Here is a 110683-nt window from a genome sequence, read left to right on the forward strand (position 1 = left end):
TGTCTTCATAACAGAATACACATCACATAAATGTGATTAGATGATTATGTAATTGGATATTTTACTATATTTAAATTTCTCATTTCCTTCCTATGGGTATATGCAGGAAGACCTATAGCTGGTCGGGACGTTGCTAATAAAATTAAAGAGAACTGTGATTCATGTGTGCCGCTACTCCTTGTATTGCAATTTGTTATGTTATTTTTGTATCTAGCACCCATCCCCCTGGGGTTTTGTGGATGTTTTTTTTTATTTTTTGTCAGTTTAACAATGTGCACATATTGTAGTCCTTCAAATTTAATTCCACAAATGTGTGTATTTGTGCAAATTATGCTATCATTGCATTTCAATTATGTGTGCAATTTGCAAAAATCAAAATGCCTGTGCACAGAGTTGCACTTTAAAAAACTTTCAATAACCAGGAGCTATTTGTAAAGGTAATAAAATCACACCAGACATTCTCACATTTGCAGTCAATGGCTTTATATGCAGGTAGAATTACAAAAAAAAAACAAGTACACAAACAATACAAACAAAATGCATTAACATATCTACCATTAGATCATTTCAATAGGGAATAATATCCATAACTATCTTCACAGTACAGGTAGCAGCCAGCAACATATATTAGAGCAACAAAGGGTGACTTGTGCAGTAATACATTTCATCGGTCTGGTTAGCATGTTGTTAGTTGGTTAGCGGAAGGCAAAATATCAGAACCCAGATTCACCTGAGCTTCCCAGCCTCATATAGGGGAATTAATCTAAAAGTAGCAAATATCTACAAATCTTGGAAAAATAAAGTTTTGAAATGTTTCCAATATTTCTGTGCAGAAATGATCAAGCGGCGAGAGCCGAGTGATGGCGACAGCTCGTCAGGTAAAATGTGTGTGAGGTTTATTTATTGCAGGAAAACTCATTGAAAGTCAGTGCTGGTTTAATCTGTCTTTCAGATTGTGGCAACACTTTATAATAACTTTCAATAATAAATGGTACATTTATAGTTAATTACACTTAGGTTAATAGTTATTTGACTGTTAACAAACAATGAAATGCTTTATAAACCATTTATTAAAGGTTTCCATATTATGCTCATTTTCAGGTTCATTATCTTATTTTGGGTGTCTACTAGAAAATGTTTACATGCTTTAATGTTCAGAAAACACATTATTTTTCTCATACTGTCCATTGCTACAGCACCTCTATTCACAATCTATCTCTGTCTCTTGTCTCTCTGTCCCTGAAAAGATTGGTCAGCACTCACAGGCCTGAGCAGGCACCACCCACCGTGTTTCTCTACTGGTGTTTGTGCAACCATGGTTACGCTGAGTCCTGACGACTCGTTTGTAAGCACAGTTTCCTGCATACGGGCTACGTTATACATTTTTCTGTGGACTTAACATTATGTAAAGTATTATAGACATTAGTGGCAACATTACATAATCAACTGCTTGATAAATGGTTTAAAAGGCATTTTAGTGTTAATTAACAGTCAAACCACTATTAACCAAAGTTTAATTAACTATAAATGTACCATTTATTAATGCTGGTTATGATTAAATGTTCCTTATTTAGTGATTTCTTATTTTTCTGTGCTATTTCTTCTTCTTCATTCTGTTCAGGCTCATGAGGTTTAATACGGTTTGTATGGGTAACACTGTCTTAATCAGGTAACCCCTAAAACATGTGATCTACATCTGATATTAAGTTACACAACAATTTGTTCTTTCTGTTGGCAGAGTGCAGGGTGTAATGCGTTATATTAAAGGCTGTAAGGGCTGAGGGTGCCTTTTTGTGTATTTCACTATTTTTAAGATCTCTCAACCTTCATGCAGTAAACTAACTACCAGATTTTTAATGCGGACTGCACAGGAAGTTACCATCTGTGCTATACGATAACCATGCCAACTCCCAACAGTGTGACTGTAGCCAAGCGGAGGGAAATGAAGGCACAGAGGTGTATTGTATATCAAACACTCTCTGGTGGCTGTTAAAGGACTCAAGCAGGTTGTTATTAAGTTGACAGTACAGCATATGGTCAACTTTATGTTTAAAAAAATGTGTGGATGTGCAGTTGTTTAGAATATCCCACATGGCAACTGAAATTTCAAAAACATTGTATAACAAGATGATCTCCCTGTGGAGCTGGTAACACAGGCCAAGAGGCACAATTTACGTCATATAACAGGGCTGTGACGCAGTTCACTTTTATATAAGAGCCTACATTTTTGGATATTTCTGACCAAGAAAATTGTTTTTTGTTGTCAAAAACCTTTTATAAAACGACAAGGATTGTATGGAAAATGATTTTACATCACTTTGAAACTGTTTCTTGTGTCGTCTTCTTGCCCTGCGTGACACACACTTTTGTAATCAACCCTCCTGTTAACAATTGTCAATTGTCATTTACATAGGAATAACTGAACTTATAATGAACTGATCCCAGTCCTGCTATAGAGACATACACTTTTTATATAACTCTAATCTTATAAACTCAGTGTGGCATCAATCACCTGCTGTATGTCGTATCACAAATGGAATGATAATACAAGGTTCAGTTAAGGAGGCGAACACAGAGGAGTTCAACAGAAACAGACAAATATTACAGGCATTAAAGGATCACTGATGGGAAATTAAACTACAGGCTGACAAGTAACAAAAAAAATAAGTAAAACAAATCATAAAAGTGCAAAATTTAAATATGATTGACATTAAAAGACTCTCCAAGATTCAGCCATCTTATTTTCCATCAATCTGCATCCATTGAATTGAATATATTAAACACATCTATGCAAAAGTGCACACTAAGATTAGTTTCATTGTAGTCAGCCACACTGCAGAAACCATGTGCGAAACCTGATATGCGATGAACAAACAAGCTTAATTCCCTATTAAATAACTAAAGTGAAGAACTAAAATTGTTATTAAATTAAAACTGTAATACCAGAAGGGGAAACAAGTAAAGGACCCAACTTAAAAGTAAAGGAGCATTTTCTACAAAAGTACTAAATAAGCTGGATGCACTAATGTGCAAGAGGTATTTAAATGTTGTATGTGGTTTAATTACAGCTTTTGGATTAATGCTGTGGGGTAGAAAGTGTAATATTAAAAGGTGCACTGTGTAGTTTTGGGGTAGACATTTTAATCAGCAGAGAAAGAGCTTCATTGACTGATTGTTTTATGCCTACACAAACTAAATAAACAATAACAAATAAACTCTCTTGATTTCATGACTGAATAAACAAACTGACCTTAAAGGACAACACAGTTTCATACTGTTTTACTTTGTTTATATGTGGCGGACCCTGCCACCTTTCTAGCTTCAAACAGTGTTCTGGGAACCTTATTTTCCTCTGAGAACAGCATATTTATTCAGTTATAGAAAAAATAAATATTCGCAAATAAAAGTTTGTATTATTACCCCATTAATATTGTAAATATATTCAAATTCTGAGTTTAAATTTCTTCACCAGAACTACACAGGGCCCCTTTAATGTGGTGAAATATTTCTATGTTATGGTGTATAAAGTATCAATTAATTTTCAGTGCACCAAATCTAAATATTATTATATATTAATTATTTTCCCCCAAAACTTCATAGTGCCCCTTTAACTGGATATCTGACTTTACGTAGATGTATTTCTAAGAAGGCAACATTCATCAAAGTCAGCTAAATAGTTTTTCATAAACCAACTAGATTTAAAGCAGGAAATGATATTTAAATTATGAATTTTCAGGATTAACTGGTCAGAAATCAGTTATAGCTTACAAACACCATCAGCTTCAGCGCTTGTGTGTAACTTATTTACAGAAATAAAACAAAGAAAGACGATTAGATTGAGACTTCTCACTGACTGACTACAATGGAAGTGACCTTTGCGAACACTCGGCGACTCTGCTGCTCTCTCGGGTTAGACGCTCCTGCCCCCGTTGATGACGTTACCTCCTGGAGGGGCGATGTGGATCGAGTCCAGGATGGGCCGCAGAATCTGGCCGAACGGTCTGAAGGCAGAGGGAGGAGATTTGATATTGTAAACTGAATCGTGACACAATGATTTCACATTTCTTTAGGCCTGGACTGTACTTTGAAACCCTATTGTTATCCTACTGCATATGAACATACTGTATCTGTTGCATTGTGGGTAATGTAGGCACCCGGTTTTGAAAAGGAATAAGAATGCGTGGAACAAAAAAGGATATATCTCTGGTTCTTCTGATGAGTGCAGTAGAGTTATAGGAGCGCAATGCTATCTACCAGTGGACTGCTTTTCAAAACCCAGACCCTACATTACCCACAATGCATCTTCACCAATGCTCCCATGCATTGGTGTGTCCAGGGCCGGATTAATTGGACAGATTACTCTAAGCAGATTGTATTTTTTTGGCCACATGATTTTTATTATACTCATTAATTTAGTTGGGTATATAGTTTAGCTTATCTACTAATATTTTTCAGTTTTCATACACAGTTGGTTAGTTATGCACTTACAAAAAAGTATATCTAACATTATAGCGTGTGTTTAAAAATGATTTGTTAAATGTTTTAATAACGTATGTTAAACATTATTTAAAGTAGGCAGTTCTTTTCTCCTCTGTCCGGGCCCTCTGGTGGCAAAAAGGCCCTTAGCATGTGCCAAGTACGCCTACTCCTGGATCCTGCCCTGTCTGTTTGGGCACATATCTCGGCAGCTACAGTATAAATTGCAGGCCTTGTCATTATAACAGCAGCAACAATTGGTGACTGTTTTCTCTTAAAAGCAGCAAAGTCACGCTGACTTTGTGGCAGAACTTGTGTCTTCCATGTGATGGCTACAAATAGCTCAGCGTGAGTTTTTCATAACAGTTCACCGCTTGGCACACTCACGTTGAGAGGACCTCAGATGGAAGGTCGGTGATGTAGGAGGGGATGGACCTGCCCGTCAGGAATTGAGCCACCTCGTTGGTGAAGGTGTTGCAGTTGTGCTCAAACAGACGATACCTGTCACCTCTGAACCAGGGAAGAACGGAAGAAAGAGTTAGTGCATCAGATAACAGCCTTTATGCATTGTGACATGTCAGTAACAACAACAAAAAATCCTAACGATTAGATAGATTAGTGATTTTAACCCATGTGTGTCTGTTTTAGGACATCATATTTAGTATATAAACAACTGCTACTTTTCCTATATGAGGGAGAAGAAATTGATGAGAGCTACTCGACCTGTATGTGCTTTCTCCCAGGGAAGAGAGGTAATCCATGAAGATCTCCTCGGACACTTCAGTCTCTCCCAGCTCTACCACTGTGTCTGGAGGGCCGAGCATTGTCCCACCCTGACAAACACAGCAGACCAAGAAAAAAACAGCTATTATATGTGAGCTATTGAAGAGCATAAGCTAATCAGTGATGTTTAATTTCTACAATTACTGTCTCTGAAGAGCTGAGAAGGAGCTGTGTTGCACACAAAATTCATATGTCTGACGATGAGCTGATTTGGATCATTTTAATCTCAACGCACCCTGTGATCGGGCAAACTTGCAGCACAGTTGGAATGGCGTTTGGCAGCTCAAACATGTTCAGCTATCTCAAACATCAAACAGCAGGTTTTATCAGTCCATCTGAATGTCAGAGCGATGGCTTTGTAGAGCTGCTGTTTTGCAATATAATGTAGAAAGAAATGAATGTCAAAGGTTAATTTAGCAGTTTTCTTACATTTTATTGCTGCCTGTTCTAATTTACTTAGCACTGATTGTTAAAGGCCAATACATCTTTAGATTTTATCTATTTTTCTTCAAAAGACCAAAACCAACCATGCATTTATTCCATATATATGTTACACCACTGTGCCACAGAGCCCGATTGTTGTACAAGGAACACTTGAATACAACAATGGCCATTGTTGCACTGTGTAACAAGTTCATTCATTATCATGAACATGGGAGCTGAAGTTTACAGTATTTCAAGTCAACTCTGACTGCATCCGCACCATACTGCTGCTAGAACTACTCACCAAAGCACCATATGCTTATTAAAGGGGCATTATGTAAGAATTGGCCACCTGTCAAAGCAATGGGCAAAACAAATATGATGCAGTATATCAGCAGAGTAACTGCTTACTGTGGCTGCGGATAGCTAGTTAGCTCAGTTAGCCATGCAGCTAGCGGTACAAACTGATTTTTACACCACTAGCACAGGAGCTTTGGACCAGGATGGAAGGCTAGCTGGTTAGCATCCTAACTTCAGCAGACATTTCTAGACCACAATACATATCTCATAACGTCAAAACTATTATTTCTTCTACAGTTGCTGATTTTTCATTAATTTTTTAATGTTTTCATATAAAATTCATAGATATTGCACCTTTAAACCATGGCTGCAAATTGTATACAAAAAGCACTATTTACTCTTGTTTAGCATTTGATAAAAATGTCAATACCCAGCAAATTACTTAGCTTTGCTTTATGATATACAGTATGTTTGTAACATAGACAAGGAGGGGAGTCAAAAAGTGGTGACAGACACATGGTAAGTTTTGGTCTTTCAAAACTTATTTTTAACCTGAGAGCATGTCAGGGCATGTGAATCACTAACTCTGTCATATGCTGAGAGGCCTTGGTAACTGGCAACATCTCAAAGGAATGAACTAGAAACCTGACATCATGTCTCGCACATGACAACACTTCAATGAGGCTTTCATAAACACACAAACCCATTTGAATTTTTAGAGATTCAGCTGAGGCAGTACAGTGCACTGACAGCTGGAACACATAATCTCAAACCAAGAGAAGTGTTCAGGTATTTAAAGGCCCCTCTGCGCTAACTCTCGGTTTGCAGGCATTTCCTTCATGAGCTTGTTTGATGAGACTCGTGAAAGTCGGTCCGCTTGTTACAGACTTACCGGTGAACAGCTGGAGATCCCCTCCCCTCCGAAGAAGAACTCATCACCGTATGCCACTATAGCTGTGTGCCTGGAGGGGGAAGAAAAGCACAAAATGATCACGGGGGTAAATTCCGGTCAGAACAACTCACTGTTTCTCAGATTTATTTCAAAATGGAACTCAGTGCCTCTGCCAAATAACAAGTCACAAAGCAGTTAGCAAACCATACAACTCAATTATTACAGTCATTATATATTAAATGCTTTTAAACTGACAATTCTATGGCTCTGATACAATTCATTGTGTGGGATGTTTTATTTTAAGGCAGAGTGTTGCTATTTACTTTTCTTGGAGTATCCACTATCCTACAAGTCCTTTTGTCTAATTATACTAAATTTTACGATTTTCTGTTTCTGAAATCACTTTAAAACAAAACAAATTAAAGCATCACTGAACAGCAAAATCTAGACACAATTAGATACTGTTAGCAGCTGTTTTTGGTAGTTTCCTATGTTTCACAGGTGTTCTTTGTAGTTTTTAGGAAGTTTTTAGATCAGTGGAGAGTGGAAAGATCTTCATTGACTGATTTTTTTAAAGTGCCGAAACAAACTGGATAAACAAACTCTCTTTGTTAACCTGACTGAATAAACTGAATAAACAAAGGACAACACAGTTTCATACTGTTTCACTTTGTTTATATGTGGCGGACCCTGCCACCTTTCTAGCTTCAAACAGTGTTCTGGGGACCTTATTTTCCTCTGACAACAGCTTGTTTATTCAGTTATGGAAAAAAGATAAATATTTCAGAGTTTGTATTATTACCTGATTAGTATCTGAGTTTGAATTTCATCTCCAAAACTACATAGTGCTCCTTTAAAGGTGATATTTAATGCCTGTGTTATCTGCTCTGGGACCAGAAATGGGTCAGGGGCCTACACCTGCTGGATCCACACATACAGTAACAGAAGAAACAATGTTTTCATGACTCAGGAGGTCTGACTTTTAGGTCACAGGCAAGCCATCTGTCAAAATAGCAGAAAAAAAGATTCATACCAGATACCATCCAGCTGCTTTCCTGTAACAAGAAGGGAACAAGTAGTGAGAAGAAGGGAGGAGGTAGAAGATGATCTAATGTACAATTTGAGATCAACCCCCAATAACGATCTTTGAGCTGCTCAATTATGTAGGAACATAAATCACTTTCGCTTTATAGTTTATTTGCAAAATAAATAAATAAAAACAACTAGGCCTTGAATACCGTCATAGATCAGTGTACTACACTGTAACAACTGTATACAAGCGGCTTTACAATGTAAGCCAGAGAAGGCATCTCCACCCGGTATTTGTTATTATCACTTATTTGTCCCCAAGGCCAGACTGCATCGGATTTTTTCCACCTGTACTTACCTAACATGATAGGACTGAGGCTGCGGGCCATTCCTCGCGATAAATCATAAATATATAGCTGTACATTGTATCGCGTGGCGCTCTTATCCATAATGTAAAACCAAAAATAGCTTGTGTTTTATTTTTCTGTCGGCTGGCTAAGCTAGGGACACTTAACGGCACAGCTGACTGGGCGGTACTTTAAATGATGTCACCGCGTTTAGATAGACGTCAAACACTTCCGCTTCCACCGCCTTCAAAATAAAATATTTACTGCGAAACGTGCATGCAATACATTGTACGCTTACCTCAGAGAGGGCCTTATTTTGAAAGAAACGTGTATCTTTTCCGGTATCATCCGCTATCTCTAAATGACTTGACACAATTTCGTTGCAATAGTGGTTTCTGTGTCACGACAGAAGAGCTTTTCACGGAGAAATTAGCAACTCATGATATAATCAAGTAAGACAAAGTCTTTGTGTGCAAAAGACTTTAATGTTATCAATCTAATGTCCCGCAGTTCAGTGCAGCGGAGGAACATTTTTGGTTAAATGAAGGTCATATTGTATAAACCTGTTGATTTTAAAGAGAGACTGATGTATCAGCTTTAAATTTTGCTACAGTTTTAATTAATTTAGCGAGCCCTTATTCAAAAGTGGGACTCACACATTCATGGTTGCGTTGTCATCCCTGATGATGACCACTGGAGGGCGCTGGCCGATCATTATAATCGCTAGTTCACATTCCTAAGCAGAGGGGGGCGCTAATGCACTGAAAACGCCGGTAACCAACCTCCATTAAAAAAAGAAGAAGAAGAGCAGTCGCGTACCAGCCACAACCCTCCTGCTGCTAGACCAAAATAGACAGTTGAGGGCTGAGCAGCTGACATCAACCAGAAATGGCTGCCACTGGAGTCCTTCCCTTTATAAGGGGGGTAGACCTGAGTGGAAACGACTTCAAAGTAAGGATTTAAAGCTATATTCTTTGATATTATACCCGTCGCTGTTGAGCAACTAACACGTTAGCTCGATAGCTAGCTAAAGCTAATCCAAGTTAAGATCCTCAGAGCAACAAACGGCTAAAGGCTGAGCTCGCTAAAACACTAGCATAGCTCAACGTTGCTAGCATTGGGCGTTAGCCAGTTGTAAGATGTTTGACATGGACAAAGTAACAGTCTCGGGTCGGCCACAAGCGTCGTGGCAGGCAGTTAATATATATCTGTTTAGGGGACTGAAGGGTACTTATTTTGTTTGTTAGCGGTTACGTTATTCTGGGTTGTTTGGGACAACGCAGCCAGCTTTCAAACGTCACGTTAGCTAGCTAATTTAGCTTCTCTGTCGGCTAAGTTGACTCTGGCTGTCTGGGTCAGAGACACAAGCTCTGTGTCAGAACATGTCAGCGTTATCAGCGTTTAAGTTAGATACTGCTCCGACCAAAAGCAACAGCCTCAGGTAATGTTTTAGTCAGAGTTTGTTAAATGGTTTAAGCCACCCAGTGTCGTGTTACTTGTAGGGTTTGACACACTTTGCGAGCTTATTTTGAGAGGCTGGAGAAGCAGCCCGGCTGGCAGTCGTGACAGCTGGGAAAATCTGACAAGTATTTGAACTGACAGACTATTTGTGTGCTTATCGCTGATTGGAATGTGAGTACGAAAGTAGTTAAAATAAGATGCCTGGGAATAACTTGTTTATGTTGGTTGGTGAATGGCTGGTGATTCAAATCTAATTTCGGCTAATGTGGGATGACATCATTTCCTCTGGCCAGTTGTGCCCTAGAATCATAATGGCTGTGAGCTCAACTATTCAGGCTTCTTATCCTGACTGTGTAAGATAACATAGACTGAACTTCACAGCTGGCCAGCTTACTGCTGCATTCTCTCAAGTAGCTGATTTGTACATGACAGAAGTTGTCTGATTTATGCTGTTACACCCACACACAATAACATTGAATCCAACCACACCAGTGTTGACAACTTTTAATTTTGTATGTATTACTGTTCTTCCATATCTACAATGTTCAGAGACAAAACAGCTCACCTCACTGCCCGCAAGGACAGAACTGTTGTAGTTTATTTGCTGGTCTTGTATTTACTGACTTCTGCCAGTTGCAGTTAATCAGATCTCTATGTATTATAGACCTACATCTAAGATTGTATACCAACATTTCTGCTCAAATGATTTTTTTATAGAGGTGTCATGATTCTCCAAATCCATGTTCGATTGACTTTTGATTAAAGGCACAATTCAATTTGATTCATGTATTTTAATTTAAACCTTGTTTCACCACTAATGGCTATGCTGTTGTTAGACTATCACACATGGAGTAGATGAGATCAACAGATAATTATAGATAGGGGTGTTGTACAATAACAGCTTGACTTTATCTTGGTGGCTTTTGCAGGTTAGGGTTAAGCAAGTTCAAATAATATTTACCTAAAATAAAGATTCCAGAGTTCAACAGAAAAATACCACCCTTCATTGATTCAACTATAAAAAGAGAGAGAGAGGGAAATGAAGTAAGTTACAAAGTTTGGTTTCTCAAATCTGTCAAGAATAAACCATCTCCCCAAACAAATAAATAAAGGATCTTTGAAATCTTGACACCCCAATTTTTTATGTTTTACAGACGATGCGAGCTGAGTTTTATTTATACCCTCCACAGACTCCGTTGAAATTCAATGGTGCTATACTGAAAAGAAATAAATAAATCAGAGCATAGATGATAAAGTCAGTATCAGTATTACTGATGCCAGAAGTCATTCTCTCTTCTTCTTCTTCCTTTTCTCCCATCTCTAACCACCCATTGTCTTTCCAGGGTGGGTACTTCCCAGAGCATGTCAAGTGTATGAGCAGTCTGCGATGGCTGAAGCTGAACAGGACAGGACTGTGTTACCTCCCAGAGGAGCTGGCCTCTCTGCAGAAGCTGGTGAGACATTCAGGGCAATTATTAGCTTGTCCTCACACCTCTAAATATGAAGGAATTTAGTTGTTGCTGTTGCTCTTCTAGAATGTTATTATTATTATTTTGTCCTTAAGTCTACCATCATAGTAGTGGTATTATTATCTTTATTGTCAGTAGTAGTAATAGTGGTAGGTAAGTCATCACACTTGTGTCTACTACCTATTATTGCATTTGTGTTAATCTCCAATGAGTCAGCGCATACCATTTGTTTCAACTTGATGTGTGGGAAACAGAGATCATCACATCAACTGATTGGTGCACTTTACTAGTGAAACCTCCCCTGATTAACACACACAGCCCTACTATTATCCTCAATAGCTGTGATGGGATTATCTATACCTAACATCCAAAGCTGTAGTGAGCAGGTCACGGCGAAAAGATGATCTGTGCCAACATGTTGATCATACCAGGTGTAGGTAAATAAGATTAGTCTGCTATCATGGCAAGGAGCCACAGCGTCTGGGGAGTGTTAAACTGAAACCTGCTTTGATTTGATCCTGTTTGTAGTTAGATTATTCTATTTAGACACAACTGGGTATTAGTGCAAGCAGTACGCTGCACGGCAGTGACCTTGTAGGGCACATTTATGGCATTTAAGATTATTATGTTTTGTTTTTTGCTGTGTATCTGTTAACAAAACCCCTTGTTTTTCCTTCTTTAGGAGCATCTTTCAGTGAGTCACAACAGCCTGACCACCTTACATGGAGAGCTGTCCAGTTTACCAAACCTACGGGTAAGTGACACCCACACATGCATGAGAAAATGCACATAAAGCACATGCAGACCACATATGAGCAACAGCAATGCTAAATTGTTTGTTACTGTTGGTCTCAGTGGAATGAGTTTTCTGATCAATTTCTATTGAAGCCAGTGTGTGGTATTAATGGTTGAATTTGTTTCAATATGTGTGCAGGCGGTCGTAGCCAGAGCCAACAACCTGAAGAACTCTGGAGTCCCAGATGACATCTTTCAGCTAGATGACCTCTCTGTGCTGGTACCTAATAATCTCAAGCAGTCTTTCAGGAGTCTTTCCAATTGGAAACAATTGGATAGTGTTAAAAGTAAAATATATGTAGAATTGAATCAGAAGAGATCCCAGCTCCTATCACCTTAGGAAACTTAATTGTCCCAAAAACACAGTTGGTTGTAATATACAGTATTTACGACAAAAACGTAATCCTATTTTTCTGAACACTTCCCCCTTCATCTCCTTTTAGGACCTGAGCTACAATCAGCTGTCAGAGATCCCCAGGGACCTGGAGAACAGCAGGAACATGCTGGTGCTGAATCTGAGCCACAACAGCATCGACTCCATCCCCAACCAGCTGTTCATCAACCTGACTGACCTGCTGTACCTGGACCTGAGCGACAACAAGCTGGACAGCCTGCCGCCGCAGATGAGACGCCTGATTCACCTGCAGACGCTCATACTGAACAACAACCCGCTGATGCATGCCCAGCTGCGGTAAGAAGATGCAGTTTTGTCAGGCCTTAAACGAGGTGGTACATTTATATAGAACAGAAAACTGCATTTATTTACTGTGACGCTGCTCTAACTGTTGTTGTCTTTGTGTGTGAGCAGCCAGCTGCCAGCTATGGTTGCATTACAGACTCTCCACCTGAGGAACACCCAGAGGACCCAGAGCAACATGCCGACCAGCCTGGAGGGACTGACACATTTAGCAGGTAAGACACACACCCACCACTCATCCAGGGACCCGACACATTTTCCTCTTACGTTTACCTCTGGCACTCAGACCTGTGATACATTTTTCATAAATGTGTCACTTTGTTCAGATCCTCAAACTCTCCGTCTGGGGACTCGTACTTTTTACAAACTCATGTTACCTCTGTCCCTCCTGTCTCCGCCAGATGTTGACCTGTCATGTAACGACCTGACTCGGGTACCAGAGTGCCTCTATTCACTGGGCAGTTTGAAGAGACTCAACCTGAGCAGTAATCAGATCTCAGAGCTGTCCCTCTGCATCGATCAGTGGACTCAGCTGGAGACACTGAACCTGAGCCGCAACCAGCTCACCTCACTGCCTGTAAGGACACAAATGTCATGCTAGAATTATGTTTTGTTCTTCAAGTAGTCGTATTGATGCATTTTCCTGAATCTGTAAGATGTTTAAAGTTTGCTCATGTTTTCCCTTCCAGTCTGCGATCTGTAAGCTGTCCAAACTGAAGAAGCTGTACATAAACTCTAACAAACTGGACTTTGACGGGGTTCCACCAGGCGTCGGCAAACTGTCCAGCCTCACTGAGTTCATGGCGGCTAACAACAACCTGGAACTCATCCCCGAGGGACTCTGCAGGTAACGCACAAGTAACCACACAGATTGATGGTGCTGTGATGGATGAGCCACCAGCCAAAATCATGCAATTGACATTCTGGGCAGATTTGCTGGACTGAAATTATTTTGAGATGCAACTTTTTTTTATTAATTAATTTTTTTCTTACGTGCTGATTCTGATTTTCTTGATTTCTTAAAGGAACTATTATTGACAATATACACAAACATTTTTGTAACCTTTAGTGGAAAATTCAATTGTATGTTCATAACAAAAATATTGACTTTCTTAACAAGTCTTAATACTCGGTGCATCGCTAATATTTTTGAATTTTTACATTTCAGTTCCTGACTTGTCGGCTAATGTGTGTCTCTTCAAGGCTGGGCTGTATTTTGTAACCATACAATGTGGACATGTGGTTTTGTGTTGTTGTTGTCTAGGTGTGGCAAGTTGAAGAAGCTGGTGCTGAACAAAAACCGCCTGGTAACGCTGCCTGAGGCCATCCACTTCTTGACTGATTTAGAGGTACAACAATCACTGAAATAATAACTTTTGTATACCCATAATACTGGACTCAAACAGCATTTATATTTGGTAAATGGTGGATTTATGAGGGTGTGATTACTGAGAGAAAACTTTTGACTAAAACAAATTATGTTGCACTAAATATAATGTGTGATAAAGGAAAGAAATGGGGTGAGGTTAGATCAAATAAATATGACTTACAATAAAAATATGAGAAAGAAAGAGAAAAGAAAATACAAAATGGTTAGTAAACAGTAAAACAAGAAAAAAGATTTCAATTACATGTAAGTCTCTGTAGGAATATTGTATTACGATAATGCGAAACAATGTGGCAATTTAAAGGTAGTGTTCCGTAACACGATAATCTTTCATCTAATGCATATACTTAATTAAATATTGCTGTTATGAACCCAATAACCTTTTCCCATGAACATATATTTGTATAGGTTTTAGATGTGCGTGAGAACCCCAACCTGGTGATGCCTCCTAAACCAGTGGACAGAGGAGCAGAGTGGTACAACATCGACTTCTCCCTACAGAACCAGCTCCGGCTGGCCGGCGCTTCACCTGCCACTGTAGCTGCTGCTGGAGGAGGTGTGCACATGACTGTAGTGGAAGATACCCTTTTAGTGCCTTTTTGTTCTGCTGTCAATACAGCTTGAGTACTTTCTCGAGGCGTCAAACTATTTCTGTGTGTTGATGTGTCCAGGAGCCAGCCCCCGAGATCCCCTGGCAAGGAAGATGAGGCTAAGAAGGAGAAAGGACTGTTCTCAGGACGATCAGGCGAAGCAGGTGCTGAAGGGCATGAGTGACGTCGCACAGGAGAAGAAGAACATGGAGGTGAGGAAAAATATGAGAAGTAATACTGGCTACGCAGGCCACAGGAAGAATGCCACACAAGAGGGCTGTTTTGTTTTCTGTTGACCAAGAAATCTGCTAATTCTGCAGGAGAACGGAGATTTGAAATATGCTGATTTAAAGATCCGGCGCTGGGACAAGAGTCTAGAGAAACCTCACCTGGACTACTCTGAGTACTTTATGGAGGACATGGGGCAGGTAATCTATCTGTGTGTGTCTGTGTGTGTGTGCATACGTGTTGTAAAAGTTTTTGGAAGCTCAATTATACACATGTATCTTTTGTATTTCTCCTTCCTGCAGGTTCCAGGTATATCAGTGTATCAGATAGAAAACTTTATTCCCCTCCAAGTGGACGAAACTTTCCACGGCAAGTTCTATGAGGCTGATTGCTACATCGTCCTTAAGGTAACGCATCAAAGTAGGATGTCAGTAGACTGTCATTAGACAAATTAGATTTATGGCTACGACTGCAAAATCTGTATGTGAAAATCTGTGCTCTTCTCATCATTCTCGCATTCCTCTTTGTGCAACTGCAGACCTACCTGGACGACAACAGTGCCCTGACCTGGCAGATCTACTACTGGATCGGCCAGGAGGCCACACTGGACAAAAAGGCCGGTGCTGCCATCCACGCCGTCAACCTCAGAAATTTCTTAGGAGCGGAGTGCAGGACAATACGGGAAGAGATGGGAGACGAGAGCGAGGAATTCAGTGCCGTACGTAGAAACATGCTGAACATACAAGCAAATGTATCGGGGTGATATACTCACAATAACAAAACAGCCCAAGAATTTTCTGATACTTGTTGGCGTTAGGTAATTTCACAGTGATTCAAAATGCGTATAATTTTATTGGATGCAGCGCAAAAAATTATCTCCATATTTTACATACTATGTTTGAATATCAACCTCTACGTGCTGTTGTAAATGACAGTCTTTGTTTTGCGTGCAGGTGTTTAACAATGAGATCTCCTACATTGAGGGAGGAACAGCCAGCGGATTCTACACTGTGGAGGACACAAACTATTCTCTCAGGTCAGCTGGAAGGAACTCTTTTACAAAACACTTGCATCATTTCCATTATTTTTCTTTATCCCTTTGAAATCTATTTCTAATGTAATATTTTTTATCTTTTGCTTTTATCATTGTAATTTCTTCACGTTAGCAATTTTGTTTTGAAAAGCTGCTCAAAAGTGAAGTTTATGTGATTTCTAATACATTTTGTCAGCTTCTTGCACATTGATTAAACAGTCTGTGTAATAAACTATTGCATATGTGTTGGTCTGAAATCCTTTTGTGTGTTCATCAGGTTGTACAGAGTTTACGGCAAGAAAAACATCAGACTGGAGTCTGTACCTGTGAAGGCCTCCTCCCTCGACCCTCGGTAACTCACACCACCAGACTCTGCAGTTGATTTATTGCTCATTTGTTCCTACTGCTGTTGAATATGTACACTATGTCTCATTTAGCGTCAAACTTGGTCCATAACATCCTGTCTTTCTCTCTTTGGTAGCTACGTCTTCCTGTTGGACACAGGGCTGGAAATCTTTGTCTGGAGGGGAGGCAACGCCACCCTGAGCAGCACCACAAAGGCTCGGTGAGAGCTTACACAATCTTTCCTGCCACTAGTAGAAAACAAACTTGTTGCTGATTCGGGCTGATAAATATAGTGATATAAATCTGTGTTGCATGCACGTTGTTTTCCATCTTTCAGGTTGTTTGCAGAAAAGATCAATAAGAATGAGCGTAAAGGAAAGGCAGAGATCACAACCCTCATGCAGAACCAGGAGCCTCCAGGTTTCTGGGAGTCGCTGGGGGGACAGCCAGAGGAGATCAAGAAACACGTACCAGATGACTTCTCTCCTGTCAGACCGAAACTCTACAAGGTGATTCTATTTAATAGTCTTTATCTCGTCCTTCTCTCTGTAACTGACCTCAGCACGATCTGAATGTTTCTGAATACCGTAGTGTAGGTGTAATGCAGATTGGTGCATGTTGTAGGAGGTGTGTAGGATTTTATGTTGAGCTTTTTTTTTTTTTTTTTAAATGGCCTGTAATCATGTGCTGTATGTGGGATAGGCTACAAGCACTTGATGACTATTAAGTAACTGGATCAAACAGGTTAAATATTAGTTGACAGTCTCAGCAGCTCCAATGATTTCCACTGTAAAAAGTTGTCATCACAGGAAGCAGCGCCAAACAGGAAATCACAATTCACTCATGTCTTCTCATTGTCCTGTAGGTGGGTTTGGGTCTTGGCTACCTGGAGCTGCCACAGATCAACTACAAGCTGTCAGTCGAGCACAAAGACCACAAGGTCAAACTGGACACCCTGCCAGAGATGAGACTGGTAAGTTTATCAGCTGAACCTACGTCCCTGTTTGTCTCACGGCCCCGTTTCCTGCCTCACTTCTCCGTTTTTCCATCCCTCTCCTCAGGTGCAGTCCCTGCTGGACACAAAGTGCGTTTACATCCTGGACTGCTGGTCCGATGTGTTCATCTGGATCGGGAGGAAGTCTCCACGTCTCGTCCGAGCGGCCGCCTTAAAACTGGGTCAGGAGATCTGCTCCATGCTGCACCGGCCCAAACACGCCCTCGTCACCCGCAACCTGGAGGGAACCGAGTGCCAGGTGACATTTTAAATACCATTGCTTCAAATTAGGGATGTGATTAGTACTGTAAATGTTGCTATCCTCACTAGTTGGTCAAAGTTATTATTTTATTAAAGGTGCAGTCTGTATAACAAACTGACCCTAAAGGACAACACGATTTCATACCGTTGTACTTTGTTTATATGTGGCAGACCCTGCCACCTTTCTAGCTTCAAACAGTGTTCTGGGGACCTTATTTTCCTCTGAGAACAGCTTGTTTATTCACTTATGGAAAACGTAAATATTTCTGAGTTTGTATTATTACCTCATTAATATTAAAAATCAAAACAGCATACTGTAGTTCCCCTTTAATGCAGTGAAAGAAAAGAAACAAGGACAGCACTCCCATTTCACTTGTGTGGGCAGAAAAAAGTTAGGACAGCAAAATCAATTTTACAAGTCAATAACGTCGACTTGCTTTACTTGCATTCCTGTAACGATCTGTCTTGCAGGGATATATAAATGCACTTAACTGGCCATTTGCAGCCTCGCAAGTAGGCTGGATGTACAGACAGAAACACACTTGTGGACAATTCTGCAGGAAGGAGAAAAAAAACGTACAATGTTCTCAGTGTAATGTTGCCGTTTAAATTGTTTATTCTACACCCACTGAAATACATTTTATTGTGTATATCAAATCCAGTGCAGTGGTAAAGACATTGGTTTAACGCACAGTTCAGCACAGTATAAAATAATCTTGATCTCTCTTCCTCAGGTGTTTAAGTCCAAGTTTAAGAACTGGGATGATGTGTTGAAGGTGGACTACACCAGAGCAGCTGAGACTGTACAACAGAAGGACAACCTCCAGGGCAAGGTCAGTGATACGCCTGTGTGTGTATGTTTTTGTTTCAAAAAAATCTCAATGTTGACACTCTGATAGCAGGCTACCAGTCAAATGGTCCCAGACAGCTGAAACGAGTCCAAAAGTTCACAAAATGGGGCATTGTTCAAGTATTCATGTGTTTGAAGATAGGATTATCAGCTGCATTTTTTTTCTGGACCAGAAATGTCAGATAAAAAGTCCGTCTGGAGGCCACACAAACGCAAACATCTGTTTTCTCTCCCAGGTGAAGAAAGACGCAGAGCAGAAGGACCAGATGAAAGCCGACCTCACGGCTCTCTTCCTTCCCAGGCAGCCCGCCATGGCCCTCACTGAGGTAACAACACACACAGCTATTCTTGTCCCATACACTCACTGAAAACAAAATCTTCTTTCAGCCTCCACCTCTTACATATGTATCTGTTCTGTCTAGGCTGAACAACTGATGGAGGAGTGGAACGAGGATCTGGATGGTATGGAAGGATTCGTGTTGGAGGGGAAGAAGTTTGCTCGCCTGCCTGAGGAGGAGTTCGGTCACTTCCACACTCAGGACTGCTACGTCTTCCTCTGCAGGTAGGGACGTTTTCCAGACCTCTGTTTGATTGATGCCGTTCTGTCAAAGAGAGTCACCGTCTTCCTCTAATCTCACTCTGTTTTTGTAGATACTGGGTGCCTGTGGAGTATGAAGACGAGGAGAAGGGGAAGAAGGAGGGAGAAGGCGGCGAAGGCCGAGCAGGTAAAGGAGGAGGAGCAGCAGATGAGGAGGAGGACAAACAGCCCGAGGAGGACTTCCAGTGTGTGGTGTACTTCTGGCAGGGCAGGCAGGCCTCCAACATGGGCTGGCTCACCTTCACCTTTTCCCTGCAGAAGAAGTTCGAGAGTCTTTTCCCTGGAAAACTGAAGGTATGGGGAATATCTGTACACATTGTTTGACCCTCGACATACAGTCATCACAGTAAAGGCCTGACCACTTCTGCTTGTGTTTGGTTCAACATTTTCTTTCTGCCTTTCTTGCTGTAAGGTGGTGCGTATGACCCAGCAGCAGGAGAACCTCAAGTTCCTGTCCCATTTCAAGAGGAAGTTCATCATTCACAAAGGGAAGAGGAAACAGAAGACTGACGCTGCTCAGCCCTCGCTCTACCACATACGCACCAATGGCAGCGCACTTTGCACCAGGTAGTCATGGTTCTGTTATAACGCACACCAGTGCAGCTTTCTGTCCTCCAGAGAAGCCAGTGTTTTTCCCCCAGAGGTTTTTTTTAAACATTTGTTTTACCTTTCATCTCTCTTAGGACTATCCAGATCGGAACAGACTCCAGCAATCTCAACTCAGAGTTTTGCTTCATCCTCAAGGTTGTGATTATTATGTTTTACACTATAATAACAACATAACAGTAATGGGTTAGGGTTACCCTCCTTCTACTTTTTTTAGAGTCCTCTCTTTGGTGTCTGTGTAACTGTGTATGTGTTCTGCAGGTACCATTTGAGAGCACAGACAACCAGGGCATCGTGTACACCTGGGTGGGCAGAGCTGCTGACCCCGACGAAGCCAAACTGGCCGAGGACATCATGAACTGCATGTTCGATGACACGTACAGTAAACAGGTAAATGTCTATGTGCACCTATATTGTAGGAATATACTATTCTAACATTCATGTCTATTTTTTATTTTTTTCCATTGACACAAAAACTCTGCACACTATCTCTGTTGCTTCTACCTGAACAGAAATTTCAACTTTGTTAACTGGCCTGAAAATTTAGCTTTCATCTCTTCTTCATCTGACATTTTTACTGATTTCTTCTTGTTTTTCAGCTGAAAAAAAGACTATTTTTATCTTCTATTGTTCGTTTGCTTTAGGTGATCACACTTCAGCAGACAGTTTCACATCATGTGATCACACTATTTTTAGCTCTTTCACTTCTTAAAGTACAAGTGAATGTTCATCTTCACTCAGCACTTATTCTTAATTCAGTGTTCACTGTAACTTAAGTCTTTTCACTTTGACTTTTCTTCCTTTTTATTTCTCAATCTGAGTGCAACTTGAATTATTAAAAAAATTGTTTATTACTACTACTTCAACTATTCCATTAAAGTATTTAAGGGATCATTTAAAAGTATTTGCACTGAGAAGACAAGAGCTAAAAACAAGCATGAAATGTATTTTGTTAAACTGATCACTTTGTCTCCTAGGTGATTAACGAGGGGGAGGAGCCAGAGAACTTCTTCTGGGTGGGGATTGGTTCTCAGAAGCAGTACGACGAAGATGCAGATTATATGAAACACGCTCGGCTCTTTAGGTGAGTGAACGTTATCTGTTTTACAAATGGGTGGTTTTTTTAGTCATTGTAGTTAAAACAAGTGTGAAGTGCGACTCATCTTCTCGGACTCGTCTGTCACTCTCCTCTCTATCCACGTATTCACCTCATCCTCCTGCCACTCTTTCCCTCAGGTGTTCCAATGAGAAGGGTTATTTCTCCGTGTCAGAGAAGTGCTCAGACTTCTGTCAGGACGACTTGGCTGATGATGACATCATGTTGCTGGACAATGGCCACGAGGTACCAACCGATCACAGATTTATTTGAAAGACAGTGGAATCAGACAGATTTCATCATTTTATTCATTACTTTTTTGTGTCTCGTCCTTGTTTCCCCTCAGGTGTACATGTGGGTCGGTACTCAGACCAGCCAGGTGGAGATCAAACTTAGTCTCAAAGCCTGCCAGGTTAGTTAGAAACTGCAGTTTGTGTGTGCATTTCTGTTATTGTAACTGCATTTTGGTGTTATATACTTACCTCCACATCTTACTAATCCCTCTCCAGGTTTACATCCAGCACATGCGCTCTAAGGACGCCGAACACCCCAGGAAGCTGCGACTGGTGCGCAAGGGAAACGAGCCTCACTGCTTCATACGCTGCTTCCACGCCTGGGGGCCTTTCAAAACTCCCCCCGCATAGACAAACGCACAGAAACGCTCACAGATACGTCAAATGTAATCGCTGCCATGTAAGTTTCTACCAGTCTGATGATGATGATGATGTCTTTGCCTAGCTCGGCTTTGCCTGAGCTCCAATCCCTTCCCTCCATCCCGCTCGCCGCTGCTGCTCGACAGCCTCTTGACCAACATGTTACTGTCAGTCTGCCTGCAAAAACAGAAAAACGCCTGGACAGATTTAAGATTAGCACAATCAGTGAACGCTCTTCCGGTCAAGAAGCTGTTGGCCGTTTTCCTGTCATCAGTGAATTATCACCTTTTTCTACAAGCTGGATGAAAGAAGAGAATTATGTTTTGCGATGAAATATGTCTAAGGTGTACAGAGGCTTTATCAAAACCCAAAGGGAGGTGAATCTCCCAACATATCGATCTGTTCTGCTGCTTTCACGTGGCTTGCGCTGCATGGTCAATAATATTCAGCGGAGGAGGGTCAAGTGCTCATTACTAGCAGTCGCTCCTCCATGCTTGGTGCCATTTTGCGCAGCTCATTTGAAGCAGTTTGAGGCGGATAAAAGTTTAATTTTACAGTTTGTACCGTTTTTTTTCATCATTGAGAGACTGAACAGCACTATAATTGTTTTTCTGAGGAATGTCGGTTTATACATATATTTTTCTGTCGACTGTACGTGGTATGTTTGTGTGTTTGCCCCATGCGCCTACATTGAAACGGGGGCTGCCCCTTTACTGTCTGTTCAGTCGCTGTTCTCACCTCCTCTAACTCGGCTGCTGATCAGATGCAAAGAGAAAGCTTTTTATTTCAAATCGAACATAATATGATTGTCATATAAAGATGCTTTGGATAGTAATTTGCTTTGCCATGTGAAAGTTTTAACGGTTAGTTGTGTTTGGCCAAAGAGCTCTTGAGCGGAGGTCAGGGTGGGGAGCTTGTGAGACAGTCTTTTATGTTAAAGTTTAAGAACGGATGTTTAAATGTGCAATCAGCAGAGCCCAGGTGATACAGGAACTAAATATGACTGTTCTTCTACGTTACAGGCTGCATTCAGCTTGTCAAAATGTTTATTTTGCTTTTCTAGAAGTTTCTTCCCAAAATGTAGTGTCATCATCTTTGAAAGAGTGAACGCATGCTGTTTAAAATGAGACATTTTAGTTAGATGTTGATTTTTAAAGTGTCGCCTTCTTTTTCAAATATGTTTCATGTTTTGGAACAAAATTCTTTATCAGCAAATTTCAATGGGAGATCTTTTGCACCATATGAGAGACGTAATACATATAGTGACCTCTGGTTCCACTGATCTGATATCAGTAGTGTTTGCATGGTTAACAGATGAGTTCCGTTTAACCGGTTGTAGATCAGTGCCTCCAGGGTCGATGTGACTGCTGCAGTGCTTCTTGTGATCATATGACCTGTGTAGTGTGCAGGCATTAGTCCAAGATATCTGTGTGTTCTCAAACGGCTGCAACAATTACCATCATTTTGTTTCTTCATACTTTATTTTGTGGGGTGAATTGTATGCCTGGTAGTGTGTCTGAGTCCTACACACATGTATGTATGTATGTGTGTATATGAATATGTGCACATGCTCCTGATGCCACCTGCAGATGCTTTATTTATGTATTTTATATAAAAATAAAATTTCACATCACATGTTTTGTCACCTGGAATTTTTTCACTGTTTTGCTGTTTTAAGGACCTTGGAAAAGGTCCTCCACAAACACACTTAGGTGTTGAGCTGCTGTGGATGCGAGGATGTTTACGCTTTTCATTTTTTTGAAAATGTAATGAAAATAACGTCATGTCATAATTTTATAGGTGCTTGTAAGCAAATTGTTACCTAGAGTTATCTGGTCCTCTTTCTTTCCAGTCTATCAGGGTTCCCACGCGTCCTGGAAAATCTGGAAAACAGTTGACCAGTTTTCCAGTCATGGAAAATGAGAGAAAAAGCAGAATGTCCTGGAACATTATTTAAACTCCCCAAAACTACACAATACATCATGGTATTAGTACCATTAGTAAGTTAGTTTCATCTTGGATCCATAGTATTCTCTGAACTATAAACTATTAATTCTAAATTTGCTACTATATGATCACCTTTTATAGTCAAAGTAACACATAGCAACACGTGTAGTCGTAGAAGAGTGACTGGATCATATCGACACAGTGCAGCCTGTAGTGTTCCTATAATATTTCCATGATATTCAGTATGGTTAATAATTAATGTACCACAGACTGAGTGCGATGCTACGTCACTGGAGTTCCCTCCACTTTAAGTCCAAACCACACAGCAGACAATTCCCATAGAGAGAGTAAATAATTTTATTAACATTCACAATTCTTCATCAGCCAAAACGCTAAACGACCCGATTAAAATCCTACACACAAAACTGAACAACAAAGTAGAAACAAATTCATCTTAATTGTGGAATTAAAAAGGTAAATTGTGCCAGCTGTAGCATCAAAGGGTTAATTGTTTGTGTGTCAACCAGAGCACCGAAAGAAGCTAACACGAAAGTAAAAAAGCATTAACATGTTTCCTACCTGTTGAGCTACATTAGTTAATAGTGAGGTCCCTTTTTTCTTATATTTTGTTTTACGTGAGGTGATCGAAAAGCTTGAATACTGAGCGGTTTTTAGGCGACAGGTTCTACTTCTAACATTTCACTATCATCGGCTCGCTGTTGTAAACCTGTCTGCTGTAAACCTAGGTATAGATACTGTATATAGTTTTGTTTTTACACAGTAAAACTTAAAAAAAGGGTTAAAAATACTGGTGATGAGAAAGCTCTGCGTCTAACCAATATTACCCAGAATGCACCGATTCACAGAAACCCAAAAAAAAAAAAAGAAGACATCTCTCCTGGGTGCATCGTAGTACACAGTACATTACACTTCACCATTCAGACTCACTTTGCTTCCCTTGCCACACTTCCCTGAGTTCCGTCAAAAAGATTTCTGCGTGAGATGATGTGACATTAACAGAGGAGGGAGGATCGAACGACTCTTCATTTCACCACATCCTTCACCTTCATCCACGCCGATTTAACCAGACTAGAGCAGAAAACGATAAAATCTAACTTTAATGCCAAACGCTTATCTAAATTCACTACAGGCGTGTCGTACCATTAGACCTCCATTACACTCCCACCTCCTCCTCACGTGACACGAGGCCCAGTTTTGCATTTTTTTTGCCTGATGAAAACAGAATTAAGAGTTTATGGATGCATTTGCAACCTAGGCCATGCGTTTAGCAATAAAGGTTTCTCGAAAAAGTGTCAAAAATACTTCTGCTCTAGTCCTTAATACACAGTACCACCTTCGCCTCCCTCTTCACCAGCTGGGTCCCTTTAAAATCAAGTGAATTCTCCTCTTGTGTCCCCTGTTCTATATGTAAAATATCTTTTACTTTCTTCAAAAGCCATACAAAACATATTTAATAAAGCACCTTCATTATCCCAGCACTCAGTTTTTTTCTTCTTCACCAAGAGAGTAGACAGAGGGCTTCTTGATGTGCTTGTGTTGGCCCACTTATTTTGAAAACAGTTGATTTACACACCGCCACGCACAGGACGCAGGGTGAGGCAATTCAACTGCCCTTATTGGCACCTACGAGGGGAAGGATACAAATGCTACAGCCTTCAATACTCAAAATACTTCATTTACTCTCTAAAATGCTCCCTGTCAGTCTCTGCTGGATCTCCTCGGTTCATAAACACGGGTCTTTCACAGGGCTGTGGTGGAACAATCCAGCACATCCACGAGGAATCAACGAGCACACTTGGCGACTGCCGCTTCCAGTTCCAACTGTGCGGAAACCTCAGACCGATCCCAGCGCGCCACAAAACTGTGGATAGAAATGTATAAAACACAGAAACGTCACCGGGGAGTCTCCTTCGCAGAATGTTACAGTCCTTTCCTTGAAGGCTGAGCCGCAGTCACATCCTGTAACCATCAAGTCATGGGGGGGGGAGCCAAGGAGGAACAATCACACGGGAGCATCGAGCCAGACGACAGAAATTTCAGTTAAGGTCCATCCAGGCGCCACGCTGTGCTCAGTAGGCTGTCTCTGTCTCCGAGTGGGAGGCAACGTCATGTATCCAAAGTGGTTATAGGAGAAGATTTTGTTCTTCCAGTGGGAGGAATCACGACCAGAGTCTTTGCGGTTGTATTCTTTCCTCCAGGTTTGTGCCAGGCTGACAGGGGAGTACAGAGGGCTGGCTGGGGGGCTCCACAGTGGGCAGATGGGACAGAGATGTTTGTGGTCCAGCACTGAAATCCGGTCCATCCAGACCACCTGAGCCCCTCCCTGTGATACTGCAAGCAGAAGACAGGATGAGAAAAAGAGAACATCACTACCTTTACATGGCAGCAATGTTTGTTTCAAAGACTGACCACAGGGAGCAGAGCAGATAAATGATGTGAGCAATGACAACGGTATCTTCATCCTGCGTAGACTGATCAGACTGTAGCTTTATGCTAACACTTAGCACAACATGCTCACTGACAGTAGGTAGAAGTGGGTCCACCTTTGTGGCATTCTTCAAACTTTGACCTCAATTTCAGACTTTACCAGTCGTGTTTGTTTCGGTTAATGTCTATTGCTGCTCTTACTTTGTTGCCTTAAGAGTTAAAAAGCAAACAAACAGTTTGATCTAGGTGAAAATCTGGTGTTTGTGATGTGCAATTTTCTGATGTGTGACAGAATAATAAAAACATGACTGACAGATGAATCGATAATGAGCAAAAATATTTTCTGTCCCCCTGTAATTAACATATAACAAAATATTAATGACTAAAAATGAGTATTTCATAAATAAATAAACAGAATATCTTACAAATTTAAAATAAAGTCCAAGTACAGAATGTGCAGTTGAAGTGTATTATGTATAGTTTCAGATGTTTCCAGCAGAGGGCAGCAGAGAGCTTTGAAAATTAAGGTGTTGACAAACAGACTGAGCAGCGGAGACGTCAGTGACCACTGCCTCCTGATTTACGACTGCTGTGAGTTCAGACAGTCATGCAGCTAAATGGATGAGTGCAGTTAGAGCAGAGTACCGCAAACTTATAACTTTATACCGAGTAAATCTCCCACATTTCACTGCATTTAATGATTGATACTTCTTTGGTTTTTGTCTCAAAACCAAGTTACAGCTGTGATGATAATCTCCTTTTTCCAAATATCTCTTTTATAAAGAGAACACACAGGGTACATGTGCTGGTAACAGCCGTGTAAAAGCTGTGATCTGTATCGATCCTCGCAGTAAAGTTTAAGACTGCTCCAGTTTTGAAAATAAAGTAGCCTGTGCTACATCAGGATCAGTGACAGCTTGTCAAAAGAAAAAGAGACAGAAATTAGAAGTGAATGTGATGAATTAAAACTTGCACAGTGAATAAAGAGGCTACACAAATTAGCCCCGGGCCATCGCAGTACAGTACAAAGAAAGTGAAAAACAGCCTGTTGAAATGGCCTCGATGGAGAAGGTTTGTGCTCACAGAGCGGAGGGAAACAGAGTGGAGAGCTCGTTATTGGAATGCAGCGCTAACACAGAACAACTCTTTGATGTTTGCGCACGCTGGACTAGCTCCATTAGAAACAGGTGTGTGTTTGAGCAAGTGTGAGCTCCTGCATCTGCTCATACTGGTGTGTTTGTGCAGCTTCAGGAGGAATATACATAATTCGAACTGTTGTAAGTACCTCACCTGTGTTTGTGTTTGTGTGTGTTTCTAACCTGTTCAGTTAATGAGGATACCAGTCGAGCGTCCCTCCTCCTCTTTTATGTTCTTTAGGTTGTTCTCTGCCTCGTCCACAGTGCTGCACAGCACACACACAAAGCACAAGTTAATTCTTGTCTTACAAGGTGGGGAGTATATTCAAAACATTTTTTAAAAAGTGTGCGCCTACGTTAGAAAATCCCTGACGTCCTCCACAGTCAGTTCTCCGGTGGAGTCGAGGGTGAGATCAGCACAGCTGAGGGGGGAGTCCAGCGGGGTGTCCAGGATGGGAGAGGACAGGGCGCTCGGAGGCTCTTCTGTTTGCCCTGTGGGGGAGAAGCCACAGAGTGAGCAGCTGCAGCAGGCTTCTACTTCTGAGTGACTGATTGTGTGGTGCTGCACTCTAATTGGCTCTGAAAAGTTTCCAACTAATGTGGGATTGAGTGAATAAAATGTTGGCAAAGCAGTCTCAAAACACTTCATCACAATTTAATTAGACAGAAGATTCAATGAAACCATCTTTTATACCCTAACAATGTATCTGAATGTAATAAAGATGAACAAAAGCAAAGAGTTGAGCTGCACTTGGAGAACAAATAAAGAAGACTGACATCTCTCTGTAGTTTTTATCTTCTCATAGTTCAAGAGTCCACATATTTCTTGCATTAGCCCGTTTCTACAAATCCGGTTTCTATCACTGAAAGTTGCTTTAAATCAATATTCATATCAATAATAGGGCAAAAGACTTTCTGTAATGTGAAAGCAGTAAAAAGGGGAAGGTTGTAGTGACAAACCCACAGAAACGAATCACCTAATTCTGCACTTCCCTCAGCTCTACAAAGCTTTTTAGCATCTTTCAGGTCATTGTTTTGATTTTCTGGGCCACCATTTTACTGTTCTGTTTCACTCTCACAACTGTACACTACCTGCTCATCACCAAACTGCAGCCAAGCAAAGTCACTGGTGAAACTTTAGCAGCTAAACAGTCAGATTTTTCTCCTCAGGAGTTGGTAGAGACCTTGAAGCAATTCTTCAGATTCAACACAGCTCCTTCTGGAGCCAGACTTAATTCAACTCTATACACATACGTAGTAGCAATGTACTACGTTCTTTTTTGTTATCTGAGACAGAAGAGCTAAAGGAATATGAATCTTTTAAAAACACATTTTCAAAAGAAGTCAGCACCAATCTTGTCTATGAATTCCCTTTTCTGTTAAACCAAACAACGATCAAAAGAGATGTCTTTGAAGTCTTTGAAATCTGGGTTTTCTCCTACAAACAAACATTATGGATGGTGAATTAATGTTTACAATATTCTAAAATGAACATTCCGTGTTTTCTTCATGAAGAGTTATTAAAGCGAGTGTCAGGTGAAAGGCCCACTAGGACATAAACAAACCCTACTCTGGTCTCCACAACAACCATCATTTCCTGCCAGGGAAGGAGGTGCTGGGCAGGAGAGGCAACTGGGGCATACTGAATGGTTGTCATGGAGACCGGAGGGGGACCCCTGCAAGGCCTCCTCGCAGTTTAAGAGGTTCAGAGGGAGAAGAGAGAGTGATGAAGAGGAAGAATAGACAGGGGAGAAATAACAAGTGAGGGGGAGGAGTGTGTGTGTGTGTGTGTGTGTGTGTGTGTGTGTGTGCGCGCGTTGAGACCTACCCTCAGCCTGACCCATCTGGTTCTTGTGGGTTCCGTTGGCCTGTGGCTGCGTCGTCGTACCATCGCTGAGGAGACATATGAGCATGCACCATTTGCTTTGGCAGTAGCTGGAGTAATAATAAAGCAATAACAGTGAAAGTATCATTTCTCTGGTTTCACAGGCTGCCGATAGCCTCGAGCCAGTGGTGTCCCATGAGACAGCGTTATGAACAGTAGGTTTAGTGGTTTCCAATGTGGGGTCCAGAGACCACCAACAGTCCTTGACAGGCTTACAGTGGGTCTTTGGAAAATGTTGCATATCAATGAGCCTTGAGCCAAACCTGGTTTTATATGATTTGAATCAAGATGATCCAGTTAATTGATTTTTCAGGTATTTATTTTACTGGATTAGCCAACAACAGATTTATTATATTTATTATATATAGTTGTTACTTGCAGCTACTTATAATCTATATGGAAGAACGGAAGATGTGTCCTAATAAAAGGTCATATTCTTGTACAAATGATTATTTTCAACGCTAATTAATTTGTTGATTATTATCACAATTTATAGATTAGTTCAGTCAACAGAATGTTAATACATTTAGGACTGCTGGTTTGACAAAAGAAGCAATTTGAAGTTGTCATTTTGGGCACTGGCAAATGAGCATTTTTCACATTTTTAATCAATTAATCATTGGTTGCAGCCGTACAACAGTCCAAAATCCAAAGACTCTTCATTTACTTCTCTACTCTGATCGACTAATTGATGAATCGACTTCATATTATATTATGTAAGGTGTGTGTGTGTGTGTGTGTGTGTGTGTGTGTGTGTGTTTGTTACCTGGCAGGTGTGGGCTCCAGCGGCCGGTCCAGCTGAACAGAGCAGAGTGGTTCAGTGATGACCTTGGCAGACAGAGAGAACCTCTCGTACTCTGAGGGGGAGATCAGGTAAAAACCTGCTTGGGAAAACAAGAGAATTAGACAGTTACAATACAAACACTCTCCATCTTGCTGTGACTTTCAGTGCCTGAATGGGACATTTTCAGTTGGGTTTTCAGCACATTTCCAAGAGTGTTTTCCTCACCCTGTCCGTTCTTGGTGAAGACGCAGGATGCAATGCCGCTGATGTCTTCTTTACGAATGCAGTCGTAGCGTACCTAGACACAGAAAATAGATATTTCATAATACATCATGAAAATTCAGTTAAAAAAAAGCACAAATACTGTCCAGATTAAACTCTCCCAACACACACATGCATACAAACCTTACCTGTGGTCGGAGGGCAGGTATGTTAAAGAGGTGCATGTCGCCCAGGTTGGTCAGACAGACCAGTGTGTGTTCGCTGTAGTCTTCCTGAGCTGTGGAGCTGAAGGCCACCAGGGCCACCTTCCTCACCCGACAGCCTTCGTGTGCCGTTAGCTTGAACTTGGTTTTAGCGCTCACCTTCGGGAGAGAGAACACCTGGGGAGAAAGCAGAGTAGAAAGATTTAGATCTGTGACATCATCGGTCTTTGACAGTAGATGTAAAATATGAAACAAAATGAAAAAACATACATTATAATACAGGTTATCTTTACCTTAAGCTGCTCCTCTGAGGCGATTAGCACAGAGTGAGCGTTGGTCATATCTGGCGCGATGGCGAGGTCCTGCGAGGCTTCGTATGGGTCCGGCAGTGGCTTCCCCCGGCCGTCCAACACGCAGATGGACACCACGGGGGCCCTGTGCATCAGCTGGATTTCTTTACCTAACACCGCCTCCACACACACGCTGCTCTCGCCAGCTCCGCCACGCTCGCATGCGCGCCCCGAGCCCACGCCAGGCACTTCCAGAGCGTAGGCGTACACACTGCCCGAGTTGGTGCCTGCCCAAAGCGTGGGGCCGTGGTGTGTACCTGGTGGATACAGCAAATGGAGTTAGTGCTGTGGAAATTATATGAAAATGCTGAAACAAGGCTGCATTTTTCCACATTTACTTGATATTCTCATGAGTAAGTAAACACACCGTCGCGTAGAAAGGTATCAGCGAAGCAGAGACATCGGACAACTCCTGACAGCGAGTCGTCCGCTGACCGCGGTTCAATCCTTCGCTGTACCGGTGCCACTTCCTCCTGCTCCGCTAGAGCAGCGTTGGCCTCCTGGACCTGCACATAACACAGTCACAAACACACAACTTAATTCAGTCTGGATGTTCTGTATGGCGCTCTTACTGCCAAAGAGAGACTGTCACTGACCTTGCTGGTGGGTGTGGTGATGGTGCGTTTCTTCCCCGACACCCTGCTCTTACGGATGCGTCTGAAGCTCTGTCGTAAGGACTTTTTCAAGGACTTGACTCTGGACAGGGGACCCTCCATTGCCAGGGAATCATTAGGGTGCAGGGTACACCTAGCGGGACATAAAGAGCAGCAAGGTGATGCTTTCAGGATCACAATATGGCAGAAGTTTATCTGTGCCAGTAAAAAAGCTAGTAGCAGGGCTTTCATATACAAATGTGTATACTATGTTCCAAAAACCTTAATTTTTTGACTTGTAAACAACAAAAATTACAAAAATAATAACCTGGCCAGCACAGCATTTCGTCTGTGGTAGTCAAACAGGCCGAATCCATGACTCGTCCCAAAGGAGATCAGGTTCCACTCGGCATGCAGCGCCACTGCAGTGACGGACGCTGGAGGAAGGCACTGCACCAGCACCAGTGGCTGGAAGCCTGGAGGGAAAGGGGCGGGTTTAAGGCGCGGCTCCAGCCTGTCATGGCCCTTCCAGGTGAAGCCCTCCCTGTCCTGCAGCAGATCAACCACCGACACGTCCACCAAGTGGTCCGAACGCTCGTCACTCAAACCCAGAACGATCACCTGGTGAGACACAGGAGGGGAAGAAACATCATTGCTCATTTTTTATTTAATTACCCATTTCTATATATATGAGTATCAAAGAATACAAGAGAAATCTGACACTTGTCTTGTTTGACACAGTTTTTCCAATAATTAGGGCATTAAAAAGATCAAATCCCTCATCCTTATAAACAAGCAACAGTATGGGAAGTAATAACTTGTTAAGTTATTAAGAGCTGGGCATTTATCCATCAGTGAGCTGTACTTTTTGCTCTCTATACTGCTCAAAGAGTGTAAATATCCCTTTATCAGGAAGTAGTTTTGGGATATTCTTAATGCGCTGTAGTCCATAAAAAAAAAGCATAATATGAATATTTATGGGATTCATCCATATTCATGGTCACCTGAAGAAAAAATGCTAATGTTACAGATCCCCTAACCTTTCCTCTAGCACTACTGTCAGGCCTGATCCTCCACTTGTACACAGAAATGTCTAAACCTGAAGGGGAGAAGAGGGAGTGAAATGTATTGAGCACATACTCCACTGGGAATGAAAACTTTTCAATACTTTCAGCTTTCTTCTAGCATCACCCTTAGCCAAAATTTCAACTTTGCAAACAAAGATATCTCATAATTGAAGAAGGCTGAGTGCAGTGAGATTAGTTAAGCACACTGATGCTCCCATAAGGGTGAACCCGGTTAGTTCAATCAACATTCTCAACCCCAACTACCACAAAAGCTACACAAGAAAAACTGTCAGCTGCTATGGCAACGGCGACGCACGAAGATGCAGCGGCCGGTAACATTTTTGTTTTTTTAACCGTCATTTTTTTCAGCTTTGTTGCTGAAACATGCACTGCCCATGACAGGAATGCAATTTCATTTGAGAAGAAAGCACTTTTTTTGGATTAAGAGCAGCAGACTTTGAGACAATCACTGCCCATTATGTCTTTCGACCATCCAACCTGACTGGCCGGACTGCCCCAGGGAGTAAGAGAGTCGGAATAAGAGCCAAGGTAATTGGCTTAACGTTGCTCCTAGCTAATGTCCGGTCACAGGACAAGGAAATGGACGAATGGGACTAATTTGGCTGGCCATATAACGTGAAATCAGAGACCTGCCTCTACCACAACATCCCGAATCAAGATGTTGCACTGGATGGGCGGACTCTGTTCTGAGCAGCCACAGTTAACAGCAGTTAGCTGTTACTCTGGCCTACAAATATAAAACAGCCTCTATCATACAAACAAGTGTATTTCGTCTTCTAGAAATTACCTGAGGTGTATCATAAGACAATGCTCAATAGATTTGCTTGTGTGTAGCCGGATGTACATCTTTACCTGTCCAGCAGTTCCAGCCACCACCAGCTTGTTGCTGTATTTGCACAAACTGATCTTCTGGATGCCAAGCCTGGGGTCATCACTGTACGGGTCAAAACAGCCCACCTACACACACAAAAACACACAAACACATTAGACGATACTGCAAAGATACATATGAAGAAACACTCAAGGGTAAGGTTTCATTTTCTTGTGGTCACTTGTCCTAATCAGAGACAAGTTTTGTCTCATAAATCTACATATTAGATCTCAACTGACCAAACAAATGAATTAGAGGCAGACTGATGTCAACATGCCCTCATGAAGCGCCCCCTCCTTCCTCTACGCTCTGACAATCCCCCCCTTTCCCAACTCAGCAAAACACGTGCATTAATCTGTCTCTCACACACAGTAGGAATGCCAATAGAAATCCCTCTCATATGGGAGTTGTGTCTTGGCAGAACAAGGAGTAGGAGCAGTTGGTCACTAACACACACATATGCACAGAAAGAGTGGGCTGATGGGTCTGGTTTTCATTACAGAGAGAAAAAAAGAGAAAGGCTCTTCATCCCATATGAGGGCCACATTCCTGAACATGCAGCTCTGTTACCACAGGAGACATGAGGAAAGGTGGGGGGAGAGAAGGAGTGAAAAGAAGGAAAAGACAAGTTCAAGAGGAGAAAATGAGAGAGACTCCAGGCTAATTTGATCAATTTTCACTGTTAAATGTATCACTCAAGATTAGCTTCCATTTTTTTTTATCCATAATTGATCCCAGCTTATCTTTGTCATCCAGTGGAATTAAATATTCATCGAGTGTTTCGCTTCGTGACCCATCTCCACTTCCTGTCAGCAATCTACCAAAGCCGAGCCACTCAGTCAGATTCCCCTGACGTGAAATTCTGCCACTGATGCTGAATCAGTTCATTTAAATTTAAATCAGTGCAGAAAACGGGCCGTTACAACAGAATCAGACTGTGGTTCCTTCAGAGTCAAGTTTTAATAACAGGAACAATGGGGTGGGTCTGTCTGCAAACCAAACACATGAAAACAACCAGATGAGAAAATTAGGCCACAGATGTACCGTTACAGGACTGACTGTGCGTGTGTGTGTAAAACACAGATTGTTTTAATTCCCACAGCCTGTAAAATACGATCCTGTTCCTGATCTCTGGAGGACAGGCTCTTACTTCATTTCACCTCCTCAGTTCTCACCTTCCTAAACGGTGGCCATTCCTCCTCCTGCTGCATGTCGGGGTCGTTGCTAGGGTCCTGGGGATCGTCACAAGGGTCACAGTCAGTGTGGAAGACGTTGGCCGTGCTGAGTTTGTACAGCGGGGTAAGAGCCACGCCTGAGGCATCCCAGAAACGCACTGTGCCGTCTTCATGCCTGTAAAACACGCAAAATTTAAAGAAAAAATTCTACAAAAATATCATATTTTATGTCAAATCAATTAAGACTGTGCAAGTCTTCGTGTGCACATGAGAGACTGGCATGTTAATGCTCGGATCTTAATTGCTGCTAATATTTGATTTCTTCGGACTGGTCATGTATACAGAGAGTTGCCAGTTTATTAGATACACAAAGCCACATTATAAAAGGTGCAATACGCAAGAATTTTAGTGAAAAACATTTTAAAAATATACTAAAATTATCAACAGAATGATAAGAAACAACAGTTTTGATGTTATTAACTTTATGTTTGTATTGCAGATATCTACGACATAAGTTAGCATGCTAACCAGCTAGCACTGGCCCATCCCAGTTCAAAGCTCCTGTGCTATTGGTGTAAACCCCCACCAACCAACCCAGTCCAGACCGCTAGCTGCAGTTATAAGTGAGCTAACTAGCTAATGGAGGCTGTAGTTAGCAGCTGTTAGCGGTTACTCCTGCTCTCTGCAGATTCACAAGCAGACAGGAACGCCTCTTTATGTAATTCCCTGTCCGGATTGGATAAACTGGGCAAGGATAGCAAAAAATGTATTTTGTATTTTACTGCATGAGCAGGAGGAGGAGAGACATGGGTTACTGAACACTCTCTAACAGTGAACTGTTGGTATATAGATCTTATTAATACTTATTTTGATTAAAATGTATAACTTACAGCAGCTTAACCTATATCAAGTTTGGTTTAAACTTGTAGTCCCCAAACTCCAGTCAATCCAGCTGTTTCATCTCCTTCACACTGTTGTTTCTTAGTGCGTTCTATGCCAACACTAGCTCTGCTAAACATCTGCAGACGGCAACATTCTGCCAACCGTCCCAGGACTTCCTTACTTCCACAGCAATGCTGACAAATTCTGGCTTCAGTTTCAGAACGAGTCACAAGCAGATCCAGTTTCATACAGGATATCCATGCAGCTCACATCAGAAGTGAAAAAACGTCCTCATGCAGCTTTTAGTCATTCCACTTACTAGAAAGCAACAGATCGGTGCCAGGTTTGTGTCATGAAAGAAAAATAACTGGATCCACCTGCAGTGTGGACACAGCCTGTGTGTTTAGAAATGTGTGTGTGCAGATACCCTGTCAACAGCAGCTCTTGTTGCTTGGGTGGAGGTGCCAGGTTTTTCCCTCCGCATATGGGCCAACTCTGCACAAACCAGACCAAGATTGGAGAGAAGTTAGAACTCCATCACTGAGAGGAACATTTCCCTAACCCTTTCCATCTGATCATAACCTCAGCTCAAACTTTACTGGCCCTGACACAAAGGCATGCCCTCATGGATAAGACTGTACACATTCAACTCACACTGCTTTTGTTGACTTTGCTCTGTTGCAGTGCCAGTGTCTCTGGTCTGGCCTCGCACACACAGACAGACAGAGAAGATTTACGAGTGTACCAGCTGTGTGTGTGTGTGTGTGTGTGTGTGTGTGTGTGTGTGTGTGTGTGTGTGTGTGTTAGTCTAATCTGCCACTGATCAAACAGCTGATCTGGGCTACAAAGCCTTTGCAAAGCCTTTAACTGCCTACACCTGCTCTTAAAGTTAACACTAGCAGCAGGCTGATGGTCACACTCCTGTCGGTTTCCTCTGAGCTGCCAGCCTGTGAGTAATAACACCCATTTAACTGCAATATCCTTTACTTGGATCAATTTAAAAACATCACTCATTTTACAGTTTATACAAGGCAGCGGCTGAGCCATGATATGACACCTAACAGGCATTTGACAGAAATCCAAATAAAACACTCCAGCCACTGAGGATGCCGGTTTTTCTATGTACAGTATGTACGTATACGCTGATTAGAGTTGATAGTGTTACATTTAAAGCATAAGCAGCTTGGCAGTTGGCCATACTCTGGTTAAGTTGTTCTCAGGTTAAGCTGCTTAGACAAATTTCCTGTCATTTAATACACCCACTGGCTTGAATAAACCAATTTACAGAATAATCCTGTCGTTCATAGTGTCCTGCCAACAACTGACCACCATTAACAAGGTATCAAAAGATGCTGCGGTTGAGGAACAAAGGACCCAAAGAAACAGCCATTTTTTTGACTGTGCCATGGATTTAAAGAAATTAGAGGATGTGCTTTTACGTTCAAAGCACCGTTAGACTGGATTCATTTGCCTAACTCACTCAGAGTGATTATATCTTTGCTTTGCTTCTTTGCTTTTAGTTTCTAGGTAGATTAAGTACTGTGACATTGTATCAGAAGAATTAATTTTGTTTAGTTCTCCTACATTTTGTGCAGATGAAGCTTGTAACAGAGATGTAGTGTGTGTGGGATTGTGAGAGAGCCCGTATGTGTGGGTTCTTATGATTCCCTTCTGATTGTTTTGTGTTGTTTGTATTGTTAAATGTATTACTTTTATTAATGCATTGTTGTTTTTTGGTCAAATGCCTGTAATTTCCTTATTTACTTATTATATATATTCCTTATTTCTGTTCGAGAGCCCCCTTGAAAACACGATTCTGCATCTCAATACATGTAAATGATACCAAAGTCTTTCATTTTTTTCTGCAATACAAGACTTCATTGAACATAAATTAAAAAAAAATAAAGCCTCCTGTCGACAGCTGTTGTAAATGAGCATCTTGCTATAAAAACTGTTAAGTGCATGATTGTATGTTGCAGCACCAATGCTACTGTTATGTCCATGTCAACTAAATAAAGTTAACTAAACAAAAAATAGCAAGTCAACCACAAAGTCTCTGCGTCTATGTAGGATAAAGACATAACAGTCTGAATATGTAGTTATTTTTGCTTCTCCAAAAAGCATTGTATCTAATCAAAACTTTCATATGGTCAGATAACGGGGGTTTACAATTTTTTTACATAAACTTACTTAAGTTAATTGTTTAAGATCATAATACTAAATAAGAGTAATTACAACATATTTAAAGAGTACCAGCAGCTACAGAAAAAGGAATTTAATCAAACATTTAAACTGTGATGGCAGAGTGCTTCTTACCCCGTGTGCTTGTTGTCGACCCTGCTGTGCTTTGCCGGCGTTCACCAGCCTCTCCCAGAGTTTGGGAGGGACGCTGGAGATGTGGAAGGAGCAGGTGATGGCTGAGGAGTGGAGAGGAGCCAGGTAGGGAGTGGGAAGAGAGGGCCAGCCGGCAGTCTGGAGGTCTATCACAACCAGCTCCTCTTCCAGTAATACGACCAATGCAGATGGCTCGTCGAACTCTGTAAAAAGAGAGACGAGACAGAATATGAAACACGGATGCCCCTAAAACATTTAGAGTGTATTAAATTTTTGATACAAGAGCTAGAAAAAAAAGGGGAACTTAAACTCTTGAATCAAAGCAGAGAAAACCCTGTCAGAAATCCAAAATGAATGTTGGCCAGCTCCTGACCTTTCTCCTGCTCTATGCTGTGGACAGTGAAGAAGTCAATGACTCTTGATGTGAAGTCGAGAGTGACATGTTCCTTGTCCTGTTGGATGGTCAGACAGTGGCGGTCACCGTAGCTGGCTCTGGGCATCCCTCCGCTGTATAACAACACTGGAGATCTGAAGCGAGGCACGCAAAAAAGTGTTTTTATTCGCGTCAATTTTATATCTCATCCAGAACAACAAAGAGGGCATATTTCAGATATAATTATGCATCATAATTTAACATTTTTTTATTCATGGACTGTTTTAAAGAATACACTTCAGTCATTCAAAAATATGGGTAAAATTTTGACTCTAAAATTACCACTAGCAGTACAAAATCTCTTTATTTTCTTTTGTAAACTACTACATGAATGAGTTCTTGATAAGAAGCCAATTTCTTGTTGATTTTTTAAATAGTGTCTTGCTTACTGCGGCTTTTTTTTAAAGCACACAACAACTTTTGGATTTACTGGGACAAAATCCAGGTGAAAATTTACTTAGAGACAGAGTTTTTCATTTGTCTTCATAAAGACAAATGAAAAACGTCTTGTAAATAATAAAAAGAAAAGACGGGTGTTTATATTTATTAGCACTGTGATCCAAAATGACTGCAGGAATCAAATGCACTGAAAAAAGGACAAAATAAATCACTGACTCACCCCGTCTGTGTTGTCCTCCACAGGATCTTGTTGATGGCCTTACAGGGAAATGGACCTGTGACAAACAAACATGAACAAAAAACATCACAGAGTCTTTGGTCAGACTAAAATGAGAGGGTCGAAGAAAGAGAAAAAATAAGGGTTTAATATGGTAGCCCTGAGGGTCAAAACACAACATTTCACAAAACACAACAGGGCCACCGCAGATCAGAGAGAGAAAGTGTTTAAAGCTTCAACTTTTCTACCTTTTTTCTGGCTCATCGTCATCACACTAATTCCGGCCATAATAATGAGTCACCATGAGTCACAATATGTCAGCAGTCACGGCTCATTAAGCTATTGTCAGTCACTGGACGCAAGTCTTTATGGAGGAGACCTCGACCTCTACCCGACATCGATGACACCACTTAAACATGCCTCAAACAGACATTAGCTGGGAAATACAAAGGAGGTGTCTGTATGTGTGTGTGTGTGTGTGTGTGTGTCAGTGTGTGATGTATGCACTTCTCACCATATGGGATGGTGGAGGACACTGGCTGGTGATTGCAGGTGTTGCCATTAGTAACAGCCCACACAGAGTAGCCTCCATCGTTATGAGAACTGACAAACAAGTTTCCAGAGCGTTCCCACACCAGGCTCTCCAGCTGCTGCAGGGGGGAATTACACATACACACACACAGACTAGTACATACGGAGCCACCAGAACAGGTTGTAAAAGTACTTCATTGTACCAGCATGAAAAAAATCACCATGCAACATTGTCAGTAAGAAGAAACACTAAACTCTGCTCTGTAAACCAGGTACCTGTTTGCCCAGGAAGAGCTGCTCAACCTGACGTGTGTTCAGATCCCACAGGACCACCAGGCCCCGGCTGTAGCCAATCAGAATCTTCCCTGGCTGCTGGGGATGTTCCTGTAGCGATTCCACTGGCCCCAGGGATTTCCCACATCTGTAATCATCTGGCAGGCTGGGAAAACAAAACATTACCCATTATCCCACATCTGTAGCCCGTTTGTAACTCGGCGTGCTATAAATTACACATGTCTGTGGGTCAGAACGAGGTGAAATAATTGTCTGCGAAGGAGTCTGTCACCTTGACGGGGCATAAAATGATTAATACTGACAGACTGAAGGTGGAGCCACAGTCAGAGAAACACTTTGAACCAGAGATTATGATCTTTTTTTCCCCATTTACATCGATTATTACATACATACTGTAGGTCATGTGATGACTAAGGTAGTGTGTTTAATGTACATAATTAGCCATGTTAATTTAAATGCCTCGTTTAGACTTGGACTAGGAGTCACACATTCAGACTTTTTGAAAAGTTAGAGGGATGATACAAGAAGTGGAGGAAAAATCGGAGCATACTGATAATCTTGTTGATAAAAAGAACATGGGGACTGGAGGGCAAAACACAAAACAACCCAAAGCAAAACTCCAAAAGTGATTAACCTTATGTATAATATAATCAACACCTAGCTCAAACCATCTGTATAAACTATAACATCACCACAGGCTGCTCTTCCAACAACAACAACAACAACTTCAAGCTGGAGCTGAGCTGCTAGACATTCCTCTGAGGCAGCGGAGGAATGTAGAGCAGGACACACCCTCGAGATGTCAGAGGATTCCCTCAGCGAACGACGGGGAAAAGAGGGGGTGAAGACAGGAGAAGAAGAGAGGAGAGGAAACAGCAGAGAGAGAGATGGAGAAAACGAAAAACAAACAAACAAAGAGTGATGGAGGAGAGTGAGGTATGCAGCTTCCTGGTCTCTTTGCTGCTGATGAGGCAGCAAAAGATTGTCGCAAAAGTGATAGCCAGGCTGTGTGACACACACACACACGCACACACGCACACACGCACACACGCACACACGCACACACACACACACACACACACACATACACTCTTCTGACTGCTTTGACTGAGGAAGATCCTCTCCGGAAGCACAGAGGCAGAAACATTACCGACAAAGCATTCCATTGTGTCCGTCTCTCCGTTCACAAGTATTTTTAGGGAATCCAGCATCCTGCTACAGAGTCCTGGTGATGAGCCTCTGTGTGTGTCTGTGTGTGTCTGTCTTTGTGTGTGTGTTTGTGTGTGTGCACGTTGGAGATTCAGCTGAAACACTTCCCCAACCGGAACACCGTGTTTTGGCAGCCGGTACAAAGCCTCACTGTCTAAAACCTCCCCTCTTTTACACACACACACACACACTCACACACACACATACACACATACACACAAGCCTTATCAGGGCTCTCGTTAGGCCTCAGTTCTGCCCACTTCCCTAAACAAGCCTAGTTAATGAGGGGTTTGGCCGACCAGTCAGACAGTCACAGAGGAACGAAAAAGCAACACAACAGCAGCTCTGTGATGCTCTGCCAGTGCTTCGACACAGGAATGCAGAGGAAGAAGGCTGCAGCATGAAGAATAAAGAAACACTACAGAGAGCACGTTTGTTACACGCAGATTATTTTACCACCATGGTGATGTGTCGTCATCACATTAATATACACAAAACTGCAGTTTGTCCTAAAGATCTGTGTCTATGCTCACACCGAGTTTTGCTCTAGTTCACTGCTGAACTCTCATACATGGCTGCACACACTACACTGCATGATTGTTGAGGGACTGGACAAAATACCAGAAACGCCACACAATATATCAGCCCTGTAGTAATACAATTACATATCTTTCAATCAGTGTTGGTACTGATCTATTTGTGACCACGGCTCCTCTTTGTTTAAGCAGTTTTCCAGTGTTTTGGCATATTATGAATTATGAGCCATTCCCCTTTGCTTCATTATGTAAGCTTGTTTAGAACTGATGCATCAGCAATTCCCACAGCTATTTACAGGGGCAGCTGATTGATTCAGATTAAGCCTCCTGAGTCAGCTTCAAAGCTCCTGAGAACTTAAGTTTTTAAAACTTAAGTTTGTGTTAATTATTGTAAAACAAAACCAGAAACAAGCAAACAGATTGAGATTGTATATGTTGAGATTGAAAAGAAATATATTTTAGAAAACTGTCCTTAAATCAAATGTTGCTAAATCCTGGTGCACAGAGGTATGTGACATGAACTTGAACTATGCAACTCAGCCCCGCCCACTTCACACTAGCGAGAGCAGATGAAAACATAAATATCCTACAGAAATCTCTGATGTGAAAGAACCAAAACTGCCGTAAGTCCCCATCACGTTAAGTAAGAATCTGATAGAGAAAATAGGTTTTCAGATCCCTAAAATGAAGTCAACATTTTTGCAAGCGAGTTGGCGACGCAACGGCAGAAAAGAGGCAAGGACACTGCTGCTTTTTAAGGTCAACTTCACCGATATTTACTGCCCTGTACTGGATTGTATTTTATTGTATCCACCCGTTTTTCCTCCCAAAAACATCTGTTCAAATTCTTCCCAAGATTTATTGTACATATCTAATGCTTTTTGTGCCAATTTTCAGTTAATAGCACCATTATCTTCATCCGATTCAGCACTACTCACACTCGCCAAATCCAAAAACTTGTATTATTTATTGTGACTTAACAAACTGCACTGAGAATATCATTTTTCTGTTTCACAGTACGTGATGTCCCTTGCTGTCTTTCCTCTACTCTCCAAACACTGGTCAAGAGATTTGACCGTTCTCATGGTCCCTGAACCACATGACCCTGACATGCCTGCTGCTGCTGCTGCCGGGGTCAAGAGGGATATTTATTCCTTCATGAATGTGTGTGCCCGACCTGCTCAGCTGGAGCTGTGAGTGCAGGAAACTGGAGTGTTTAATGTTTAAAGGAAGACATACTGGGAAGGATAGAGAGGAGGGTAGAAGACTGAGTCAAGAAGAGAGTTTTAGGCAGAAAAGGGGAGAAACTACACGACTTTTCCATTCATAAGTTGAGCTTTGCTTTCTGTGAAGTCATTTACAAGACAGCCTCACCTTTGCGTGATCTGATCCTGGAGCAGCGTCTGGCTGTCTTTCAACGTGAGGCGGGGCAACTCTAGGAAGTACACGCCCCCTCCCTCTGTTCCAATGCAGAGCAGGTCACATGACCTCAGCAAGAGGAGGACAGTCACCCGAGTGGCACTGAGAAGAAGAAGAAGAGGAGGAAGAGAGGGAAGAGTCACTTTGAAGCAAAAACATGATGAAGATCTAAAAACAGTATTAACATTAATATACCTGCAGCTCTCAATGCCAGGTCGTCCTGGGAGGCTGTAGCTGCTCACTTCCTGTAGACAGACTACGCCCTCTTTCTTAACCCCGCCCACCTCTCTTGGGGGGCCAGCCACCAGCTCCCACAGGTAAATCGTGTTGTCGTCCAGCAGGGACAGGAGGCGGCCCTATCACAGAGCGAGGCAAGCATCAGCATCACAACATCACTCTCGTCACGGTCTTTCCAATCAGAAAATAAGTGGTATGGAGCTCACCTGTCCAGGCAGGAAGTGGATCTGTGTGACAGCAGTGGTGTCTCTGTGTAGTCCTGTGAATTCCACACCGGGGGCCCCGTAGCTGCGAGGGTCCCGTCAAGGAAATTCATAACAAAGCAAACTTTTACAGTGTACAATGACAAGACTCCACAGCCAGCCAATAATTTAGTCTAACCACTTCTACGCTGCAAGAGTAGTTGTTCCAGAATCAGAATAAGGTGTATTGCCTGTAAGGAATTTGCCTTGGTATATGAGTGCATAATAATAAACAGAGTACAAGAAAGTATAAAAAAATATCATAGCAAATACAGAAAATCAAGAAGCATAAACAAAAAACAGAACACCACATGAAAAATACATATATATAAATGCAAGAGATGTACAGTTTTATGCAGGAATGAGGAAAATATTGGCAAAGGAATGTGCAAAAGCTCACACTATTATTTAAAGAGTATCTGCATTATGCAAGATACAGTCCAAGAGATTTGAGGTAAGGGTAACACATTTGGCCCTGTGTGTAGAGCGTGGAGGGAGGTATGAAAGATGTACTCAGTAGTACAACTACAGTTTTTCCCACTGAGTGTCATTTCATGTACAGTCTAACAACACGTGGACGAACAAGACTGAATGTCAGAAAATGACATCACTTTACTGCAATGCAGCCTTTCAAACCAGAAAAAGCCAACACTTATGCCATATATAACAGTATCTAAATCTAAGATGATATATACTCATATCATGATAACCATAGAATAATCAAAATATTGCCTATTATAACCTATTATCACAATATCTTTGACCTAATACATCAGTATTGATAATGTGATGTTGGAAGCATTTATTGTTCATTTTACACATTAACAAAATGTAGCACATTACAGAACTAGGAACAATGTTTATATATCAACACATACTGTAAATCTGCCACTGTCATGCTGTGTTCACCACCTCCTCTTACTGGATAAAATCCAAAAGAGAAACACGATAGGAACAATAATGGTATTAAAATATGCATTACTTGTAAGTTAGGACAGTTTCAAAGTTTTCTTCAGAGCTTTTTCTTTTCAAATAGAGACTGAATTAAAATGTGTGACTGGGAGGACAGAGTGCAACACCATGAACAGTTAAACTAGCGATTCTGAGCTGTAAACCAGAAGAAACACTCTGGTTAAGTGTAATAGTAAGGGAGAAATTAGAACGCTATAACAAAGCTCATAGCAATTACCAACACCAGATGACGCAGATGCCCAAAACCACCACTCTGTATGTGTGCGTTTGTGTGTGTAATCAGCGACAATCTACACAGAGTCCTATCTTTATAGTCCAGTAAATGAAGCTAGAGCTGATAAAATAAAAGCTATACTCAAGACGCCATGGACAGGACTAGGCTAAATTGGTCTGAACTGCAAATTAGCGCACACACACACACACATAAACACACACACTAGCAGCTACACACATACACACTTGTGAGCAATACTGACACACTTAAGTACACTGCTTACATAAGCCTGTAGAAATGTGGATTAAAAATACAGAAAAATAAGAGGAAATCTGGGGAGTTCTCATGTTTGCAGTTGAGCTGGTTTTCTGTATTCCTACCACCATTGTTTTATATTATTCATCCTTTTTTTCTGAGATAAGATACATATTATATCAAGATACATTTAATATCCTCCTCTTTTTATTCCTATTATACATATCTTTACTCGACTGGCACAGGTATTTTCTTTCCTGTTCCCTGCATGCCCAGGAAGAACTGTACAACTTCAATATCTTCATCTCTACTCTCCTCCTTTCTCTCCCATCTGTTCTATTCAAGAAACGAATGATCTACCAGCAATTCTTCACTTTCTTTAACCCTCTCCTTCACCAGCTCTTTGATTACAGGAAAGGTCATTACAATTTGTTTCTCTGCTCTAAACATCTTTCCCATCTCTGCCTTAAACCACTCGTTTTCCCTGTGGGGGTCCGGTGGACTTTTAATACCAGCATTCCTCTGCCGTCTCCTTTCTCCCTCCTTCAATTCTTGGTAACCGTCTTCTTCTAACTCCTCTCAGCTCTCCTCCCATTCTCAGGCTCAGAAAAGAAGAAGAAGAAAAAAAAAAAAGGTACCTGCCCTCCTCTTTCTTCTCCCAGCATAAATCCCTCCTTTCTCGCTCCCTCCCTATCCTAATTCCCCAGAGGCCCGGCGGAGTGTTATACTAGCATTCCTTTAGTGTTGTCACTTCCTGTCCCTGGGTTTTATTCGCTGCAATAACACATGCCTCAGACAGCTGGAGGTGGAGGTGTGAGGGGAACATTCACTCATGGGTCATGAACCACCAGTCCAGAGACAAAGAGGCAGAGAGACCAGGACAGAGTTTATGTGAGAGAAGAACTGAGAAAAGCACAATTAGATACATATACAGTCTCCTACTCCCTTAAAGGAATAGTTTGACATTTTCGGAAATAAAATTATTCAATTCTTTGCAGAGTGTAAGATGAAACGATTGATGACACTCTGATATTTGAATGGTTAATCTGATGCTACAGCCAGCAGCTGGTTAGCTTAGCATAAATATTGGAAACAGGTGGAAACAGCTGGCCTGGCTCTGTCCAAAAGGTTTCCTAATCTGCCTATGAGCAACAAGATCACTATTTTAACACATTATATATAATTTGTTTAATACGAACAAAAACAGAAGAACAAAAATGCCAATTTGCATCATTTTGTGAGGTTATGTGTAGAGCCGGACCGATATATCCGTTGGCTGATATTATCAGCCGATATGAGCTCATAAAAGATATATGTTGTCCCATGCCTACAGATTTGAAAATCTATTTTTTTTTAGATGTTATCACGCAGTATATGATGCTAGGGGTAATTCATAAATCTGAAATCCTCGGGCTCAAGAGGCTTTCCCTCTCTTTTTTGTGCACTGGTCCACTTACCTGGACAGCCAATCAGAGTGATTTCTCTCACCAACGAGCTGCCACAGAAAAGCTCGAGAGCAGCTATGGGCGGGTTATGGGCTCCACATAAATACTTACAATTGAATTTCTCTTAAGGGGGATAGCTAAAGGTACATCTCATCTTACAGGCTCAATTGCTGCCAACAAGGGCTGTACAATGCCAACGCTTCAAGACACAACGCACCAACTGGTCACAGATTACACAGATGGTCACCAACAGCCCTGACGTCAGCCCGTTGGGCATTGTCAGTGTGTCAGGGCCTTCTTTCAGCAAGAAAGCACTGCGTCATGCAACCAAAGCAAGAATGTTGAAGTGAGAGTGAACATGCAACTGCAAAATGTGTCAAACAGCTGTGTTAAAAGCAGACTGGGTGAGCAAAGGAAAGCTGGCAAACTGAGTAGAAATACATCTATGCAGGAAAGGTGATGAAACAGAGATGAAAACAGTTGTGACTGCTGTGAGAAAACTGTCAGAAGACAAAATCAGAGTTCCACAGTTGTATAAGACCGATGGACGGCAGTGGTTTGCGTGTGTATCCCAGGTATGTGACAATGACCACAGCTCATTCGTCACACAAATCTGCACGTCATCTCACACAAATTTAAGCTGGCTGTGCAAAATAAGACTGCACAGAAAGCTGTCAGTGCACGGAGAAAAAAAAAACAACCACTAATGACTATTTGAGACTGTGTCAGAGCCTTGACACTTGGCTGGTCTGTAGTACCTCTGACAGGCTGCTACCATATCCAGTTTCAAACCTTGTCATTCCACACAACACCAAGTAGATGTGTCCGACAGGCAGCAGAAGTACTGTAAAGCACAACAGAGGTTATTACTGCTATGAGGAGGGACAAACAAAGAGAGTGTGATCAAGACTGGAAAAAAAGCTCAACTGTGGCACATGATTCACAGATCACACACACACTTCCTGGTCCTGGTGATGTCAGAGGACAGCTGGTAGAGGGATTCCCGGTGATGATGTCATCACCTCCTCACTAGGGACATCTGTAGATGAAGTCCCTCTAGCTGTAACCTCATTATAAATGTGTGTATATGTTTGTGAGTAATCCCTCCCCCCATGGGATCTGCTCATTGGCCAATATTACAAGCCCTCAATAGAAGTGGGCAGATAATAAATGTGTCACCCTCCCTCCCTCTGCAGCAGCCAGGCTGTTGTGCTAAATACAGATACACAAGTGTGTTGAGAAGTTAAATTCACATGAATACACACACATGCAGTCACAGTCTTACCAAACGTTAATTTAGCATGTTAGTATGCTCTCTGGGGCTGCCATCAACGATTATTCTCTTTATTTCTCTTGGTTAATATGCAATTATTTTCACAATTAAATTGAAAAATGCTCATCACCAGAGCCCAAAGTGATGTATCAAACTGCTTCTTTTGTCTGGTTAGGGTTAGACTCTTCATTTACTATCCTAAATGCCAAAGAAAAGACAGAAAATCCTTTAATTTAAGAAGCTGAACTCAGCAAATGTTTAACATTTTGCCTGAAAAATTACTTGAATAATTAATTGCTTAACAGAATAGTTGGCAGCTAATTTCTCTTTGGATGCCCTAATCGTTGCAACCCCAATGTTTTGCTAATTAGCACTAAAAACAAAGTACAGCTAAGGATGATGGGAAGGTCATTAGATTTGCATATATTTGGAGGACAAGTCAGCAGATCACCAAAGTATAATTCATCCTGAGTAGGACACGAATGTGTGTACTACATTTCACTGTAATCCATCCAATAGTTGTTAAGACATTTTAGTCTGGATCAAAGCAGTGGACCGACCGACATAACCATTCCTGGAGCCATGCCGCCAGAGTGACTAAAAACTCTTATTCAGATTACACTTGTGATAAACATCAAGGGCTGATGAATCTGCCATTTCAAAACATGCCACATAAAGATTATTCTTAAATCTAAGACATGTGGATAAAAAAAAAAGAGAGAGAGAGATGAAAGGCGCTGCTGCAAATTCTCAGGATGCCTCGACAGGAAGATCAGAGGCTTCTCCCACAATCCAAACACAGACACGTACACAAGGGTGTAAAACCAATCAGGTCAATACTGGGTAGAGCTGGAAACACTGACTCAAAGCAGTTATTCAAAGGCCTCTGCAATCCAATTTGGATATGAAATTGAATGCATTCATAAAATAAACCACAGAAACTCATAAAAAGCAGAGAGACAAGCTGAAGAGACACTAAAAGCTGTGTATAATTGGTCTTAGAGTTACATCAAAAGGTTCAGGAGAAAGAATTCAACATGGTAGACTTCAAACTTTGAGCAACCTGTTGAATGACGTAGTGGTTTAACTGTGCTGATCAGTGCAAAGAAACCAGTCATCAGCCTGCATGCTGGGAGTGGAGCGAGCAAAGATTTGCAGGATTGCTCAACAGAGAACCCTGAAAATGCACACAATGGAGGCCTACAGTAACTCATAATCACTGAATCACTGTCTCTTCCTCACACACACACACAGTGCGATTGCCCGGTGATGCAGAGAGAGAGCGTTAGCAGGGATAAAGCGATTTCACGGTCTGAATACAGACAAACAGAAGGCATTGTCCTCCATGCGGACACACAGACAACAGCCAGCACACCCTCTCTCACTCACACACACACACACACACACACACACACACACACACACACACGACAGAAGATAGGGATGGACAGGAAGCACGGATCGCTAGACCCAAGGATGAATGTGCAAGTTGACCACACGCAGAAAGGAGAGTTAGACCATCTATGCCAGTGAAAAATTCAGAAAAGTTAGAAAGATAACTTCAGTCAGCATCCAGCCAACTAATTGTTTTAGTTCCAAACTTCTGGAGGCATCATTTGCATGCAATTTCTTCAACTCCCTTTCTTCCCTACACACATAGCAACACACACACACACAATCACAAACTCCTCAGACGTCTGGCAAAAGGCAGTCTACAGCAAGACAAGCCAAACAACTCCACCCACCCACTAGAGAAACAATCCTGTCTCATTTGCATCCACTGCCTCAGCTAGTACCTCTCCACCTCCCACACCTCCCCTCTCTTGTCCCACTCACTTGGTGCACACGCTCCCCCTGACACGGCAGCAAACATGCTTTACTGTCAAATCAGCAACAAAACAGTTTAAACAAAGTTTATCTACAACACTACAAACATTCATGATCCCCAGAGGATGAATCCTACTGACTTCAATGTTTTTTTCCTCTAGCACCACCCTGAAATCAAGTGCCCCTCATGTGAATTGTAATCACTTGATGACTTGTTGATTTGTTAACGTTGCAGCAGCATCTTCAAGACAACCAACAAGAGAAGCGGCTGTTTGTTTCTTTTCTTGATGGAAAAGATATTTTCGGTCTTCTCCTGTCTGACTTTGGTAAGAGTTTCTCTTACTGCTGATCCAATAGTTGGAAGTTAGCTTGTGATAGACGATGACAGGTTAGTCCAGTTACCTGCAGAGTACTTTTTGAAAGTGCCTACCCTTTTCCAAACAGTTTCTTCCCAGATGATTCTGTGTAACATACCATCTGGCATGTCAGCTTATGATGAAGGTAGATCCTAGCAAAACTTCTTTTACTTGAGTCAAAGTCCCTGTCAAGTACATTAATTTGCTTTAAGATTAGCTTAATAGGCTTATTATTATCCATTGCCAATAGAGTTGGGAAGTATTCTGGCAATAGCATTATATTTTTGAAGCTATAGCTGGCAAATACAAAGCTAGCACACACCACGTTTACTTGCCACTCTTTCTTCTCTCTCTCTTCTTCACTTTAATTCATTCACCCGTCCCTACTAATTCAGCTTTTCAGGGATTGATTGTTTTTACACAACTTTGATCTGTCAGTTCGGGTAAATGTTTTCTTTTTCGCTCCTGCACTCTGTTCCACTCGGTGAGACCACACACCCTTTATCGCTACAGACAGGCCCCTCCAACTTGTTGCCAACTGGATGAGAGAGTGTGTGTGTGTGTGTGTGTGTGTCCATTCATCTGTATAGGTGTGGGGGGTGAGAAGGATCGGCACAGACCAAAGACAAGGATAGAGGAGGGTGGAGAGGTTGAGTGAGACAGAGGAAGCGGGGGGGGGGATTTTAAATGTCCTGCCATTCTTCAGGAATATCAATGAGGAACAAGTTATAGTCAATCGACTGAGTGACAAAAAGAGACAGAGTGATGGTGGTGGGAAGGAAACGATGCAAAAAGAAACAGAGAAATGGTGCTACAGTCTATATGGTAGAAAGTAATGACAGTTAGCAGAGAGTAGGCAGTGTGTGGGTGAGAGGGAGGAGGAGGTGATGGGTGGGAAGAATGTTAAAGGGAGTCTGCATCTTCAACTTATTGATTTGTTAAACGCAAACGCCTAAAAAGAACACAGGTTACATAACGTAGTATTTTCTGCACAAATTACACAAACCACAGTCTGTGCAGCAAAGCATGAAAACAAATTAATGGGACATGGTACAAATAAAAAGCAGGCAATAAAAAGGGGCAGGAAAATCTGGAGCTGTGTAACAATTAAAAGGAAGTTTTGTGGCACAAACAAGCACATGGGGAATTTACTGGATGGATTAACACGTCAGGATTCCTTCACATTGAGCTGTCAGCGTCCACGTCTCATGCCACAATGTGTAGGAAGCATAAAATATGGATGGAGCTTCTGGGTCTGAAAAGTGAAGGCAATGCGGAAGTGGCTTAAACCTTCATTCTTAAAAAGGTCAGCAGGCGGCAACTCCACTGGTTTCAAAAAGAAATCAAATTGTTTATAAGCTTATGAGAAAAACAACCCTACTTCTTACTTGATTTAATACCTCAGTAAACAGCTTACTAATGAGTTTATGGTGTCAATCGCTAGTTTCAAGTCTTCTTCAGCACAGCATGATGTTCATATTGTAAATTATGGCCCCATTTAGTAGAAAATAGACAATAAGGTTGGGTATGCTTTAGATCGTGGCTACATTGTGATTGTCAAGTCGCTACCACAGCATCTAAGCGCCACCTTCTCTACTAAACACAGACACTATTAGACTCCCAAAAAAACAAATTGGCAGCGGCCATAATGCCAAACTCAAGGCTTCAAAACAGCAGGGCAAAAACAAAAGGGTTGTCTTATAGTGGGTTTACACAACAGAAAGTAAGGAAATGAAAAGATTAATTTTGTTTATGTCCAATGTGATACATGTCTCCTCTATGTCTTGCAAAAGCGGATGACTCACAGTGTTAAAACAATGAATTCCCGTACACAAAGTCGAGCCGCAACCCTGTGACATCAGCAAACAATGCTGGTCACCTACTTCTAAATATGAAGAAATGCTAGGAAAAGAAACAAGATCCAATGACGCAGCGTGTGTGTGTGTGTGTGTGTGTGTGTGTGTGACCAACAGGATGTCAGACAGACAGAGGGAGAGATGACAGCTGGAGGAGCACACCCACACACACACACACACACACACACACACACACACACACACACATCAAAGCTCTGTTGTGTGCGTGTGTGTAAATATTAGCTTGTCCTCTGGCTGCAGGATTGTCAATACTGAACAGTCACAAAGTTTCAGTGTGGTTCAGCACGTACTGGATTGTCCAGATAAGGTCAGAGCCCACAGTTTCATACTGGTACAATGATACTGTGGCGCAGTATTTTCTGACTTTTTTACCCATAACTGATGTATTTCTACCAACAAACTGGTGTGTGACGTGCTGAGCTGCAGACTTTTAATACCCTCCAGTCTGCGAGCACTTCTCATCCCCAGCAACTGTGCTGGTTGTCTTGGAAACCGATTCAAAAGCTTCCTTTATTAAGACTAGACTCAGCAACAAAGCTCTTACTCACCCAATACACACACACACACACACACACACACACACACACACACACACACACACACACACACACACACACACACACACACACACACACACACACACACACACACACACACACACACACACACACACACACACACACACACACACACACACACACACACACGGGGAGGGTTAACCCAGGGCAGCCCAACATGCATTCTTCAACAGGAGACAGACTCCCCAAGAATCGGCTCACCACCCCCACACATGATCTCTCTTGACATACACACACACAAAAAAGTCCACACCACATTGTCCCCTTCCCTCTGCTGAGCCCCAGTCTGTGGTCGATTGCAGAAACTCTCAGGGCGTAATATGACTCTGCCTTTCTAAACACGCAGAGAATGAGGGAGAGAGGGAGGAAAAAGGAGAGAACAAGTGAGAAACTCGAGCAAGAGGCTGAACGAGCGCGCATGTGAACAAGAGGAGAGATCGTGCCAGGATGGAGAACAGAAGTTCAAACAAGAGAAAAAACTCCACAAATTTTGCAATTTTCCAGTCCATCCTTGAAATTGAGTCAATAAACTCTGATCGACCGAACTTTCTGTTCAGTCTTTACTCCTGAGGTGCTCAGGCGTCAGTGTGTGTGAGAGTCAAACCGCACATCTGGCATTACAACCTGGGAGTGTGTGTGTACTACAGTACTAGGCAGGTATGCTGGCAGGCACGTCCGGGTCAAACCCAAGTCAGTGAGTCTGTGAGATTATCAGGAAATGGGGACACAGAAAATGAAGACTATCTTTTTTTAACCGAACTTGATTTTCAGGACAAAACCGAGCCCTCCTCAGAGCCCTGACGTTACAGCTGAAAAGATTAATCCATCAGTCAATCAAAAGACAAATAACCTGCAGCTATTTTGATAACTGACCGATCATTTCAGTCCTTTTTCTGGAATTTGTCCAGCGCCATTTTCTCTGGTACCAGCATTTCAAATGTGAGGATTTGCTGCTTGGTTTTGGAAATTTCATCGACCAATCAATTAATAATAAAAAAAAAAATCTGCAGATAATCCAATAATGAAAAAAATCATGAACTAAGATAACTCCTTCTACCTGGTTTGTGTTGTTTTAGAGATGGTTTACACTCAATTTTGCTTTCAGTGATGTGCATTAAACCAGCTAAAAGGTGATCTAACGCAGTCATTCAGACCTTTTGGATCTTCAGCCTCCTGACAAATAAAGCAACATCTACTGACAACACTTTGTCAGGTGTTACGAGAAGCTCAACAAACACATTTTTACCTGTCAAACTGTTTTATCTGAGTGGTTTCTAACAGAAAACTGAGAAAATTAAACATTGACCGTCATTTGTGTGAATTCTTTTTTACGTTCTTTCTAAGCCCTTTAATTAAAACCCAACCTGCACTACCTTGAGAACCTCAAGGGGTTAGGAACGACTGATCTAATGCAATCAGTGTAAAACAAGATAAAGCGTTTCTTTTCTTTCCTGCAACATGACTCTTGCTACACTTCCCAGATATTCTCTGAGGGTATACATGCTGACTTTCCAGAAATTCCAACAGCAGCTGGGACCTTGTTAAAAAGCAGGATGACTCGTCTGAGCTTTGCGGTATCAGTCATTTTGCTCAAATAGGTACAGCCGTGTAGTGGAGTTATTTTGCCTCCCTCTTCCATCTCTTTTACACTCCCTTGTCTTCGCTGCCTCTGTTTATCTCCATCTCTCCCCTCCTCCATTTCTCCCTCCATCCATCTCCCTCTGGGGTGCAAGTGCCTGGCACCACCAGCCTCTCTCTCCCTCTCTCTCTTTCTCCCTCTATCTCTCAAAGCTGCATCTCAAAGAGTCAATTCTCTGGTCTAATGCATCTGCACACAACCTCAGCCAGCCTGTCTTCACACACACTGATAAATATGCACATACTGTTACAATAACCATAAACATTCACGGTGAATACACTCAACACAAACACTGGCATGTTTGTGTTGATAAATCCTGTTACATGCTCTCCACTGCAACTCGTCAAAGAAACATGCGAGACAAACGTGAAACATGTGAGGCAAACATGCAAAACAAACACCCTTAACGTACTTATTTTCCAAAGATGATGGTGCTTGACCAGTAAACAACCCAACGACGAAGCAAAAGACTGATATTAACCCACAGAACCGTCATAGTGAACATGACAGAGTTGGCAGCTGTAGAGAGATGAGCGAGATCAATAATATGTCACAGCTCTGCATGAGCCTCCAGGCTGGAACTTTTGACACGCTGACGCTCTAAGCCAAATTATGGTCTTGCTGCAATGCTTCTCGCAAGCCAAACCAGTACAGCTTTAGTCAGTGTGTCCCAACTAACTGTGTTGCTCAAACACTGACACTGCCACAGGTCAGGGGTTAGATTCCCAACTGGCCGCAAGCTCAAAAATGCATCTACGGTATTCTAACAATCATGCGCCTGATAGTGTATGTAATGATGTTGTTTTGTTTTTCTCGCTTAGTGTCATTTTCATAGCTACAATTACATTTTACTCACCAAGTTAATTGCAGTGATTTGGAGGTGGCGACAGCGCTTCAACTGCGTAAAATAGGGCAGGAGCACAAGTGGTCAGACTGACGCATGCAGGTGTTAAACAAACCGTCACTTTGTCCAGATCATCTAAACCACTTAAGCAGAAATTACACTGAAAGTGAGTGCACCTGAAACATCAATTGCGTAGTGAAACTGTGTGCTTATTACTCCAGTAAGTATCAAAAGTCAGGCGGCAAATAGTAAACAGCATTTGGGTGATAATTTTAATGTTTGCTTCCAATTCCTAAATATCTGACATTTAGTAGCTGGTGTGAGAAAAATGTTACTATAACCCAAAAGAATGACGGCCACAACTATGAAAATAAAACCCAGATTGTACAAAATGATTAAACTTTCCTCCAATATTGTCAGTTTAGATGGGAACAACAGATCACTCTTCTGCACTTCAGGGTTGCAGACAGTGCAACTACCCACAGAGACAGACAGCACACACAGCAATGCACTGCCCTGCTGAAGTGCTGTTATATAAACAGCTCTGCTGCAGAAACATCTGATCAGTTATTTCCTCAACATTCGTAAAAGCACACGGGGCATCGTGAGAGCAAGACAACCAACGGCAAAGTAGAAAAAAACAGCACAGACATGAACTAAACCGTTAAATTAGCTTTAAAAAGGCACAAAAATAGCATGGACCCTTTGTGTAGACATGCTTTTGTTTTTCTTTTTTTTTTTTTTTACAAATGACAGGCGTTTAAAGAAGCGGTACAACCTGCACAGGAAACAAAATCTCAATAACATGACATTAAAGAGCTCGACAGGTGCATGAAACGCTGGTTTCCGCATGTAGCTGCACTGCAGAGCTGATGTACAGATAAACAGAACTGCACTTCAAAAGATGTGAACTGACAGAAGCGGAAGAAAAACTGTTTGTGTATCCTACCAGTCGCTGCTCAGGGTTCTCTTTGATAGTTTTTGTCTTGCAAGTCGTAGTCGGCTAGATTCTGAGACGCATAGTCAGCTGTGACGATATGTTTTTAATCTTTACAATCAGTTTGCCATATTTCACGGCTCATTTTTGATTTTTAAACCACTTAGAGCTTTTAGACATGTGGACTGGACTGAAGCTGATGGAAGACATTCAAAAATGTGGTTATTTCAAAAAAAATTATTTATTGCCTAGCCTTACTGTGACAGACGTTGCAAATCAAAACTGGTAATAAAAAGGATACACTTTGATGGCTCCTGACTTTGTCCCGATGGCCATGAGTTGCAGCTTGGGGTCATAGGCCAAAGCACTGGGCTGATGAGGAAAGCCATGTTCCACAGTCTGACAGAGAAACAGACAGAGCGGAGATGTGGGAAAGACAAACAGAGGAGAGATTAACAGATGACACAAGAAAGAATACAATGAAAAACACTCAGATTTTTTTTTTTCCCTTTAACACCACGCTCTGTATGTGTGTGAGAGTGTCTGTACAGTCAGTGCGGCGTCTAAAAGGGAGGACCCCCTTAATAAAGTAAGAGGAAAGTTCTTAAAAACACTGATGGCAGCAGCATCGCTTCATTAAAACGCTCTGCAGACTTTGTTAAATGGGATTAACATCAATTCACAGCTATTCCTTCTGCACATGTCGGGAGAAGGCGAGACAGCTGGGAAAGCATTTAGATCAACAGAGGGAAAAACAGAACAGAAACTTTGTAGATACCTTAACCCACTTTAAAGAGGTCGAGGGGGTCTTTAAAGTTTTGTGGCCAAAAAACTCTGACCGGCCTCTGTGATCGAGAAATTTGGCAATGACTTATTTAGTTTGGAACTCAGATACAAGGTAAAACATTAACTCTTTGTTTCTTAGTACCAGTCTGATCACACACACACACACACACACACACACACACACACACACACACACACACACACACACACACACACACACACACACACAAAGTAACACTCCTGTTGAGAGACCACCTCTGTGATAGCTGCTGCAGCTGGTGCCAAACCTTGTAAGAACATGTCTTGTTGTCACACTGAGACAAACAGTTCATGGACAGTTCATTATCGATTAATCAGTTTATCATTTTCACAATTATTCAATTCATCGTTTTTGCTATAAAAATTGAGTGAAACTATTATCAATTATCAAAATAGTTGGCAATTAATTAATTAATTATATATATATAATAATTAAATAATTAACTCTTTCAGCTTATCAATAAATCTGTGTACGCTGTCGCTACTGTCAAAGGAATTTTCCCAATATCCTTAAATTTAAAATTCAAATCTTCATGTAGAGCTGCAGTGGTTAGTTAATTAAAAAAATATCCACATCTCTCTTGATTATTGATTAATTTAAAAATAATTTGACGCTGAAAAATGCCACAGATTTGCATTTTACAGCTTCTCAAATACACACACACACACACACACACACACCTCTAATTTCAATATGTCACACCGGCCTCTGGGATGGACATTTTAATGTGAGTTTGCAATCTATTCCCAGAGGAGACCACTTTATTTTGTCTACACCCTTCTAACCCCTTCTGCTCTGCCATCTCTCATAACATCTCTAAAAATGAAACACATACTAAAACACAAATAAGTGTATTTACAAGATTGACAACTTATCATGCCTTAATCTGTAGTCTGTAACTTTCCATGCATTTTTACCATTTGTGATGGCAAACACAACCGAAATCTTGCAGTGAAGACTTGAAAATGAAGAGCTTCAAACTTGAAAATGTGTTCCCTTTCATAGCACTCACTTTAACATGTAGGCCATAGTGTGACATCTCACCAATGCTACTCATACAACTTTTCCACCAAATTAGTTCTGGTTCTTGAACCGGTTCTGATCAGGATTCTCAGAATCTTAGTGCCATCGAGCAAACCAGCCCACCTTTCCACCAGTTTTGAGCAGTAACACTGTGATCAAGGACGTCGACATCAACAGAGGGTGTTGCACGATGCACAACGGAAGTAAACAGTAGCAGAAAGATGACAGATTGCATTGATTGCCTGTGAGCTTGTTTCTGTTACAACAGATACTTGTTTTTATCCAAAAAACAAGCATGGACCAACTATTAACTATAAGCATTAGATGAAGAAGACTATCACGTGCATGACTTATCCATCCTCTTTTACAACCTGTAGAATATGACATGCCCACTGAGGTCAAGGAAAACCTATATCAACTTTCAACTTTATTTGTCAAGGGGCCAAGGGCGACTGGTTTTGCAGGGAGACATTAAAAAAAGAGGTTGTAGATAAATATATATATATATATATATATATATATATATATATATATATATATATATATATATATATATATATATATTAGGGTTTAAAATCAGGTAAGTAAACCAGAATGTTTCCATGTTGGTGGAAAAGTGGCATCAGAGAACCGGGGATACGCAAGTAACCTCAGGTTTTGAATGGACCTTATTGGGACCATTAACCAGGACCAGAACAAGTGCGACCCTACAAGCCAGAACAAGCTGATCTGTCATCACATGCTAGTTTGTGTGTTTTTACAATACTCTCTCAGTGAACAATTTATTCAATAAAGAAATACTAGCTTTACTGGCGTCAGTGGTTTAGATACAGATGCTCTGAATTTCAGAGTACCTGTCCAGGACGAACAAATGTAAAATCAATGCGCAGAGCATCACAACTAGCTTAATGGCTTTTCCCAGACCTAATGGTTGTAGTTTATCTCCAGTGGACTTCCTTAGCAAGTTGTATCATTAAGCATTTGGTGTGCTGTTTATTTATTATCTGCATTAACTTTTCCAAGCTTTTGTACACATATATAATACTGGTCCAGAATAATGTGAAATTGCAACACTCAACACTCAATTCAAGTACTTATTTGATTGAAAAACACGTTTTGTAGATTTAGCAGTTCTATGCTTTCTTTTCAATTTACACTGCACTATCTGCTATGCCTTTTTTTAGTAATCCTATTGAGCGAGGTTCATTTTGTCATCCACAGTGTGCGTGATAAATCGTGGCTTTCAACATCATAAAGTTTGGTCAGCCCTGCTTCCTGGGACACTGTGCTCTACTTTTTGAGTGATGACACAGTGTGCATACAGACAGCAGCCTCACCTAACCAGGGTTCAGGGCCACAGCAGAGCTCAACTTGGTTCCTGCATCTCAGTGCAGCATGTAGACACTACTGCTACAGCAGCTCCCACCAGTCAAGGTGACAACATGCAGCTCAGATAATGTGAACTCAGGAAGTTGAGGTTTACTGTACATGTAGATGAGGTGCCAGCATGAAACCTGACACTGCCTCTGAGAGGGGTCCAACTGTCACCACACTGACAGCCATCTTGATCGATATCTGAATGAAATATGGGTCACTCGACTCACTCACACATGAAGCATCAAAGTGCTGCAACACAACACAACTAATCTCGTTACTGCGAAGCCTGATAATCCCTATCACTGACATAATCTGTTGTTGGTGGTTAATTAAAGCGATGTTGAGTCCGCGGGGAGAAGTTTTTCCTCGGTTCACTCTGAACGCGGGCCTCGTTTGCGTTAAAGCCAATTAACGAGCCGTGAAAACAACAGAAACACACACGCATCAACAAAGAGTCCGAGTCCATCGCCCCTCCGCTGCAGTTTACAGCTCTTTTCTGTGTCTAGCTGGAAACAGAAAGCAGCAACAGAGAGGAGCGGCCGGGGCAACGCTGCAGAGTGCTCGACTTAAAACATGGTCCCGTCTTGAGATAGAGGAGATAGTTTTGGGGAGCAGCAGAGGAGGAGAGAAGAAGAGGAGGTTGCCCCTCTCTCCGTCTCCCTCCCTCTCCTCCGTCCCGTTACTTTACCTTGTTGAAGGCGAACAGCTCCTGTTTTATCTTCTCCCTCTGCGGGTCGGTGCCCTGCCGACGAAACCTAAACTTCATCATCTTGGAGTCGGGCGGGAGGGGAGGCAGGACCGGCGGGGGGACGGAGAGGAAAACACGGAGATAACAACCCGGGGTTCTCGGCGGCAGGAGAGAGGCGGTGCGGCGTAGTCGGACGATGCTAAAGCTAGCTAACCGACCAGCTAGCCCATGCAGGCTGAGAGCGGGGCTGCGACGCTGCTGCTGCTGCTGCTGCTGCTGCGGGTTGCGGCTCTCCTCCCCTCTCTCCCTCCTGATGCTGTTTAGGTCGCGGAGGGGTTTGACCACAGCTCCCCCTCCTCTTCCCGGTTCACACGGACCCCGCTGCTGTGAACCAATGAGGGCGAGGAAATCTGCGAGCAATTACACAGGAACGCCCACACAGCCAAGCGCTCTGGAGGGGTGTGTTCGGTTTGTAACACAGGAAGCACCGAGTCAACGTCCCACATACAACCGCTCATACAAGGCGATAAACGGCGAGTCCCGTATAGCAAATCAAACCGTCAGAAAGTAAATAGCTTGTAAGAGTTAATAAAGGCAAAGCAAGTGAACTTGTTCACCTTCTTTTGTTGAAAAATCGTAAATAATTTACGACTGTAATTATAGTAAAACATCTTGGGATGATGCTAATTGCTGGTTGTTTTCTAGGTTTCTTGGAAAACACTTTAGCATCCATAGAAAGGACATGAACTGATCCTAAATGCTGTGATTACAGGCTATTTTGTGAATTATCTTTGAATGAGACAGACCTTAAAAAAAAAAGCTATGATTTCTTATCTTTCTATTTCCTTTGTCATGAATTTAGACTGTTAAAACTGTCCATTGACCTCAATCTGTCTCAAGAACCCATTGCTTTCACTGCTGTTAGTTATTTGTTTATGTATTTATCTATTTTTGTCTTCTATATTATCTTTGGTATTTATTGATTTACTCTATCGACATCTCTCTGCTGCATTTGGAATCATGCTTGTAAACGTGTTTGTTAGTGTTGTTAATATATTTCCTTTATTAAAAATAACAAATTCACACAATATATTTTATGCTACAAACTTTAATGTACAACATTAGTCACATGCATCATTATTCGTTATGTACAATAGCTATTTATAAAACATATATACATTGTATAAATAATCAGCATAATTAGTGCAAAGTGTTCAGGGATGTGATGTGGCTGATAACAAATTGTGCTTCCGCGCATATTTTTCCACTGTCATGACTTTCCCTTAAATTCAGGGCAGTGAGGAATATAAGAACATCAATTGAATTTGTGGCTGCTTTCTTCTTCTTTTCATTTTAAATGGTAATGATACTTTATTTAAAAAGAAATCTAACGGGTGCACAAATAATTTATGTAGGCTAGTCTTGCATGTAGGCCCAGGCCCAATGGAAAAACTATTTAACATGTCAAACCACAAGCATCTATTAATGTAACAGGGCCAATAAGTTTATACTTAAATCTGCTACTTATTCGTTTCAGTTTCGCACTTTGCACAGAGCCAACAACAGCAGGGGTTCCTACCCTCAGTGCAAGACCGCATTTTTTAATGTTGCCATAGGATCAAATCACAAAATTCTTCTGAAGTGGGAAAGTTAAAGTAAATTAAAGAGGCGTTATCCATTATAGTCCCGGCCCTATAAAGCAGCTGTGGCATGCATGATCTTAAACAGTTTTGGCTTAAAAGGTCAAAACATTAATGAGTTCCTTCTGAAAGGACATTTATCCCGTCTTACTCTCAGGTTCTACCTCATACATTGCATCATAGACACATATATGAATTAAGCTCAGTGGTATGTGTTACTGTATATGCAAGGTACAAAGCTGCATGGACATAGTGAATATTTGCTTATTTTAATCATTTATGGGGACTGTTGGTTGAACAAACACCATTTGAACATGACAACTTTGGCTGTGGGAAACTATGATTTTGACATTTTATAGACTAAATTAATGAAGAAGATAATCTTTGTTAAAAGCAGCCCGAATTCAGTACACCTGTTTTTGTGAATTGTGTCATCAACATCATCGCAATACATTCATCATACTACAGAAACATTACCTTTACGTGTGAAAATATTCTGTTTTTAAAATAGAGGTAGCTACAGTACATTAATGAGGCATAAAGTGGGATTTATCTGTGTGTGCGTGTGCATGTTTGTGCTATAGCAGGGTGATTTCACTTGGTGGCAAAGTGAGTCTCTTTTCTCTGACGGACAACATGTTCTCCATGTGCATGGCAATGACTCGGCATAGCTCCAGGCCCTGGAAAACACACACACACACACACACACACACACACACACACACACACATACACACATACAAATATGGGAAAACAGCATTTAAGTGAGTGAAATGCACAGAAAATTACATATAAATCAACTCTTTCTGTCTGTGTCTCCCTCACACACACACACACACACACACAAACACACACAAACCTGCTCTAGCTGTAGCTGTGTGATGCGCTGGTTGAGCAGGTCTCCTATCATAATCTCCACATATGGATAACTGGAGCCTGAAGTTGGTCTCTGAGTGCGAGTTGACTGGACCTCCTTCAAGGGGAAACGCACCATGGCCTCCTAATGACACACACACACATTTACACACAAAACTAGATAAATGAATGGATACACATGCAGCCATAAACACTTCTACACATATTCTGACCAACGGATATTAAAAGTCACATATAAGATATAACATAGAAGATTTAATAGCTATAAAATGTTATATTTCTATATTTTTTTTATTTAGATAATAAAATGGAAGGATGGACAGAAGACAGCAAACTTCTTAACCAGCAGAGGGAGCCAAATTCTTTGTTTTCAAATAGTTACTGTATGTTTTTTGCAGATAAAGGTCAATGTTAAATGAGTACATGTCCTGCATCATACTGTTACACATATTTAGCTGCCCACTGCCATATTCTCAAAGCTGGTCCTGGAATGTGAGGCAACATTACACAGACTGGATCTGTGTGTGAGTGGACTAAGTACTGCATATTTGACTGTGTGTCTGTGACGTACATGAGTATCCTTGTTAAGAAAGTGCAGCCCGTTCAGATTTACAGCAAGGATGCAGGGGGCTTGGATGGAGGCGGAGCTACAGCTCTGGATGTAGAAGAAGGAGGAGCCAAACATGGGGAAGGCACTGACCAGACCTGGGCAAAAAACACACATACTGTCACTTTAACAGATTAGAGAATATATGAATGTGGTTATTGAATTACTGATGTGACATTGACGAATATTATAGGTTTCTATAGAGGCTACTGTTACACATTCAGACTGTGAGTCACTTTCTGAAATACACTCACACACATTCACACAGAGGTGTGGTCTTACCGAGGAACTGTGCGCGGGCCTGGTGTGGGTTTAAGGGCTGCACCTGCTGCATGTGCTGAGTTGTCATATTCAGCCATGGCTGTGAACCCTGTTTGCCGTAGAATGGTGGGGGGACGCACTCCTGCACCTCACGGCTAAAATCACACAGACACAAACACACACACAACCAAACCTGAGAGGCAGCAGTTGCATATTATACATGTGCATGCCAGCTAGTGTTTTCTGTGTAAGTAGCCAATGTGGAAGAGTGTTCGCAATGTGAGGATGAACCTGTGATTGTCATGCATGTGCACGCTCATGTTTTGTGAGCATTTGTATTTGTGTCTGTCTATGGAGATGCTGACAAGTATTCATGGTACTGAGATGTGTCCAACCACTGGCCTGTTGAAACTGAATGTTGTGAGTGTATTTCTGTGTATATTTACAGGGTAGGCAGGTAGATGGTGTCCTTGGCACGGTGCTGTAGGGCAGCCAGTCTGGCGATCTGCTGCATATGCTGGTCACTGGCCTTACCCTGAGGAACCACGCTCAGCAAGGCCTTCAGGTAGTCTGGCAACACCTTGAGCAGAGGCACATAGTAAAGTTTTCTTAGAGTTTATGTTAGAGCCAATTTGTTGCGCTTTTAAAAAAAATAATGCCACCTGCGATTGAAAGGTTGGCAATGAAAATGTAGGCGCAAATGGCCCGCTCTGCCTGGCCAATTAATAGAATCAGATGCAGGCAGTAGCATGAAAACGCTGTCGAGCAATAGTTCTCAACTGCAAGCAATTGCAACAAAGTAACTGGGAGAAAATAAAAAGACATGAGCTCAGGAGGTAGAGCGGGTCATCCAGTAATTGGAAGGTTGCCCTCAGAATCCCTGAGCAAGAAAATGAACCCCGAATTGCATGGCAGCCTCTGCCATCAGTGTATGAATGTATGTGTGAATGTGTGAAGTTTTGTAAAAGCACTTTGATCGGTCAGTAGACTGGAATATCGCTATAGAAATGCAAGTCCATTTAAATGTTTTATTTGATTTGTTTTTCATTTGTAAAAGCTTGTTTTACCTACAAACTACACATTTGTCTTTTCGTTTGTTCGGAACAAGCCTCAAGAAGGACATCAAGATCAGCAAATGTGAGTTCCTGCGTGGTGGAACTTTAAAGCATGCAATGACTAATTATAGAGAAAGAAGTCACGACAGTTTATTTCAATCTGTGTTGCTGCTCGCTTGTGACATGAAAGACACATCTTTCTCAGACTAATTGGAGTGAGTCTGCTGTCACACAAATGCATGTTTCAACTGTTTCCCTGCAGAAACCCATGAAGTGGAAAAGAGAAGAAAGTGGATCTGGACTTCACATGGCTTATGGGGTCAATAGAGGTAACATCTACTGTAAAAGCAGCCACACAGTAAGAATATTAGTCAAAACGTCAGAAACTGAAAGAATTGTGTGGAGTAGAGTATGAACATGCAGCCGATCTCTACCTGATTATAGTGCATAGTGACATAGAGTTCGTTGTCAAGTTTGAGAGCCAGACTCCAAATGACTCTCCTGAACCACAGACTGTAGTTGGCATCCACCGGCTCTGCTTCTGTTGCTATGTCCAGGATGTACTCACGCTTGTTAAGGGGACGGACATTCTGACCTATGTAGACACACACACACAGTCAGAGTGTGAGTCAAGAGTCAAGAGTGTCTGCATTGTAGTTCTTCAATATAACAAGCTAGATCCTTGTTACCTCTGTGTGTGACCAAAAAGATGGCGTATTCATCCAAAGCTTCCGCCCTTTGCAGCCCCATCTCATAGCAAAGCTCCTCGATGGCATCCAAAGCAACCTGAAATAAAGAAGTCTTCATCATGTTTACTCATGAATGCAGCATCTGTTATTTGTTTTTATAAAAGCTCAGTCAGTCCAACTCACGGAGCATGTCTTGATTTTCAAGTGCCTTTCGATCCCACCTGGCAGCAGGAACAGCTGTCTCTTGGAGCTCCGCCCAGCCTGCACACAAAAAACAATCAGAGGGAAACGTCACAGGAATTAACGCCAGCATGGAACGTACAGCTGTCACTGAGAGCTGGACAGCACCTGCTGAGTAAACCCACACTTTAATGTGACATATGTCTTGAGTAGAAAACTATCGATACTACTGTAGTATTAGTATTAGTAATCCTTAACCTAATCCCATTCTAAACATTCGTGTGTCATGGAGTACACTGGGGCTCCAAACAGTTTTAAGAGAGTTTCAGTGAATGAAAGGAAAAAATATTACATTAGTTATTGAAAGGATATCATATGGAATAGCCTAAATGTGTGTGGTTTGGTTAAAGGGGTTGTTCAGAGATACAGTCGTTTTGAGGATTTTTACTGTTTTTCCCACTTTCCCAGAGTCAGACATTAATAAATGCCTGAGGACAGACCTTTTTTATGTATTGTTGGAGTCTGACGTTATGTAAAACAGTAATATTAGGTTATCTTGGCTCCATTGTCGTGTGTCTATGGGATCAAATAACACTCATGATCTCATAGGCAACCCACTACCTGAGCCCAACAAAGCAATTAAACTTTGTCTGAGAGGAGGCTCACAGTGTCAGACTTTGAACACCCATTGTTTAATGTATAATACAATATATATCGGCATAGTTTTCTAATGATTGTTTATGACAAAGAAAAAAAAGATTAAAACTCAAAAGATAAAGACATAGCTGTAATAATGTCTACTGAATTGTACAGAAGTCCTAAACGGTCATGGCTCGAACATATTATTTCCTCCATTTTTAGTTTAGTTAAGTTTTATTTGTTTTCTTCAGATCACAAATTATTTACGGCATTATCACAGAATAACAAATGTTGTTTTCCCGAGATAACCAGATAATTTTTTTGAGATCTTGAGAAAACTAACTTCGTTGAATTGGTCAAACATGTAAATAAAACCTGATAAATCTGTCGATAATAAATACTAAAATCGTATTACAGTATAATTTAGTGGATGTATTGATAACCTAACATTGGCATTTATTTCCGTTTTGGTTGTATTCAGAGAACATATCAATCACATTTAACAAAGTATGCCATCATACAGCAATTATTACATTACTAAGATAAGGTGAGATAGGATCAGATAAGCATTTATTGATCCCCAGAGGGAAAATTCAATTCACAAAAGCAGAAAAAAATACAGATTCAAAGAGAAAGTAAAAAATAAATAATAAGAGGTAAATAAATAAAACTAAAATAAGAATGTAAACTATACAAGAGCAATTAAGACAGTAGCAAAGTTCCCTTAGTCATTTGCCTCATGTTTTCCTTTTTGGTTTGGTGTGTATTTGAACTTTAAACAAGCTTTATACAGTTTAAGCCATATCAAAAGACTGCATGGCTGAATTAGACACTAACCAGCATTGCTTTGAGTTCCATGCTGTTTGGATACTGTATGCGTCCGCCATATTGAAAAGTCCTCCTCAGATTCTGCTCACATGCCTTGGCAATACCTGTCAATTAAGAGCAGCAGCCAATCAACACTTTGATCAGCAGCAACTAAGAACATAGTCTGACTGGTCGTGATGGATTGATGAGTGTGACATGTTGGGTTGTTTCTGGATCAGCTACCTTGGTACTGCATCCCGGGGCTTTCACAGGCGTCCTGCAGAAACTTCAAAAGAAATGGCTTCATGACGTCAGAGCAGCGGTGGAAAGCCGTCAGGATGTACAACAGCCTCCAGCCTCTCTGACAACTGTCCCTGCGCAAAAATATATACGCAGATTAAGGCCCAACTCCTGATCAACTCCTTAATCAGCACTTGATTTAAAATCCAGAGGAGTCTTACGGTTTGGAGCTGGTGTTGGCAGTAACTTGCTTCATCACCTGGCAGTAGGTTTCATCCTTTATCAGGCCGTGGTCACCACTTAACTACATTTAACACATTTCATTAAAGCTCGTCAAACACACAAATACAGTTTGTTTCAGGCTGTTGACATTTCCCTTCAATTTCACTTTACTACATCACGCGTAAGTCACTCTATCTTTTCATTATCGTAATGTTTTACACGCCTATGAAATATGTGAGTGTTTGTGTCTGTACCTTCAGTATATTTGTGACCAGATCCTGCTCTGTCTGACCCTTCAGTGGGAAGTCTCCCATGAACTTCATTATGGCTGAACAACAAAAAAAATCCGTCAACATGGAACTGAAGGATCTCATTAATCTGATATGAAGACATGTATTTTATTCTACAACAGAGTATACATGTAAAATAACCTTAAGCCATTGATTACTTCTCTACCATTCACTTCCACCTCCTATCTATCACCTCTCCTCTCACCTAAGAAGATGTCAACAGCCACTCTGTTCATCCCGCTGTCGGAGAAGTCGATCAGGGACTCCTGGATCGGAGACTGGAGAGACAAAAACAAGAAATGTATTTGTGCAGCAATATTATTAGTGATCAAAGATTCCCTCCACATTATGTTCAGGACTGCATAAAAATGGTGATGATGAACGCGTCTGACATGTTTAGCACAGAGAAAGTTTACATTTCCAGCAGATAAATGTGAAAGCAGCATTCTAGTGTCAAACTTTGCGCATACAGTGAAGCTCGAACATAAAAACAACAACAACAGCAACACCTTTCTAACTGGAGGTAAGATAACATACAATAAGAATGCAAAAGAGATGGACATTTTTGACCTTGATCCCACTTTTTACCTTAGAGAATTTGACCATGTCAACAGGGTCCCTGCCCTCCTTCCCCTTTTTGGCTTTCTGATCACTGTGGAAAAAATACAAGAGGCAGTCGGCAACTAATGTGAGCTGTGGACGTTTAAAGTGCAGACACTTTGAAACTTGTATGCGTGTGTGACCTTTTGCTCCTCTGTGCCTCTCTGAAGTACTTCTTGGCAAACTCAGTCATGTAGTACTGGCTGCTGTGCAGAGGTAGTTCATCCATTTCGACGCTCACACTGTCGCCATACATTTCATGTACTACCTGATGCACACACACACACACACACACACACACACACACACACACACAGCAGAAAAAAGCTAAGCATCAGTGCCACTTAAAGGTACGCCAGAGATGTAATTACCTACAGAATATTTCCATTTCTGCTTACCAAAACATTCCAACATATACTGTACAAACAGCAGCTGATACTATAATATAGGGGTATACACTACTTCATGCTGAAATCTCAATGTTATTCTCGCTCTGGGCCTGATGTTTTTCCTGAAGTACTGTTGAAGCTGAAATAAGCATCATGTTTCTTTGTCGGACAGTAGTTAAGAAAAACACTGCTGTAATGTAATCAAACAACTTCCTGATCTGCACCTCTGTGGAGAGGTCAAGCTCGTGGGCAACTATGGCTGAGCCCATCGCCACGGCGACAGCAGCAGATGCAGCGACTCGTCCCTGTCTGTCTCGAGGCTCCACGCGCTCAGCGGGGAGAACCAGGAAGTCTGGGGCAGCCACGGGACGGACATACTCGCTGGGAAACACTCCTGATTTTCCGTACACGGCCCCGAACCGCCAGCCTGCACGCACACACACACACACACACACAGATAGAAGATGCAGTCACTGAGAGGTTCATATGCATATACAGTAACATATCAACTGTTACAAACCAACGCCAAACTGTCAAACACAGACAAACAAATAGGATAAAACTGAGTTTGAGTTTTTCAGCCTTTAAGACAAAGAAAAGAAGCCAATTTTGAATCCTCCTTTAAAAAAAAGCATGAAAATTGCTAAAAAAAAAAAGAAACAACAACAAAAAAGCAAGTCCAAACCACCCATGAAAAAAAAAAGCAAACAGCAAAGCAATCACACATTTAGACACACCCTGTCAAACCCACCAAACTCAGGAGTGTCTCTCTTCAGCTCTTCCAGAAGCATGACCTTTTTCCTCACTATGCAGCCGTAATATTTGCCTGAACACACACATGGACATACGTACACACAGCGTGTCAGACATGGCATGAAGCACACAGAAGCAGAGACATACAGCACATGGTTCACAGAAGCAGATAGCAGGTCCTATGTGCGTTAGCGTTTTCTGTGTTTCTGAGCATGCGTCTCACCGGCCTCCAGTCCGTCCATGTGCTGCAGTCTGATGATGTCTCCTTTGTGGAAGTTGAGTAGACTCCTGTCCTCAGTAATGTAGTTCCTCACCGCCACCATGTACTCTGAGTCCTGACAGAGACGGGACATGATTGACAGAGACATGCTGCAAAATCCCCAGCGGTCCAAAGAGGAGTTGAGAGCTAAAAACACATCATCATAACCCTCTGTGCCTGCGTGACTTATAGTTTACACTCATGTGTTTGCTGGTGTTACTTTGTGTGCGTAACTTACAGATTTGCTTTTCAGTTTACTAAGACATATACTTGTGGCTCAATAAAAAAATATTCATACAGCCTCCATGTTAAACTTCCAATTGTTTTAATTGTGGACTTACATGGCTAATGCACTGTGACAAATGATAGAAGTTTTGAGTTTTCTAGTCCGACCAGCAGATTCTCATTTTAACCCAGATCAAACCAATAATACCAAAATCATTGTAACACACTCTTACACTCACACACTCATACAGACGCCCACCTTCTTAAGCTCCGTGAGGAAGTGGTCGATCATGTGTTTGACCTGCGGGGCCTTGGCCGAGAACAGGATCAGCTTCTCGTTGGTCAGGTTGAACTCCAGCATGTTCTTGGACGGAATCGACACAAACAGGATGTCCGAGTAGCTGCGCAGGAAGTGATATGCAAAGACCAGGAGGTCAACAAGAGAAAGAGAAAGGGGTCTCGAATCAATGTGACACCCGACACAGAGTGTTGAAAAAGGTCACTTGACTGTCTTTTCTTAATGTTTTATTTGAATTTCAAGTCACCACTTGTAATGTTTTTTTAAATTGATGTTCCAATTATAAGACAAACATACATAAGGCTTGCAAAGGTGGAAATATCGATGACTTTTGACATCACACAGGCTCACCTGTAAGGCCTCAGCACTCTGAAGTAGTCTGGAGCGGCAGAGCTGCTCCTCACCATCTTCAGCAGCTTGATGCCTTTATGAGACACAGACAACACCTGCACTCCGGTCCCCACACTGCCCTGGAACAAACACATGAAACGGAGTACAGGCACATATGAAAATGGTTAAGTCAATGCCTATTTAACTAAGTGAAGGAAGGAAGCTGCCTTGGGTTTCAGTTGAACTCCTCTGAAAGAGGAAAAGAGACAAGAACTCACAGAGGCTGGGAAGAGGCGAGAGAAGTAAATGTCCCACGAGTCTCTGGCCATGGCAGCCACTTTCTTCTTCACGTTCTCATCATGTGTTCCCGAAACCTGATCCACTTTGTTCTCATCTGTCAACAAATCAAGGAATTTAAGTGATAAAATCCTGAGTTTGACAGTTTTTCACATAATTATAAGAGGAGAATGGTCTATGAGCCATTAATAGCAGAGTTAAGTCATTCAGAGATATGTGTTTGTTTTTTTCATACCAAATAAAGCCTTCATCTTCTGTCTCTCCTCCTGCGTGATGCGGATGCAGGCCTCAGAGAAGGTATCATGTACTACCTGCGGGACACAAACACATTCAGGAATAATAATCTGCTAGTAGGAGTCACTTTATCTGTACCTACAAGTGTAATACTGGATGTATTCTTTCACAATAAAGACAATCTCCATCAAAAGCACTACTTTTACCCTTTCATTTCTAATGAATCATCTTGTAAATTAGCATTATTACCGTAATCTTTGCTCTGATGAAAAACTAAACCTGATTTATTTTGATATGAAATGATAAATGTAATTAATATAAAGTAAATGGAGAAACAAAAGAAATGTAAATAAATAATGAAATCATCATCAACCTGTCTGAAGATCAGATCCAGAATCAGTGGATTGTTGAAGGTCTCTTTAGGATAGAAAACCTGTAAACAGACAAAGATCAACAAAGGAAATAGTTATTTTGGTACAAAGTTATAAAATATGATGATATTAAAGCACTGTAATGTTGTTTAATGTTCACTACAAGAAGATCTATGAAGAATACACATATTCTTACAGTGTCTTTCACTTGTTGTGCCATTAACTTTGTGGGCAATATGAATTATTTCTGTCCACTTATGTTTAACCGTGCTCATGAAACACACCTCTTTCCTCATGTAGAGCTTCCAGGGGACGTTGGAGTAAGTGTAATATTCATCACTGGTCCTGCTGTGGAGTTGAGTCTGAATGATCTCCTCCTCTACGGGCAACTCTCTGGAGACTGGAAACACACACACACACACACACGCACACACAGAAGGGTTTGTTACTTCCCAAATATGTTTACATGTAAACATGCAAATGTGAAATGAGTTAAGAACTTTCTGTCATTCTGCTGTTTATTACTGGGGATTTTTGTCACATTAGTGTGTGAAAAGTTCACCTGGAGGAGGGGCGGGGCTTATGGTGGAGCTAGTTGGCCCTGCAGGGCGAGACTTGATCGTCTTGGAAGCCTTAAGTCCTCCTTCTTCTCTATGATGGAAGGATTGAGGCTTCTTTTGACTCTGAGACATGAAATTATTAAGGTCAGAAAGTATTTGAGTTTGTGTGTGTGTGTGTGTGTGTGTGTGTGTGTGTGTGTGTGTGTGTGTGTGTGTGTGTGTGTGTGTGTGTGTGTGTGTGTGTGCGCGCGTGTGCGTGTGTGGTCAGTGCAGAGTTGGGGTACCGGTTGTGGTGGGTTCGCCATCTGATCTTTAAGGATCTCCATAGCTTCATCATGTGGGTCTGGCTTCTTTGCAAACATCTTTCCATCACCTTTCCTACACACACACACACACACACACAGGATAAGAAGCACATAAACAGACAGAAAAATATCAGACACAGTATTTAGGTCAGGAAATGAGCGTGTTACCGTTGCGTGGCAGCTCCTGAAGAAGTCGTTGTGCCGGCAGGCTGGTGCTTTTTGATGGTGTCTTTGATGTCGTGGCTGGGATCCATGCGCTCTGTGTTTGTCGAACTGGATCGGACCACGTCCTCAGGAGGGGGGCCACGTGTTGGACCTGAAATGTCAGGGTTTTTGTTAAATCAAGTGCAGATGTTTGACCATTTAACTCAGCAGCTGTTGGATTCAATTTTGGTTATTTCTGCATGGATTTAACACTTCATCAAACCTAATGACCAATTATTTAACTAAGTTAGAATAGTGTTGATACTTGTAAAAATATTTCAAAACATTTAAATTGCATTGTGAGATTCACGCCACACAGATAATTTGACCCACAGAGTGTAAAACATACTTATTTTTCGCTGAACAGCAGCAGGCTTGTATGGCGACTGCTCACTCTCTCTGGTCTGCAGAAAAAGACAGGAAGTGATAACAATTGAGTTTGTTTTTATAGTGAGACAATATTTCTGATTTGTATACATGCTGGCAGGTACTCAGATATGCTCGTCTTTATATATGTGTGTTTACTCACAGGGCTGGGTTCGTGATGATGCTGTGAGGGGGGTGACAGGGGGGCCGGGGCAACGGGGGGGAAGGAAGACAACATCTGCTGCTGGATCGCAATGGCCTGCATGGTCATCTGCTGGGCCTGTAACACACACACAGACATTAATATATGTAACTGTATATTGTTCCTTTTATTTCTTAGATTACACATTCACATGATGGATATATAGTTTTAGTTTATGTGGTCCAGCATTTATTTATGTCTATGGCAACATAAACTAAGAGCTGGGGTATATAACTGAGTATTAACTTGTCTATTGTTGTTTCTAAGTGATAACTATCAGCTGAACTTAATTTGTTTAATGTTAAAGAAATAGTTAAACAATTTATTGTTGTTGCTGAGATTTAGATGAGAAGATTAATCTCAGTCTCATGTAGCAGCCAGATGCAGCCAGTCTAGCTGTTTGAAGTCTTTGTGCTAAGCTAACTGGCTGAAGCTTCATATTTACCATACAAAGATGACAGTGGTATTGATTTTCTCGTCTAACTCTCATCAGAAGAGCGAATAAGTGTTCTCAAAATGTTGAGCTATCCTCTTTATACACAGCTGAATACTGCATTTTTTAAGTTAGCATTGCTAAGGGGTGTGTGGCGACTGTGCATTAATATCAGTTGTTCAGAGGAAAGATATGTGACAAACCAGAATGATAGCTTGCTGGTTGATGATGGCCTGTTGCTGTTGAGTCAGTACAGCCTGCTCTGATCCTAGAGAAGTATAAAACATTGACACCACGTAGTAAAATGAGATAATTCTGTTGTAGAGAAACAGTGGAATCACACACAGTTCACTGCAAAACACTTAGTAGACACTTCACTTCAAACCAACCACACAAAGGAAAATGTGCTCCTCGTAACAAATGTAGAAAAGTTTGACATGGCTTTTATTTCACAAAAACTGAATTCATTGTAACTCCACCATGCCCACACGCCTCAGGCCAAACATGCCGGAAAACCTAACTCACACCGCATTTTTGTACCTGGCACACCTGTCATCACAGGCAAGCCTGGAACCACAGGTGTGACAGGGAGCGAGGGCACCCCCGGCACACTGGGGACACTTGTGACATGGGAGGCTATGTTAGCGTCTCTGTCAACTGTGGGGGCAGCAGCGGGAGCACGAGAGGGTGATGGGGTGGGAGCTACACGTGTGGCTGGAGGGCTGGTAGAAGAAGTCAGCTGGTGGTAGGGCTGTGTGGGGCGGTTGTATTGGTGGTATTGTTGCTGCTGCGGCTGCTGTTGATGTTGTTGAGGTTGCTGCTGCTGTTGTTGTTGTTGTTGTTGGTGTTGCTCGTGGTGGTGGTGGTGGGAGGGGATTGGCATGGCAGGGATGGGTGGCATCATTCCTCCTGCTACTGGGAGCACTGGCACAGCTTCAGGAGCGACAGGCAGGTAACAGGGTAAGAGTTAGGAACAATGCTGCTTCCAGGAAAGACTTAATTGGTATTTTTGTCCCAGGGAGGCAAGAGCAGACAATCAGGACTTCACTGTAAGAGTTAATGGGCCAGTTCTGATATTTTACAACAGATATACATATACATACATATACATTAGAAATCATTGCTGATGCAATCATTCAACAGAAATGTGGTCGAGAAAGCAAATTATTTAATTATTCATTTTTACCAGGCTGACACGCATGCCTCTACTGATGGAAATGTAAGTCTGTCTGTTGGTCAGTCCACGACCTCTGGATCAGACAAAAGTATCTCAAAAACTATTAAATGGATTGTCATTAAATTTTCTGCACACATTCACAGCCCCCACATGATGGATCCTAAGGACTTCTGTGATCCACTGACTTTTATTTTAAACATTAGCATCGCGGGGGGTCTGGGACCCCAAGGGTGTCCTCAGAGTTACTGCAGGGGTGCAGTGCAATACTTTTAAAAATTTAATTTTTTCAAAATATGAATGTGTCTGAAACTACACATTAACATGTATCCAATATTTTATCAGCAAAGAAAATTCGCCAAAATCAAAAAAGAATTTACACAACTTTATGGAGAGAGGGTAAAGGAGCCATCTGTGGTCACAGTGAATGGCTCTCTATGCATTATCTATGAGGTCAGACTGCTCATTACAGCCTCTAAGCGACAGATTAAGCTTGGTGAACTGTACACCTGAACCTTTACACTTCTGTCATGTTCAATGTCACTTTAGCCCTCACCCTCAAACAAAATCAAATAATTACAATAATAAATATATTACTATTTATCTTTTGTTGTGATATATTTTCATCTCCTCAGTCAGTAACTGTGTTCAACTGTATCCAATTACTTGCTTTTTATTTCTATTTGTCTGTTGGTTGTTTACTGATGTACTAATGTAGCGTAAATTGCTTTGGAATTGAAGGTTTAAATCCCAAACATTTGACACTTGGCAGTGACTTCAGCGTTCAGGGGAAGCTGAGAAGTGAGAAAGAGGGTGAACTATTTATCAACCTGAGACTAATGCAGAGGATTTGGAAACAACTTAGAATAAGATGAATTATTGATGTCAGTGATGAGAGAAAAAGAGTGAGGGAGAGGCTTGAGAGGCATGAGAAAAGAAAGACAACAACATTTAAAATAACCCCCCAAAAGGGACATGTAGGAAACACACTAAACTAAATAACACAAATACAAATCTAAAGAAAAACTACTATTCTCAACATAACATGATAAACACACACTAGTTTCAGTGTTTTACCTCCGGGGTGTATTCCAGGTGGATAAGGCCGGCTGGGGGACGGATGACTCTCCCCCTCTCCTCTTCCTTCTTCTGTGATGCCTATACCTCCTGCTCCCTTCATCCTCGCTGACAAACTTCCAGTCTTTTCCATGTCCTGGTAGCCAGAAGGAAGCAGGCAGTAGATAGTCAGCAAATGGAAAAGGGCGGTTGGAGATGTTGAGAAAGTGGACTTTGAGAGACATGAAGAGGAGAGTAAGAAGTGTGTGTGTGCGTGTGTGTGTGTGTGTGTGTGTGTGTGTGTGTGTAGACGGACTAAGTGAACAGGAGAGGGGGAGTGGATTGTATTGGTTGATTCAGACCCTCTGTGAGTGAGTCAGTAGAGCTGCAGGAACTGAATACTCCGCAGGAAGTACCGTACACCCTGGAGGAGAAGCTCCAGCATGAGCACGAACCTCCAACAAAATTTGGATTTCAAAAATTTCAATACAGCAAAACCATATATTTGCTTTCCCTGGTAAAACTGCTTTACAGCACAGACAAGTTTAAGTCCAACATGCATAAGTTCAAACTTATAGAAAAAACCAAGTGACAGTCCAATGCCATCGCACTCACTGTTTGATTGACAGCTGATATTGAAACCCCCCAAAATACTATCTCAAAACAAGGGTCTCAAGGACACAATCTTTTTGCAGTGGAAGCTCACAAAATACCAATTATAAATATTATGTTGTTTTATTTTGAAATAGTGTCTTTGAGAAGTATCTTTTTCCTGTTTTCTCCCCTTTTGCCTTTTATTGGGGTCTGTTGTACTTGAATGCAGTACAGTGCATTGTGAACTTGTTGACGGGACAGTATTCCCCACAGAGCCGTGCATGTGTGCTGCCTGCTGTTACAGTTAAATACGGTAGGTCGCTCAGTAACCTAATCATCCCTCCTGTCTGCTCCATTCAGACACAAACAGAAGCAGTGGATCACATGTTCCAGCCATCCATCAACACTCCCCTCCATTCAGATGGCAGGTCAGGTGGACGGAGCGTGACAAGACTGTTTCATGCATTTCAGAGCTTGACTGATAAGCCTACAAAATGTAAAAAAGATATACATCAAGTGTTGCCAAAGATAGAGGCGATAGAGTCAAACTGCTTGTGTTATCTGGACCAGCAGTCAACAATAAAATAAACTAAAGCAATAAAATGAAGCCTTTATACAGAGAAAAACAGAAAATTCTCACATCTTGGAAGCTGCAACCAGTAAATTGTACGATGTAAAAGACATCCAACGGGAATACAGTGGAATCTTATCTTCTATCACTGCCTTAATGTAAATATATATGTACATGTCATTAATTTAAATACAGTTTATTTGTAGAGAGTTCCTCTGACATTCTTTTGACTTAAAATGATTGCTGTCATAAACAGATTTTTAGCTATATAAATGAGATTAAGTAAAAAGGGGGTTAGGGTTTCTAAAGTAACAAAAAGTATTTGGGTCCTGAACTTAAGTAAAAAAGTACTAATACCACACTGTGGAAATACTAATACTACTAATAATACAAGTACTGCACTCAAAGCCTTATTTGAGTAAATGTATGTAAGCATTATCAGCAAAATGTACTTTAAGTATAAAAAGTAAAAGTACTCATTATGCAGTTAAATGTTCCTTGTCTGTTTACTATTGTATATGATGCTTTTGGATTATCATTACTGCATTAATGTGCATGTTGCATTAAACTGCTGTAGATGTTAATTGTTGTCCTAATTTATACTGTTGGGTAGTTCAATCCAAAGCATTGCATCATATTCGATAAGATCATCATATGTTTGAAGAGAACAAGGTATTTGTAAAAAGCCAACTTGTCATAAGCTCAGTAAAACCACCTGTTTTCAGCTTTGTGACAATGCATTTTGTAATTATTCCAAGAGGGCTTTTAAATTGTTAACTTATCTTAAAAAGTAGGAGAATTTTCTCAACCCGTAAAGGAACAATTGTTCCTCACGTTCATCAGAAAAATTCCAACTCAAAAAAATCACCAGACAGACATGCAGACATGGAAAACATCACCTGAAAAGGAACAAGCAACTAAAGCTGTGAGACACATGTGGCGCAATAAGAAAGCATGATATTTGCCTCTGAGAGGCAGTGGAGTACAAGTAAAAAGTTGTTCTGATGAATGAAAAACAAGGAAAGTAAGTAAATTCAGTCCCTATATCAGCTTGTGAAGCTTTGCGGTGTTCAGTCTTCAACTAATAGTCAGAGCTAATGTACTTCCAAAGCTGAAGGGACAGTTTTCTGATTTTTCTCATAAATCAGTGTCGGTACTCACCATGCTGCTGTCTGACAGCACAGGGTCAAACAGACTGTCCAGGTAGCGGTCCATTCCTCTCTGAGTCTGACCGTCACTGAACGCATCCGACTCTACTGGATACACACAGACAGCAGCATAGCTTTACACATGGGTGTTACACTTTATATCCATAAAATACTGTATATTATATTTCAACAGACTTATACACTTGTTACAGTATGTATGTGGGTGTACCGTGGCTGAAGTAGCCATCAGAGTCAGGCAGACTGTAGGCTGGTCTGCTGCTGCTGCTGAGAGGAAGGGCAGGAGGAAGCTCCTCGTCTGAGTCAAAACCACTGCCAAACAAAGCACTGAGAGGAGAGGAGAGGAGAGGAGAGGAGAGGAGAGGAGAGGAGAGGAGAGGAGAGGAGAGGAGAGGAGCAGTAAACTCATTAGTTATTTGGTTAAATTCAGGTCTTTGGTGCAAATATCTACATTTTATACATTTGCACATGCATGTATTTGTGTGTTTTGTGTACTGACAGACTGGCGTTAGCTCGGACTTTGGAAGGGTCGTCGGTGCTGATGACAAAGTAGCTCTTCTGCTTTGGGAAGTCATTTGGAAGCTCCAGGTCTGAAATCAGGTCCATCACGTAGTCATGACCTGCTAACTCGACCCACTGGCCGTGCTCCTTCATCAGAACTGAACTCCCCCTCCACCAGTCGGACACTCCCCTACAAGCAAGACCACGCACTTCAAATACCTGCCTGTACCTTGTAAATACTACGCTCAAAGCATTGTGTACTGTATAATATAACTGTGAGAAAAAAAATAATTATGCTAAATAAATTAATTGAACTTCTGTTTCTTATTAGAGATATTAGCACCTGTGGCGCAGTACGTCTCCTGCTAAATCCTCTCCACTGGTCCAGGAATGGACCGGACACAGAAAGGATCCTCCTACAGAGAGAGAGGGGAATCGATAAAATAAACTGCATCTTCAACTGTTTGTATCGTCTGTCTGATTGTTTAGTGTTAGTGTTAGCAAAATGCAATAAATTGGGCAATTAATTCGGCCGAGAGCCCTGTGGTTCCATTACTTGATCCTGACTGGCAATTAATAATCAATGATCAAGGGCCGTAATTGATCCTGCTCAATAAAAGAGACGCCAGCTGTCCCTGCCACGCACTTCCCCTTGCTTTTATTGAGGTATGTGCTCATTTAAAACTGTTGGTAATGACTTACATGACACTTTTTTAAAGGGCCAATCATACAGCTCCCTCTGTGTAAACTTCCATTGCCAAAATACTTCTGTTCAATCTTGAGGTGTAAGTTTTTTCAGCTGAACGTGAAGGGAAAAATTAAAACCAATACATTGGGTGAATATTTCTGATTTGCTCTGATGTTACACCCCAGGACGGTTCAGACTGCATAATGCAATGTTAACAGGCTAGCTGTATCTCACCATCAAAACAGTGCACATGCAACACCAAGTTAGCCTTCTTCCTATTGGCTGTCCACTCCAGCAGCGACAGCGGATAGGTCCGCGCAGTCTCAGAGACAGAGCCTGAGCCTAGCTGCATCTTCTGATTGGCTTGGATGAGTCTGTGTTGCAGTAACGCCTGGCAGCCAGGAGGGCTGTGGTCCGATACAAACCTGGAGAGGGAAAAACAACTGAGGTTATACTATTTTGAAACAGAAAAAACAACTTACTAACTATGTAATTAACACTGTAACATGGACCAGGTTATTACCCAAAGCCTGTGTATTGTAATCAACCTCATTCATTTTTCTTTTTTCTCATAATGGAAGCATAAGGTGTAAAAGAGACCTATTATGCCTTTTCGTTTTTTTCTTTGCTTCAGTGTTTTATATATGTTATTGTGCATCTAAAAGATCTTGAATGTTACAAAGGTCAAAGTCCGCACCAACAGAAGCTCCTCTCTCCCACAGAAAACACTGCTCCTCAAAGGCCTCGTCAGTCGTCCCGCCTTTAATTCTGTGACTTTGTGACATCACACTACGTCACCATGTTACACATTTGCTTACTTCAGTAGATATTTGTCCATCTTGGGCGACGGGGCGAAGCTGCAGACACAGGCCAGCAGCAGCAGCCAGCCTCTCTCTGCGTTGTCAGTGTTCACATTCCTCCACACCTGGTTGACAACCTGAGCCAGGATCTCATCCCGTAACCCTGGAGACAGCAGGCCCCTCTGGATGATGTAATTCCCAAACATGTTCTCCTGTGCTCCGTTCAGGTGAGGGTCCCCCATGAATCGTAACACCTGAAAGCAGAATAACGTCAATTGTACTGTTTTTTAAACTGTGTCTTGCAGTCAACATTTTCTTAGGAGAAGTATTGACAGAAGTGAAATACCATGAAAATATAAGTCAACATCCTGGCCTTATTTATTATATTCTATATTAGATCATTATTACTGTAAGTATTTTATTGAATCAAAGTATCATTTAACCGTGTATAGCCTTAAAAAAATACTTAAACTGTTATTTTTAGTTTTTTTATTGAAATTTAGTCTTTATAAAAAGTCAGCCCACCATGATGAAGAGCTCCAGAGCTTCTCCTCTCAGGTCGTCCTCTACGCGAGTCAGAGGTGACTCCAGAGGCGCCATCAACATCCCAAACTTTGGTTCCTACAGCAACAGAGATGCAAAATAGGAAGCAAAATGAATCCTCACAGCAAACCTTCCACTTCAAAGTGCTTTACTGCAACACAATGGTGTCCTCCCTGACTAAGAAAGGTAAAATAAAAGTTTTAAAAAAAATATATATATATATTTCAAAGGCTAGGTGAACTCTTCTAGTTGTTTTGACCAGAGTTTTACAGTCTAGTTTTTACAGTGTGCTTATTCCGTCAGTCTGGTAGCATAAAACATATTCCCTGTATAACCCCTCTACAGTGGATGTATCACTTTTTAAAGTGGAGTTTTAGGAGGGCAAATTTGAGGAACAATCGGTTGAAAGGGCAGTTGTAAAGAACAAATTATATTATTATCAAATTGGTCTGTAAAGTGATGCTGATTGTAATTTGTAATAATATTGATGCACATCTCACCCTGAAGTAGATCTGTACGTAGCGGTAGAACGGGTAGTTGTTGATGTCCAGAGGCAGAGTGAGCTGAGCATCTTCTTGGATGTGAGGCGCCTGAAGAAGAGCCAAACAGTCTGAGTGCAACTCCCTCCTGACTGGAATGAGAGAGAGAGACGCTAAATCAACCATTTAGTTCATGAATATGTATGATGAACACCAATGTTGTCTTCACAAAAGACATTTACAGACCTCCTGCTGTCTGCAGTAATGCGCCAAGCTCTGCAGGGATCACCAAGTGCGTGACGTTCACCACCTCCCTCTTGGTCAGCTCCTGAAAGAGTTACTGTATTTTTTATCTATCTGCAGAGTAATGACGAATTCAGACAAAGTTTCCATTCAAATCAGAGTAAAAAAGGAGAAGTGATAATGGCGAAGCGTTTTCAATTCCCATGTAAATCCTGTCCTTACATCCATCTTACCATCTCTCTCCTCCTCCTTTCCTCTTCAGCTTTCCTCTGGGCATCAAACTTCATCTGCACTCAGATCACAGATGTCACACATTTAACATTTTCACTTCAGTCCAGGGAAAAGAGATTCTAAAGTAATGAATATGCATGAGTGATTTAAGGCATTAGAGGTTACATCAAATATGCAAGAAAGGAGATATGTTGCCCATTGAAATATGATCCCATGTACCTTGATGTATCGCTTGCGGTTGACGTACATGTGGACGAGAGAGCGGAACCGAACCAGACTCTCCCTCATCTTCACATAGTGCTTCCTGAATAGCAGAATGAGACATCTCACTGTTAACACATGTCTAACACCTAACATCATGTGCCAAGTCCATTTTCTATGAAACTTTATGCAAAGAGACGAACGCTGTAGGGGTGCTTCATGACAAAAGTCACCATTACAATGTGCTTTAATCTCATATTACTGCAGCACCTCTATTCACCCTCATTCTGGACACTCAGTTTGATGACTCTCTTTCAGGCCCCGCCTCCTGAAAAGCCCAGTCCACTCTGATTGGTCAGCTCTCACATGCCTGAGCAGGCAACACCCACTGTGTTTCTGCATCAGCTCTGCCGTTGTTTTTTTGACTATGGCTCTGCTGGGGGCGGTGTCTGTACAGTTGTGACATCACAACTTTACAGAAGTCATGACGGCTCATTAAAGGCACAGAATCCAAATACAGGTTGTGTGCTTTTCTATGTGGATTGTATATTTTGACACTTTGACTTTCACATTCACATTTCACATCAGGCTGTGAATATACACAAATCAGTTGATGTTTATGGAGCCAGTAGTAGCAGAGGTGCTGACCTCATGAGGAAGCCTCTGCACTGTGCCTGCAGTCCGATGATCTTCTTGCGGAAGGCCATGAAGCGTTTCCTGACGAAGAACATGCGGGTGTAACGCTGCAGGGTGAGAGCAGCAAGATTACGGGTGCGCTCCCGTTTACACTCCAGCAGCTGGTAGATGTCCTCCTTCAGAAACAGCTGCCATTCACACATACACACAAAACATCAGTGGTTGGAGGCACAGCCTATTTACAGCCTATTTGTCACTCAACACCATCAAAGGTTGCATTGCTAAAGGGTTAGCAAGAACATATGAGAAAAGAACGTCACCTTTGTGACTCCAACATGGAAGGCTCCTGGTCTTAGATGACACAGTTTACTGAGCATGATCACACAGTTCTCTCCATTAGCCGCTGGAAGCTCTCGTATGCCCACCAGGGACTTATACCTGGTGATGACACATAAACACACACAAAAAGTCTCACTTTTTAAAAAGATAACATGTGATCCACCGGCTGCTTATCCTACTTGTACCACACAAACTGCTGATGCCTCTGCTGCAAATTAAAATGTGACTCCCCAGAAGTCTTCAGAAGATCTTCAGATTCTTCAGAAGATCTTCCAGATGTTCTGAAGAATCTGAAGATCTGGAAGATCTTCCAGATACTCCACGTTCAGATTCAGAACAACAGATGAAAAAGTTAGCATTAAATGCATGCTTACATGCTTACATAAAAGTGCTAGCATGCTGATGTTTTGCATGTATAATGTTTATCATGTTCATTTATCTTAATTTAGCGTGTGAGCCTGCTAACATTTGCCAATTAGCACTAAACACAGAGTTAAAGGGCCAATCATACAGCTCCCTCTGTGTAAACTTCCATTGCCAAAATACTTCTGTTGAATCTTGAGGTGTAACGTCACAAAGCCACCAAAGTGCCTTTCACCATCCATTGATTGACACTATGTGTGTGGTACCTGAACAGGAAGACGTAGAATGGCATTCTGACAGGATACCCCTCTCTGCGGATCCTAATGGTCTCGAGGACGCCTGAGTGTCTCAGCTGGCTGCTGACCAGGTCATTCTCAAACACACCTGGTTGCTAAACGCAGATGTATATGTAAGCACATTCAGTCACTCATTACCGACAGGGTACAGTGAGACTGAATGCATGCAAATGATCATCAGTAGAAACACAGATTGTCTAAAAATCTACCTTCATATTATTTGGCTTAATGCAGCGAACAAAAAAAGGGTTGCACCTGAAATGGAAGAATATCAGTCAGTAATCAGCTCATATTCCTTTCTAATTCAAGGAGATTGCTTCTTGTATTAAAAACAATATTCTAACTTGGGATTGTGCCAGTTTGTGGACAGCAACTGTGTGCTATGTATTATTATTATTATTATTATTATTAATAATAATAATTTTCAGTTGAACCTCTCCATCTTCTCCACAAGCTCTAGCAGCGACTGTTGGAACTTGTTGCTGACGGTGGGAGCTTGGTATTTCCTGGTAACTGTGCTGCTCTTCCTCATGTGACCTCTCTGCTGACCCGTCACCTCTGCGTGAACCAGGAACAGTTTTGACACCATCTGGACACATGAATGTTCACATGAATTAGAATACATGACCATATACACAAATGTAGACGTGACGACGTTCCTCTCCTCTCACCTTGTTCTTGCTCTGAATGAACAGGTCCAGGACATCCTGACGGACCTGGTCATAGTTCTTATCGAGGAACTTGTAAACCTGCATCGGTGACACAACAAATTATTAGGAGATTTGTCCCAGAAAGTATGGGATTGATTGTTGACATAAAATTAGGATACAACCGCTGATGCCTTAGCTTTTCTTTTTAATAACTCACAGCCATCACTTGATCACTGGTACTATAATGCCTAAAAGCATCAGTTTGCTCATGGTACAGATCAATAACAGTTAATCAAATAGATTCTCTTGACATCAGGTTTTGCTAATTGAAGTTAGCCACTGAGGAGCTCTGTACCTGGTAGGTGACCCGACCAGCAAAGTGCTTGATGGTGAACTCTGGGAGGGGCATCTTTGGCTTCAGATACAGTGGGTTGTTGCCGTGGTGATAGTGACACTTTTGGAGGAAGGTGTGGTCTGTCGCCTGGCAACAAAGCAATAGACAAATAAAAAAGATGAATATATTTAATGTATGACAGATGTGTCAGTATCTTCAGGTCCTCCTCAGGTTTCTCATGCCCCACCTGCGGGAAACAGCTCTGGTCGTCCAGAATCCTCAATATCCCATGAGGCTTAGCAGCAATGAGGTCAATGCAGGGCTGGTTGTCACTGAATGGGATGTCCTGCCAGGGGATCTGTTCTCGATTGTACTCCTCCTGCACAGGGATCACATGCGATGCAATTTAACACACAAGTCCTTTGTCTAGATATAAACTTTTATACATTTCTGTCAACCAACTTATCAATTAACTCACTGATTAACTCACTTTTTGTACCCTTGTCTAAAAAAGTCTGTTTTATTTTGTGTATGGATTTGTGATGTTAAGAATGTGTTTGCATGTGTGTAACTGAGGCGTTGTCCCCGTCATATACAGATATTTTGCTAAATTAAACATTTGCTCTGTGTTTTGGCCTTTTTTTCACACGCAAACAGGGTTTTAGGTCACCAAAATGCCCCCTTTAAAGTGTAGATTTGTCAAAACTTCCATGTACTTCTGTGCGTCCATGTGGACATGTAAAATGGAGCTTTTGGGAAACCATGATCCTCACCTCAATTTGCACACGCCTGTTAGTGTTCTGCAAAATGAACATGCACCAAAACAATAACAACAGCGGTGGACTACTGCTTTGTTTATGCTTCAGGAGCACCAATATTAGTTATTTGTTAGCACTCAAGGTCTTATTAAAAGTTTATAACTTAACTTAGCAGCTTTCTACAATTTTGAATCAAGTTGAATCAATCATGGAATCGTTTGTACAGAGATATTTTGTCAAGCTAAGGTTGTGTGTACAGAACAGTGCCTCCACAGGTGTGATGTCGACTCACCTGTTCTTCCCTGAATACGATCCTGTTGAAGAAGAACTGCAGGTACTCGTTTGCATAATTGATGCAAAGCTGCTCAAAGCTGTTGAAGGCCAGATCCTGTTGTTCCCACACAAACACACAGAGACACAAACACACACACACACGAACATCTGGTAATTCTTTCTGTCTCATCTGCATGTCTAAAGAGTGATTATCCTGCAGTGTCTCTGCTGTGCGACAGAAGGAAGTGACAGACGGGATGAGATGCATCATCCTGTGTGGAGGAGGATCAACGCAAGATAAGAGACACACACCTCAAATCCATAAATGTCCAGGATGGAGATGGAGATCGTGTGTTGGCGGGGGTACACCTGAGCATTGATCCTCTCAGTTAACCAATGGAAGAGCAGCGAGTAGAGGATCTTGGCAACAGCATCTCTGGAGAACGCAGATTGTTTGTGTGAAAGCATTCAAAAACATCAGATATAACAGTAAAACACTGACAGGGAAATATTTACATACTTTCACATAAATAAGGGGTGTGAATAACTTTTTCACTGATGCAAATTATTAATCTTAATCAGAACATATGGCTAATTACCTAAGAAAGGTACTGCATGTGAATTGCATCTGGAGGAAGAGTAATTTATTTTCATGCAGTGCATGTTGGGTAGTTATCTCTCACCTGGCATCAACAGCACTTTCTACAGTCAATGGCGTGAAGATCTTGTCCCTCATTGTCTCCTGTAGAGAGGACAAAAAGGTTGATTAAAGCAACACATTTTATGAGGAGCCAAGGGTGAACAATTTCAGTATCCTGGCACCTACTTCATAATTTAAGGCAAATCTAACATATACTGCATATGAACTATTTAAATATTTAAAGACTGTACACAGCTGTTTCCACTTATGTTGCCTGATTTGACGTCTTATTGAGACTGTATGGATGTGTGCAGACTTGATTGATAGCTCCTTCACTCTCCTGTTAGTGTTGTTGTGCCCAGTCAGTGATTTTATCATGTTAAATAGGAGGGATGGCCCTAACCCTTACCCCAATGTATAACCTACCTGTCTTCATATCTCCCCCAAAAAACATATAAAATATTTTTTATATTTACAATATTAATGAGGTAATAATACAAACTCAGAAACATTCATCTTTTCTATAACTGGATAAACAAGCTGTTCTCAGAGGAAAATAAAGTCCCAGAACACTGTTTGAGGCTAGAAAGGTGGCAGGGTCCACCACATATGCATGTAGATAGTCATAAAAACAAAGAGAGTTTATCTATTTAGTTTGTTTTTGGCATAAAAAATCAGTTTCCTCTCCAAAGCTACATAGTCCGCCTTTAAGTATTTATGATTAAAGAGGTTGTATTATGTATATATTAAGGGCGACGGTGTTGCATTTCTTCAAATCAAGGGGAGGATCCCGTGAAATGTATAATAACACTGGGTAGGGCCTTGCTTTTTTGAAAATGGTACAGTCCCTAAAGTGAAATACCTCAACATCATGCTGCTTAATGCTCTTTTGTCTGTCCCAACTTTTGCAAACTCTCCCAACCTTGCTCTCATCTCCTCCTATGTGCTTCACTTCTTATTCTACTTTTATCTCCCTTGCTGACATCTTCTTCTTTGCTGCCCTCATTTCCTTCCACGCTTCCACATTTTTACTTCTTCTATCTTCTATTCTCTTAGTCATTGACGTGAGTGTCTGGGACTTCAGGTCTGTCTGCATGGTTTGAAACTTGAGACCTCCTCCTTAAATGCACTAGATTGTCACACACAGACACAAACACACACAAACCTACATGCACACACACACCTCATCCAGCTAGAGGAAATTAGTGGATACGACTGACTCCTCTCCTGTTACATAGGAACCATAGGAACCACCTCTGTAATTAGAAAATCAATAATACAAAAGGCTCTCAGTGTGTTGTATAAGAGCGAAGAACGTGTGGAGGACATACGGTGCACCGTGATCAGATGTACTTGTGTAAATGTATTCCTCCCTGTCAGAAGCATCACAAGACCGTCAGGACAACTTCAGCTCCTTTAAACCGGATAGTTAAACAGTATGTTTTATGAGACTGGAATATGACAGAACGTGGATAAAAAACAAAAGAGCTACCAAGAAAACAAGGATTTTTTTTCAGGATATCCACTTTGTGAGCGTATGTACTATAAATGGAGCAACAGGGTAAATCCAGTAGAGGGAGAACTAGAATACTCTTTTGGTTTGTTAAGCCAGTTTCTTTCTTTTTCTGCTTATGATCCACTAACGCCGACGGGGTCATTCCTGTTAAGCTCATGGAGCTGGTACGGATTCAGTGCCTTTTTGCTCAAGGATAATATGGTAAATTAAAGCTCAGGACTGAATGTGTGCCATAAGAGGAGATTCAAGGGATGTTTCAGTCAGGTTGGAGGTTAAAGTTTTTCAGATGCTGCCCTTTTTTGTTTTGTTTTGTTTTTGCAAGTCCTGTGGATATCCTTCTTTCAACAACCAGCCTGTTAACAATGACAGCTCATCGGATACCACCAGCGAACTCTGCCTAAAGCAAAGGAGTGCAACACGGCAATGTTTTTTGTCCCATTTCTCTGAATTAATTTCGCATAGAGTTGTTTTTTTTCTTGAATTTGAAATGCTGAGGCAAACAAAAAGCTGCCGTTTTGGACAAAGAAAGCAGGACTCTCATCCAAAAGAGCTGTGATGTTTGGAAAAAGCTGGTGAATTGAAATCCCAACAAAAAATTTAACTGAAAGGTCTCTTCCCTCAAGCTACAGTACACTCACTTCTGCTGAGCGGGGCTATTTATAAAAATATGAGCTATCCAAATGACACACTGTAAACAAAAGAGATGCTTTCACTGCCTGAAGCTTCGCTCTACAAAGAGTAGCTCAAAAGCAAGTGTGTGAATACTGTTTGTGCCTATTTATGTCTGAGTACTGGATGTCCTATCATACAATGCAGGATGAGTGCATATGTGTTTACCTTGTTGTGTTTTGCAGACATGTGTAGAGTAAACAAAGTGCTCATTGGTGTAATCATAGACAAACCTGTAGTCACATTATGTTTTAATTGTTTAGCGATTCTGTTTCCACATGGAAACTTAATCAGGCTGCTGCACATGGCGACAGATTTGATTTGAGATTTGTATTTCAAAACATGATGAAAGAATGAATGAATGAATAAGGGCTCATGGAGGTCAGAGGTCAATGGTAAGGCACATAACGGGTAAAAAAGTCCAGGACACAAAGACACAGTGACATGTAATGTGGAATAAATTAAATAAAATAAATAATCATTACAGCTAAGACTCAATAATCTCAAAACTGTAAGTCTCTTTGCATTTACGAAAATAAATGAAGATTTCCATTAAAATCAGCAAAACTCTGGGTGACAATCATCTTATGGATTTTTTTTTAATTACTTTGAAGGGTACAGGCAATTATTTTGTGTTTCTCTGAGACTTTCTAAGACTTTGCTTACCACTAACAGTGGAGAAAGGTATTTGAATAAAGCAGGTAACACAACTTATGGATGTGAAAAGCAGTTTGAGCCAAAATGGTCCTTTAAAATAAATCCCTTTCAGTAAATCAAGTGAAGAACTAAACCAGCACACAAATATTTTGAGGCTCCGACTCAGAACCAGTGGTGCATTGACAGGAGGCCATTACTGAATAGAGCTAAAACAGGTGGTTTAACAGACTACATGCTTGAGCAGACTGAGAAGTCCTCCTGCAGTGCCACACTGCCAAGATCTGTAAAATATCCTCTACTAAACAATCAGTTATAATTGAACCAATAAGCATTGGCTAAAGTTTACAGCTCATGCAGTTGCTGCATATATATTATCTATCCAAAATAAAAGAACCAACCTTTTGTCACTTATTTGTACATTTTAAATATACAGCTTTCTCTCGTAATATCAGTTACTCAACAATATACATTTAATTACCCACTCCTTTTACTGTTTACCGATACAAGTAGTCCTTCTTCGGTTTGATTCTGAAATAAACTGCTACTTGATGCCTAAAACATCCCTTCACCCAGATAAGGCACAGTAGCAGCACTTTTTCACATTCTGACTGAATGCAAATACAGTGTACTCTAGCGGTCTCTCTGGCTCCACCAAGACAGATGAGCATGAGGCACTGTAGTGAATAATCTACTGGGGACATGTGGATTATTACTTATAAACGAAGTAAGATAGCCAAGAGACCAATATCCCACAAACCTTTAGTTTATGAAGATAGCTAGGGCAGAGAAAATTTTATAAAGCCAATCACAAAGAGTCAAGACAGCTGCACAAGTAGACTAGTGACAAAAGTACACCTCTTTCTTTCCCTCTGTGTGTGGGATCGACAGGTGTGCCTCCTTTGTGTCTGGGCAAACGACACTGAGAGGCAATACAATGTCTTTAATGTCAGTACATACCATACAGTATGTGTACAGAGGCGAGAGAGAGACACTGGCACACTGCCATGTTACCTGCCTGTCAACATTGGGTCAAACTCAACTGTAAACGTACTGCACAGAACCACCCAGTCTGAGAATGATGGGGTTTTATACCTGGACCAGCTCTTGCTTTTAAGCAAATATTTTTATGTAAAATGTAATTAAGAAGTAATTCCCTAGTGAGATACTGACTGTGACTTTGTAGGTGATGGCTTTCTGTAGTCCCTCTGGAGAAATCTGCAGCAGCTCTGCCACCACTCTGATCTCCTGAGCGCTCACCACTGACGCCACCTCCTGGCCATCAGCCTGTAGTGCAACACAGGAGAGAAAAAAAGCATCTGTTGTTCTAACAATCATCATATATCAATAGCCTGTATTTTTTTCTGTTAATTGACATAATGTTTTTACATATTGTCATGATAAAGAAAATTCTTTTGTTATTTTTACTTGACTATATTTCCTCCAAAATATTCCAGAAAGACAACAAAAATATACGTTGTATTTCACATACGTTGCTATTGGAATTGCCTGTATTGTCTCCAAGTAAATTATATTAATGACAAAAATAAAAACAAGGAAAGATAAACGATTACTTTGGTAACTCTACCTCATGTCTCTGAAAGTAGACGTTGCCCAGGTGCAGTATGGAAGAAAGAACTCTAAAGATGGCCGACTGGTCTTCAGGGGTGAAGTGGAGGATCTCCATGGCAGCAAGCAGACGCAGGAAGTCATCTGCATCGTTCTTTCCTGTTATCCCACAATCCCCTCCCTGTATGGAGAAAGAGACACTTCCAAATGTCATCTGTATCTCCAAGCAATATTTCTCAAAGTCCTGAAAAGACTCATGATCATGCTGCACTGTGTTATTCTACCTGGTTGAGGTAATAGTAGGTCTCAGCCCCTTGTAGATAGAAAGCCTGCTTCTGCTGCGAGGGAAGACCTGCCAGCATCTCATAGAAGATGTGATAGTTTCTCTCATCTTTGGCCTGAAGGGGAAACACAAGCTTAACATTTTCACATACAGGAAAGTATAAAACCACGTTTCCACTGCAGGAACCTTCCTGAGAGACTGGGAACCTCTGGAGGAACTCCAGAGTATGTTTCCAACATGGCAAACAGGGTCCAGATTACATTCTGGGAACATTACCACCCAAAAGTCCCTGCTCAGGCCTAAAGGGACTTTTGAAGGTGAGGTTTGCATTGTTGAACAATTCTGATTGGTTGAGGGATGCAGCAATTTATTTCAGCCACACACAACATTATAGCTGTTGCAGCATTAACATCATTGTTGTTGTATAGTCACGTAAAAATAACATGAAAGACAGCTGTTGCTCTTTCATATGTCAACAGATTGATTTGCCTAATCTTCATGGATCTTTAGTTCGCAGTAAATGCAGACATCAACAGGCTCAAGGAACCATTCAGTTAATTGAAAAGCTAATCCTGGGACTTCAGGTTCTGGGTCCTTGGGGTGGAAAAAATGGTTAAAGATCTTAAGTGTCATCTTCTATGTGTGTGTCTGCATGTCTCACCTGGAAGACGATACGAGACTTTTCGAGTAGATACTGAGAGGTTATGGCACCACTGATTACACCACTGGACAGAGAGACAGAGAGAAACGGCACAGAGCAAATGAGAGAGAAGAAACACAAAAACAAGAGTGGAAATAGATTTATTAAAAACAAAGCACTGTAGGGTCTAAGTGATTAAAGAAGGGATAGCTTGACACTAGAACTTTTCTGTTTGATTTCATACTTACTCTTCCAGAAAGACCTCTATGTATTTCCCAAAGCGACTGGAATTATCGTTCCGTACAGTTTTGGCATTTCCAAAAGATTCCAGAAGAGGAGCTGCCTCGAGTATCTACCAGGCATTCAAACACAGTAAATCAACATCTTTTGTCAGCCGGGAGACAAATATGCTCAAAATGTCTTGATCTGACAGTGATAGCTGGTCTAAAGCACACACGCTCATTGTTTTGTAGATCTTGTTTTCAACAGAATAACAAGAAACAATTCAAATGCATATCTAGATATGGTTATATGTAAAATTCTGTCAAATTAAAGACTTTTTTATGCACTTTTCTGAATAAGCATGAGTTAATTTAGATCCTGATCAATCAGACAGGTGAAAGGATGCTAAACAGATTTTATCTGACAAGAAAATTCACATGAAAACACAATTTCTTGAATGAATATTGTCACACACCACAGCAAAACACAGCAACTTGCTATTCTTATGGCCATATGTGAAGATGAGGTGTAAAGTGTAAAGCACAAGTCATGCAGGGAACCCCACTACCTCAATCTGCAGCCAAGAAGAGCCAGAGACAGAGAAACACGGAAAAGAAGACGCACAGACATTAGTCATTCTTCAAGACAGGAACGTGTGTGTCCTGGCAGCACTTTGTGTAGGTCAGGGTGTGTGTGTGTGTGTGTGTGTGTGTGTGTGTGTGCGCCCGCGTGTGCATGTGCGTGTGTGTGTACGTACCTGTTGTGAAAGATTGCATTTGTGATCTATTGCTGCTAGGTAGCGAAGGACTAGTTTGGTGGCCTCTGTTTTCCCAGATCCGCTCTCTCCACTGAAACACAGTCACACATTTACTGTACAGAGATAACACATTGGTATGACTCAGCAGTTGATACAGTGTTCTGTGTTTGAGGTCACAGCATTTCTCTTTGCATGTCAGACAAACAAGGATACTGTTAAAAAATGTGAAATAAAGCCAAGTTTAAATTTTACCCAAGTGCATGTGGTTGCTGTATTTTATATTGGTTAAATGAGAAATAGAAAGAGAAATATCAAATGTCAATTGGAAGGATAAACCGATATATTGTTTTCTAGCTCAGAATCCCGACATGACCATATACCTTAACTTTACATGCCCAGGTACATTTAGTCAGAATTTACACTGTTTTTGACATTGCCTGGCGGCTTTTCTCCTGCAATTTTCGAAATTTTCTCATCAGAGATGGGATATTTTAATATATTTACACACTAATGATAACATCAAGCATTAAATGAACTATTTTGGCTCACCAGTCACACTGGCAAAAACTAATATGATGGTAACTGAACAAGCAGAACAGCTACACACACAACAAACAAAATAGGAGAGAAAAACGACAACATCAGAAAACACTTTCACTCTTAAAATTAAAATTATCTGCACATATTCAATGGATTCCTTCATGGCAATAGTTTTCTTTAACGGTGGCAGGTTGAACTTTCCCATTTTGCATACTGGGCTGTGATAATCCAATTGCTAAAAGGTAAAATGGTGGAAAACCCAGTCATTTTGATGACAAGGCCAAAGAGTGAACATTATCCGCACTTTGAGCACCACTACACCCAGCTTTATTAATCACTTAGAGCGTCCATTATTCGATCCTTCTCACCTTCCCTCTGGTGTGTGTGGAGCGTTTGACTTAATTGACTAAGTGATGTGAGACCAGGCTAATCTTGCATTCGCCAAGGCCTCCTTTCCACTTTTGCGTTAAACCACCTGAAACGCTCTTAAGCAGACACACACACTGCACCTCACCACTGCCAACGGATTAGCTCTAAATACCACCATTATGTAAGCTTGGCCACAGGGGGACAGAGGTTTGTGTGTGTGTGTGTGTGTGTGTGTGTGTGTGTGTGTGGGTGGGTGTATTTAGGGACACCAGCACCATGACCACATTCCAGCATAAGGTTTCAATTAACAGGCTGGTTAGCTAAAAACCGGGCCATTACTGGTCACTGTACACCAGACCACAGTTACCCGTTAACACGCACTCAGTGACTCCCACACGAACACAGGGTTCGCACACGTTCACTTGGACACACAAACCTCTGAAAGATAATCTGCTCCTGGCCCAGACCTGGCTGGGCTTTCCTTACAGGTGTCTCCTTCCGAATACAGCTAGAGTGTTCCAGGTGTGTGCAAGTGTGTGCACGTGAAGGCATCTGTGTATTTCCTATGATTGTTTCTGGCCATCTCTAAAAGCACACACCCTTGTGCCTAGGGATGCACTGCATACGTGTGTATCCGAGTTAGATGTAAATGAGCTTAGCAAGTGTATGCGTGTTTGCTTGTGGAGATCAGTTTTGACATGGAGCGAGGTGCCTGTGACAGATAGGCGGAGCTGAAGAGGAGTGAAGGATATGGCTGTGTCTTAAGTTTGCTGGCCAGAAAACCACAGACAGACACTCATGAATTTACAAACACTAATCCAACTGGAGATGGAAACCTGACTGTCCAAGAAGCTTCATGTACACTGTGTACACCAAGGTTATACCTTTACGAAACTCTGAAAGGTTACTAATGAAATGCAACAAAAAGGGTTTTTTTCTGTCTAAAACAGGTGTAATGTATAATGTGTAATAAGAAAAATCTCACAAATTCAAGTATGTGAATGTGCAATAAAGTTTTGTTGCAAATGTTTAGTGCATTTGTACATTAGATTTGTCCAGGAATATTTTCAACAGTGAGGTCAGACACAAAACCCTATCTGTGTGTATGACACTGAAGTTAAGAGCTACGAGTTAGTTGCTAACTGACCATCCAATCAGAGGAAGCCAAACTGAAATTTGTGAACATCATTTCACAACTCAAAATATAAATTACTTCTGCTTTACTAACCCTCCATACATCAATCACATATGAAGTGATAAATAGTCTAATAATGAACCTTAAAGTCTGATTTACAGGTAAATTGAAAGTGATTAAAAATGGCAAATGAAAGAAGGTTTTAATATGGATTATAGAGACTCAGCCTCTTACCTGATTATTATGACCTGGTTGTGTTTGGCATCCATCATTTTGGAATAAGCAGCATTTGCTATGGCAAACAAATGCCTGAAGGAGAAAGAGAAGCTACTTTTAGATATCTACAGGGGTGAAAGCAGTGAACTGAAACTATAAGCACCAAAATATTTTCTATATATTTTCTGTTTTTTTGCCTTCTTTTCTTCTTTCCTGCTGTAATTATTTACCAGTTTCATTCCTTCCTTCCCTCCTTTTCCTTTACTAAAATGTCAGCTTTCTTCCTACCTTTAATTTTTCTTTCATTGCAATCAACAAAGAAAAAGCTTAAAAACAGAGCATGATAATTACTAAAAAAATCTATAGTACAAATTCACCTTTTCTATTTTCGTCAAGTATAAAGACAGTGACTCTACTACCTTCAGATTGTTTTTGGTTCATTGTTCCTGAAGTTTGAGATTGAACATGACTTACGGAGGGTTCTCTCCCAGAGCACAACCCTTGTACAGCAGCACCACGTCCGTCCCGTAGATGTTGTACATCTTATAGGGGTTTACAGACACCAGAATACTACCAATGTACGTCTGAAAAAAAAACAAGGAATGAGAACAGTGAAAAGAAAAAAATAAAGAAACATGACATAAAAATTATAGGTTTCTAAAATCAACACATAATCACAGACAAACTTCAGATTTATAGGTTCAAGACATTCTGTAGGTGGTTGTATGTTGGATGTGTGTGCTGCTCAGAGACTTGCATAAATAAGCTCCCGCTCATATCTTTTCCTCAGGTTCAGCAGGACAGCCCCCTCATGCATCTCCCTTGAAGGAAGCAATAGGACAGTAGTATTTAAGGACAAAGAACAGAGAACTTCTCAAATAACTCCACCATCTAGACCACTTTTGTATGTTTGTACTGTGTTGACTGTGCATCTTTAGGCCCGTCACCTAATTGCAACTATACACTTTTCAGCTTCAAGAACCCATCCAGAATCTTGTTTGAAACTTCAAAAACCTTGGTGTGTAAGATCAGGAACATGATATAATTGTCTCCCTCTCTCTGGTTAAGGTAGTTGTGGTGGCAGTTCATTATAATGTCATACTTGTCAGGCTGTCATACTAGGTCTCTCGCTGACACAGTGTTAACTCAGGTGTGTGTGATCTTTGACTCACTCAAGCTGTGTCATGTCCTCCACTCCATCTTCCTCTTGCTGTTCATGCTGAGCCACAGTGGGCAGGCTTCTGATAGAGTACATCTGAAACATACACATACTCACTCAGAAATGAAGACATGATGCTTTTACATAGCCGATGCACAATGGGATCATGCACTGCAACATGCACACACTCACATGGAACCTTTTCATTTCTCCATTGTATCCAGAGCCCCTCATCTCACCAAAGAAATGTGTTTCATTGTGCCATTACCTATTCACTATTCTGCTCTTTCAAAATCATCAACATATCATGAAGTTACCGAAGTATCCCTCTGATTACTCCACTCTACTGAAAATTCTCTACTGTTCCAGGTTTTCACTACTTTACACTTCCAACTGCAAGATGACTTGATGAACATTTGGACTTCTATATACATATAGTATAGTGCCCAACTTTGCCAGCTTGTAATGTGAGTGATATATTCAAAACCTTTACCTTGTCAAACCATTGTCCTTGTGGTTCCCCCTCCCTGCTGAGATTCCACTCCCCTGGATCATGTCCCACTTGTCCCTGTCCCATCAGACTGTGGGGGTCCAGCAGCTCCCCATCTCTATACATTGACCACTTATTGAGGTTCTGCACTGTTCCATGAGGCAGTAACCTCTCTGCACCCCACACATCCACATCTTGCTGCAGTCCCAAACCTTGGCCCTGTGCCCAGTGCTGTTCAGGGCCAGATCCCTGGACCTGGGGTGACACTACAGCATATGAGGGTAGGCGGAAAGATGCCCCCCGGAGGTTAGGGTTCTGCAGGGCACCAGAAAGGTTTAGTGAGCGAGGTTCTGGGGTGCTAGGAGCACCAAGTCTTGTCATGATATTACCATCAGGGAGACGGTATTTTGCCCCACGAAGGTCTGGGTTCTTTGATAGCGCATTAGACAAGTCAAGTGTTTTGGATGCAGTAGTGGGCTGAGAGTGGGTCACCAGAGTTCCATCTGGCAAACGGTAGTTGGCAGATCGGAGGTTCTTGTTACGGAGAGCATTGGAAAGGTCAAGAGAACGTGACTCAGAGGTATCAGCAGAACCAGGCTGCCTTAATAGTGATGCATCTGGGAGTCTGTAGGAGGCACCACGGAGGCCGGTGTTTAGCATGGCACCAGAAATGTGAGGAGAGGTGGGAGTTTGAGGTTGGTTCCGAGCAAACAATGATGATCCGTCTGGGAGCTGAAACTTTGCTTTACGCAGGTTAGCATTCATCAGGGCGCTAGATAGTCCTGGTGATGATAGTGCACTCTCAGCATTCTGAGTCTCATCTCCCGGCTGTGTTAGAATTGAACCATCTGGTAATCGATAAGAGGCCCCACGAACATTACGATTGAGAAGAGCAGAGGAAAGCATTGAAGGGGTGGCAGGCTCAGGTGCTGGCTCATTTCTTGTAACCAAAGTTCCATCTGGCAGCCTGTATGTAGCTTTACGGACATTGGAGTTCAATAGTGCAGAGGAAAGCATTGATGAGGAAGGGGAGGGTGCAGGTGCAGGTTCTGTCCTACTAACAAGAGTGCCATCAGGCAAACGATATGTGGCCTGTCGCAAACTTGGATTGAGCAAGGCAGAGGACAGCTTAGAGGATGAGAGGGGTGATGGACCTGGGGAAGGTTCAGCAACAGGTTCAGTCCTGGTGACCAGTGAGCCATCAGGTAAACGATATGTGGCCTGTCGCAAACTTGGATTGAGCAAGGCAGAGGACAGCATAGAGGATGAGAGGGGTGATGGACCTGGGGAAGGTTCAGCAACAGGTTCAGTCCTGGTGACCAATGAGCCATCAGGCAAACGATATGTGGCCTGTCGCAAACTTGGATTGAGCAAGGCAGAGGACAGCATAGAGGATGAGAGGGGTGATGGACCTGGAGAAGGTTCAGCAGCAGGTTCGCTCCTGGTGACCAATGATCCATCAGGTAGTCGATATGTGGCCTGACGTAGGCTTGGGTTCTGCAGGGCATTGGAGAGCATTGAGGGTGACAGCATCCCACCACCTCCACCACTAGTGCTAACTGGAAGATCAACAGGGCCCTGGGACATTGTCAAAGTGCCACCTGGAAGCTTGAACATGGATCCCTGGATTTGAGCAGTCCGCAGTCCACCAGAGAGAAATGAGGAGGTACCTCTGATAGTCCCTTGTTGAGGAGCGGTGGGAGGAGTGGCGGCAGAAACAGCAGACATGGGGGAGAGATGACGCTGAAGGGGTGAGGCAAAGGAAGCATTACGTAGCTGGGAGCTTAGCATTGCAGAAGACAAGTACGGCGAGGAGGGTACAGAGGGGGCAGGAGGGGCTGCTACTTCAGGGGGTGAGAGGACAGTTGTATATAAGTTAGCATTGCGTTGTAGAGGAGATGAGTAGGAGGCACTGCGAAGGTGGGAGTTCTGCATCAAAGCATTGGATAAACCAAGAGTGGCATATGGGCTCACCTCTTGGCTCATCTGTACATCAGTGGGTATCTCCCCCTGCCCTCCAGGTATGGGGGAAGGGCTTCTCTGTATAGGTGTGGTGATGCTTGCATTCTGCAGATAAGGGTTGTGGAGTGTTCGTGGAAGAGAAGAGGGAGGAAAGGTAGCACCTACAATCTGAGGGTTTGGTAAAGCATTAGTAAGCATTGGGGACGGGCCTGGCTCCATCATTGTGTAGTCATACTGGTTCACAGGAGGATAACCGGGATGAGGTACTGGAGGTTGAAAAGATGTTGGCCCTAGACTCTGGGGACTCATAGCCCTGTTGGGAAAAGGGGACGGTGGGTGAGATATATGGTGCATGGGAGAGGCTGAGCGGGAGGGCAGAGGAGATCGACGATGCAATGGTTGTGGAGATGGAGGTCTACTCTGCAGCCTACGCACTGATGGTTGTGGGGAAAGAGGGCCACTCTGTTTCAAGGAAGGCTGTGGAGAGAGAGGTGGGACTAGGGGAGGTGCTCTGAATGACTGCCTAGATTGAAGAGAGGGTTGGGTTCTGGGCATGCGGACTAGCGGCTGGCCCCTACCTACAGGTCTGTGGAAGCCTCCTTGGGGAGTACCAATTCGCTTTGACTCCCTTAAACCTGCAGGCCGGGAGCCTGTCCTGGCTAACATGGGTGTTCCAGCTACACCCCCTATCTGTCCTGGGGGAGGAGCTGAGCCACTATGGATAGAGGACCTGAATGGGGCTACATGCTGAGTGACAGGGGGCCCATGCCTACTGCGTCTCTGTAAATAGGGGTTAGCTGGAGAGGGTTTCACAGCTCCCATGGGCACGTGACTGCGACCTCCAGCACCACCTCTCAGCCTGCGAGTAGAGGACCGGGTGGGGAGGGGACGACTGCTGATACGTGATGGGGAAGGGGAGGGAGGACGATGGGGGGAGGTGGGGCGGAAGGTATGGGGAGGAGACTGAGATCTCTCAGGTAGAGGGGGGCTCCATCTTTGTGGGGATGGTAGGGGAGGAGAGGGGGAACGCCTCATCTTGGATGTTTGTTTTCGTCCTTTGAACAAATGCGGTCTGGTGGATGGCAAAGGCACTGCATCCGGAGGGGGATGCTGTCTGAAAGATAGTCTTGGAGAAGGTGGTGGGCTCGCTCTCTTCCTCATTGATCCCCGGGGTGAAGCTAGGGGGCTAGAAAGTGGGGATTGGGGTCGAACAGTTGATGGAGCCCTGCGCAGCCCAATGCCCCCCCTTCCTCTTGTCAGGGATGGTTGAGCTCTCACTGACATCCCTCTCCTTTGGTGTGGCAGAGAAGCAGGTGGGCTGGGTGGTCTCCGTATGGAGGTCGGCCTTTGGCCTGCCATTGAGACCCGGTGAATTGTCCCTCTTCTATGTAAGCGAGGGGAGAGGTAGGGGTCTGGCTGGATCCCTGTTTGGAAGTCCATTTGATGTGGTGAGAAGCGGGGTGAAGGAGGTGCCCTAACTGATCCTGGCCTTAGTGATAGTTGTGGGGATGGAAGGGGACTCATTCGTCGCACTGGCCTAGGTGAGGCCATTGATGAATGCAGCGGTGAATGCATCAGTGAAGGCATTTGTGGCTGTATTGCTGGGACCATTGGGGATATTTGCCCCATCTGGAACATTAGTGGGTCTTGGGGGAGGAACGGTTGGTGTTGTAGGGGAGATTGAGACAAGTGATTGGGAGGAACAGCTAAAGGAGGGTGAAAAGGCTGAGGGAGAGTGTAGTGCTCCTGTTGAAAGATCATAGCTGTTGGCGAGGGGGCTTGTAGAGGAAGATTGGGGATTTGTTGTTGGTTCACAACTGTGGGGTAATGGGGCTGTGTAGGAAGGTATGTTGGAAGGGGCTGCTCATATTGGATATCTGACATCATTTCCAGATTGTTAAGGGCAATAGCTGGGGAGGGAGGGACATACTGTGGGGACAGCGAATGAGGAGGAGGAGGTGGGAGGGTTTCCACCTCTATTCTGTCTTTTCCAAATAGCCTAACCTGGGGCCTGGGAACCCTAAATGGCTCAGTAAGAGGGTAAGACAGCTGCTCCTGTCCATACATCTGTGCTGTCTCAGCTGGATCCATCCCTGCATCCATATAGATAGGTTGCTGATAGGGGTTATAAATAGCAGCAGGGTCTGTATATCCCAACATTGGATCATTATATAGGTCCGAAACGACATCATAACCAGTACTCATCATGCCATAAGGGTCTGAGATTCCATAGTTATAACCCATATTGTGGTCAAAATAATCTCCATACAGCTCAGGGTCATATGGGTTGTAGAAACCACCGTATTGCTCTGGCTCCATTGCATACAGCATGCCATCTTCACCATAGTAGTACTCCATCCCTTCATCGCCATAGTACTCTTCATACTCATCATCGTAGTAACCATAAGGGTAACTGTAGTAATCCATGTCATCCTCATAGTAATACTCATCATCATAATAAAAATTGCCCTCATCGTCATAATACCCATATTCATCTTCCCACTCGTCATCCTCATAGTACTCCATTTCCTCTCCATAAGGGTCATATGGGTCATAGGCCATGGGCTGTCTCTGGACGCCTCTAGGTCTCGACCTATGATAGTAATCTTCCTCATATCCATACTCATCATCATCATACTCATAGCCCTCATTGTAATAATGTGTCTGTCTCCCTCCAGCATTCCTATTAGCAAATGACAGACGCTTTCGTCCTCCTGCTCGTACCCCCAGCCGGCCTTGGCCCTTAGAAGTCAGGAACCTCCCAGTCAACCAATTAGTGGCTGCAGCTATCCTTCCTAACATCCAGCCTTTACTCTTAAACCCTGATCCTGCTTTCTTTTTCCCAAACATGCCTTTGAACTTCCCTCCGAGTCCCTTTGCCTCTGTTGCCATTTTTCCCTTGCCCCCTAAACCGGATAGATTTATTGTCTTTTTTGGTGGTGTGCTTTCTTTTGCAGTATCTTTTTTATCTTTATTAAACAAGCCAAAGCCAGACAGACCTGGTTTTTTGTCAGCAGAAGCAGATTTACCCCCAAACCCTGCAAAAAGCTTGCTGGTACCCAAAAGTGGTTTACCACCAGCAGCAGGTTTCTTTTTCTTGGAGAGTCGTAGGAAGAGACGGGAGGTGCTTTTAAGATTTCTCTTTGGTTTTGCTTTCTCTGGCTGTTTGGAAGGAAGGCCAAAAGGAGAGGCCTTCCCTGTGAGACCTGTGAGAGCTTTGGAGGCTCCTTTGAGGTGAGACTTGGCATCTGCTGTCTTTTGTGCTTTTGTTGCAGCTACATTCTTCTTCTGTCCCTCTGCAGCAAAGCCCATCATGGCTTTGGAGGCTCCTTTGATGTGGACATCACTCATTTTTTTCAGGTTTACTGCACCCATCCCTTTCTTCACCTGAGGCTTCCCCTTCGTTCCCCCCTCCTCATCGTCATCAGATGTAGGTGAGTGTTTCGGAGGTTTAAAACCCTTCATAGCCATGGCCTTGGATGCACCTTTTAGAGCTGCTTTCCCTTTCCCTTTATCACCCTTCTTGGTAACTACCTCTTCCTCGCTGTCCTCAGACTCTTCTTCCTCACTCATTACCTCCTCTTCTTCTTCCTCTGACCCCTCCTCTGACTCGCTGACAGGTTTCTTTCCCTTTCCCTTCTTCCCATCATCCTTCCCTTTTCCCTTAGCTGGTGGCTCCTCCGCTTTCTTTCCCCCTTTCTTGTCATCTTTTCCTCCCTTTTTATCATCCTTTTTCTTTGGTTCCTCTGTCTTGCCTTTCTTGGCAGCTGATTTTGCATCCCCTTTTTTAGGTGGCATGATGTCTCCTAACTCAAATCATTCTAAAACAAGACGAGGATGAACACGTTCCCAAAATGTACGTCAGTATTAATGTCAATGTTGATGTGCACTCTTGAAGGAGAAGCAGAGTCCAAATAGCAGCAACATCCTCTCATTCTCAGTTGTTTTCACGTCTTCTCTCCTTTTTCCTCCATCTGATCCGTCCCTGTGACACCCCAGAAGAACACACTGTGGCACACTCTGTCCCACGTCAGTTGTTCTATAATGCACACTGAGACAAACAGAAACCACAGTCCTTCAAAACACGATCTAGTAATGGAGTCGGAATCTCAGCCATCAGTGCTCGCTCGCATTACAGTATGTCTTCAAGCCTCTGCAACGGAGCTGTTGTCTCTTTGAGTGCAAAAAGAGACAGAAATCTGCCTTGGAGTGTTTTGTTTTTTTTAAAAAAAGCAAATGCTTATTGAACTCAAAATGTTACATAGGAAGAGAAATCATCTTACTGGTTACAGCCTCTCTCAGTTTTACCCACTTGTTGCCTTTGGCTCAATGAGTCCATCCACCATAGCAAAAAAACTTGTAAATTCCAGGTCATGTTCCTCTCTATAGGTTTGTAAGTAACTTCCCAGGGTCACACAATGAATAAAAGACCCTGCTATCCCAGTGACAGAGTCTGTGTAGTCCTTTGTGTGTCTCCTATTGTTAGTGCGTCCTGTGAGTCCGGCAATGAATCCTCATCTTGGCCGCCGCACCAACTTTGGCAGGACGTCCCCCGAACAAGGAGAGCCGACGTGCGTGCGTCTGTGTGAGTCTCGGCCTTCAGGGGTGTCCTCCTCTTTGTCCGAGAGTGAGTACGTATGTGTGTTGCATTCGTGGTTGTATCCTCCCACATCCACGTCAGCTTGCCTTTGTGACCTCCTGCAACCTTCTGCATCTCTCTCTGGTTACTGCGACTCCATCCATCCGCTGTTTGCTTTAACTTGAGGCCTCGTCATGTCCTCAGCGCATGTGCACGCACTTATAAGCATATGTAGTGCATGTCTGTGTGCATGTATATCCATCACAGTGAGTGTATCCCAAGTTATATTTGCAAAGGGCACCTTAATATACCACCTATACTGCCTCGGGGTAACCCTATCTGTAGGCTCGCTCCTGTATGAATAATGCAGGCTGGCTGAGCTGTTGCTAAACTGTGTCTGAGAGGCGAAGCCATGCAGAGCCAAAACACACACACACACACACATAAACACACACCAGCGGCAACATCATAGACCACAGCTGAGAGTGATGCATGCTAGAATGTCCATACAATGTCCATGCGGGAAGATACACTGTTACTTTTACTTTGGTTATCCCATCAAACCAGGGATTTAAAATGAAAAATAAGCTGCTATCCCTGTAGTTTCTAATATGTATTTCGGGGGAAGAAATTTTAATCAGAAGAGAAAGCTCTTCATTGGCTAACTTTGCTTGCCAAAACAAACTAAATAAACAAACTCTCTTTGTTTTCGCGACTTAATAAACTGAATAAACAAACTGACCTTAAAGGACAACACAGTTTCATACTGTTTTACTTTGTTTATATTTGGCAAATATACAATAACGAGCTTCAAACAGTGTACTGGGGACCTTATTTTCCTCTGAGAACAGCTTGTTTATTCAGTTATGGAAAAGACAAATATTTCTGAGTTCATATTATTACCTCATTAATGTTGTACATTTTTTAGAATTTCCTCTCCAAAAGAGCCCCTTTAAGTTATTAATTTACAGCAACTTTCCAATTAAGTGACCACTTAATCAAGAAACCTTCCCTCATAATTCATATATTAAAGTCTGATTTAAAGGAATAAAACCAGTAATGTCTCGTAGTCTTCCACACTGCCACGATCCTCTAAATACCCTGTTTCATGATTGTAATGTGGCCATTTATAGCTGTCATCTTATAAATATCCATTATAATTAAACCTCAATTAATAACTAAACTGATAATCAGAAGAATATAAACTTTTAATTGTCTCCTCGTCAAACACACACACACACACACACACACACACTCACGTCTTCAAGTTGTGAGGTGTGACAGCATTACATAAACGGTTAATTCACTGAGGATGGTCTGATGTTAGCTCATTGATGATGGCCTAATGTTAATTCATTGATGATGGGCTGATATTCCAGGAGGTCATCTCAGTGGCAGATATGAATGTTTAATGACTGCCCTGTGTTCTGCCTACGCAGCATGGATAAAACATTCATCGCAGGCCGCTCTAAATATATCACAAAGGGTCAACCCCGCCCTGGCCTGCTCGCCAACCAATATATTATACATACGAGCTAGTGTCAGGGGTTAACAGCCAGACACCACAGTGCAGACGGAGGATAGAGAGCAAATAGCAAAAGAAAGAAAAGCAATCATTCTCTCATAACTCACTGCAAGATAGACACTAACATTGAAACATTTATCTACACGGAAATAGTAAGTAATTACATTAAGTTTAAGTTGTCAAAAGGAGAAGAAATATCTTGATCACTTTTGTCAATTACTGTTAGCAGGTTCACCTCCAGGTTTTCTTTTCACTCACTGTAGACGGACTAATAGTCTTGACCTGAGATAAGATCTGAGCAGAAATCTGTATCACGTATCCCCAGGGGCAGTCACCATGACAAAACTCTAACCTGTCTGCAGGCTGCACAGCAATAACAACAACAGCAGATGTTGGTATCATCTAACTGCAGATGGAGATAAGGGGATACCGATAGAGAGTGGGCACAGAGGAAAGTTCAAAAGTTCCTTGCTGCTCATCAGGTCCACACATACTGAATGTTGTTGGTCACCTAACAGGTAAAGAGATGCACAAAGAGATCTATTTGATATGTGTGATATGTATCTGCTGTCTGGCTGTTGTGGTCCATTGACTGAGTGAACTGGTAATGAATAGAGCGCAGATGACAGAGATGGAGGAGGTGGAGAAAGAGGAGAGGGAGCTGGGCAAAGGTAAGGAGGAAAACAGAGACAGAGGTGCATCAATGAACTGCTGATGAATGAACTGCGGATTACACAAATGCTGAAAAGATGAACAGAAAGAAGTGGGATTGAGAAGAAGTGAAAATGAGAAGGAGGATGGACCAAAAGAGAGTCACTCAGAGGAACTGATAACAGGAAATTAAAGAGGGAAAGCAAGGCAGGGGAACAACAGAAACAGAAACAGAAAAAATGAGAGACAGAGAGAGAGAGAGATGTTATAGGGAGAAACAGAAGATGCAAAGAGATGGGCAGATGACAGAGAGAGTGAGTGATATAGACACTGGAGAGCGAGTGAGAGAATGAAAGATGAAGGGGAGAGTCTCTTCATCTACGTGCCTGACAACATCATTGACAACATGCTTTCAGCAGACGCACTCAGTGACACGAGACTAATAAAGGAGATCACCTGAGCAGAGCAAAGCCAACAGGCTCATTTAATGACTGTGGCCGCACTGACACACACACAAACACACACACACACACACACACACACACACACACACACACACACACACACACACACACACAGGTCTCATAATGGAGATTGCATGCGAACACTGAATGCAGGATCTACTCTGAATCCTCTGGAGAGACAAGAGATTGACAGCTACGCACACACGCGCGCATTCATTCGGGATTGAAAGCATGCCACATGCTGCAAATGCAATACATTTTCCCACAGGCACTGACACAGTGACACCACACACACTCAGGGTGAGGACCAGATGCATGTCATATACTTAACATCAGCTTAACAGTTTTACACAGTTTCTCTCTCTCTCTCTCTCTCTCTCTCTCTATAAGTAATGCATCTCAATATCATTTAGTAAACAGTACTTGACTAAATGTACTCACTGCCGAGAGACACACCACTAGCATGAGAAGAAGATATAGCCTTAATGACAGTTATGTGTTTAACATGGTGTGAGGGTCAAAGTCACAGTAGATTACACTGCTCCTGGAAACATTTTATTGCTCATGAATAATATATGTACAATATGAGGAGGAAAATGACAGACAGAATAAAAGACAGAGTGACGGGGGAGAGAGAGCGTCTTTCCAGACAGAGAAGGTGAGACCGGAGGATGAGGAGGCTGGACTCAGGTTTCCTGTAAGCCTTTAAGCCCCATTCAGGTCTTAACCTTTACTGCCAGATTACCGTGTGACTTGACAATGGAGAGACGCTGCTAACACAGTGAAGACCTGTCACACAGGATCAAACTCTCCACTGTATAGACCGCTAATAATAGATCAGAAAATAAGAAGCTCACTTTGACCTTAATGTATTTGTTACAAGGAGACATCTGACTCACACTTCTTCCTCTGAGTCAATTTTGGGGTCACATAACGACAAATAACTTTATAAAACCTTATGTAGTTCTTAAATTCTTCTCAATCCCAAAGAAAATCCTCCCCATCAATTTTAATCTGTGAATAACTGCAGCCAGATTATAAAAAACTGAAAAACTAAACTGAAAACGAAATCATTTCGAGTCATCATGTCTTAATGCAAGTCGAGTAACAACTCTTTACCTTCCAAGTCCAAGCTGACTCTCCATATATTTACTGTCAATTCAAGTCTTCAAAACAGTGAGTTGAGTTGACTCCAGTCCAAGACACAATGACTCAGTTACAGGTGAATTTAAACACCAGTGTGTAGTGGCAGCATCAAACAATCAAATACAAAATATGTGGGCTAATTCAAAATAAGTGCAAGAAAGCTAAACCAGATCCTTCAATTTCTTGATCACTACAAAACTACTTCTATACAGAGGGTATTTGTAGTCATTTCGCCAATGATATTCTCCAGGACAGGGGTGCTTGGCAACAAAAGCAATAAAGACACTGAATTCACACATTAAGTTCACTTTACTCATCATGAATAATACTACACAGCCTGTAAACATGGTTGAAAAGTACAGGTTTAGCCTTGAAGTTTCAACTGTTTCACAGAAAGCAGGGGTGGGGTGTCTTGATGTTATATAATTGCATTATGGGAAATGTAGGGACCAGTGTTTCTGGAGCATATTGTGACTAAAACGTATGCTATTTCAGCATGTGAGGCTTCATTATTTCTTAAATGTTTATCTTGTGAGTACCTCCAAATTTGTGCTGAATGCTCACCCAGATAGCAAAATTGTACCTCAAGAATGATGATGGCACTTGGACGGTCCGCTCCTCCCAGATCTAAACCAGATCTGAACCACAAGCAGGCCATACCATAGCCACATGTCAACCAAGAGCAAACCGAGAGTCTGTACCAGATCAGCCCACCAGAATAGAAATGAACTCTGGCCTAGATTTGGCCCAGATCTGGTTTAGTTGGTTCACTCTTGGCTGACATGGCTCCAATCTGGCTTAGGTCTGGCAGGAGCAGACTACACCTGGGCCACAATAATTTCACTTTCTGGGAGATTACTTGTTTTATATAAAGAACTCTCCAATAAAGCCCGTTGAATCATTTTGAATGCCAAAACACAGTTCAAAAAGCATGATTCATCCATGTGTCAGCATGAAGCAACCTAACAGACTTTAATGATCAGGTTCAGCCAAAGAAGAATTTAATGAACACCAACATATATATAAAAAGTTGGGGGAAAAAAATCTATTTAACAAGGAATTATTTATGCAGTGGTGAACACTACAACCTCGTCTTAGTTGTCTACTTTAAAAAAAAAAAGACTAAAACACCATTTTCACATCTGACAACATCATCCCCTTCTCTATTTCCCCAGAAGGCCGCTGGGCTGCTTCAACATCGTTGTTGGTAAAAACCCACCTGAGTTGCAACAAGCAAGTCAACCAAGAAAAGACAGAGCAAAGCTGACTGCACAGACCTGCTGACAGCTTCAGAAGCAATTAGACAAAATCTAAAAGGTGTGAACTGCCACACCCTCTCATGACAAAATACATTATTTCTATAAACACAGCCATCTTACCTCACCTGTGTTTTAGAGCTGTTGATCCCTTATTATTCAAAGAAATCCACCAAAATGTCTGCTGAACACAAAATCTAACTCACAGACTCCTGGTCTTTTGGACCCTTTTTTATAGCCTTCTGCACACGCGGGCGCGCGCACACACACACACACACACACACACATGTACACACAGCAAACCTTTCCTTCAATTACACAGCCCATTTGGACTCACACAATGGACCTTCAATGGTAAACACACCCTCTGTTACTTCAGTGAGGCTTCAGTGATTACCTGTACGCATACAGAAAGAGAGAGCGTGTTCAGCCATAAGACTCTTTACAACAATCCATGCATCATCAGTAGTGCAGCGATTAGGTTTCTTTGTAAATCTACTGCACTTGTACACATGTTGTGTGTGTGATGCAACCTTGTCCTCCTCTGTATAAGTGCCAGAGTAAACAATTGTGCAGGTCCATTGTGCGTTAATTGCTGGATTACACACACACACAAACACACACACACACACACACACACACACACACACACACACACACACACACACACGCTATCATCATCCCACACTGGCGTTCTAACGTCAGAGCCTTCAAGAGAGATTTATGAAGAAAACCCTTTAGTGACAATAGGTTGTATTTGTGCGTGTGTCGGGGGGTGATATCAGAACACACACACACACCACAAAAAACATCTCTCACACACAGCATGTGGATAGAGCTTAGCTTAAATTAATGCTGTTTGTTTAATTTGCATTATACATCATACATTATTTGATTGTTCCATGTTCCAAAGAACAGAGGCAGGATGTATTTATTGTGGAAAAAAATACCCAGAGGGAAACCTTCATAGTTAATCAGGTAAAGTATAGTCTTTCTCTCGTTAGAAGGGCACTATGTTTTTTTAGAGAAGAAATTCAAACGAATTTTAACATTTTCAATATTAATCAGGTAATAATAAAAACTCAGAAATATTTGTTTCTATCCATAATTTAAAAAATAAGGTGTTGTCAGAGGAAAATAAGGTCCCCAGAACACTGTTTGAAGCTAAAAAAGTGGAAGGGGCCACCAAATCTAAACAAAGTAAAACAGTATGAAATTGTGTTTAAGGTGTTTTAAGGCCTTTATGGACAGATTGTTTGTTCAGTTTATCCAGTCATGAAAATTAAGGGAGTTTATTTTGTTTGTTTAGGCAAAGAAAATAATCTTCTCCAAAACTACATAGAATACCTTCAAGGAGGATGTGTGCACCTCTTGTTAACCTTACAGCTTAATAAACTTCTTTAATTACTTTACAGGAACCAAATACTGTCTTCGTTACATTGCATATTCACAGAAGAGGATGACAGAAAAGGATGAATGTGTGTTTGGTTTTCTGGTTTTGTCTCGATGTTTCATAATAAACCAATCGTCTTCCTTTGTGTCTGTGTGCATCTCAGCCCTGAATGTCCAATAGATATATACATACTGTGAGTGTCCACCAGGAACACGGTCCATTAAAAACCCCTTAATGTTTCAGAATTGTGTCTGAGTCTTTGTTTTTACACTTTAAGTCGTCATGATGCAGCAGTTCTCTTTAAAAGCACAACATTGAAGTTGTAAATCTATGAACAGTTGAGGGCTGGATCAGTGTTTCTCTGCACAGCCCTGCTTCTTTCTGTGCGTCAATGGGCTAATGTTTTGCCAATATACAAAAAGTGGACAAGAATGGCAGAGAACATTTGTTGAAAGCCTTAAAAGAGATTAGCTCAACATAAAGGCAAATTTTGTACACCTAAGTCAGTCAGCCATGAGCTCTGTCCACACACAACAAACAAGACTATTCATCCTTGTTTGCTTATAGCATATACAGTACGCTCCATACATGTCTGTGCTCTTGTAAATAGGCTGAGTAAACAAGGATTTTCTGCACATACGTGAGCTTAAATCTGCTCTTTGTTTATGAATCATATTTTGATGGAGAGGAGAACTGAGCCCAGCAAATGAAATCCTCGCCCCACATTGCACCAAATTTAAAGTCAGACAACACCTGTGTTACTGTAAAGTTACTTGTTTGGTGGATGTTGAACTCGGTCGTCTCATTGTCTGAGAAATTCTTCCTGGGATATTATTTGCTTAATGTACCATAAAGCCAGTAGTTTTGAAAGAATTCGTAGTTAGGCTTGCACGGACCACATTCACACAGCTGCCATTTTCCTCTGGCATCATGCTCAGGGTGGGAGCTTGAATGCTGGGATGTTACGTTGTTATGTTCCAGGTTGCAAGTCATATGATTGTAGAGAATCTGATGAATTGTGATCATTTCACTGTTTCCTGATTTATCAGCAACTGTATGGGCAATGTATAGTGAAAATCTGGAGGGAAATCAGGCCGTATTTCAAAATAAAACAACATATTTGATATCCGTTAGCTAATGTAGCCTAAGCATTCAGGTATCCAATTTGTTTCACTTCCCGGTTAAATAAATGTGTCTAAGAAGGTGATATTTTAGAATAATATTTAAGCCTTTCCTATCATACTGTGTACATTGTACACTGCCATTGTACACTGTCAAACAAGGTGGTTGATGCATCATCATGCATCTATCCCCCTCCGGATTTTCTCGATTTCTTGTCTTTCAGTCGCTGATCATCATGAAGCGGTAAAATGATAATTATTTGTCAGATTGTTTACATTTGTAGGACTTGCAACCCTGAACACAGCAATACGACATATGAGCTTCCCACCCTGACCATGATGATGAAGAAAATGGCCGCCATGTGTATACGGTCTATTGTCCTTGTAGTAGCGGGATAAAAGTGGTTACCTCTCCACTTATTTCAGTATTGGCCAATTTCAGTTGAACTGTATCTCATTAAATTCCTACTCAGACATTTCACCTCTTAGTACATTTTTAATAAGTTGAAGGTAAGTCAGACGTTTCCCTCTGATTTCTAATCTTTGCAGGTAGTCCGCTAATCAGAGAGTTGGGCATTAGATCACCGTCTTCGACTGCATGTCGAAGGCCCCTGATGGCTGTTCCATCAGTGTGTGAGTGTGTGAATGGCTGGGCATTGAAATGTTGTGGCGGCTTTAGGCAGAAAACACTATAATGCTCCTGATGAGCAGGTCGGCATCTAAATAGCAGCCTTTGCCATCAGTATATGCATGTGTAGGTGCGTGAATGGGTGAATGTGACAAGTGTTGTAAAGCACTTTGAATGGTCAGATATATAAATGCATCCATGCATCCATTTACTCCTCAGGCTACATAGCGTGGTAACCTGATTTACAGCTCAGGTAAACAGCTCTGTGTAATGAGCAGGCTGAAACAGAAGAGGGCAGAAGAGACACAGTAATCACAGTCCTGATACATCTCCTATGCTGGTGATCTTTGTCTCTGGCTAATTTCTATTCTATCAGCCAGAAAATGTTGAACTATGCATATTAATTCTGCAAAAAGTACATTTGCAAGTGGGATCCAACAGTAAATCTTCTGGTCACGCAGAACAGTTTTCCAGTTTTTCAGTGAGCACAGAGCAGTACACAGCAATGATGTTTTAATATGAAATAAGTCATAAGTGTAAATATGTTGTACTGCAGATGCATTCTGTACAAACATGACCTAAGAACAGATGAAACCTATATGCCTCTGGTCAATATCTGTTTTTTAAACGTATTTCACAGTCTCCTGAAAGAGTAATTGACATTTTTAATGTCAATTGACTGAGTACAAATCAGAAAGTTATAAGGAGCACAAGCAGCAATTGACGTTGAAAGAGGCGAGACAAAGACACAGGCTTAAATACACTAGAGGGGGATGACAAACAAGGGACAGGTGAAACTAAAAAGATAGGAAGTGTAAAAAATAGCAAGATGTGAGAATAACACCTACAAAATAAAAAAGGTAAAAACTCATCTTAAACCCAAAACCATGACAAAAAGTGATGCATGATTGAAACCAATTACTATAAGGGTGTCCTAGTGGATTATATGTATAGGATATAGACTGTGTAACTGACATGTAATCATTAGTGTT

General features: G+C 41.8%; 5 protein-coding genes across 5 annotated transcripts; 1 reads left to right on the forward strand and 4 right to left on the reverse strand.

Annotated features, from left to right (window-relative positions):
* Nucleotides 1-466: 466 nt before the first annotated feature.
* On the reverse strand, nt 467-8438 carry LOC311267298 (desumoylating isopeptidase 1-like). The gene is made up of 6 exons (XM_084370289.1): nt 8262-8438; nt 7908-7929; nt 6875-6944; nt 5200-5309; nt 4864-4986; nt 467-4001 (listed from the first exon to the last, which is right to left on the reverse strand). Exons 1-6 carry the CDS (start codon nt 8350-8352, stop codon nt 3911-3913), a joined length of 507 nt encoding a protein of 168 aa, XP_084226415.1. The 5' UTR covers nt 8353-8438; the 3' UTR covers nt 467-3910.
* Nucleotides 8439-8775: 337 nt separating this feature from the next.
* On the forward strand, nt 8776-22948 carry flii (FLII actin remodeling protein). The gene is made up of 31 exons (XM_084370266.1): nt 8776-9201; nt 11055-11165; nt 11863-11934; nt 12115-12195; nt 12419-12666; nt 12784-12887; nt 13074-13249; nt 13362-13519; nt 13937-14021; nt 14468-14615; nt 14731-14861; nt 14970-15077; nt 15180-15284; nt 15416-15595; nt 15831-15913; nt 16188-16262; nt 16392-16475; nt 16593-16764; nt 17121-17228; nt 17317-17508; nt 18245-18343; nt 18597-18686; nt 18783-18922; nt 19012-19252; nt 19371-19525; nt 19642-19702; nt 19826-19954; nt 20542-20648; nt 20801-20906; nt 21007-21072; nt 21170-22948. Exons 1-31 carry the CDS (start codon nt 9139-9141, stop codon nt 21302-21304), a joined length of 3813 nt encoding a protein of 1270 aa, XP_084226392.1. The 5' UTR covers nt 8776-9138; the 3' UTR covers nt 21305-22948.
* A 651-nt stretch (nt 22949-23599) lies between these two features.
* llgl1 (LLGL scribble cell polarity complex component 1) lies at nt 23600-59251 on the reverse strand. Its single transcript, XM_084370274.1, has 24 exons — nt 58880-59251; nt 55267-55364; nt 42713-42794; nt 42465-42625; nt 42225-42371; nt 39088-39250; nt 38795-38930; nt 38284-38338; nt 37605-37759; nt 37214-37434; nt 35325-35392; nt 34016-34190; nt 32822-32926; nt 31210-31502; nt 30885-31035; nt 30656-30794; nt 30232-30545; nt 29924-30115; nt 29739-29811; nt 29496-29610; nt 28673-28737; nt 27201-27336; nt 27028-27110; nt 23600-25612 (listed from the first exon to the last, which is right to left on the reverse strand). The coding sequence occupies exons 1-23, from the start codon at nt 58958-58960 to the stop codon at nt 27032-27034; spliced, it is 3204 nt and encodes a 1067-aa protein (XP_084226400.1). The 5' UTR covers nt 58961-59251; the 3' UTR covers nt 23600-25612; nt 27028-27031.
* A 769-nt stretch (nt 59252-60020) lies between these two features.
* On the reverse strand, nt 60021-95746 carry myo15aa (myosin XVAa). The gene is made up of 65 exons (XM_084370426.1): nt 94970-95746; nt 94490-94572; nt 94075-94138; nt 93792-93901; nt 93336-93410; nt 91058-91148; nt 90327-90430; nt 90100-90163; nt 89440-89553; nt 89175-89336; nt 88760-88873; nt 84791-84849; nt 84420-84543; nt 84127-84222; nt 83324-83455; nt 83098-83223; nt 82764-82841; nt 82527-82681; nt 82302-82347; nt 82063-82187; nt 81415-81532; nt 81107-81282; nt 80477-80561; nt 80260-80313; nt 80030-80111; nt 79805-79935; nt 79287-79382; nt 78780-79015; nt 78196-78386; nt 77617-77689; nt 77272-77463; nt 76984-77099; nt 76768-76862; nt 74463-74586; nt 72752-73144; nt 72415-72479; nt 71752-71856; nt 71560-71614; nt 71175-71322; nt 70986-71079; nt 70704-70824; nt 70426-70541; nt 70144-70203; nt 69772-69847; nt 69518-69633; nt 69261-69379; nt 68871-69012; nt 68351-68462; nt 68126-68200; nt 67599-67801; nt 67129-67253; nt 66974-67037; nt 66591-66663; nt 66350-66423; nt 66095-66177; nt 65877-66007; nt 65664-65758; nt 64191-64268; nt 64008-64104; nt 63753-63913; nt 62710-62843; nt 62285-62418; nt 61967-62100; nt 61379-61519; nt 60021-61199 (listed from the first exon to the last, which is right to left on the reverse strand). The coding sequence occupies exons 1-65, from the start codon at nt 95729-95731 to the stop codon at nt 61098-61100; spliced, it is 8079 nt and encodes a 2692-aa protein (XP_084226552.1). The 5' UTR covers nt 95732-95746; the 3' UTR covers nt 60021-61097.
* Nucleotides 95747-98114: 2368 nt separating this feature from the next.
* Nucleotides 98115-100726, reverse strand: LOC311268472 (uncharacterized protein; the record flags this gene model as incomplete). Its single annotated transcript, XM_084372147.1, has 2 exons — nt 98115-98312; nt 98933-100726. 2 exons carry the CDS (start codon nt 100724-100726, stop codon nt 98115-98117), a joined length of 1992 nt encoding a protein of 663 aa, XP_084228273.1.
* Between the last annotated feature and the right edge of the window lie 9957 nt (nt 100727-110683).

Source organism: Pagrus pagrus (genome assembly GCF_965226575.1).
Source record: "Pagrus pagrus genome assembly, chromosome: 13".
In the NCBI taxonomy this organism is placed as follows: domain Eukaryota; kingdom Metazoa; phylum Chordata; class Actinopteri; order Spariformes; family Sparidae; genus Pagrus; species Pagrus pagrus.

What these genes read in the sequence shown, in the direction of transcription:
- LOC311267298 (XM_084370289.1), bottom strand. Translation starts at nt 8,352, where the DNA reads ATGGATAAGAGCGCCACGCGATACAATGTACAGCTATATATTTATGAT. An exon ending in CCTCAGTCCTATCATGTTAG is followed by an intron (nt 7,930 to 8,261) that starts GTAAGTACAGGT and finishes TTCTTGTTACAG; the next exon opens with GAAAGCAGCTGGATGGTATC. An exon ending in GGATCTCCAGCTGTTCACCG is followed by an intron (nt 5,310 to 6,874) that starts GTAAGTCTGTAA and finishes TGTGTTTGTCAG; the next exon opens with GGTGGGACAATGCTCGGCCC.
- llgl1 (XM_084370274.1), bottom strand. Translation starts at nt 58,960, where the DNA reads ATGATGAAGTTTAGGTTTCGTCGGCAGGGCACCGACCCGCAGAGGGAG. An exon ending in TCACCACACCCACCAGCAAG is followed by an intron (nt 30,795 to 30,884) that starts GTCAGTGACAGT and finishes TGTTATGTGCAG; the next exon opens with GTCCAGGAGGCCAACGCTGC. An exon ending in CTGGAGCCCACACCTGCCAG is followed by an intron (nt 28,738 to 29,495) that starts GTAACAAACACA and finishes ATGTCTCCTCAG; the next exon opens with CGATGGTACGACGACGCAGC.
- myo15aa (XM_084370426.1), bottom strand. Translation starts at nt 95,731, where the DNA reads ATGAATGCTAACCTGCGTAAAGCAAAGTTTCAGCTCCCAGACGGATCA. An exon ending in ACATGGTCAAATTCTCTAAG is followed by an intron (nt 66,664 to 66,973) that starts GTAAAAAGTGGG and finishes TTGTCTCTCCAG; the next exon opens with TCTCCGATCCAGGAGTCCCT. An exon ending in CTTTTTGGTCACACACAGAG is followed by an intron (nt 63,914 to 64,007) that starts GTAACAAGGATC and finishes GTGTCTACATAG; the next exon opens with GTCAGAATGTCCGTCCCCTT.
- flii (XM_084370266.1), top strand. Translation starts at nt 9,139, where the DNA reads ATGGCTGCCACTGGAGTCCTTCCCTTTATAAGGGGGGTAGACCTGAGT. An exon ending in TGTAGCTGCTGCTGGAGGAG is followed by an intron (nt 14,616 to 14,730) that starts GTGTGCACATGA and finishes TGATGTGTCCAG; the next exon opens with GAGCCAGCCCCCGAGATCCC. An exon ending in TTAGTCTCAAAGCCTGCCAG is followed by an intron (nt 21,073 to 21,169) that starts GTTAGTTAGAAA and finishes ATCCCTCTCCAG; the next exon opens with GTTTACATCCAGCACATGCG.